Below are 126158 nucleotides of genomic sequence, written 5' to 3'. Positions count from 1 at the left end.
AAAGACATTTTGTAGGTTTAAATTGGTCTAGAATTGGCATGTTATTTGATCATGCATTCATGTAATTTTTGATAGTCTTCTTTATTTCTGTTTCAACAAAAACCTATCTGAATTAATCTTTAGGTGTGTCTAATAGTGTTATATTTTTTTTCACAGAGGCCGGATTGAAAAAGGGAAGGGTTGTAAAGTACTTCTGATCCTTGTATCTCTTGTTTTGTTTTCACTTTCAGTTTACTTATATATTGCCGGAGTCTATGAGGGTAACTGTTTCGCTGTACAAATATACAGTTGTTTTGGACCAGCTGAATCCTGTTTTGTGAGGGTTTTGCCCGTCATTAATTGTAGACCTATTTGTAGCATCAATTCAAAATTATTATCAGAATATAATATTATTTTTAATCTCTGTTTCCGCTTAAAAGATGACGCACTCGTTATCGTTAAACAATCCTAGTTTCGGGGATTTGATACATCGCATCTACCCAAAAGAACTGACAGAATTGTCAACTTTCCTTTCATCTGTGGGAACATCTGTTCAGCACCTGCTCCTGGAGTTTTCATATCACAACTCCTCATACGTTATGCCAGAGCTAACCACGTAGACTTTTATTTTCGCCCTAGATTTCTTACAAGTAGGCTTCCGGGTATCTTCATCTTATCATTTTCACTGACTCTTTTGTTAAAAACTAAATATTAATTAACTCTTGTTAATAAATTATTGATTATATCAATGATTATCTCTATAGTTCTTAATAGAGATTCCTCATACTTTGTAAGAAAGAATTCCAAATCATCTTCCAAATATACAGAGGGAGATGTTTACAAAATGCTGAAATTTTTAATCGACCACATATTTGTCCAGTGTGGTGGACGTGTTTTTCAACGAACGGTCGGCATTTCAAAGGGAACGAATTGTGCTCCTTTACTTGCTGACCTATTCCTTCACTCTTATGAGGCTGACTTTATAGCTGATCTGATCAGAAAGAAAGAATATCGTTTGGCTAGATCCTTTGATATCAATTTCCGCTATATAGATGACGTATTATCGTTAAACAATCCTAATTTCGTTGATTGATGCACCGCATCTACCCCAAAGAACTTGAGATAAATGATACTACAGACACAGTGAAATCAGCCTCATATCTTGACCTACACTTAGAAATTGATGGTAAAGGAAAACTATTGACCAAACTTTACGACAAACGTGATGGCTTTTTATTCAGAATTGTCAACTTTCCTTTCATCTGGAAACATCCCTTCAGCACCTGCGTATGGAGTGTTCATATCACAACTCATATGTTATGCCAGAACTTGCCGAAACTACGCAAAATTTTTGTATCGCGCTAGAACTCTAACAAATAGGCTTCTGGAACAGGGTTATGTTGCTACAAGATTGAAGTCATCACTACAAAAGTTTTATGGTCTTCATCATAAACTCGTGGTTCATTATGGTGTATCCATCTGCACCATGAAAACTGATTTATTCAGTGGGTCATAGTTTTCCTTTCCTCGTTTCTCTACCCCGGAGTTGACTTTTTATAAGCAACTCGGTGGGTGTTTCTAGAAAAACAAAGGACTCTTACCCTACCGGTGCACCTGGTCCATCCTCCCAGTTTTAGTGGAGTTGCTCATTTGCTTTTGTTTCTTTGTATCTATGATTTTAGTTACTATATGATCTTTGTTGTATATGTCTGTTTTCCATGTCTGGTCTTTGTCCCTGGATTACATTCTATTGATTACCGTTACAACCTTGGTTCCCTTGATTACTCCCTCATACAAAGGTACTCTTTTACGAGTATGCTGATAGCATTTAATATATTTTTTTAAAAAGTTCAAGAGTATCGAATCCTGGCTATTTTTACGTCATTGCTTTTAATCTTGATATTTGCACGGGAATTCGTTTTACTTAGACATTTTATGATTCATTTTCAATAAATCCTATGCGACTTGTTTCATTGATATTTTTGTTTTAGTGAATTTGGATATGCCTATCTGTTGTTTTTGGATTTTGAACTAACTTACAGAAAAAGTGAGAACTGTTTTGAGGTTGGCAAAGCTTATTGTCTTTTGTTCTATGTGTTAAGATGTTTGTAATCTGTATCGATCTTAAAAGTTAAATCCGAATTTGACAGATTTTTTATAGTCCGTTTTCTCATTCTACTCTCCCACTACTGTCCCATATTAGAGGGAGAGTTGTTTAACCCCGCCAAATACTATATGTACCTGTCCCGAGCCGGGATCCTGTAATAGAGTGGTTGGCGTCCTTAATGTTCTTTGTTATTTGTTGTGGGTTTAAAATAAGAGAAATGAGAGTTCTCAAATTACGTCATCGTCAAAAATTGATGGTTGACAGCGGAAAATATAATACCGTCTCTTTTACCATAAATTCTGTTATACAGTTTTCCGTTCAGGAGTCGAATATTAATATCCATAAATGAAAGATGATTGTTGATTGTCACTATTAGCTATAATCAAAATATGTTCTATCAGATATTGTTTTGGATGTAAGCAGAAAAGTTGTCTTCTTGGCGTTCAGAAAATCCTTCAGATAGTTAGACGCGATGTTTAATTGTTGCCCAATATTCTTTGAAGATGTATACCTACTGTATTAAGACGCGAAATGCCATTCTTGTAGTAAAACATGTCTGTAATAAGTGTAACGAAATAAGCCCCATATAAATTACGATATCTTGACGGTAAACGGAATCTTCAAAGCGAACACAAAATTTTAGCAAATAATAACTATATTTCGGTTTTCATATCAACGCATGTCAAATTCATGGTTTTTTGTTTTTATTGTTATTAGATAATGGAGTAGATGTTTTCACTTGATTTTAAGAAAAGCCAATTTAATAAAAATGGTCGTGATTTGACTGGGATTTTGTGAGGCAAAGTTGTTAAAGTAGTTAAAAATCAAAAGTTTTAAGGGTCCATATGAGCATGAAATACATTAAAAACATCCTACGACATTTAACACTCCAAATAAAGTTATTCTATCATTTTGGTATAGTTAATAGGAAAAGGCAATTGCATATTTCATTGTACCATGTGGTTTTAGAAGTGAAGAGATTTTGACATTTTGGTAGTTCAACAATGACTAGTACTGGAAAAAATGGTTTTTTTTGGTGAGATAACTTGTGCAGTTTAAGTGGCCAGTACATAGTTGAAATTTCCAAGGACTTTTTGTCTCTGTTTGAAAAGATGAAGGAAGAGGAAAATCTATATAGTAGTTTCGATAGACAATTGCAAAAATGTGTACCGTTTCATCGGAATTAAAATAAAGAGAATTAAGGGATTTTATTTGCTTTTATTGTTCTCTACATTTATAAAGCTAGGCTTGGTGTGTGTCATTTATGATGTTTTAGAAATTAATCGCGGAAACTCCATTTCATAATTGTTTTACTCGAGCGTAAAATATGTTAAATAACGGAATAAATGGCCATCCCGTGGTAAGACAGTAACAAAATGGAATTTCGTGAATTATTTCGATTTTAATAGGACTAGTTTCTTCATATTTTTAAATAGACACAGCCTATATGTTGCACGAACTGTTGGTCATGTGTTTATCCCTTTTTTACCATGGCTGTGGTCTAAAGAGCTTTGAAGCACGTCAAATTAGAATTCAACAGAAACTCCTGATAATCTCGGACTGAAGACAATATTTAGGTCCCATTTAAAAATTTTTTGAAGCCCTGAAGAAGTTAATTTTTATTTTTATATAGCTTAGTGTTTTTATTTCACATTAGCTAATGTACATCTCAATCCTGGTTTTGGATATTTTACACTTCGCATCTATCCCAAAGAAATTGGTATAAAGGATCCTATAGACACTATGAAGTCAGTCTTATGACTAGACCTACACTCAGAAATCGATGGTAAAGGAAAACTATTGACTAAACTATACGACATACGCGATGACTTTTCATTCCGGTTTGTCTTCTTTTCTTTTGTCTGTGGCAACATCCCTTCAACACCTGCGTATGACGTTTTTATATAACAACTCATGTGGTTACCATAACTATGCAGACTTTTAGTATCGCGCTAGATTTCTTACAATTAGGCATGTGGAACAGGGTTATGTTGCTACATAATTGAATTCATCACGGCAGAAGTTTTATGGTCGTCTTCATAGATCGTTACGATGCATTCATCTGCACCATGAAAACAGGTTTGTTCAACGTGGTATAGTTTTCCATTATTTCTTCTACCCGGGACTCGACTTTTTATGAGCAACTCGGCGAGAGGTTCTAGAAAAGCAGAGGACGCTCCCTTAACGGTGCATCTGGGCAGTGCCCCCAGGCTTTGGTTGAGACCGAGTTACTTATTAACTTTTGTTACTTTGTATGTTTTATTTTGGTTATTTCATATTTTCCATGTCTGGTCGTTGTTCCTGGATAACATTCCGTTGATTTTCGCTAGAATCTTGGTTCCCATGATTACTCTTTCAAAATTCTTTTTGGTATTTAATAAATTTGATGAAAAGTTAGTCCAAGTCTTTGTATAGTTTTGGTACAAATATGTCCACTATTAATGAATTTAGAAGGGATCAGTAAAAATCGACATTTTTAGGATATCACAATCAGTGTCAAAAACACAATTTCATAAATAAATAAAATAAATAAATAAATGCTTTCAACTTTATTTACATCAGAACTGGTGATTTCTAGCTGGTTCACAGGTCATGTAATGAAGAATCTGAAATTAAAAATAAAATAAAATAAAAAAAAATAAATCATTCAAATGAAAATGTATTTTATTACCATAAAATTACTTACAAATATATGTGCATAGAAAAAATCATCCCCAAGAGGTTCCATCGTACATACATGGAATGAAGTCTCAGTTTTCAACAATTTTTGAAATTTGTAATAATGCAAATATTGATAAATATGGTAAATAAAATCTGTTATATGTCTGGGTCATACAAAGTATGCGTCTTTGTGTCGTCGAAAAGTCTTTAGTGATCGCTGAAAGTATTTTTTATTTGGTATTCGTTTTAGACCGGTCCATTCGTTACGTTTCAGAATCAATATCCGTTATATTTTGCTATTATACTATTATGTGAATTTACTTTCCGCTAAGTGAAAAACTAAGTATATATCTAATGAATTCATTTATGAAAAAAGTAGCAAAAAGCCATTTTTTTTCAAATAAACATACATTGGTTGATAGTTCGTATATATATATGTATATATATATACAACGTCTCAGAATGTGACGACTCTATTCGCTACACTGCTCCATCGGATCAAATTGATACACGGAAGATAACGTAAAACTACAAAAAACGGAAATATACAATACTCACTTTTGTACTTGCCATACTTGTATCCCCTACGTAAAATTGAAATAATAAAACGACTCGATGCAATATCCAATTTTATTTACAAATGGCGTATTTATGACTATATTTATATATTAATATACAAGAGAAGCAGAAAATGGATTAATACATTATTATTGCTCATTTGGTGAGCAACTCGGTAAGTGTTAATAGAAAAGGAGAGGACGCTTACACTATAAGTTAACCTAGTCAAGCTTCAAGTTTTAATGGAGTCTGGGTTGCTCGCTTTTTTATTCTTTTGGTTAACTCATGTTCTTTGTTGTGTCTGTTTATCTGTCTAGTCTTTATCCTTGGAATATACTCTGTTGATTTCCGTTCAAATTTTGGTTCCCTAGATTACTTCTTTACTGTGACAAACACTTTAGTTTTAAAGATTTATGATGCTATTTTTTTTTTAAAGGTGCTAATTATCTATATCTTTACAACATTTATTTATCTTTTGTTGAGTTGCTTTACAGAGGTGGGATTGTTTATTATCTTTTTGATATAAAGATGGCGCCAAAAGCATTGCACAGTTTTAAAACATGAATTATGTACTTATATCGTTTATGCAAATACTTCAGTCTTATTAGCTTATTAAGACATCTACGTTTACTTCCATATCGTCCATCGTATCGTCTCCACGCCGTTACAAACCTTCTTCGTCCGCATCGAAGTTTATATCCTGATTGAAAAAATACGCTATAGTTTGTGCAGTTTATACAAACCTATGGTGTTTCTGGTTTTACACTGTTGATTATACTCGGCGCCACATAAATAAGATACTGTTAAAAATTTGAATAAAATATTTTCTACGACTTTATTGACACCTACCGTCGTTTAAATTGTCTTAAATGACTTGCTCATTCGTTTAGCCAAACGGCTTCTCCCTAAACATTGAATCGTTAAATTCCGGTGAGATTTTAATTCTCGGTCCCAATATTTACATTATGAAAAGTCGGCCATGTTTACAGTGATCGGGTTGCTAGGAGATGTTGTTTACGTTTAAATGGTTTGTCCAAAAACCGAAGAACTCAGAATGCATTTCGGCGCTAATTCGGATATCTCGGATTTATTCTACGCGAACATCGTACAACACCAAGAAGTTGATCGAGCAGATGATTGTCACCGGAGTTCGACGGGAACTTACGAACTTCGTTTGTAAACAAATAGTCCCGTAGAAACCAACATGGCGGATATCAGTATAGGATTTTCCCGTAAGGATTTGTTACGCACGATTTCAGCCAATGAACGACTCATTGGAACTATCACGTCATGCATATATGCGAATTATTTTCAGATTAAATAAAAGAGAGACAACTCTAGCGGTAAGTCCGGATAGTTTAAAAAAAAAAGAGCTTCAAATCGAAAATGTGCTGTATGTGACTTCGAGTATAATTGTATTGGAAGTTGGATAACTCTAGTGGTATTCATACCAAAAGGTTTTTGTTTGTTTGTTTGTTGGGGTTTAACGTCCGAGCAGCAATAAGGTAAAAAGTAATTTTAAGAAAATTAAGTACCTTACTTTTTTAATTCTTACACCACCGCCAATACGAACTTACGTTGTCCTCCATACGTTAAACGTCGATGCCGAATTTTAAATCCACATCTGTATCTTCTCGCTGAATACCGTGCAACACCATCTACAAAATGAAACATATATTCATAACGATAATACAGAACTGTAGAATCGACATTGTTTATGTTAGTGACACTGTGAATTACCCATTCTAATTACCATCAAAACATTCTTATTTTTGATACACATACACGTAAAGCTCACACGGAACTGCATTTAACCATAACATTTTTTCAACAAGCATTTTGGATACCCAAATTTCGACAGCAGGTGCAAAACAGTACGACATTGCTGTACCCCGTGCAGAAAGATCATCAACCGACTTTATAGTGCCCCAGACCCTACAACTCTACACAAAAATCGTGTCGGAGAAGACATTCAGTGCCACTGGAATTGACTTTTTGGCGCTATATTTTTACGGAATATTTCCTAAAAGGACTCAAATGCAAACTTTTGTCTTTTTACATGCGCGACAAATAGAACTGTTCACGTTGGGATCGTACGCAATATAACTGAACTGCTTTTCGAATATTCCTTAGTTGACGATCTCTACCACCCAAAATGTTTTCTGATAATGTGACTATTTACAGTTATTGAAATTACACATTTGTTAAATTCTTAGATGGTACATGGACAACTTAAAAAGCATGAAACTGTTTGGATATTCATACCTAATAGGGCTCTATGATATGTTGTGGAAGCGACATATCGGACTGACTAAGAAATCTCTGAAGGAAACAAAAGGAAGGCATTTATAGACTGTGTTTTGTTACATAATATTGTAACAAAGTCGGACTATATGGAAAAGGGAATTTCACATGGCTCATCTTACAACCAACAAACAAAAATAAAAAATAAATCAAAATTCAATATTATGAACATTGGTATTGTACAGGACTTTGTGCGTGGCGGAGACGATATGGTGAGATCGGCAATAGTTCGAACTATATTCGAAATGACCAACAGACAGTTTGAAATACCTACCCGAACATCAGATGGTTGTAGTGTACCCAAGAGGAGCCAACGATTGATGGAGAAAAGCAGTAAAAAGTGACTTCGCATAGACTACAAATATTTCTATTTTTTACATGAACTTTAAATTTTGCAAAGTAGGTTTAGTAATCGAATTTTTTTTCTCTTTTTTTTGTATGGAATATTCTCTTATTTTCATTGTGTCTTAATGATCAGTAACTGCTTTCTATTTCCTCGCCAAGGAGTACCTTCAGGAATACTGACTATCTTTATATTGATGGAACTAAGTGGCTCTTGTTAAACATTTTAGCACCTTTAGTAACGCCATTACACTTTTCTTTAGGTGTAAACGTCGTATCTATGTAAAAACGTCCTCCAGTAAATGCTGTCTACAAATGTCTCAGTCTACACAATCCTTACAATATATGATCACGACAGCTGATAAATGTTGAATGATAAGTAGGTTTGTGCTATTTATTGCTCGCTAGATTGTCAATCATATAAATTTGATATCAAAACAAAACTAACAACTACGAATGTCAGTTAATGTGGCAACTTCAGTAGATCTAACATGGACTCTTGATCCTGAAAACCTTTTCAATTTATAACGAATGATATTTTGCCTGTCAACATGATAAACAATTTTATCAAATGAACAAAATGTTTTGAACTTCCTTACTTATCAAATTTACAAACTTTACACAAGAGTAAACGAATATCAAAGTCACTTTGTATTAAAACTGGATAAAATTAGACTTTCTAATTGTCCAGTTTATTCACTGCATGTAGACTCCACCAACAAAAAACTATACCGTTCATTCAATTGTTTTTGCTTCCTTTACTATTTTAGTGATGCTTTCTCAATGAATGGTCTTAAATATGATTGGCATATCAGAAAGTTTCTGTATGTGACTTATTTAAACAATCAGTAAGTCTTGGTTTTTTTTTTATTGTTCATGATATATATAATTTTGGTTATGGTAACTGTCTTTTGAAGAGTAATCAAGAAAACTAAGATACTAGCGGAAATCAAAAGAATGTAATCCAGTTCAAAACAAGACATGGAAAACAGATAAACAAAACAAAGAACATAAATTAACTTTAATATTTCTTTTCACTACTAATGTACAAATAACTGACATAATTAATTTATATTCAAAAACATTTTCAAAGGTTATTTTTCGTACTTTCTCGTACAAATGAAATTGACTATTACATCACTTTAATAAACTTACATTGACCACGTCTGTGGTATCGTCCTTAACCGCACACCGCAACTAAAACATATGTGAAATAAAATCAGTATTTTTTATCAACAAAGAAAACCTGTAGTTCATCTGAGTTTTAAATACATAATATAACAAACAAATCAAATGAAATCAAAACAAACAAATAAACTATGACCAATTTTATTGTAAAAAGAAAACGTGATTTTCAAATTTATTTTCATCATGTATATACATATATGAACGTATAATTAATGTCTATTTTGAAAGGTTGTTAAAAGCGTCTTCGTGACATAAAAAAAGATGTTTAAATGAAGTAAGTTTCCTGTATAACAGCACACACAACGATCAACAGTAGAACAAAAATGCCTCTCGGCATTCTGATGACTGAGGCTAAGATTAATAAGTATTCGGCTTTTATAGTATTTGATAATAGCAGATGTTGCAGATGCTGTTGTTCAGCAATATGTTGTCAGGTACTATGAATCATATCAGTTTCACGGTTACATGCATTTACGTAAACGCTCAGCCAGTACAATACTTTGTCAATACTTGTATTCAGCGGTGTTCATGTTTTCTTTCTACATAACACTTCCGTCTTTTTTCACAAGAATACATTGTGTTGTAAGAATCATGATTGCGTTATATTTTTATCTGTATCACACGAATGAAGAAAAAGATAACGTGGCGATAATTAATAATACAGCACAATAACCCCTCATTCCGTTGACAACAAATTACACGTATAAGGGTAATAATAAAACAAACTGTAGTTTAATATGGAAATCTTTAAGCATTCAGAATGCTTTTTGACATTCAAATTTGCCCAAAAAAAATATGTTTTTTTTAGCATTCACATTTACCAAATGTTAAAATGCCATTTATTATTGCACAATCATTTTAAAAAACCGTTTTGTATCATTATTCGGCATTGACAGCAGTTTGCATGATTCCTATACATAATTTTATTCCAAAGGATAATGACATCATACTCGGATTTTGGTCTTCGAATAAACATACAAACATTTATTCGAAGTAGTTAATTGTATACATTTTGAAATGTTTGTATCATTATTTGATACTAACACACTATCCAATGAAAAAAAAACAATACGTTCTCACTCATTTTTCATATTTTGTTCAACGGGTTTAAAGGTTTAGCCCAAAGAAAAACAAAACCTTAATTCAAAATTTTATTTAAGAGAGAAACCTTAAGTATTTACGAAATGCATCTTCACATAAATTACATTACGTATTAATTCAGGCATGTATTATCTTATCTAGAAACTGTCATTTGGTATTATAATTAATAACGTGGAGTAATTGTTTTAAGAAACTGAAAGTAGTAAGGGTCCTTGATTGCGAAATTAAGATATTCTATTTTTCTTCAAAGAATATTTGATATTGAATGTTGGAAGGAAAGTTGCTTTAAACGGGTAAGCATTCACAACTAATGAATAAGTATCTATTGATCTTTTTGACTGTGTTTAATGACTTTTTGTCACTTCTGAATACAAGAAATAAAGTTTGTTTTTCTTAAAAGTTCCAGTAGGAAAACATCATCAATTAAACAAGACCACTAAGTAGCAGTTAAAAGGCTGTCCATGAGAAAATCATGCAGAACCGTCCTAAAGTGATATAGGCAATTACAAATAAACTTTAGTGCATCTGGAAGGACTCCATGAGAAACTCATAATTGCATTTTAAAAAAAAAATAAAGATCGCGAAGATATGACTGCCATTTTGTTTTAAGGAAATTCCCTTGTAAATGCTAACTTTTCATGGTTGAGACATGGAAAAGAAGATCCAAATTAGGTATTAAGCCTATAATTGACCTAAACTAAAACCATGTTTTTGAACTAAGTGTATTTAACTCTATCAAACATAAGATATATATGTTCTTAAAATGACCTGAAAAATTATTTGACCTCGACTTTTGGCTAAATACCAACATTTAGAAAATTGTCATTTTTACAACAATTCATGCCCTGTGTTGTTATAAAATTACACTTAACAGAAAACTGACTTGTTTATACCCAATAATATGCACCCTTATATGGTACCTAAACAGCAATTTATGTCGTTAAAATTAGAATTAGATGTAACCTTAAGTTATTAATGTGCCATCTATGATGTGAAAAGGGAGTTCTCCTGATAACTACAGAACACCTACATGTACAATGTATGACTTGTGACTTAGACTGAAGTATCATCCTGGTTAGTTTAAAAGTATTTGTTCCGGTGAATTATATAGCCCTGTCCTACATCCACATTCCCCGACCTAATTACCTTGACCCTCTATATGACGACTCGTAATGAACTAAATAAATAGCTGCAAAAATACTTGCAGGCCCTCTGCGAATATCTTTGACTGCATTGTTTCCCCCTACCTCAGTTAGGCCATGACTTTAAGAATATCACCGCCTTATAGTATTTTAGTTGTTGTGTTGTTCATATGAATAGACTGATCTGTATTATCAGCCTATGCCGTTTGAAGTGAAAAGGTGATCTGTTGTAGGAAATCTGTTATCATATACATGTATTCACTACCTCGTGTCAAAATAATTAAAACCCAACTAAATTTAAAGGTTAAGAATTCTGTTACTAGGTCAAAACAAACATATATACAAAGTTTAACAATATCGTTACACAAAAATAATAATCTTACCATTACAAAACATTAATTCTTATACTCAAGTTTGGCTTTGGGGTAGACTCAGTATTGAAAGTCTTACTAACAATGCTTAACTCGGTGTAACAGCTGAACATGCTACAAGATTCGATGAATAGATGTATCGGTGCAGCATAGGTTACAAGAGCCGGAAAAACATTGTTAGTAATGCAGCTTGAAATGATGCTCTAACAAATTGCTTACTTGTCAAGTCGGTGTAGTTAGCTACAAGAGCCGGAAGCGTGGCCAAATGCTACTCAGTGTAACTGGAACTACACGAGCCGGACGACAAGCAGGTGTGTTGTACAAGACCATTGTAGAAAGAGCATAACCTCCAGATAATGCCTAAAATACATGTAGTATGAACACTAAAGCATGTAATGTTACACTAAAATTAAATGAAGCATGAAAAATTTTGGGGATTAATTAATTACGTAATCCCTTACTCTAAAAAGTAATTAAAACGGCCAAAAATCAGATTGTATACATTGTTGTAATTATGCAATCTGAGTGCCCCAAAATTAAATATAAGGGTGATCGAGATAAAACTTATTAACTATAGGTACAACAACTTAAATAATACTAACTTAAAATTAACCCAGTGAATACTTAATTCATACTTAAAAATTGAAGCTGTTGTTACACACTTGTGCATATATGATGCTGTAAATAAACTCAATCATGAGGATTATAAGTAGCTAAAGCTTTTTGTGCATTTTTGATCACCGAGTCTGAAATTTCGATATATCTACAATAGGTATCTGAGGACCATCGACCCAAAAGCTTAATTAGATGGTCCTCAACACAGACCCTGCCTGCAGTTGATGCAGCCCCAATGCGGAAAGAATGACTATTATAACATGTAGAATCATAGCCTAAAATGTCCATGGTATGTTTAAACATATTTAAAAAGTAAGATCTTGAAATAGCATTTCCATATATATTTACAAACAATGGAGTGTCTAGAGATTATTTTGTAGCCTTTTCTTCATATACATACAACATATTTTATGAGGACATATATCCTTGCCTGTCTCGAACAATTTTATTGTCACACCTTGTCTAAAAGGATCTGTTTTGAAAATTTTGAGTTTAAGATATACACAATCAGTCATAATTATCAAATCTGAAACAAATAAATGAAATGCTGGAACAAAATTCTTAGCACTATCTACTGTAAACTCGCCACATCTTAAAAATACCAAAAATGCTATTGTTCACATGGCTTCAAGCAATACATTTTCATAGCTACTTCCTTGACGCAGCCATAGACAAACTTTTTCTAAAATATGATAGGATATCTAGGCTTAGAAGTAATTGATTGAGTCCGTTTGACACCATTGATAATTGTCTTAAGGCGTCAGAGTTCAAGAACATTAGTATAACCAATATTTAATTTTAAACACTTAAACCTAATGCCACATAAATAAGACTTTATAGTGCTATAACCTATCAGTATTTCACTAGTACAATAAGCTACGAAAAGTGGTAGGGTTTCTTCATCAACTTTTACATTAGAACACTCTGGTACTATAAAAGCTACAATCCCCGTTAATAGCAAAACATTCACATAAGCCTTAAAGCCAGCTTGATACACTTGTCTAGTTTTACTTGATATAAATTTATACCACAATTGATCCACTACATTGTAGAGTTCCAAAGCACATGTTGAGGTGGAGGCACTGTGCATGATAGGCTCTGAGCCTCTGGCGCAAGTTGGCGGAATCTGTACATCCATCTGCAAACGAGACAACGCATCTTCTATTGAATTGTATTTACCTAGCACATATTTAGACATGAAAGTAAAGTTATATTGAGCGGCAACTAAAGTGAGTCGTCTCATTAAGGGCATAATATGTTGTGATTTTGATCTGCCTTTCTTTAGGATAGCTACTGTAGCCTCATTATCACACATAAACACTATTCTTTGTTTTTGCCACAAATGCCCCACAAGATGGCAGCCACTACTATGGGGTACAGTTCCTTGAAAGCTACTGAGAAGGTACTGTCCTCCTAATACATCTAGAAACATTGATGGCCATGCTTCAGAAAACCACAACCCTTCGTAATATCCTCCAAAACCTTTAGTGTCTGAAGCATTTGTATATAGACACAATTCATCGGATGAAATACTTTCCACATTGTAAAACATGCTGACACCATTCCAATTACATAAAAAATAACGCCACATTCTAATGTCTTATCGGCACTCTTTATTTATCTTAACATAATGATGTAAAGCTCGAACAGTAGTTGACAATTTAATTGAATGTGAAACAAAAGCTCTGCCAGGAATTACAATACGGAAGGCAAAATTAAGGTGACCAAGCAGTTCCTGTATTGTGCAGGATTTCTTGGACGAAAATTCTGTTAAAAAGGCAGTAATACGTAGTAGTTTCTCATGTGGAAGCCTAGCCTGCATTAAACTAGAATCCAATATAATGCCTATATATTCCGTAACAGTATCTCGGCCAGTTGTCTTATGCTTAACCATAGGAACATTAAGTCTACCAAATATTGTATACAAAAGGTCCATGTTTCTTTGACTACATTTTTTAGGATGCTCGAAAGTGATAAAATCATCAAGAATATGTAAAATAAACTGAATATCATAGTTGTTCTCAGCTATCCAACAAATTGCTTGTGAAAGCATGTCAAACATTTTTGGTGATGAGCGATAGCCAAAGGCAAGTTTAGTATAGTAATAATAACTATCTCTCCATTTAAGACAAAATATATGCCACTGAGAAGGAACAATCGGCATAAGTTTAAACGCGTCAGAAATGTCCGTTTTACACATTGATGTATTCCTACCTAAGTTTTGTATTATTTTAATAGCATCATCTATACGAACATAAGACAAAGAACATTGTTCCTTATCAATCATGTCATTTACACTCTGATGTGTGTCATCCTCATGAGGAGAAGATAAGTCTACTATAAGTCTATGTTTCCCTGAATATTTCCCTTTAGCCACACCAATGGGATTTACTCTGTATTTTGCAAAAGACAAAGTAACAAATGGACCTTGTAAAAAACCTTTGTTTACTTCAATTTCTATGGGTGTATCTACTAGTTCTGGTTGTGTAATTGCTGAACGTAGATTTTTAGACTCTTTACTAGGTACATCTACATCCGATATTAAGGTGTCAAAGCCATAAACAAGGCCATTACATAGGTAGTTAACAAAGTCCCTATCTAGATGTTTAGCAGTTCCTGTTGCAAAACACTAACATGAACAGGGGTATCAACTTTGGTATGTGAAGTACATGTAGCTAGTCACTTGCTGGTGGTGGCAAATTCTGTATGGTTTTGTTTTGTGATTTTCTCTTGGTACAAGAAGAAGAACCGTGATTGTTAGAGAAGCACACAGAACATAAATGTGAATATGAACACTGTTGCATGTTACATTTATTGTCATTGAAATTGTTACAAATTTCTTGATCGTTAAACATTATCCTTTTCCGGCCATAACGGTCACTATCCTTCACACTCACATTTGCCTTTAATTTAGGAGGGAAATTAATTAGATTTTGTGTCCCTAGCTGAGGACAGAAAGATGTAAGATGCATAGTAGATGAACAATAAGATAACATGTGTTAACCTTTGCATTGCCTGTGACCATACTCAATAGTGATGTGTCCTTGATGGACCAATCTACCTTGATGTTAAAATCTTTTAAAGCTGCCGCTGCGCGGGCTGAAAACTGGCAATGGTAATCATAAAATTTTGGGCCATACACATTGAAAATATCAATTATGTTGGCCTCATACCTATCTAATTCTATGCGCCTTTGTAGAAATTTGATGCACATTACCCTTTTATATTTGCCAAAGGCGGTGATAAACTCACTAATTGAAAGCACTTTATGCAATCTTGTATCCTCATGACCTGACATATTGAGTGTGATTGACCCCTGTTCCTGTACATAAGTTTTATCATGTTCAATATGGGGGATTAACACACTTGCAAGATTAATGTCTTTGCTTTCCCAAACACGCTTTTTAAGGATTTCAGGCACCACATCTAAGTGGAGAATACATTCAGATGGGACTCCAAATTCAAAGTTTGGAAAACGATACCCATCATGTGTGAAAGGCTGCTGACTGTTTGTCGTTTCAGTGGAATTTCCATTCCTAAAAGCTGCCAACGCCGTGGACAAATTGTTCTGGTCTCCACTGATTTGAGAGTTCTTATCATTATGAATTAATTTCATCACTGTCTGCATAGACTTTAACATACCAGTCACGATGTTGTTGTTCATGGGCGCCGCCATATTGGATGACGTATTTGCGACAACATTCAGATCTCTACGCGAGTTTCACTGCTATTATCCAACGCTAAAGTTGATAAATTTACCGAACTGTCAGAAGGAATATCAGTAGTATCAACCTCACTCGCTTCCTTTTCAGAATTGGCCGAATTGTCATAATTAATTTCTGTAGACACTTGAACGTTTGTACTATTTATACTTTTTGTTGAAATGTTTCTACGCGCTATATTTTCCTCATAAATCGTTTTCAGATTAGCTTTGCGGATCGAGAGTGGTACAAAAACATCAATTTTTTCTAGTTCTTGTTGTAATTTAGCTGCTGTCCAATTGTTTGGATTCGAGGTATCCCAAGGGGAAGATCTTTGCTTGTTCAGTCAAGATCGAGGTGCGTTTGTCCGCCATTGTGATAACTCTAAAACGGATTTCTTAATCTGTACACCCAATCCATAATCAGTGTTATAATTACAAATGTCAACATCGAACAAAACTGATTTGTTACATACACAAAGGTTGAAATATAATAGTTATGTATCGAATCGAAACGTTTGGAAAAATTTGTTGCGAACTGAGTAACTTGCAGCCATACCCAACTATCAATGACGTAATGCTAAAATAACGACCAATCAAATTCTAAGCATATGTTTACTATAAATAACCTCGTAAAGACGGTTAGCTCTTAATTAACAACATAAATCTGTCTCATCTATATAAGCCTTAATTCATGATATGACAATATAAAGATAATTCGAAAAAGCCAAGATTTGGTGAATGTGTGAAAACGGGAAATCAGTAGTTTTTTTTTACCTCCTACGTTTTGTGCTTGTTTTTTGTTTTGTTTTTTTAAGCTTTAAGGGTAAAGAAAATTATTGGAGAAGATAAAACGTGATAATATAAACCTACAAAAATGATAAGTAGTATCAAAATATGTTGGATGCCCTACAACGCTCAATCTGTCTGTGTGTCCATATGTCAACGCTTGTTCTCTTTACCTTTTTTCTTTCAAGATAGGCTTTTAATATTTGGCATATGGCAAATACAACCACAAGATGATGTGTTGAATACCAGAATTGATGACAATTGACGTTGAACTTTGACCTTTAGGAAAAGTTTTGAGGTCAATGTGGCTGTTTTTAATGTAACAAATTGTGTCCCCACTATAAATGATATTTTTTTTTAATATTTCGACATATACATATGTACAAATGTATGTAGCCTTTTGATATTGAGCATGTGAGTAGATAATCTAAAGAGTATAGTTTTCTAAATTTGATGACCTTCGACTTTCGCTCTGAGGTAATCTATTGCATATTTTTATTTTTTTTTATTGTAAAACATCTTACAAGGCAGCAACAATTTCTTCTAAATACCAGATAGTCATTTTACTTTAACTTCATTATATGTTCATGTACATATTAAAGTTTAAAAAATTCTTGAATGATTGTTCAATGTATTTCCTACATCATTTTCTGTTATACTTGTAGTGCATCACTCATGATCCATGTTAGGGTCCATATCAGTATCTTGCTAATGACACAACAATGAATCATTCTGCAAAATCTATTTTAGTTTCTTTGCCTAAAACAGAATGAAAAAAGGCTTAGATTTACTCTACATTATTATTTATGTTTCTAGAAAATCAGAGGACGCTTGCCCTAACGGTGCACCTGGTCCATGCTCCCAGTTTTAAGTGGAGTCCGAGTTGCTTATTTGCTTTTGTTACTTTGTATGTATGATTTTAGTTACTTTATGTTCTTTTTTTGTGTATGTCTGTTTTTCATGTCGGGTCTTTTATTAGCATAATAAAAGTACCTTACCTAATAATCAATAATAGGCTTGTAATCGTTCATTTTCTTTTTATTTGTTCAACTTTTATACAGAAACAGTGTGTATTCTTGTCCCAGCTTACATTGTAATGATAAATGTACACGTACTTGTACAAGTGTACCTGCTTGTATGACATGTAAAATAATGCCATGATTTGCAGGTCATCTTCTTTCACTGCATTTAAATCTGAGACTGTCTATGAAGTTCCTTCATGTTTTACATAACCTCATTGTAATCCAATGAAGTCAATAACAGTAGAAGTATAATGTCCATTTGTAGATGCATGAAAGAACCATAATGTAGTATAGTGTTACTGAATATGAAAAATAATGTTTAGTTCCTTGGTCAAAAACCTTCAAAGAAGCATTTTAGTGAGCTCCATAGTTTTAGTTTTTGTTTTTATTCATTCCTATATAAATATATATTTTGTCTGTAAGGCATTTATAAAATAATACGTAAATCCGTTGTATTCTTAGGAATGAAGTTACATCCCGACGAATAATTTGCATCAATCATGCATAATAAATTAAGTATTAATTGAATAATGGAGTTTGCTTTTCAATACGGGCATTTATCTTACGTTCAGCAAGGTCAGAAGTCCAGTCTATTACCTATACTATATTCTGAACTATAACAATTACGTGTCGTCGGAGTATAACCCTTAATATCAAAGAAATAAAATCTCAAACAATCATCAATTGACTAGAACAATGAAATTAATAGGCAACTTGGACAGATGGAACTTGTACGTTAATTATCTTCTACTTTTACCAGAATGCCTACCGAGTTATGCATGTTATTTTGGTTGTATAAAATTACACATGCGCACGATTTTAATATTCATGGATTGAAAAAAAAAAACAATTCTCTTCGTATATTGCTTGGCGTTTGAAGTGCGCAAATATGCTAAGATTTTTAACAATATCATTTGTACAAATTTTATTGTTTAATGTGCTTTCAAGTCAAAATATACGACATGGACATACACATATAGGACTAAAATGATAATGCAAATCTTTGCTTTCTCAAAAAATGTGTGTTTGCCTGAATGTAGCTGAAGTATTGCTGCTCGGCAAACCCCAATAATAAATCAACCAACCAAAAAAATGTGTGGAAATGTAGTTATACATATATATATATTGATATTCATTACAAAATATTTTTAGTTCTTCATTGACATATTGCAAATCTTTTTTTTTATTTGATGCGCAATGATTTTTTGTTTTTTGTTTTGTTTGTTTTGTTTTTGTTTTTGTATTTGTTTTTTTTTTTAATTTTATTATTTTTGTTTTGTTTTTTTTTTGTTTTTTTGTACAGAAAGTGCGTGTTCTCGTTTGAAAAACGAAAGTGCTTGGCTGTGCATTTATAAATTTCTCAAATTACGTACAGAAATATATTTCATACATTTAGAGTGAAAAATAGATGAAAGCTTTGTATACATGTTTGCAGAAGGTTTCCGTTCATAATTCATTAAAGTCATGTAGATGTTGTCATTTGTTTATGTGTGCGTCCTATTATTTGACTTTGGAAGAAGATTAGGGATCGAAATATTTTGATTATATATATATATATTTTAAACAGCTACTTGATAATTTTATAAGAATTTAAAACTTTTTTTATCTTAAAATTACAACAGATTTAATTGACTTATAGTGTGAGGTATAGGATGTAAGTGAACCCAAAGAAGGATCATAAACACTCTTTCATTTGCAACTTAAAAGAATAGAATGAATGCTTTCAATTTTATTTTAGTCAGAATTGGTGATTTCTAGCTCGTCCACAGGTCATGTAATGAAGAATCTGCAATTTAAATAAAATAAAATAAAATATATAACTGAAATGAAAATTTATGTTATTACCATAAAATTACTTGCAGATATATGTGCTTAGATAATTTCCTTGATTTGACAATATTTACGGAATTTCCATAAGAAAGGAACATGGATTTTTATCTGTAACGGTATTTTTCTATAGAAAAAAAAGTGTGGACACAGACTGGTATTGCCCAATGGGCAAGTATGGACGCATACTGGGATTGCCCGAAGAGTAATACGTTTTGCCTTGAAAGAGTAATCCAGGGAATCAAGATTTTAGCGGAAATCAAAAGAATGTAATCCAGGGACAAAGACCAGAAATGGAAAACAGACAAACACAGCAAAGAACATAAAGTAACTAAAATAATACATACAAAGTTACAAAAGTAAATAATAAACTCGAACTCCACTTAAAACTGGGAGCATGTAGGGTTAACGTGTTTGCATCGTCTAGAAAACTCCTCCATTTATTGATATTAATATACGACCGCTATTTTTTTTCGGTGACACTATTATACATACATATAGGCAAATTCTGCGTTTGGACATTCTCCATTTTCAATTCCCTAATAAAATGTTTATCAATTACTCTTCCTTACGACCAATGCCTTAGGACCAAATTAGTAGTGTGTGATTTGCTAAGAATTTACATCTATAAGGTCTTGTTTTACATTAGTCCTAGTTAAACAGTTCTCTAGCAATGGAGAAAAAACTGCATAATGGAAAAATTTCCCACTTATAGTCATGTACTCAACAAAAAAAAACCTTCAATATTCGTATGAAACAAAAAAATACAATACTGGAATGTGAAGGATTTAAAGACTAAATCCATCGACACTGACTCACAGTTAACACTTCAAAATCAATATTTCAACTAAATCTTGTATCAAACAATTTTATCAAATCATAAATAGTCACATACATTTGTAGCCTGAAACATGTTTTCTTGGAAAAAATTTGTATACATGTTTTGCAGCTGTATAAAATATACACAGAGGCACTGCCAGTATCATTTGGTTTCAGAACCAACATAACGTGTATTTACATTCAGCACTTCACAACACTGTCAATAACTTTTCTTTAGAATCTTTGTTTGTATATATATATGTAGACGACTCCTACAATGTAAGATGTTGGAATTCCGTTCCTCCATAACCAAAGCCAAACAATCTCTAGCACTACCGGAGTAATAAATAGACCATCCGTTTTTGCCTAAAAACGTTTCCGTCACCCTACCGACCCTCCTTTAGACCCCCTACCCAAAAACTTTTATTTGTAATTTTGAAAAAAAAATAATTAAAAAGTTTGCCGATTGTCTTTCAGAAAAAAAAAAGAAGAAAATAAAGCAAGAGATGTTTTTTTCTATCCTAGATGGAAAAAACAAAGAGTTAGAAATACTTGTTGCTTATATTTAGAATTGAATGAAAACACGCATGCCACGAGTGTGCTCTTGGTCGTGGATAATCCCTTTTGGGATTCGGCAGTTGAGAGTTATTTTTTACCATCTCCGTCAAAACAATATATATCTCAAGCACCGAATCCCAAAAGGAATTAGGCTGTAGACTAAGTCTATTAGATGTTTAGTCTTTGCATATTTGGTTTTCATTGTATTCTGAGTTTGGTGCCTAAATGACTTATTTAAAAAAAATTAAATAAAAATAAATCCCTACCTATCGACCCTACAAATTTTAGAAAAGTGCTCGGAAACATAACATTATTTTTTCGGCCTTTTTTCTCATCAATTAACTGGCATGCACCAATATCTGTTTTACATGCATTGGAAAGTGTTGGTTTTATCTCAAAAAGTATTGTGCCGGGTCAAAGATTCGGCAAATGCTGTAGGCTATACAATGCTGTATATAGCGTGTAGATCACAAAATGAATCACTAGGTTACGAATCGACATTAAATCACGTGATAATGCATTTAATGAATTTAATGAATGAACGTGGTCACATGACAAGTAATTTTCCCGAGTACACTATGACCCATATTCACGGGATAGACTACGCCCGGGGATTGTGTAAACGCTTCGATGCTTTACACCGTCCGTGAGAGACCCAAATGAGAGCCAAAGGTGTTAAGAAACCCCTCAGTCCGTCATGTATTACAAATACCACATACGAGTGTAAACCGGATCTAACAGTATTGAGTTATATGTTAGCACGAAAACGAAAATTAAGTATAGGAACAGTCAGCTGATTGTCAGCGTCACTCATATTGTGGAAATGATTGGCTATCACTGTGTTACGAAACAGTTTTGGGGATTTTAGTGGTTTACATTCACAAATACAGTCGAATTATCTCCTAGAAGCAACGATGTCCCAGCTTTGTAATGCACGAAATGAAGGGTGTAACGGATATACGGAAAGTGCTATATTTTTCAACTTTATTGTTATAGTGTTATTTAAATAACCCTTATTCTTACCTGTTATTTATATTCTTCATCTGCATCGTTGAGAGGAACTTTACCTCTTACTTCAATATCATCTGCTTCATTGGTTGAAACTTTTAAAATACAAACAGTTAATCAATATTAAAATATAAGAAAATACTAGGCAAAACAACTTTATTCCAATTACTTCCATGGTAATTGGTTTAATTAAGATTTTATCTTATTGTGTATTTGTGGAAGTTTTCACTGATATGTTTTTGATTTTTGACGTTATCTCATAATAAGCTTGAACTCCGCTTAATTGGATATCAATCTAAGACTGGTTGATAATGTTTATAACAGTAATTGCGGAGATAAAAAAATGTTAAAAAAAACGTACTCGAATTTACTGCAAATCTTGATAAATATGATAAATAAAATCTGATATATTTCGGGGTCAGACAAATAATGTGTTTTAGTGTCGTTGAAAAGTCTGTATTAATCTCAGATAGTTTTTTTATTTTGTATTTAAGTTGTACGCTTGTACATCTGTTGCGTTGAACCATAACAGTTCTTTTTTCTCGTATACCTTTATGTGATTTTACTTTCTCCTCAATGAAAAAGTATATATCTAATAAATTCATTTATGAAAAAAAACGGCAAAATACAACAATTTTTCAAATAAACATATATTGGCTAATAGTTTGTATTATTTTAGAGGGCGTCTTAAAAAAATGTGTTTTTAGGATAATTACAAATTTGTCCAATCCGACAAGTATACATCTTTGAATTTTATTTAAAATAATTAGTCGTATAACGTTATTATATACTTACCTCCTTTGCATGGAACGACGAAACCATTGCCTTGAAGTTTGTCTAGGCATCTACTGACGCTGTCAAGTTTCTTATAACATGCTACCCACTTAGCAAACCACACTTTTGGTGTACATTTCAGTTTATATGCTGCAAAAATGGACAAACTGTTTTATTCTGTATTATCAAATCTTTTGAACATTTATCACTTAAAAATTTCGAAATAATAAAATGTATGCTTTCTGAACCACTTTAGTGTTCTTTTTATAAAAGGACATGACTAATTTCTAGATTAAATTTAGATTTATTTTCATACAACATAAAATATTTCCCTGTTTTGAAATAAAAACACAAATCTGCATAATGTACCTGGTCCATGTTTTAATTTTTAAATTGAGTCGGATTTGCTCATTTGCTTTAGTTACTTTGTATGTATCGTTTTCTTTGTTTTGTGTTCTTTGGTGTGTTTGTCCGTTTTCGGTGTCTGATCTTTGTAGCTTGATTACATTCTTCTGATATCCGCTAGAGTCTTGGTTCCCTTGAATATTATTTTACCTTTGCCATTGTATTTGAATTTGCTGTTTCTTATAGTAAATCTGTGATATGTGTTGATGTTCTGAACTGTGTTTTGTGTGGATTTACTATTGGGAACGATCTTCAAGTTAGCTGTGCTTGATATGTCATCAGTATCTTCCTGGTCCACATCTGAGTCATCTGTATAAATAAGGTTTAGTATAGCAATATAAAAGTGTGGGAGAAACATCAATTACTCTAAAATACTTATATAAAATAAAATAAAAAAGGACACACTCTACTTCTTAACACGGGGTACTGCTCGAACTAAACACTTTACCGTTTTTAAAAATTGTTTGCTTGACAAAATATTATTCCTCATGATAACAAAGTTATAACTTGTGTGTAGTCATACTATTGTTCACATACTACGAAATATATTGAAATCTTGATTTTAAACAGAAAAAGCACACACACACACACACACACACACACACACACACACACCTAAATGGAGTTTGTGTTAGACATCTTAAGGATTTAGTATATCTATAACTTTTAACACCTTTATTAAACTAAATGTTTGCTTCACTTATAATCGAATCTTGCAGAAAGATATGGGATTATAGATTATGTCTTTTTACTAAATAACCATAGATTTGGTGATCCTATTAATCTCATCTACTAAGAAAGCTTGAAGCAAAGGACAATTAAACTCTATTATCAACTTTGATTTCCTCCGTAGTAGCTTTCTCTCCTACATTGGAACATAAAATGAAAGGTAGTCCTTACCATCAGAATATTGGAAACAGCCTTTGTCATAAAGTTCATCAAATGTTTTCCCAACGTCTCTGTATTTTCGGTAATATCGATACCAAAGTCGATAAAACTTGGTTCTTGAGATTTTCAAATTGTATGCTGAAATCCAATATATCTATAATTTGTACTGCCCAGCAATTTCTTTTAGTCAATACTTCTAGTACAACTTTGATTCGAGTGGTTTATTCAGATAAGAAAATAGTCTTTATGTTAGCACTTTTATATGAGAGTAAATAAAGAGACACTATAAAATATGTGAATTAAAAGTACTCAAATGATATTAAAGACAAGTGTAAGTTAAAACTTAATCATACCATCTCCATTGTAGCTAAACTTTGTGCCTTTGAGGGTAAATCCACGATGAGTTCTATAGTAGGACACATAGTTTATCCTAGAACTTCCTTTATAAAAAAAATAAATACTTATACACACAGAAAACATACAATAAGATATGTCACTTCTAGACTTTGAACAAGAATCCAATACTGTATAGCTATTCAACGAATGTGTACCTAAAAAAATAATCCTTGACAATAAGGTCAAGCTTCAAAAAATGCTTGTTCAAGCTGTCGATTAATTCAAGTCTTTACTATTTAACCGATTTCTCTGATGTTTATTTCAAGGATCTGCTAAAGTAAGGATTAATTAAATTCTTCCAAATCAAAAATTATAATAGTTATTCGACTTCTAAGCAACACCGATGTTAGGGCTATTGTCAACCATTTGTCGGAAAACGTAGGTATTATCAATCAAATATGCAATTAGTACCCACCACGACGACATATGACATATCGCCGCTTGTACAATATTCTGAAGACTTTCTTGATACTTCGGAAGCGTATGTAGTATCTATACCATAATCGATAAAACCTTTTTCTTCTTATGTTTAGGACGTATGCTGTAGAAAACGAGACATTGTTATTATCAATGCAGCAATTATTTAATTGATTTGTAAATAGATCTTTTTTTGTACCAATTTTGTTAGTTTAAGTATACAAATACCAATCTTTATGAGTAAGAATATCTGGCACCATCGGTCATTATCAACCAAAAAATAGTACCATGGGCCATCTTCACCAACAGAGAATAATGAATGATAAAGTTTCGACCACGATTAAATTAATAGAACAATTTCTACAACCGGTCAAAATTAATCATATCGAAAACGCTTATAAACATAAAGAACACAAAGTTAGAAAAAACGTCTTAGAATTGAATTACTACCGAATTTCATTATTTTTAAAAGAACACACAATGAATTTTCAAACTTAATGCATTAAATATTGAACATCAAACTCATACATTTTCCGTTGTAAATGAAACGTTTTCCTCTAAGTGTAAATCCACGATGAGTTCTATAGTAGTCAATGTATTTAATCCTCACAAATATTCCTCTGTGGTATAAAATCCTGAATATCTTGGAAATACTTTGATATCTTCGATAATATCGATACCATAATCGATATAACTTTATCCTTTTGCATTTGAGTACATAGGCTGCAAAACAAATAAACATTACTATGACACGTGAAAATAAGTCTGGAATACAAACTATACCGTACTAATAATCAAAAAGTAAATATTCAATAAAAAGCAATGATAACAAAATACACTCATAGTATAACTATGCTATGACTCATTCAAGTATTTAAAGATAATTTAGGAATATTCACACATACTCTTCCCATTGTAAACAAAATGTTTCCCTTTGAGGATGAATCCATCATGTCGTCTGTAGTAAGAGTTATAGTTGATTCTAACTAACACACGTTTACGGTACAATACTCTGAAAATCTTAGTGATACTTCGATATCGTCGATAGAACAGATACCATAGACGGTAGAATTTTGTTCTTCCACATCTTAAAACATACGCTGAAAGATACATGTCAAATTAATTATCAAATACCAAAACAGATAATGTAAGCTTTATGTTTCTTTAAGAAATAGTTCATAGCTTATTGAATATACTGGAATTAAAAACTTCTCAAAAGATCGCTTCGAGCAAATATAAAAATACGTCCAGCCCATTAACATTTACTATGAAATTCAGTTTTCAAGCATTAACTTAAGGTCTTCAATTATATAGAAGAGAGCCTGAAATGAGTATCAGATATAATATGTAAAATATACAAAATATCATATTCTATTTTACTAAAAAGAAATATGCCAGGTAAGAACAGCTTGACAGAGAATATGAGATCACATTCTTGGGTCTAACACGGTGATATGGAAGCGGGCCTGGAAACTTGGATTTATGAAAAAAAAAGAGTTTAAGTAAGTATCCAATCATAACTATTATGTGGGAAGTCTTTTTGAATAAAAAATGTAATATTGAGAAAAATAACCGCTTTCTAACATTATATTATTTTGATTTGTAACGTCACAAACGACATGCGTATCGGACATTAATGACATGAAACAATTTGTATATGAAAACATTACTAAACATATTAACCGAAACGCCAATAGAATATATGTGAAATTTGGGATCTTCAGAGGGATATGGTCTCATATTCCGTGTCATCGTTTTATATACTCTTCGCCTACGACTCAGGGAATATAGAACGATGACAGGAAATATGAACCGATATCGCTTGTGAAGATACAGATAAACATATATGTCTATGCATGAAAATAAAACTAATCATCACATTTTAATACATTATTTGATTATCAATTTGATAAGTAGACTTAAACATACTTCGACCGTTGTAATCAAAACTTTTTCCTTTCAGAATAAATCCATTGTGTTCTTTATAGTAAGTAATGTAGTTGATTCTAACAATCACTCGCTTTCGGTACAAAACTCTGAATATTCTTGTGATGCTTTGATAACGTTTGTAATATCGGAACCACAAAATGTAGAATCTATTTTTGGTGCATTTTATTGTATATTCTGAAAAGATAGGAATACAGAGCTAGAGATAAAACTTATATATTTTTATATAGGCATTATTGGCACAATTATATACCATCAAAGCACGGAAAAGTTTAACCCAAAATTAAAAATTTCAAAGTTAAGTTTCTTTTATCAGACTTTTTTTTCCGAATCGAATACAATTTGTTGTTTTGTTCTACTTCCATCGGTCAGTGAACTCATCAATTACAATTAACCAATTAAGGAACAATCATTTTTTTTAAATTTGCCAAATAACATTTGCCCATTTTCAGAAAGGACAATTAAAATGAGAAAAGACAGTAAAACAGGAGTGCTTATAAATTGGTAATATAGAAGATATAACAAATTTGCTTACTCTTTCCTTTGTAGAAGAAACTATTGCCTTTTATCGTAAATCCACGATGACTTCTGTAGAAAGTTCTATAGTTGAACCTTACAAATAGTCGTTTACGAAACATTATTCTGAAGACTCTTGTAACACTTCGATATTTCCGGTAATAGCTGTACCACAAACGATACAACATGCTTCTACTACACCTCAGGATATACACTAAAATATCAATAAAAACTGATTTAAGCTGTTATTCAAAATTTTCAAAAACATTTTTAAAGTATTATGATGCATTGTAGTCTAATTTTTTGTCAACCAAAAGACTTTTTTGGTTGTTTTTTCTTTTTCAATTCATGTGTGTGTGGAAATGTATGTGTAACTAGTTATACTTGATTATTGTGTATTTTAAGTTCATCAATTATGTTTATCAACAGTAATGTTAATAATATACATATCCTCAATCTTATTTAACTCGTTTATAATGAATATCATAATTTTGAATTATGAAAATGATAAACCAGCAACTATCAAGTGAATCAATTTGTTTAGTTGAGTTAAGACGCTGTACATTAACAATCATTTCGTTCAGCTAAACCCACTTTCTTCATTTCTTCAGATTAAGATGTACATGGAAAGATCTATGGTTGTAAGATTGTATTGATTGATATCCTTTTAAAGTTATCAGAACATTCATTGAATAAGAAAATAAAGTAATAAAGACAATACAAAGATATTATCATTCGAACGTACTTTTTCTATTGTAGACGAAATGTTTGCCTTTCAGTGTGAATCCATAATGCTGTGTGTAGTAGGTAACAAAGTTGATTCTAACGAACACACGTTTGCGGTATAATACTTTGAATATTTTGGAGATGCTTTGATATCGTTCATAGTATCGGTACCACAAACGATACAACCGACTTCTTCCACATCTTAGAACATAGGCTGAAAAAGGCATTCAAACCTTTAAACCTTCAGGTAATTAGCAAATTATGATTCGTTTATTGAAGTAAAGTAATCGGTATCGTCTATAGTTTGCAATATATTCTTTAGAAGATAGATGTTTACAATCATTATTTGTTGATCGAGTAAATTGTTTTATCAAAAAATACTTTTTAAATCTCTGGTATTAAAATAAGTTACCGAAATTGACTGTCTTGATCCATAAAGAAAATGCAATTATCTGAAGATCATCAGAGTGAAGTTGTAGTGCAGTACAAATTATATTAGAATATAAATTGCTGGGTTGATATGATTTATAATTTGAAATAGTTAATGTCGGATTAAGTGCTAAGCATTATTCCTGTCAGTTTTCCATAAAACAATAAATTCGATAACCTTATTCTCACCCATCTACAAGTTATCCATATAAAACAATAATTAAACCTCTTAATGTCCAAAAATACACACAAATTATCCTACTTCTTTGTGTTCTAAATCTTCAACTTCAAGTCACAATTGTATTGAGTTTTATATATCATTTCATTATCAATTTTAGCATTTAGATTTTTTTATTCTAAGATTCTAAGAAAATGTGCGAATATTTTCTAAAAATATATTTTACTAACTATTTCGATTGATTTTTTACTTACTTCGTCCGTTGTAAACAAAAACATTTCTTTTGAGTGTGAATCCGTTATGGCGCCTGTAGTAAGTCATATAATTGATTCTAACAAATACCCTTTTACGGAAAAGTACTCTGAAGATTTGTGTTACACTTTCATATCGTATGTAGTATCTGTGCCACAATCGGTAAAAACTTCTGATACCACATTTAAGGACGTATGCTGCAAAAATATAACCAAGAAGATATATATCTGAACTATTCTGAATGCAATGTAACACGTTTTATCATATCAAATATTACGTTACTGAATAAAATATAAGATAAGAAAAAATGTGTGAGAGAGAAAAAGATTTGGCTCTTGAAATGAGTAAGATTTCCGTCATTTTTTTAACCGCGCAATGCATTCTAAAGTAGTTTAGGACAGTGGTTAAAGTTAGATATTACAAAAAGGTTGTGCATTTTCTTCTGTTGCCATAAGTAATAATTTTTCATTGAAAGTAGTAACAAAGAGGAATGCATGATTCTAGGTAAAAAGATATTCCTTTTGAGAGGAATTATAGGATAAGGAAGAAAATGAATGCGCATGATCGATTTAGTTTTAGTTTTTCAACATACTATGTCTATTATAAACAAAGGTTCTTCCCCTCAGTCTAAAGCCACCATGAGTTCTGTAATAATTCACGTAGCTGATTTTGACAAATATTCGTTTTCTGTATAATACTCTGAAAATCCTGGTAACACTTCGATATTTTTGGTAATAAATAAACCATAAACGATAGAATCGGCTTCGAGCGCATCTGAGAACAAAAGCTGAAAGTCAGAAGACACAAAGGTTTTTGAATAAAAGACCAACTGTGTGAATCCTTTTTATAGTGTTATCTACGTTTGTTGTTTTTATTCACACGAAAACATATCCAAACAAAAAGAAATAGCTATTATAGTAAGGAAACATCAATGTTCGAAACCTTGAATAATTCGAAAAAGGTCAAAATCACTTATTATCTATTTTTGTTAAACGTTAGCTTATTTATTTTGTAAATGAAATTTGCGGCGATTTTCTTTTTATTTAACTTTGATTTTAATCACTAAAGGATGAGTGTCCATAAGGCCTCGTTCTGCCTACTGAAATAATAATAAAAGAAATTATCATAAATTCGGAAGAAAACTAAATAATAATGTAATTCATATTGTAAATTTTCAATTTTATGCATTAAGTTTGTAATTTAAAAAGCAACGATTGCGAGACGAATGCCCAAAAAGGCCTAGAGGGCTATTCTGTAAATAAAATAGCATTTGCCCACTCTGTTGTTACTTATTTTATTGTGAGATCCAAACAAAATCGAAACTGAAAGTGTTCATTTATTGATTCTTTCTACAGGAAAAAGGATTTTTTGGTTAATGCTGGAACTCTATGTCCATTTAACGAAAAACCTTAAAAATATCACGCTTAAAATTGCTTCAAAAATGACGTGGAGTAAATATATTAATTAAAGAGCTTTTATCTCAACTTTATGCCAAAGAATGAAATAAAGTCTGATCAGATGTCGATTTTGCTATAGCCACTGCTATAAACATGCATGCATGTACGTGAATGCACTTACTTTGAACCGCGTCATTGTATTTTACGTGGGATTTTATTTGATGGATTAAAAATTTGAATGTAATAGCTTTTTTAATATTTTTTTGCTCTAATATCCGTATAAATCTCTTCGATAAAAGATAGTTCTATATTATGATTTAATTTTGCGTTGAATGGAGTACAAAATGAGATGCTTTAAATAAGCTCGTATAAGCATTAGTGTTTATATAGAAACCTGTAGTCCGATATCTAAAGTTATTTCTTGTAATAAATGTTGCATTTCATTCACTTATGCGATCCAACAAAGTTGGACACACTGTTATATCATCAAGCGCGAAAAAAAGGCGTTTACTCGCTCCTACTTTTATTTTGAAAGCAGGAAAATTAAAAGCCATTTACTTTATTTGCCTGTAAACAAATCCAGGCTTAGGATATTTATCTATTGCAATGATAAAACACAGTTCTATATAACAAAGTTCTTTCAAGACTACCTTCTCTCTCCGGGAAAAATCTTCAATACATATACATTTACAATGTGCACATATCAAACAAGTCCCTACATGTACTCGATATTGCAAAGTTAATATATCCAAAATTTTATGCATTTTTGTGTGTATAAAATTCTGCGGCTTAAGTTTCTTGTATATAAAGTACATTTTCCAACATTTCTTTAGTATTTAGTGTACACCTACACAATACATGTAGAAACGTAATGAAAATAACCGTATTTATATCAAAACTGTTTTCTGGTGAAGTACTTTGATGTACCACTCAGGAGGAACGTGGATGTACATGTAAATTTTTCACGTTCATGTGTAAATATCTTTGCTTGAACCACAAAGAACTTGAGATAAAGGATACTACAGACACTGTGAAGTCAGCCTCATATCTTGACCTACACCTAGAAATCGATGGTGAAGGGAAACTGTTGACCAAACTTTACGACAAACGTGATGACTTTTCATTCAGAATTGTCAACTTTCCTTTCATCTGTGGCATCATCCCTTCAGCACCTGCGTATGGAGTGTTTATATCACAACTCATACGTTATGCCAGAGCTTGCCGAAACTCCGCAGACTTTTTGTATTGCGCTAGAACTCTAACAAATAGGCTTCTGGAACAGGGTTATGCTGCTACAAGATTGAAGTCATCACTACAGAAGTTTTATGGTCGTCATCATGAACTCGTGGATCGCTATGGTGTATCCATCTGCACCTTGAAAACTGATTTATTCAACGGGTCATAGTCTTCCATTCCTCGTTTGTCTACCCCGAACCTGACTTTTTTTAGCAACTCGGCGGGTGTTTCTAGAAAAGCAGAGGACACTTACCCCACGGGCGCACCAGTTTTTAGTGGAGTCCGAGTTGCTCATTTGCTTTTGTTGCTTTGTGTGTGCGATTTTAGTTACTTTGTGTTCTTTGTTGTGTATGTGTGTTTTCCATGTCTGGTCTTTGTCCCTTGATTACACTCTTTTGGTTACCGCTGTAATCTTGGTTCCCTTGGTTGCTCTAAATAACCTACATATAGTTTTAATATTTGTTATGACAGGAATAATATACTATTTGTGCCAAGCGGTCCTGTCGTGCTAATTGTTGTCTGCAGTTCAGCTTTTTGGCGTCTTTTTGAATATTTAATGCAAATTTAAGCGTCTATATTTTGTGTGAAAGAAGTTGTCTTTTATTTCAGTCAGCTGCGTCCTGTGTCACGTTTGTATTCAATCCATGTCTCAAAAATTTTGTTATCCGCCTCTTGAAAAAGCAGGCGCGTCCCGGGTGGTGGATTTGATGGGGTGCGACAATGCTTTATAGGTTGTCAAGTTATATAAGCATGGCCTGATTTGCATTTATGTTAGTCTTCGGAAACTCTACAAAAGAAGACCCCTTTCTGTTTTGATCAAAAATTGAAGTTTGTCACTTTTGGTCTTCTTAACTTCCCTTTTCATCCCTATCATCACAACTAATGAATAGCAGGTTTTAAGCTCCCACCGGGAGACGGACAAGACTGTTGGCGATTACAAAATGTATGATGAAATGTCGGGAGGTTCCAGCCAATAGCGGGAGAGTTACATAGATGCATTTGTTTGATTATTTCTTTAATAAATGAATTTAATTTTTTTCTTTTGATTTTTTTAAAAACAAAGATGAAACAAATTGTTTTAACTTTTAAAAAAATGTAACAATTTTGAGTTTATTTAAGGCGGATAATTTCATATCTTATAGTAAGCGCTACAGCGCCTTATGTACCTCATCCTTTTCATATTCAGTGTCATTATTTACAATATTGAAATTGAAGTATATGATCTTTCTATCAATAAATCAACCCTATTCATGATTCTTACATAGATAAATAAAAAAATAATTCGATAATACAAGAATACGAAAATATATGTAAACAATTTCTAAATGTTGAAAAGAGAGAAAACGAAACACGAGGCATACAATTAGGGTAACTTACTTCTTCCATTGTGCACAAAAAGTTTGCCTTTCAATGTGAATCCACGATGGTTTCTGTAGAATGTAACGTAACTCATTCTGACAAATACCTGTTTGCTATACAGTACAGAAAAAACTCTGTGTATACTTCTATATAGTGTGTAGTAACGGTACCATAAAGAAAATAGCCTGCTTCTTCCACATTTCAGGGTATATGCTAAAAAGAGTTGATACTTCATCAAGTATTGTAAAACATTATTAAAATGACGATAAAATATCCTTTCCAAATAGAAATAAACCTTTTCTTCTGTAAAAATGATCATATTTTGTAAAAGATAAACCCAAAACCATTTTGAAACTCTTATTTTAACCGCATCAAATCTGGCATCGTTTTGAGTCAATTCTAAAATTAGAAGTACAAATCAAATTATACAAAAAGAAAAAAAATCACATATGGATGGTGATACTAGAAATTCAGAAACGTACCTATTCCCTTGTATATAAATCTATTGCCTCTTAGTTTAAATCCTTGATGAGTGCTGTAGAAGGTAGCATAGTTGACTTTGATAAATATTCGCATGCTGTACAATACATGAAACACCCTTCTGACATTTCTGTACTGTGTGAAATACTTATGCCATAAACGATAAAGCTTGCTCAATCCAACGCGTAGTGTATATGCTGAAACATAAAAAAATAATATCGTTATAGAGAAATTTCATCTTAGCCCAATACCCACAAACATAACGTCATTTATTTCGCTTTAGGAACTTTTTGTTTTTGAATGTTACCAAATGTCTGTGTTCAGTGAATTTGGTAAAGTACTTTTCACAGAAAGAAATCTCAATTGAAAAAAAATATATCGAGGGCGAGATTAAAAAGATATTATCTTAACTTTTCTGTAGAATAAGTGTTAAGCTTACATGATAAGACCGGAAGTAAATTAACAAAGAAACCCTATTTTTTCCAAACATACCACGTCCATTGTAGAAGAATTGTTTGCCTTTTAAAGTAAATCCACGATGAGTTTTGTAATAGCTACAATAGTTGATTTTTCTGTATTCTGTAAAAAAATAACATTAATAAAAATTCTAAATCTATTTATTTCTCTGAAGTAATAGTTTTCATATATCAGTTTTATGTGATAAAAGAAAATATAAAACATAACCATATACATTATTAAATCATTGTAGCAAAAGAACAAATACGACAAACTTATATACAGCACAATATAATAAAACATAACAAAATCAATCAATTATTGAAAAAAGTACAATTTGAAAAAACAAAAAAAAAAACATACAAAAAAAACCCCAATCAAAATAATACAGAAACACAGATAGTAAAACCAAAATAACAAAATCATACGAACGAAAAAACCTACTAAAGCTTAACTTTTTTTGCCCTCGTCTCAAAAATGTTCATTTATAGTAATTATTAAGACGGTAATATGAATTAATTTTTCCTGGTTATCTGGGTAAAGTTACATAATGCACCTTTCGTTTTTAAAAAAAACTTTAAACAATAATATTTCGAGTAATATATCAACAACAACAGAAAAAATCGTTTGGTACCAGACTAGTAATGTGTGTATAATTTACTAATTATCTGTATAGAAATGACAAAGTAGGTTGCAAAATTTGTTTTTGTTTATATTTGGTCTGAAAGTTTTATTACTGAAAAACTACATTAAAAACGAAAATATACAATACTCACTATTGTATTTGCCATACTTGTATCCCCCTACATAAAATTGAAATGATAAAACAAATCGATGCAATATCCAATTTTATGTACAATAGTATTTTATACACCATGAAAACTGATTTATTCAACAGGTCATAGTTTTCCTTTCCTCGTTTGTCTACCCCGGACTTGACTTTTTATGAGCAACTCGGCGGGTGTTTCTAGAAAAGCAGAGGACGCTTACCCTACCGGTGCACCTGGTCCATGCTCCCAGTTTTTAGTGGAGTCCGAGTTGCTCATTTGCTTTTGTTACTTTGTATGTATGATTTTACTTACTTTATGTTCTTTGTTGTGTATGTGTGTTTTCCGTGTCTGGTCTTTGTCCCTTGATTACATTCTTTTGATTACCGCTATAACCTTGGTTTCCTTGATTACTATTTCCTACTATAGTTATTTATTACATTTGTAATATACAAGAGAAGCAGAAAATGGAATTATTATTGCCCAACTTGGCTGGTGTTTCTAGAAAAGGAGAGGAAGCTTACGCTACAAGTTCACTTGATCAAGATTCAAGTTCTTTACGGAGTCTGTGAAGCTCGTTTTTTTTTTCTCTTTTTTTTTCTTTTCTTTTCTTTCTTTTTTTTGTTGTTGTTGTTTCTGATGGTTAATTCATTTTCTTAGTTGTGTCTGTTTTCCTTGTCTAGTCTTTATCTTTGGAATACACTCTTTTGATTTCCGTTCAAATCTTAGTTCCCTTGATTACTTTTTCACTGTGACAAATAATTTATTATTAAAACTTTATGATGCTATTTTAACAATCAAGATATAAATGAACTATTTTCTTATTTCCTTGATATGTTATCATTTGTTGCGTTCCTTTCCATAATATAGGGGTTGGATTGTTTATTTAGGAATTTTTTTTATATGAAGATGGCGCCAAAAGCCTTTCACAATTTCTAAATTATGAAATCTGTACTTACACCGTTTTTGCAAATACTTCAGTCTTAAAAGCTTATTAAGACATCTACGTTTACTTCCGTATCGTCCATAGTATCGTCTCCATGCCCTGATAAACCTTTTTCTTCCGCATCGAAGTTTATACCCTGAAAAGAAAAAGACTCTATAGTTTATGGAAACCTTGTTGTTTCTTGTACATTGATGATTAATTGTATCGGATGTTAGATAACTTTAGTGGTATTCATACCAAAAGGTAAAAAGTAATTTTAGGAAATTCAAATACCTTATCTTGTTTTAATTCTTAAACCACCGGCAAAACGAACTTACTTCGTCCTCCATACGTAAAACGTCGATGCCGAATTTTAAATCCACATCTGTATCTTCTCGCTGAATACCGTGCAACACCATCTACAAAATGAAACACATATTTATAACCATAATAAAGAGCTGTAGAATCGCCAATTACCGTCAAAACATTTTTGACCAAACTGATTATTTTGGACACACATAAACGCAAATGTAATATGGGACTGAATAGAACCTTAACATTTCTTCAACAGGCTATTTGGATACCCAATATTCGACAGCAGGTGTAAAACAATACTTCATTGTTGTATAAGGATTACATCTAATTGCCCATTTAATTCACTACATGTAGAATCCACCAACACAAAATTCTACCATTTGTTCAATTAACTTTCGATTTTGCTTCCTTTCCTATTTAAAAAATGTTTTCACAATGAATTGACTTAAATCTGATTGGCATATCAGAAAGGTCCTCCAAATGACTGATTTAAACAATCAGTGGGCCTTGTTTTATTTGTTTTATTATTATTATTTTTTTTTTTTTGTTAATGATATATTTATTTAGGTTATGCCAACTGTCTGTGGCATTTCTTTTCACTACTAATATACAAATTACCGACATAATAAATTTATATTTGAAAACGTTATCAAAGCTTTTTTTTAAAGCCTGGTCTTTCTCTTACCAATTAAAATTCTATTACATTGTATATCAAAGTAATTGACTTACATCGACCACGTCTGTGGTATCGTCCGTACCCACACACCGCAACTAAAATATATGTGAAATAAAATCATTATTTTTATATCAACAAAGAAAACCTGTAGTTAATCTGAGTTTGAAATACATAATATTGGGACGTGTAGAACGTTGCAACACGACAACAAGTCAAATAAAATCAATACAAACGAATAAACTATGATCGTTTTATTGCAAAAAGAAAATGTGAGTTTTAAATATATTTTCATCTTTCATATACATAAATGAATGTGAAATTAATGTCAATTTCGCTAAGTTGTTAAAACGCGTCTTCGCGAAACAAAAAAAAAATATGTTTAAATGATGTAAGTATCCTGTAAAACATTATGTAAAGTTGAAAAAAGACCTACCGGCACACACAACGACCAACAGTAGAACAAAAATACCTTTGGGCATTCTGATGGCTGAGGCTAAGTGACCTGTGAGGACTGATAAGTATTCGTCTTATATAGTATTTGATGATAGCAGATGTTGCATATACTGTTGTTTAGCCATATTTTGCCAAATACTATGAATCATATCGGTTTTACGGTTTCATGCATTTACTTAAATGCTCAGCCAGTACAATACTTGTATTCTACTTTGCTCATATGTATTCTTTCTTCAAAACTCTTCCGTCTTTTTTTTCAAAAGAATACATTGTTTTGTAAGAATCATGTGAGGTTTTTATTTATATCTGTATCACACTAATAAAGAAAGAGATAACGTGGTGATAATTAATAATACAGAACAATATTCATCATTCTGATGATAATAAAATACATGTATAAGGTTAACAACAAAAGAAAACACAGAAGTTTACTATGTACTGCTTTTTGACATTCAATTTTGGCAAAAAATAGGTTTTTTATTAGCATTCATTTTCACCCAAAGTTTAAAAGCTGTTTATAATTATAGTATCATTTTTAAAAAAACCTTTTTGTATCATTATTCGGCATCTATAATAACTTGCATGATTCCTATACATACTTATATTCCTAAGGATAACAACATTATAATCGGATTAACAACACCCACCCCTACTGTATATTACTGATAGTCAACATGTATTTTTGTACTTTTCAGCTGTCATAATCATTGTTTACGGTTTTAACATACGACAAGCAGACAGCTTAACTTGGTCTTGGAATAAACATACAAAAATTTATTTGAAGTAATTTATTATATGCATTTTGGAATGATTTTCTCACTCGTTTTTCATTCAACGTTCATTCAACTCGTTTAAAAGTTTTTTTCCATAGAAAAAAACGAAAAAATGATTCAAAATTTTATTTAGGAGTGAAACTTTAAGTATTTACGAAAAGTATCTTCATATAAAGTACGTTTCGTATAAATTCAAGCATGTATTTTCTTATTTAGAAACTCATTTGGTAATATAATTAATAATGTGGAGTAATTGTTTTAAGAGACTGAAAGTATTAAGGGTCCTTGATTGGGAAATAAAGATATTCTATTTTTTTTTATAATTGCCCAAATTAAAAAAAATATTGGATATTGAATGTTGTAAGGGAAATTGCTTTAAAAGAATAAGCATTCACAACTAATGAATAAGTATCTATTGATCTTTTTGACTGTGTTTAAAGTTTTTTTCTGGATACATGAAATAAAGTTTGTTTTCTGAAATGTTCCAGTAGGAAAAAATCATCAATTTAACTAGACCACCAAGTATCAATTAAATGTCATACTTTTTGGCTTTCCAATAGTGTTTTAATTCATACTTCATAACTTGAAAATAGGCTTACACCCAGTTCTACCGGTTTCATTGCCACATAAAATTGAACATTATAAACGAATAGTAAAAATAGATTTTGGGTTTGTTAATTTTATAAATTTGTGTACTATTTCGCCTACTGTTTTTTTCCCCAATTTTTGGCTGATGTCAGTTTAATGCTGCAAATGGAGGCGGGCGGTTTATTGCGCTTTAAAAATGGTTTAAGCCATCTTTTATTTTTAGATGCCTATACCAAGTAAGAACTATTGCGACGATTTCCCAGTGTCCAAATTGTTACCCTGATATTTTGCTATACGGACTTTTCTTTTCAACACTGCTTATACCTCATAAGTTCGGTGTTTTTGTTATTAACCTTCATTTTTTCTTCTTTAAAATGTTTTATTTTTCAAAGAATAAATTTTTAATGAAGACCGAAATTTTGTGTTATAATGATCTGAAATTAAAGTATATTCTATCAATATTATTATTAATAGCTACAAAGGGCGACTATTAACTTCAAAATATTTGTAAAGTCAATTGATTCATAAAATCACTTCTTTGAGGAACACGACGATATTCAATATTCGACGACAGCGGTCATTTCAGAACAAAAAATCTACATGTATAATAAACCAGACTTTGCCTTTCATATGCAGTAACACTACTTGAAAAGATAGTGACTAATATTACAGTAGTTTTATGACTGATACAGACACTGACACTAAATGTCTCAACCAAAGTTTTATCAGCATATGAGAATGTTACAATTTCATATTAAAAATAACTCACTGACATTTCATGGCTAGTTTTTTTTTCTAGCTAGGTGAACCGAAATTCAAAAGAGTTGGTTGACATTTTGAAGAAGCACTTCAAATGATTCTTAACTATTTGTTGCAAGTAAAGATTTTGAACTTTCTGTAACGCTGAAATATGTTTTAACGTTTCCGTTTTGTTTTGTTCTAAAAAATAGTATAGGGCTTGGTGGTAACCATTGCAAATTGGTTCGTTCTCTGAAGACAGAACAGTACATTCAAATGTACTCTAGATATGCTTTGAAGACATTGGTTGTTTTATGTTTTTAAAATAATGAACTCATATGTTAGTTATACGCTTTTCTAGATTTACCAATTTAACAAAAGGTATCTGAAAATCATCAACTTTGCTCATAGTGCTTTATGTAGTGCTACCATTGACAAGAAGAAAATGTACATGTAACACAAATAGTTTTGCAGGTATACTACTTAAATAGCTATAAAACACTAATATTGACTCATTCGATTTATCGCGAATTCGAATATCGATCTATTAGTCAAACAATCTAAAATAATTGTACTGGAGGGTTTTGCTTCATATGAATATCAAAGAGCCTAAAAACTACTCGGATGCTTAAATTCAAACCTAATGGGAAAAGTCTAATGGTTAATTTCGAAGAGTGTTGCAGTCACAAAGCTGATTAAATATTTCATTTTTTTTGTGCAATCATTAGCTAGACACGACATGTTTTAATGATTAGAAAAACAGGAGGATCGTAGAAATATTACAGGAATATTCTTTGTTTACATATAAGTATGCAGTACTTGTATCATTACCAAATCGACTTAGTGACGTCACGAACAAATCGGAAGCTATCGATAATCAATGAAGTCTGCTTATGATCAACACTATCGATTCCTTCAGATGAAAGAGTTTTGCAAGATAGCTATTCACATATATCTCAAAGATTTTGAAATTTGCATAACATTGTGCATTTGTTAAAAAAGCTCCTTCAGGTTTTTTTTTAATTGTTTGTTACATATGTATGATTTGTCATAAGAGCATTACTTAATGCAAAGGCTATCTTTCCCTTTAAAGCTTATATTCATTAAACAATTATATCTGGACAGAACCATTCAAATAGAACTGACACAATCTTTTTATTCACTGAAAGGTACATCTGTATTATCAATTTGCAAGTATTAAAAATATCATCCGATAATTGATAAAGAATCTGTATATTACATTCATTAATATTATAATTAATGAATTGCGAATCCTTCTTGTGTCAGCAAAATTTCCCCCACATTTACTTTGATTTTGCTTGTCCCAATTCAAAATCAATGAAAAAGGAAAGGAATAAGACAAATCAAACAGTCTAAACCCACACACCCCCCAAAATAAAGACCAAACAAACAAACAGACAAACAAACAAACAAACAAAAAACAAAAACTAAAACTAAAAACAAATTCGGCATTAAAAGACAAAATCATACTAAATATGGAATTATGCCATTAGTTGAATCGATCTAAGGCAAAAACATTTGTAGAATTAAAGATCGAATGTCAGGAGAACAACTTTACTTAAATACGTTTAATAACTATATCCTCTATTTCAGTAACTTTAAATATAAAAAAAAAAACATGCATTATTGACACAATTTGACACTAGTAGAAATATGCATACATTTTTAAAGGTTGTAGCTCCTACATACGGTATTAAAGGACTGCTCTGGCTTACGTTGCCTCTGATTAATGAGTCAAGAGCAGCTCATTAAGCCAGCAAAACAAAATTACTTTTGACTCTAACCGTCTCGGAACGAGAACAAATCATTTTTCAATCAAATAAGATTTTCCAATAAAATAATAACTCTCTCGATACATTTAAAGGGGTATTTAGCAAGGAAATTTAATCATGATATTTGCCTAGGACTTATTTTGCAACTTGATAACATTTGTCACAAACGGTGAGCTTGTCTTCTTTTCTTGTTTTCTTTTCTTTATTTCTATTTCTATTTTTTTTTTTTTTGTTTTGTTTTGTTTTTTATTTTTGTTTGTCTTTATTTATGCTTTTGTTTGTTTTTTTAATACAAGACATTTATTTATGTTAGATTATGATTGGAATATAATAGCATTAACACCTAGTGACAAATTCTTAGTTCTTGGTAGAGAGTTTCCATACATTGAAAGAAAACCGATTCAAAATCATCTCTTGAATTTACCGAAAATGTATAAATGCTTTTAATTGTCGACAACATATTTGCCTAGCGTGGTGGATATGTCTTTCAACTTACGGTCGACATTCCAATTATGCACCGCGCTTCCTTTTCTTTCACGCCTGTAAAGCTGGCATTATTGCTGGTCTGTGAAAAAAAAACGGTACATTGTCTAAGCATATGCTTTTATCTCAGTTTTGCTCTATAGATAACGTATTGTCTTGAAACAATCCTTCTTTCGGGTTTTTTTTGCATCTCGCATCTGTCTCTAAGAACTTGAGATGAAGGACACTATAGAAACTACGAAGTCAGCCTTATTTTTTGACTTTCACTTAGAAATGGAAAAGGAAAACGCATTTCCAAACTATACGACAAACGTTTGACTTCCCATTCCATATTGTCAACACTTTCGTTTCATATGTGGCAACATCCCTTTAGCATCTGCGTATGGAGTTTTCATATCTCATTTTATACGTTTTGCTAGACCTTTCCAACACTACGCAGTTTATACTATGCTAGACATTTTACAATTAGTCATCATTACAGAACTTTTATGGTCGTTATTATAAGTTCGTGGATCGTCATATTTTTTCCAGGTACAACATGAGAGCCGATTTGTTGATCGTGTTATAGATTTCCTTTTTTTCTGTCCCGGACATGACATTTTTTAAGCAATTCAATTATGTTTTTTTTATAAGTAGAGGTCTTACTTTACCGGTGCACCTGGTCCATGCTCCCAGTTTTTTTGTACTGTTTTTTCAAGTTGCATCAATCATGAATAAAAATGGAATTCTGGTAATAACGACATCGAGAATCAAATATAAAAAAATAAAATGAAGCATGATTAAGAATTGACTGTCAAATGTTGCTCCTTATTTTGTTGTTCAGTAAAAAGATTTAGAAACAGTTTGCAGGATTATTTTGAATGGGAATATGTTTTAATTTTTATCCGATTTAAAGATTTATAGTACAGCCTTTTCTTTTTTCTTAGTATTCCCTCCACAGTCTGATTATTAGCTATCAAAAACGCTAAGTTGACACGATTTTTTTTCTACCAATCTACAAGTTTTAACTAATCACTGGTAAAGTAATACCAAGATGTTTATGCTGGTTTACAGGTTTCAAGACCTGTTCTCCGAATTGGAAAGACATGTTGCCATGTGAAATATAAAACTTGAAACAACAATTTCAGTTTTTTTATGGGTTAAATTTAACCAACCATTTGAATGACAATTCCTTCTCTTTTTTTTAAAAAAATATTCTAAATCTTTATCTACCATGTACTTCAGATTAAATTCATCATTTGTTACGTGACCGATTGACGTATTGTCAGCATTGCGTTAAATCAACGTGTAAATATATGCATGATATGTTTTTTTTTGTTGTTGACTGCTCTTGACTCATAAATGAGTTACTACTATTTTCAGGATTTTTCATTGATTCCTGTGACAAACATTAGAACAAAATCATTTTTTTTTTGTATCGCGATTTCTTATGTTATAGAACTTAATAACAAGATATGGGAAAGTTATAATAATATAATGAAAAACAAAGACATAAACAAAAACAAAACAAAACAAAATAAAAACAGGAAACATGATAAAAAAAACATTTAAGGAAACCAAAGTAAGCAACTAAAAACTATACAAAAAATATTTTTTTAACAATAGCAATATATGAAGTAATATAAAAAAAAAACGAATATATATTGATAAAAAATTTAAAATGTCCTAGTTTTCTGTTTTGTCAACAACAAAAAGGAATGAAAAGAAAAGAAAGTAAAACAAAACATTTTTATGTTCTTTTTGTTCTTTGTTGTGTATGTCTTCGTCCATGGATTACATTGTTTTGTTTTCGCTAGAATCCTGGTTCCCTTGCTTATTCTTTGTTGTTTCAGTTCATTCTTTACCTCACATAATAAGGGAATTGTAAAGGCTAATAATAATACTTTAACCTCTCTGGAAATATGTCCACAGTCAGGAGATGATGATAAATGTGTGGTTTTTTGTTCTGTTACCGTATATTTTATTGTTTTTGGGGTCTTTCAGAGCTCACTTAACGGTATGTTTACACTTGTTTAAAGAACGTTTGGTGATCTCTGAAAGTATTTACTATGTTGTATTAAGGTCATACACTGGCGCTGTTGTTGTGTTTAACCATATCAGTTCCTTTTTCATTGAAATATTCTGTATGTATGCTACACCTTAATTAATCATATCAGATTAATAAAAACCAACATAACATGAATGCGTTGCGATTTATTTCAATAAAGCAAATTAAAACGAAGTTGTCCTTTGGCCTTGGTCAAACAGTCTGAAATGAGAAAAATATATAATGTATGAATTTGTTGAAATATTTTTGGTTTTAAAATATCGCTTATTTTTTTTTTTTTTTTTTTTGTTTTTTGTTTTTTTGTTTTTTTTTATAATGTTAAATTAATGTTCATTTAAGTGAAATAGAATAAACTATTAGCCAGGGAAAGTTAAGCGTAGCCCTAATAATTGTTATGAAAAGTACCGTATCCGTTATCTATTTTTTATCCTCTTCCATAATGGCCTCTTCGGGTTCACTATCCTCCTCTAATTCATCACCTGGAGCCGCAACAGCAACAGCTGAATGTATATTAAGTCCATTATATGAAATATAATAATAATCTACACTTTCTCTTTGCGGGACTTCGATAGAAATAGATTAAAGGTAACTTATATGGTTATCAGTTTTTCATATGGTTTAATTTGCCAGCTTACGAGAAGATATAATTAAAAGAATATGATAGATATCTGCAAAAAATATGAAGCATCAAAACAGAAAGCCAATTAAGCGACAGAAATTCAAGTTCCTACTAAATTGTGAAAAAAAGCAGACTGAGACAAACTACATCCACAATGTAAAACAATAAATTAACCAAATTATTATACTACATAGCAATCCATATTTACTGATACTAGCACTAACCTCCGCCATATGGGGCTATCAAACCACCGTTAGATAAATTATCTAAACAAGTTGTAACACTATGCTCTTTTTTATAGCAATTACACCATTTTGTGTACCATCTCGTCTGGCTGCATTTCAATACATAAGCTGTTTTAATAAGAAAAATGAAATTATATATGTAACCTTTTTAAGGGGAGATAACTATCATAGAATTGCAATTATCACTTACAATGTAGTGCTTATGTATATATTCAAAAATATACGTTTGTGATTTCGTTAGCTATCCTGTTAACAAAATAGAATATGTTATGTTATAATTGTAATGTTTCAATACGTCCAGTGTTGAAAACACATATGGAACAATTTTATACGGAAAAATCTATGAAAAACAAATTTGTCTTTATTCGGTTGAATTAAATGGCAGGCAAATGTATGGTTTCCTCAAAATGCAGGACAGGACTATCGTTCATAAAAAAGTACTCCGAAAAAGCATCGTTTGTTTGATTTTTTCTCCATTATGAATAACATCTTCCATGTGCAGTGTCCACGTTTTGTCGCCCTTGTATTTAAAGACTGCGTTTAACATTCATACAAAACGGACAAACAATTTAAATAAAAAACTGATTAGAATTGACTGAAAAAGTGTAATCTCTTTTCAGAAAATGTTTTGAATTACACATATCGGTATCAAAAACTTATTACCTCAAAATTTTCAAATTGTGGTATTTTAATAAATTACCTTTTCCACCATAGGTGATTCGATTGTTAATTATTTTTATTCCATGATACGTGTTAAGATAATCTATATCACTGAAGTGTGCTGCAGCTCTGGCGATGAACGTCTCATGTCTTGTATTTACAGCTTGTTTGTTGGCTATGTGGTTTCTGTTTTGAATCTCTCGTTGCTGCATATGTCTCCGGTGCTGTCGTTCTATATCAATTAGGTGTCTTCTTCTTTTATTTTCAAGTCTTCTAATATGAGTATTAACAATTTGTCTTAATTTGTTAATATGTCGGTTTGCCTCTCCTCTAATTCGTATGACGTGTCGGTTTCCTTCTCTGTTAATTGTTCTCACATGTGAATGTGAAATATGAGATATTCTACTCACGTGGCTACTTGCAACGGTGTTTATACGACTAACATGATGGTTTGCTATAACCCTATGCTGGTCCAAGTAATTACCCAAGTCGCCAAAATCAGTGCCAGCTACGACATCTCCTAATTGAAAATATACTTTCTTTTCAACAGCAGTTTTTTATATGAAGTGTACATATATTAAAATGACTAATCAAAAACCGTATGATACGATTGGTACTTAATATGACGATTTCTTTGAACGATTCTAAAAATTGATTTACGAAAATGTTATTTTTGTCGTTGATACTAATTGAACTGAAAAAAAAAAAATATAAACCTTTTAAGGATAACAAAATGTTGATTGGTTTAATGGCTAACAAGATGCTATTTTCTAAATAATTTCTACAACACTATGAACAACGAAAAGAGACGAGAAACAAGTAACTGAATAGAGTATTTAATATAATTTAAAGTTATATATTAATACTAGAGTGCTGGTTATGTTTGGGAAGTAGCTATTAGAAGATGCTTTACATATGTGTTACATACCATTATCGAGTACAAAGTATCGTCGTCCGTACAATGTGTTGAAGACTTGATCAACGTCATGATATTGGTTGTAATATTGATACCATAGTTGATAAAACCTTGGCCTTGCTATTTTCAAAAGGTATGCTGAAAATAACACAAAATCAACTTGTGGTTACCATACTATAACTTTAACCAATTTTTTCAGTCTGGCATATTTTCTATATAGTAAACCCTCATTTGATTAAAAATATATATATTCACCTAAATTTATAAAGGAACATCTCAAAGAAAATTATTTATTAACATAAATATATTGCCACCAACTTACTTATTTTGATCAAATAGTCTATGACTTACTTTTCCCGTCGTAAACAAATCTGTTATCATCAAGTTCAAAGCCATCATGTGTGTTATAATAGTCGACGTAGTTGATTCCAGTTTTTCCTGTTAAGAAAAATAATGAATTCCTTAAGAAATCCGTCTTCTTATATATCAAAAGTAACAATGCTCTGTTACCAAAAAAGGATAACACAACAAGCTGAAATCACTAACTTTCTATTTGATCACAATTAAGTTTTCTATTATTTAATATTTGATGATAATAGGTTTTCATTTATTCAATAAGTTAAAGAAGCTACAAGCTACATACCTCCATATTTAACAATGAAATGCTGTCGGTTAAGTACATTGAAGATTTCATCGACATCATGATACTTTTTATAGTATCGATACCAATATCGATAAAACTTATTGCGGTTCACATTGAGGGTGTAAGCTAAAAATAAATTTCACATGAACTATTGTATCGCTACATTAATGTACTGCAAAATTGTTTTTTTAAGTTAACCAATAAGTTCAATATATACTTGTGTTCAGAAATTATTTTTCAACATTGTTATACAAGTAACAGACTAAACAAAAACGGGGTTGTGCAATAAAGGATCTACAATTGATTTGGTTTATGTATATTGAAAGTCAAAAGGGCATAATTGTATGGATATACATAAATGTTTTTTATCGGTAAATTCGAACGAAACTGTCTTTTACTTAAATCAATGTTTGATGATTTCTGACAGTTTAACCTGAACTACCCCCAATGATTTATAACAAAAAAGAAAAATATTTTTAATGCGCATTTGCATGTTGGGTAAAACAATGTAAATCTCAATAAATTATAACAAGACATTTTAGGTCTCATAGAAAACACTGTAGTTGCAACACCTTAAAATAGTCAAGTACATAATTTCAAACACGTTACATATGGAGCACAAAGATCATTCGACTTTTTATTATCAGGATACATACGTAAAGTAAAGTATAAGATAGCTAGAATTATCTTAACAAGGGCATGCCCTGGAGTAGGAGAAATTCGAACGTACGTATAAAGGCGTATGCTGAACTATATTAAATCATTGGGAAGAGACCTATCAATCAAATTCACGTGAAACTCTTACAAAAAAGCTAACTAATGACGTTTTAATGACTTAAACGAATAGTTGTGTATCGGAGGACATACATAAATCAGTTTTCCTTGTATAAAAAAAAACTATTTAAACATTATAATAACTACCATCTCCGTTGTACTCGAATCTGGTGCCGTCAAGATCAAATCCATTGTGTGAATTGTAGTAATTAAGGTAGTTAATATCTGCAATAAAATGAGATAAATAAAATACTTATTGTGCTGATGGTACACTAAAATATCCGACTGTGTAGATCCATTAGTTTTAGTAATATACTAAAACAGATTATTTAAATTGTTAGGTTACCAGCTGAAATAATTGTTTACTTGTTAATCTTTCAGTATGATGTCGAAAGGCATTCTAATTAGAGTGTTTCGAATTGTGGTGTATCATACAGTGTACTAACCTTTGCGGAAGAATCGTCGTCTATATAACACTTGGAAGACCTTACTTATACTGTGATACCGGTGGTAGTATTGATACCATAAACGATAGAACTTACGTGTTCTCACTCTCAAAGCGTAATCTGTAAGGTGAGAAAATCAGTTATACTTTTTCTGCTCATTATTTTAGTAATGTAATTTATATTAACATAAATAATTAATCACTAACATTTTTTTCTTATTTTGTATTGAGCAGGGCATTTTTCGTAGACATTTTTCAGTAAGCAATTTTTTTGAAATATTTCCCATGTACTTTGATAGTGTAAAATCAATGAGGCAGTTTTGCATAAATACGTTAATGTGTTTTTATTTTGGTAAGAATCAAAGCATAATAACATACCATCTCCATTGTATAAGAACCGTTTGCCTCTGAGTGTAAATCCATGATGAGTAGTGTAGTACTTTAAGTAATTAATTCTTCGACGGATGAAAAATCGTCTTTTATAAAATACTCTGAATATTCGGGATATACTGTGGTATCTAGTGTAGTATTTATACCAATATTTGTAGAACTTTGGTATTCCAACTCTCAAAACGTACGCTGTGAAAATTATTTGTATATGTGTACCATTAAAAAAACAATTAAGACTTTTGGTTAAACGTTAGGGTTATGACATATAGATCATTTCCGATATTTTTGAAAAGATATCTGATGGTTAAAATTCTGACCTTTCTTACCTTTTTTTACCTAAGGTAAGGTTATTACAGTTCTAATTAGCACCCTTCATTCATAAATAATTTAATCTTCTAAGGATAGGTTAAAGTTTATTTTAGTTTGTTGTGTGACGATAAATGGTATGAACGTGTACAGAAGCAATTAGATAAAAATCGATATGTTGTATGCTCTTTTTTCAATATTAGTTAGCAACAAAAGCGATAGAAGTATAAACAGACAGACATACTATTTCCATTGTAAAAGAACAGCTTTCCTTTCAGTGCAAATCCGTGATGGCTGTTGTAATAGTTGAGATAGTTTATCCTATGACGGTAGAAATATTTCTTGTGATACATAGCTCTAAAGACCCGAGACACACTCTTGTAACGTAAGTAGTAGATATACCATCTCCTGTAGAACAGGCTTCTGCTGGTCCTTAAAATGTAGGCTAAACAAAAATTGGTCATAATGGTAACTTGGTTTGCTTTGCAAAACATATTTTATCAAACGGCAAACAATGAATAAATGAATGTTGTAAGAGTAAAATTAAGGAACATTTTTACAAGAATCTGTGTATAAATTTATAACACATTCTGGGCCATTAAACAATAACTAAACAATAGTTCTTATTCATTTTGATGAATTTATTACTGTTTTATTGAATACTTGAATTCATGTTATATTTATTGCAATAATTAAACAAAACCGGTATTGTATCGACAGTACTATTAACCACTGAATTCTATCGTTGCTGAGTAAAACATAAAATTACAGAAAAAAAAATGGTTTTGTCCTCATAAAAGACATCAAGAAATGTATTTAAGAATGCTACATTTTTTTATTTTGACAAGAATACTGATATATTTATTTTTATAACTCTATTTCCGTGTTACAATATGTGTACAATTACGCAAAAATATCTTAATAGGGATTATAACTTTAATTTACAGTGTTATAAACATATTTATGGTAGACTTTGAATACAGTTCAAAATGAAAGATTGGCTATGCTAACATTGCTTGAATCATTCGGTTGCATAACATTATACAGAATACGTGTATAATGATGACATTCAGGGTTGTTATTTACCTTCGCATTAAAAGTCTTAATGTTACTAAACGTACTGTTTCCATGGTAGAAAAATCTTTTGCCAGTAATTGTAAATCCATGGTGGCTATTGTAATAAGTCATGTAGTTGAGTCGGACGAACAAATGTCTGTGATACAATACTCTGAATACTTTAGCGACTCTATGGTAACGTACGTAATATCTGTACCAATAGCTGTAGAACTTTTGTCTACTGACCCTTAAGATATACGCTGTAAACGTAAACACAAAATGTGTGTGTCATTAAGCATAGAATCTTGGTTGGGTTGTATTAAAAATATTTAATTTTTATGAAAGATTGGTACAACCTCAAAGTTTCATTTATAGTAAAGGAATACATCAACTTATGTTATATTTATCTATTTCTGTATGCTAGATTATGCTGTGAAAGTACAAACACTGTATTATGGTTTTAAAGATTTAATGATTAGAAAACTGTTGATCACAAGCAATTCCCCAAAAGATATCGTTTGAATGTTTGTTATTATTGACAAATTTTCCTTCCACTATAAAATAGGTTTTTTTTATGAGTTAAAAGCGTGAATCAGAAACTAAATTATTTCTTTTTGATGTTCTAGAATTACTCACTGTGTCCATTGTACACGAATTGTTTGCCAGTAATTGTAAATCCATGGTGGCTATTGTAATAAGTCATGTAGTTGAGGCGAACAAACAAATGTCTCTGATACAATACTCTGAATACTTTAGCGACGCTGTGGTAACGAACGTAATATCTGTACCAATAGCTGTAGAACTTTTGTCTTCTAACTCTTAAAACGTAAGCTGTGAATAAAAGGCAGTTTTATAAGAAATATAAGAAATAGAATTGTGTCATATATTTCCTAAAACTTTGCAATGACATACAACAGAACAAAACAAATTACTATTTCAAATTATTAATAAAATCATGTTTTATATGATTGTGAGCTACACCTTGCACTTTAGATTGTAAGTGAGCATAAATATCAAAACTATAAACACTCCGCATAGTAGAAAATAATACTTCAATTGAAATCATTATTCAAAACAACAAAATAGTGTTATCGAAAGTACTCACTGTTTCCATTGTATAAGAAATGTTTGCCAGTAATTGTAAATCCATGATGGCTATTGTAATAAGTCATGTAGTTGAGGCGAACAAACAAATGTCTGTGATACAATACTCTGAACACTTTCGCGACGCTGTGATAACGTACGTAATATCTGTACCAATAGCTGTAGAACTTTTGTCTTCTAACTCTTAAAACGTAAGCTTTAAGTAAAAGACAGTTAGGTTAATATAAAAAAGGGCATGTCCATAATATAGAAATATATTTTTTGTACATATATTTGATATAATTCTTGCAGTGACAAACAACTGAACAAAAGAAAAACTCGTATCTAAGTATGCTGTACCGAATTTCCCTTTTCTATCAGATAGTTATCTAGGCCCCAAACTTTATGTTGTTAGTGAATATTAGAATCAAATTTAATGACACTGGAGAAAATAGAACTTTATAATTCAATAACATATCATCTTTTAAAATAACAAAATAGTATTATTGAAAGTACTCACTGTTTCCATTGTATAAGAAGTGTTTGCCAGTAATTGTAAATCCATGGTGGCTATTGTAATAAGTCATGTAGTTGAGGCGAACAAACAAATGTCTATGATACAATACTTTGAACACTTTCGCGACGCTGTGATAACGTACGTAATATCTGTACCAATAGCTGTAAAACTTTTGTCGTCTAACTCTTAAAACGTAAGCTGTGAATAAAACGCAGTTGAATTTATAGAAAAGACTTTTGCATTACAAGAAAATATTAATTATGGTTATTTATTTGCAGACATATTTGCAATGACAAACAACTGAAAAGTAATTCCCAATTTAAGTTTACTTTTTCTATATATCATGTGTTTGTCGTATAATTGATTATAACCTGCAATTAAGGTTATAAGTAAATAAGTAAAGTTATACGTAAATAATACCTTGGCAACGCTGTGGAAGCAAACGTAAAATATATACCAATAGCTGTAGAACTTTTGTCTCCTAACTCTTAAATCGTAAGATGTGAATAATACTCAGTATATCATCACAGTGACAGTAATCCAATAATCAAATTAAAACATTTTAGAACCAATATTTTAAGCTTTTTTTACAGTAGAAACATAAGAGATGGGACAAACCATTAAGTAGTTGTGTTTGATTTTTTATTATTTAAAACATGTAAATAAAAAGAAAATGAAAGAAATATGTTTGCGATAACAAAAAGTACATACTTTGTCCATTGTATAAAAAGTGTTTGCCTGTGATTGTAAAACCATGGTGACTGTTGTAATAAGACATATAGTTGAGACGTGCGAACAAATGTCTGTGATACAATACTCTAAAGATTTTTGAGACACGGTGATATCTTGTGTAGAATCTATACCATAACTTGTATAACATTGGCCTTTTCACTCTGAGAATGTATGCTATGAAAAAAATATGACATAGATCACAATATATATTCTTAAATATCAAATGGAGATTTATTTTTTTTTACCTTTGAAAAGGTAAAATAAGAAAATAAGGTGATTTACACTAGAACAGTTATTCACAATTTAGTCATGAAAAGCTTATTTAGGCTAAATACATTGTAAGAGTACTCGTCTATTACATACCATGTCCATTGTATAGGAAATTGTTTCCAGTAAGTGAGAAACCATGGTGACTCCTGTAATATCTAATGTAGTTTATGTGTTGACGAACGAAGTAATGTCTTTGGTAAAATACTTTGAAAACTCGATCTATGCTGTGGTATTGTGTATAATATTTATACCACAGCCTATAGAACTTATGTCTTCCAACCCTCAGAACGTAAGCTGAAAAGAAAAGAAATCATTTAAGGCTTGACTGAAGTCTTGAGGTACTTTCGTAAGGAGTGATACAACATATGTAAAATCTTTTTAAGATATTTTTTTCTGACAAGAAATTTTCATTGAAGAATAATCTTTTGTTGGTGTTCACATAAGACTGTGTACTTAAAAAATCCCTAGTTTTTGAAAGAGGAGAGGTATCTGCGGAATTGTTTCTTCAAGTCAAGTTAGTCTGACTGTTTGTACACCATTTTCCCTTTTTTAGCCCCATAATTAATACGGCTTAAGCAATCATCTTCATGGTGTACAAGAAATAAAACGTTTTTGTCAGTTTATCGTCTTAGTGTTATCGTTTAAAAATTATCAAATTTTGATTCAGGAATTAATCTCGTACGGTGTCCATGGTACAAGAATCTTTTGCCAGTGAGGGAAAATCCATGATGACTGTTGTAATAAGAGCTGTAGTTGATTCTGTGACGAACAAACAAATGTCTGTGATACAGTATTCTAAAGATTTTGGCAATGTTGTGGTACTGTGTGTAGTATCTATACCATAATCTATAAAACTTGGATCTTCCAACTTTAAGAATATACCCTGTAATTTAAAAACATTGTGGTTATAACACATATTAAACTACTACTAGTTTTTACTATGATGAAGTTTTGTATCAGATAGTTTTATTACTCTATGTGTTTACTAACATGCAACTTTTGCATTTTCATTTAAAAGATTATGCAAATTGTTAGCTCTGTTTGAACTTGAAATATTTCGTTTTTAGAAAATGCATTTATTACTAATAAAATAAGTTTAAACAGAATAAATTGAAGAAAACAAAAACAAAAAAAAATTAAAACAAACTAAAACAAACAAAACAATAAAAAGTAAAAAGAAAGACTCTAGATACGCATTATTTCAAATATGCAGGTGTTGCCACCAAAAGTAGTAAAACATTTTGACACGAAGTTCTAATTGTTACAGTATTATGATAATTCATGTTAGACAATATATGATGCCATACCGTTGCCGTTGTATAAAAATCGTTTGCCTGTTAATGACCAACCATGATGGGCATTATAGTAGGATAAATAGTTTATGTTATGGCGAATAAACAAGTGCCTGTGGTACAACACATTGAATATTTTGGTGATATCGTGGTATCTTGTGTAGTACCGGTACCATAAGCGATAAAACTTGTTAAATCCACATCTCAGAACATAAGCTGAAAAAGCGTTTAAATAACCGTAAGTTGTTATTATGTTTATATATTCTCAACCTATTTCCTTTGCCTGATTCTTTAGACAGTAAAAGTAACATTATAATATATCTTTTATGTACTCCTCCATCTAAGAATCAGGCAAAATGTGTATAGGGTGAGGCGCATGAAGAAAAAACCACAGAGGTTTCATTGCATTATCGAAGTATTTATACCTCATAACTTCAAAAAATTACTGTCAAAGTGTTTGTAAAGTTTTAAGATATTGATAGGTCAATTTTAGTTGAAATGCACCATGGAAAAATGGCGTGAAAATTTCCCGACCTTTTTCCTTATATAAACAGTCAAAAAACATCATGTCACCATGCTTCAGGATAAATTTAAATAGCTTAATAGTTGTTTTCTAGATGTATTTGAATATGTTTGAGGCAAAAAAGACCAAATTGAGAAAAATGATGTGCCACTCATTGACTGATTCTTACACAGAATTGTATTTAATTACCGGAATTCCTGTAGCTTATCAAATCTTTTGCTTTTTAAGATGGCTGAAGAGTGTTTTACTTTTCATATATATATATAGCAGAATATAAATTTCGAATATGATACGCTTTTTAATACAACTAACAACTATTATTCGAATTACTTAAAAAAATAAACTTATTTAAGTATACTGTAACCTACCGTTGCCATTATAGAAGAACCGTTTGCCGCTTAAGGTAAATCCGTGATGAGCATTGTAGTAGGAACGATAGTTGACATGGTGACCTCCTTCAAAATAAATTAACGAACATTTATGCTTTATCAAATGTGGAAACCCGTTAATTTTAGTAATTTTTTAGTTTATACTTTATGAGGTAAAATGAATATTTTTAAATCGTTCATACCAAACTATCAATATTTAAAAAAATCTAATGTAGTGTTTAAGATAATTTTGGAAAAAGGTTGCTAAAGAATTAATGAAATTAAAAAGAAATAACACATACATTTAAGATTTATTTACATTTAACACTCAATGTTTTCGAATGATAGGGTGAAGACAGTATATAAAGTTAAGACTAAAATGAAATGTACATCAATATACATTAAATATACATTTAAAAAATGTAGATTACTTTTTACGAACAATGATGTTAATATCGCGATACCTGTATGATAGATAACAAACAATTTCTTTCTCAACAATCTGGTGAATATCTTTGATACAGAATGATATCGTAGGTAGTAATGTCTCCATAGACTGTAGAATTTACTTTGTCCACATCTCAATCTGTATGCTATTAAAAAAGTTGACAGAATGAGAAAGTTCATGTGTATGTATTAGAAGTTATTTCTACCATTCTAAGTCGGTGACAGATTTCGTTGAAGGAACTCGGTCTCCTTTAGCCTATAATCGTTTTATATGATTTCTTCGCTCGCTGTGGTAAAATTTTAAAATTAATTTCAGATTTCAAATTTAAGTTCTTTAAAGTGTTTAAATCTTAGTTTAAAAATCTCTAGAGTTAAAGAGATAATTTAAACCATTCATTACTGAAAAAAATCTATATTGAAACAGACAATATTCAGAGTTAGAAATACACAAGAGTACTTCTATCAAATTTGAATTTCAAAGGAATGATCATATCTCAGTAAAGGTAGCAATACAATACAATACCTAATCCTCTGTAAACAAATCTATGATGTCGAAGCTTGAAGCCGTGGTATTTTTTCAAATAAACATTATAGTTGATTAGATGTCCATATCTGCCATGCTTAATGTGTCCTAAAAAGTGAAAATATGAAAATGAAAAAAGGTTGTAGATGACAACACATATTTACAGTATGTATGATGAAAGAAAAATCTCGACGTTCTTAAAATATATGTATCAATTTGACATTTTACGAGGATCATTATTCGTTTGTTTGTGCTACCTATCTTCCTATTATTTCTTATATTATATATATTTATATATATTATTGTTCTAGATATTTGTAATTTCTTCTTATTTGAATGTATTTTAATTATGCATTAAAATAAGATATAAACACGGAAACTCAATTTTATCATTGTTTTACCCCGGGCTGGTCATTTATGTCACATTGTTTTACCCCAGGCGAAAGGGGTTAAATAACGACATAAATGGTCAAATATTGATTCAAATAAGACTAGTTCCTTCATTTTTATGAATAGACGCAGCTTATGTGCTGTACAAAATGTTGGTCATGTCTGTATCACTGTTTTTCACCATGGCTGTGGTGTATAGAGCTTTGTAGGACGTCATATTAGAATATGAATATATTACTAACCTCCTCGTCTGATGATATGTAGTTTGTTGAGTTTATAAATGCATTTGCGTCTACTGCCATATCGTCCATAGTATCGTCTCCAAAGTTTGAGAAATCTAAGCTTTCCACATCGAAGTTTATAGCCTGCATAATAAAGAATTTTCAATGTTAAAGCACATTATCATACATTATTAAAATGCCATCCATTTAATAGAATTGTTATAGAAAATTTAGTAATCATTATTTTTATGTAGCTGCTACATTTTTGTTAGTATAGGATGTGTTTATCACCATTGCTTCTGTTTACACACAAAATAGTCGAAACTTATTATATTTAGCTTACCATGTCCTCCGTAAGAGAATCTGTGATGATGAATTTTGAATCCAAAGTGGTACCTATGACTCCAACTATGGTGACTCCAGCTATGACTCGTCCTCCAACTATGATGGCTTGTTCTCCAACCATAGTGAGCAACTCCATCTATAATTGGTAAATTATTTGTTTTGGGTGCTTTTATTTGTTTAAGAATGTATACATAAATTGAAGTATTATTTTATAGTACTTTTGTAGTCGACGAGATAAAAGAGAGCTTTTTCCTGAGAGAAAGAAATTTAGTTGACAGCTTATCACGTTTCCTTGATTATAATGCGTAACAAGTTTCCCTTTTTTAATGTATTAAGTAAGGTAAGCAAACTTAACCATCAGCAATTAAAAAGAGTTTTTTTTTAAAAAAAGATTCGATTTAAATATAGTATATACTTGGTATTTTTGTTTTATGTGTACTATTCAATGTACATTATATTTATTTCGTGTAGATGACATGTTGATGACTTTCACAGAACAAATCGGTCTTGTATCTTTGATTCTAATCACTTTCAGTGAAATAGTGCAAGCCGCATGGGCAAACTATATCTAATATAGACAATGTAAACATTCTGGATGAATATGTAATTTGAAATATTTGATTTTGTTCTAATTATTCAGTCAGAAAATTTCATAAGAATCTCGGACTTACATTTTCAGTGTTATGTTTATACTATAAAAACAATGTTTGAAATCTATACTGCTTTGAAGGATGCAGAGCATACTTTTTATTTGACATTTTCTTTTGTGAAAACTCTGTGTATTTCAACTTACCCCAAAAGGAATTCAGAGACTTAATTTGCATACGGTATTTCAATAGTATCTTTTTCAGTTAAGCGTGTAAAACTTTAATTGCTCATAATGCAGTTTCTTTTTCATTACTCTAGAAATGAATGTCATTAAATAATAGAATGAAAGAAGAATTCAATGTGCATTCTCACGATAGTAACACCCCACTTTGACATGCACTTAATATCTATACTTTTTATTACTTTTGCAAGCAAAACAAATAAATATGAATTTCTCAAGCCGTCAATTCCTTACAAAGCGAAATCAATACATTTAGTTTCCTTCTAAAGAAAATCTTCAAAAAATGTCACTCAATTGTTAAAACAGCCAATAGATAATATATAAATGAAATAAGGACATACCTCGATTACTGGGGAAATAAAGCCCTCTTTGCATACCATTTTATGAAATAATGGACAACACCAAACAAAACACTTCAGACTACACAGAACTTTATGAAAGACATTTTTATTACTGATGGTTCACTAAGTATCTGATATTCATTATGAAGCTACTTTTGTGTTGTTTAATTTCTCCAAAGTTACAAACTGAGTAATAAGATAAGATACTTACAACGTCGGTGATATCTACCATAACTGGAAACTGCCACTGAAAAGTATTTTTAAAAAAATGCTAGAATAGTGAGACACATAAACAATATATAGTTTTAATCTCGAAAAAGTCCGATTTTCCTAATACTTAACCGATATTTCAATTAAAGTACAGCGAAGTTTTCCACCGGAGTTCTCTTTTGTCCTATTATATGTCTCCTTTAACTGAACGGTTTTAAAATTAGTGTTACTTACGTACAATCGATGATGTTCATGACAAAACCTACCTGCTAAAACAACCACCAGTAGCAGAACAAGTATACCTCTAGCCATGATGGTGTATGAGGTATCAGTACCTGGTTTATCATCTTAGTTCAGCCTTATATACTATAGGTGAAATGCTACAGGTGTTATTAAGTCCGGGCGACTGATACAGCTCGAGTTTTGTCAAAAACTTGTGAACAGCAAATTCTTACAGGCCAATGCTCAGCATTCATTGTTCAATATGTGGGCGATTATGTCATATAGATGTACGGGATGTTTTATTATGTCATTCTTGTAGTGTTTTTCACGCTCCTCTTGGTGCGCAACTTTAACGTTCTCCGTTAATAGGATTACTGCTAATTCAACATGACTTCCTATAAGAAGTGTATTGAAAACACTGAAAACGCCATGTTTATATAAATAGTTTTTTATCACGTAAGTGAACAAGGCAACGGCACATTCTACTAAAACTACAAGTAATAACTACATGATATAATTCTTGTGAATGTTGAAAAAAGCATATTGATAATATTTTAATATGCTCGAAATTTTAGACCTTTGATCAATTTTTAATTGTTTTGAAGTCAAACAAGTTCCAAAAACAACACTTCATCAGAAATTGCCAATTTTAAATGCTTATTCGCCAACGTGACACAAGAATATCTTAACTGATCTGGGCTCCTACTAAAGTGGCATATTGATATCATGAACGATAATTACGGATAAAGTTGGCAGAAGCACTAAAAAATGAAAACATGTTAAAAAACGTTATGCCCTGTCGGCATTAATGACGTAAACTCTGATATTTAGGACGTAATATTTTCTAACGTTGAAAGATAATATGAAGCACAAAATGATGTTTGATCTAGAAAATTAATTCGTTCTACAGTCAAAACAACAAAACAAATTTCATGACAATTTTTCGTTCAAGCCATATCTTTAATTGATATCATTCTGAACATATAAGCAAAAACTTACGATGCAAGATGAAAACAATATCAAATCTGGCTTGTTTTAGGATTACTCTTTCCTCCTTTCATATTTTGGTAAACTTTTGGTAAAAATGCCAGAACAATCTTTTATTTCAAAAAGGTTCTGTACTTCCTCTTTTGCCGTTGGGTTGTTAAGTGTTAATGATTAAAAGTATATAGTTGATGGTTTTGTTCAAGATAACAATCGCCTGTTTTTTACAATACTTGACATAATAGCCTCTATAGGATTTATTGTTTAGAACATACTTGACTTTTATGTTTTTAGCTTTAATTAGTTATTTTTTTTATATTTATAAACTGTTGAGAAACCTTAATCGAACAAAATATGTACCGAACCATTTAATTAGAAAGACAAACAAGAGACATCAGAATACAAGTATATTGTTGGAACATAAAGACAGTAAACAGGGGCAAACTAAATACACAAATTAAGTACATATATGAAAACTGTTGTTAGGGAAATCAAACCAGTATACAAATAACTGATGCACTTGAAATATGAACTCCCACTAAAGCCAGGATTGCCATCAGGTTATCGGGAATGGTAAGCATGTCCTGTTTTGTCGGTGGATGGTAAGCATGCCCTGTTTTGTCTATGGATGGTTAGCAAGACCTGTTTGGTCGGTGGCGCAATGATAATGCAGGTGAATAAATCTGGTAAGCGTCAATTGCGGTGGCTGTGAGTCTGATGAGACGTTTCAGATATTTCTTTTTTGTCAAATGTGAGGTAGAAACTTCAAACCGAATTAAATCAGATGTTATTATTCATATTTATCAACATTTGCAGTATTATAAATTTCTAAATATCTGAAACACTAGGTCATCATTCTTTGTATTACACATGATAGAACCTGTCGGTGGATATAGATTTCTATTTCGGTAGGTTTGTTTGTGAGTACTTATTGCACTTGATTAGTTTTTGGATTTAGATCTTCCTGTATAACTGATTCTAATGCCATTGATGAGAGTGTAATCACTGGAAGTGGTGTACAGCATATCGAAAACTTAACGACAAACATGATGACTTTTCATTCAGAATTGTCAACTTTCCTTTCGTCTGTGGCAACATCCCTTCGCATGTTTACAAAATGCTGGAATTTTTAATCGACAACATATTTGTCCAGTGTGGTGGACGTATTTTTCAACAAACGGTCGGCATTCCAATAGGAACAAATTGTGCTCTTTTACTTGCTGACCTATTCCTTCACTCTTATGAGGCTGACTTTATAGCTGATCTGATCCGAAAAAGAATATCGTTTGGCTAGATCCTTTAATCTCAGTTTCCGCTATATAGATGACGTATTATCTTAAACAATCCTAATTTTGGGGATTTGGTACATCGAATCTACCTAAAAGAACTTGAGATACAGGATACTACAGACACTGTGAAGTCAGCCTCATATCTTGACCTACACTGAGAAATCGATGGTAAAGGAAAACTATTGACCAAACTTTACGACAAACGTGATGACCTTACATTCAGAATTGTATACTTTCCTTTCATCTGCGGCAACATTCCTTCGACACCTGCGTATGGAGTGTTGATATCACAACTCATACGTTATGCCAGAGCTTGCCGAAACTACGCAGACTTTTTGTATCGCGCTAGAACTCTAACAAATAGGCTTCTTGAACAGGGTTATGTTGCTACAAGATTGAAGTCATCACTACAGAAGTTTTATGGTCGTCATCATGAATTCGTGGATCGTTTTGGTGTATCCATCTGCGCTATAAAAGCTGATTTATTCAACGGGTCATAGTTTTCCATTCCTCGTTTGTCTACCCCGGACTTGACTTTTTATGAGCAACTCGGCGGTTGTTTCTAGAAAAGCAGAGGACGCATGCCCTACCAGTGCACCTGGTCCATGCTCCCAGTTTTTAATGGAGTCCGAGTTGCTCATTTGCTTTTGTTACTTTGTATGTATGATTTTAGTTACTTTATGTTCTTTGTTGTGTGTGTCTGTTTTCCATGTCTGGTCTTTGTCCCTGGATTACATTCTTTTGATTACCGCTATAACCTTGGTTCCCTTGATTACTCTTATATAAGCATTTAATCCTGCTTTCGTATCGACTATAGTATCGTCTCCATAGTAGGTACCGCATGCTAGTTTGTATCGTTAAAGGTCAATTAACCATGGTAATAACTATATCTATCTCTCGAAGATTTTTGGAATATAATGGATTATATCAATTCACACAGGGCTGCTTCATTAAAAAAATCGCCTAAAAAATCAAAATCCTTCAAGAGTACACTAGCATGCAAGAACAAAAAACCTTAAACCAATAATTATTGCTAGTTATATTGACAATAACAAATAATGGGTCTTCCCGTATTTCCCTTCATTTTTAACATTACTTTAATATCTTATTTTTACTGCAATTAATTCTCTTTCATGCTTCTTTTGAAATAGCTTCACTGAATTCACTTCTATATATGAGAACATAGGATGGTGGACACTGAATCCAAGATGGTTTATTGAACTTTATTATTATCATTATTATTTTTTTAATTTTTTTTTTGTGGGCAACGGGTGCAGATATTTCTATCAATGAAATGTGATATATGAAAAAAAATAGTTACAAGTTTGTCTGCTCCACTCTTATGTATCAAAGTTTTTGAAAATCTTTTCGTCTTAATTTTGGTTCGTTTGTAATTATAAACAAATGCTTTTATTTTAGATACAGACGTATTTCTTACTTATATACAAACGGTAAATATTTCGACAAAATGATTACCAAAGCGTCAGCTGTGGGATAATTCAAATTAGTCAAAACACTGTTACGTGAACTCATAAAACAAATGCGACCTAAAAACAAAATAAAGCGAACCGGATAAAATAGATTACACACAAAAACTAAACGAACTTTTATTCGTTGATATTCAATGGTGATAACTAAAAAATAACAATTCATATATTTATGCATGACTGAATTTCACACATGTAATACTATATATGTTTTTTGTTGGGAATTTATTTAACATGTAAACCACGGATATTTGTACCTTGTAAAAATAGGGTTTTTTCAGTACGAAAAATCTACGATCAGAAAATATAGTTATTCCTTATCTGCTGTTATATTCACACGTTTAAGATAGGTATTTATACTTCCAATACATGTACTTACATTCGTCGTCATAATTGGTGTAGGTACATAACAATATATTTATAAAAAAAAACCTTTTGTTTTAAATCAGACTGTCAATGTTGAATTGAGATAGTGTAACACAAAACTCTGAATGGAGTGAATATATATGAAGTGTGAAGGTTTCCTCTTTGTTCATTTAATAGCCATAGGTGGCCTCGAGTTAATAGTTTCCATCCCAGGAGGCGTCGATGTCTCTTTGATATTTTAATATTTTCACCTTTATTATTATTCATCTTATTTCGTTACAATACAAATAAAGTCTACTTGATTGCTCAACGATAACGATAAATATGTTATTCAATAAGAAAATATAATAATGCAACATTTTCATACATATAGATATTTATATATTTATTATGCATTCATAATATGACTTCCTTTGTGTTTTGCGATTATACTATTTTATGATTCAATTATATTCTACTGTACCAAGGATCATTTGTGATTTCTATTAAATATAAAAATATATATATTCTCACAAAAATATTACTCGCAAGTTATTGTTATCTATTCATCATTTAGGAGCGAAATAACTATGGAAACAAGAATTTACCGTTCCCCGACATAAACTGTTTAATTTTGTCATCAATTACCAGACTTGACTCTGCAAACGCTATTTGAGTTGAAGGCTCAGTGTAACAGAAATAAATATATAATGTTTAGCCTATTGAATGAAAGCTTCAGATGTATAATTCCGAGAGTCACGTCTCCCGTTAGTTTCGATACTGAATATCTGACATTTATGACTTCCGTTCACATATTTATGTAACTAATTGGCTTCAACTTTGACACATACCCGATCAATATTAAAGGAGGCTTACCGAATCTGTCAGAAATATTTAGGATGGCTAGTGTAGTTGCTATGGATATGGAAACCAGTAATTCCTTTTTCTAATATCTTGCGTCCATTTCTAATTTTGTTTTTTTAACCTTTACAATTATTCTAGCCTTCAATAATGTCACATACTATTTACGCAAAACTCAAACTACTGTGACTTGTGGGCGTCACGAATAAGTTTCGAAATTCGAAGAATAAAACCCTACGTAAAAAATAATAAAAAAATAGACAAACTGGTTTGCTTTATAGAATTAACAAAATATCAGTTTTTAATTTAAAGTCAGTTAGAAATAGAGATAATGACTTGTTGAATTGAATTATTTTTCATGTGTTGATCACACTGTTTTACACACATTTTTGATAAACTAAAGCAAAGAAAACCTTGTTCAAATAAACCACGGCACCTGGCTGTGTTTTCTTCTTGTACGTAGTCAGTAAACATTTCTTTCATTAAACACACAACTATTTTTAAGTGTACTAATTTGTATATATATGTTACAACAAATAAGCGTTATAGATTCTAAAGAGTAATTACTAAACACTTTAAAAATAACCTGTAAGTACTAGGAGTTTGATAAATACATGTACTTCCTAAATTTACAGTGGTACGGGTACGGAAGGTGTACCATTCTTGTTGGAAAAACAACGATACGATGTACAATGTTTTTAAGTCGGGATTTTAATTGACTATGGGGAACATATGTATACAGTGTAGGAAAATCATAGGTTTTAATGCTATTATATTCAGATAATAGACTTGAACTGATAGTCTCCAAAAGATCTTTCGAATTTTTTCAGGATCCACATTAAATTAATACTACTACGGGAGTAACAAGTGTTGTGGAAACTTAATATCATCAAAAGAAGAAGAGGTAACACACCCTAATTGACTATTTCTTCTTCATCATTTCGATGCAGAAATGACTTCAAGGTGTACTTTCAAGATGTAGTTAAAATACATTTTTTTTTCTTATTTCAGCAGTTTGATAATTATCACATTTATCTTGAAAAAGCTATTGGGAGACTAATTCTTAATTAAATTGAATTGTTTATTTTATCTGGGCAGGTAGGCTATTTTCCATTTACTAACTTGGTACCATGATATCATAAACGTCAATCAGTCCGCAGATAGCAACTCAAATAATCCCAAACAAAATAAGCCTTTGATGAAGGGACAAATCCTAAGATTGATTTTAATTAGAAATTCAATTATGAAGTTTTTTCTAAATGATGAAAATGCATCAGTTACATACCCCAATGATTAAATCTCTACATTGCATATAGGAAGCCGGAGCATAAATAATAAATCTATTGTAGTCAACATTTTTATACCAGCGTTACAGGCATAACTAGACTAGTGTCGTTAATGAATGTCTATCGTCTTTATCGAACACTTTATGGAAGTCAACGGAACCACAAATAAGCTTTGATTATCAGTCACTTACTTGATTATATAAGAGGCAACAATGCAAATGGTATTTTTACAGGCATGATTATGTTAGATCTTCAAAAAGCCTTTGATACGGTTGACCACAATATCATATACTCTAAATTGAAAATTATTGGTGTTCAATGTATTGATTGGTTTAGATCATATTTTACTGAACGTATACAATTTGTTTCTATTAATAATGTTATGTCAGATCCAATGAGTGTTACATGTGGAGTGTCCCAAGGCAGTATATTGGGACCTTTATCGTTTTTAACATATATTAATGATATGTCTATAACCATAGATGATGACTGTAAATTGATTTTATATGCAGACGATAGCGCCATATTATTTACGCACAAAAACCCTGATGTTATTCCGGATAAATTGGGAAAGGTTTTGGAAAAATGTTCTGACTGGCTTATAGATTACAAACTTTCTTTACATCTAAGTAAAACAGAATGTATGCTTTTTAGTCCTCCTAGAAAGATAAATAAGGTTCTTGGTTCTTCAGATTCTGTCAAGTATCTTGGTGTATGTGTAGATATATACTTAAATTGTGAACAGATTGTAGCTAATATTATAAACAAAGTCAATGATAGATTGAGATTTCTATATAGAAACAGCAAGTGCTTGGACACTAGATCGAGATTGACCCTCACCACGGCATTAATACAATGCTATTTTGATTACTCATGTTCGTTGTGGTATAGTAGTTTAGGGAAGGGGTTGTTAAAAAAAGTTACAGGTTTACAAAATAAGATGGTAAGGATCATTCTCGACCTCGGTCCAAGAATTAAGCAGAGTAAATTGTGAATTATTAGAAAAGGTGAATATGTTGTTCGTGACAGATAGAGTGTCTCAGTTAAGAATAAATCATGTTTCTAATATATTTCATGGAAAGGCTCCTGAATATTTATGTGTAAATTTTAATTTAAATACCAATAGTACAAGAAGTTCCTCAGATTTTAATTATTTTATTCTCAACACTCTAACCAACAGTTTTTGTTATTCGGCGATTTAAGATTGCAACAGATTACCTGCTAATATCAAAACTATAACCAACAAATATCCTTTTAAATCTTCTGTCAAAACGTATTTACAAGAGACTGCTAGAAATCGAGAGAATAATAAATGTATTAGTTACTCTAAATGTAGTTTATGTTTTATTGTCTATTTATTATATAACATATTTTTACTAAATATATCAGTCTTTTTTTTTTATATTTTTTAACTAGGGACCCCATTGGAAATAAGCTGTTATAAGCTTTATGGGTTATCCCAGGCTGCCAAGTTATGTGTTTAAAATAGACTACAGGGATTAATATGATTCTGTATCTATTGTCATGGTTTTATTTGTATTGTAAGTTATTTCAATGTATTGATATTGCCCGGGTAAAAATTCGAATGGTTTATCTTTGAATGAATTTACCTACTCAGACAACAGTAAAAGTCATTAATTACTTGGGAGTAGTTTATGAAGAACAATAACCAGAAAGACTGGTCTATAAGTATTTAGTTTAAACTTTTCGGAAGTGGGACAAACAAGGCACTATGTCAGTTCATTTTAGGGAATATTTTCAATGTAAAATAGAATTTAATAAATCTTTCAAAATTTGAATGAGAAAGTCCGCACATCAGGTGAACATTTCTCCTTTCGTTATTTCCAGCATTTAATACAACGTTTATTTTTTCAGAACTTTGGTAATGTTTTCGCCCGATATTGCAGTGTCATGCAGACCTATCAAATCAGCTCTAGTATTGACATTGTCCGTACGATTGTATTCTTTATTATAAAGCATATGCGGATCGCCACCAAGCACTTTTTCAAAACAGTTTATCAGCTACATAGTTTAAGTTAGATCTTCGTTTTATCGTTCTATTACATTGTGTTGAGTCAGTTTTAGCCAAAGCACAAAGTTTTGTTTAATATTTGCCGTTTGTACCCAAATGAAACTTAACGTTTGGTTCTTTAGTCGTTGTTTCTAGAAGACATATATTCCATTCGATTCTCATAGAACTGTTGGGGTAAAAGACATTTCATTTTACTTAAAAATTGTCTTGCGTTCTTTTACAGTTTTCATCAAACCATTCATTGTCGGTTGTATCTGAATGGCTTTCTTGCCCAGTAAAGGAACACAACGACAATAAATCAAAGGCATTGTCATAGATTTCTTGTTATCTCCCCTACTACATTATTTTAGTTTAACTACTCTGATGTGATGTCATTTGCTAAGGAGTAGAATCTATCTCTATGTAGTAGCCCTATTGGTCGTGCATCAATATGCATATGTTCAAAATATCTATTTAATACCTTAAACTCACAAATCAAATTGTAATTATTAGGATATACTAATAAAAAGTCGTTGACACTTGTAAAATGGTCTCCAGCATCATTACAAAGTATACTTTGTCTTAAAAGTATAATGACTAACATGTACGTTCCAATATAAACATCTAAATGTTTCATACTGTTCCCTGTGTAAGTCTTATTCATTGTACTCTTTCTCGTCAACAAGTATGCAATCCAGAACGAAATACGCTTTGATATCACGAACCTTCAATTCTTTAAAATAGGCTCAGTTTCTCATATCCTTTTTTTTAAATTCAGTTGGTCGTTGCAACGAAAATCTGAATATCTGACAATATCAGATTTTTGTCATTTTCTTCACGATTTCCAAATTGAAAAACAATTAAACCTAGCTTTGGATTGTGTTCTTTTTGATTATCTTCCTTACCCTGGTATTATTGATTTCTATTATAGGAAGCAGTTCAGTTCATATTTAACTGCAACAGATTTACATCCAACGGGAAATGGTTTGTTCTTAATTATAACAATAACATGAAAGCGCAGTAATTTTAAGCAAAATTACATAAGCCTATTTGAAAATAAAAGATCATTATTTTACTTTTTATGTTAAAAAGCTCTGTACTGCTGTGCATAATCTCTTTGAATCTGGCCGTATTAAAGTTAATCATAATGATGACTTTTTTACGTCTTTTCGGTTTATATATATTCATCTGTGTTTAATGTTTAAAGTGTATATTCTGAAGTGCGGAAAAGACAGATTCCACAAATTGTGGTATCGTTACCTTCCAACAGTATCATGATGTTGATGAAATAATCCTTACCATAGTAAACAAAAACAAATGTTTACTGTTGTTTTGAATTAGCATTCTGGGAAAAAAATTCAATCCGATTACATTGTGAAATATTAATTATTTTCTGTTTTAAACATATTGAGAAAAAAAATTCTCATGCAAATTTAAATATTAGAATTCCACTGAATTACTTAAGCAAACAATATAACAGTTTTGCTTTATTTAAATTTTTGATGCTACTTTCAACAATACGTCAAATAAATTTGATACATTTAATATACAATGTCATGTGTCTCATTTCAGAAGCGGTTGCAGCTGCACCAGCAGTTAAACTACTGTATAAAATGACGCGGAGCCCTTAGAAAATGCTTCAGAAGAATAGGAAATTATTGTTGAACAGACAAAAACAACGTCGTATTTTAATTAATGAATGATAATATTTCGTTCTACATTCCTTCTTAATTTTAAAAATTTGATAACAACATATATATATATGTAAAGGGAAAATGGAAATTCTCAATTTTCAGATTTGAGCAAGTCCAGAAATATTCCTACAGACCTGCTTATTCAAATGGTGTTAATTTTAATATGATAAATTTATTTGGCAAATAAATTCAATATATAATAGCATTATAACTTATGATTTTTCAATTATATATGCATGTACTTCTATTCCCCAAACTCAGTCAAAATCCCGAATCAAAAACATTGTACATCGTTGTTACTCAAAAAACACGATACGTCTATATACATATATATATGTATTAACGAATCTCTACGTAATGTCCTTTCTAAAGGTCCCGAGTACCGTGAACCTCGCTCCATAAATTGGAATTATAACTTTAAAGTTCTTATGGATCCCGTGGAGGACTACGCAAGAAAATTGATGAAACGAAAATAAGAAGATATTGATTCTTTGTCAGAGTCGGTAAAGGCCGTGAGGTCTTTAATTTTGAGACGAATGAAAGTTTTAAGTAGATCAATGAGTATCAATCCTTCATCAGTTTTCAAATACCCTGATGTAGCAAAACCAATGTCTACTAAACATGACAAATATGTTGTCCTACCAGCAGACAAGGCCCAAAACAACATTGTTTTTGTCTTCAAAACGTATTACATCCAATGTTTATCGAAAAAAATTTGAGCGGTAATAAGACCTATACTGGCACTACACTCTCCTAAGAAAAGATAGTGGATAACCATAAATCTGTACTATCCTCTTTTGGTCTCTCTACGAAAGAATATTATTGTGATTTACCGTCTATGCACTGAATTCCTGAACTCAACAAGAATCCATACAAGCAGCGTTACATAACTGGATCTGCAAAATGAACCACCAAACCCTTTTCACCTCTTTCAAAAGTTTTAACTTTTATACTCACAGCTGTCATAGAGGGTCTGCCGTCTTACCAAACACTTGTTACTCCCGTATTGCTATTAATTTAATGTGGATCCCGAAAACCTTGAAAGATCTCTTGGAGACCATCAATTCAAGATTATTATCGAAATATAATATCATTAAACCTATGATTTTTCAATACTGTATACTGCTATTCCCGATACACAGTTAAAATCACTATGCATCGTTGTTTCTCAAAAAAGATGGTACACCTAGATACAAATATATAGTGCTTGGTACAGATTCTTCATACTTTGTAAAAATAATTCTTAATCATCTTCCAAATATACAGAAGAAGATGTTTTCAAAATGCTGGAATTTTTTTCATCGACAACATATTTGTCCAGTGTGGTGGACGGGTTTTTCAACAAACAAACGGCATTCTGATGAGAACAAGTTGTGTTCCTCTACTTGCTGACCTATTCCTTCATCCTTATGAGGCTGACTTCATAGCTGATCTGATCCGAAAGAAAGAACATCGTTTAGGTAGATCCTTTAATCTCCGTTCCCGCTATATAGATGACGTGTTATCGTAAAACTATCCTAATTTCGGTAATTTGATACATCGCATCTACCTAAAAGAACTTGAGATCTTGACCTACACTTAGAGATTGATGTTAAAGGAAAACTATTGACCAAACTTTACGACAAACGTGATGACGTTTCATACAAAATTGTCAATTTTCCTTTTATCTGTGGTAACATCCCATACGCCCCAACGTATTGAGTGTTCATATCACAACTCATACGTTATGACAGAGCTTGTCGTAACAACGCAGACTGTGTATCGCACAGGACTTCTTACGATTAGGCTTCTGGAACAGGGTTATGTTGCGACAAGATTGAAGTCATAACTACAGAAGTCTTATGGTCGTCATCATGAACTCGTGGATCGTTACGGTGTATACATCTGCACCATGAAAACTGATTTGTTCAACGTGTCATAGTTTTCCTTTCCTCGTTCGTCTTCCGCGGACTTGGTGGGTGTTTCTTGAAAATCAGAGGACGCTTACCCTACCCTGCACCGGGTTCACGATCCCAGCTTTTTGTTGAGTCCGACTTGCTTTCTCTGTATTATTTTATTTAATTTATGTTTTTTGTTGCGTTTGTCCCTTTCCATGTCTGGTCTTTGTCCCTGGATTACATTCTTATGATTTCCGCTAGAATCTTAGTTCTCTTGATTACTCTTGCAATACCATGAAGTTTAAGTATATTTCCTCATGCCCATCCTTCCAATACACCCAACGAGCAACTTATGAATAGTTGCGCTAAAGAGGTTGTTACATGTAATACACAAATTAGCGTTAAATTTATAACTTTCTGTATATTATTGACTTTTTCAGATGCCCAGACCAAAGGAAGATTCCTTTTTTAATAGTTCAATAATATAGAAAATTGCATCATTTGCATTTGGCAAGATTGTTAACTGACGAAATTTACCCGAACGCATATAGATTACACGTAAACGTAGAGTATTTAAATTATTGTCTTCCCAGTTTTTTGTGGAGTTCAGATTTCCGAATAATTTTGTTGCTTTGTACGAATAATTCTGGTTATTCTTTTTACACCCTTTGTTGTGAATGTTTATTATCCCTGTCAAGTTTATATTATTGGTTCTTTTGATTACCGTTAAAATCCTAGTTCCCTTGATTTCCCTTTCAAAAAAATAGCATAGTTATTTAAGAGACCAAAATACATTTCATTTGAACTCTGGAAAGAAAAAAATAGTAAACAAAACGGAAACCATTTTACGAAAAGACATTACTTGAGGAGTATTTGTAATAAAAGAAACAACACATTTCTTGATTTATACCTTTATACCTTGTATCGCACTAGAACTCTAACAAATAGGCTTCTAGAACAGGGTTATGTTGCCACAAGATTGAAGTCATCACTACAGACGTTTTATGGTCGTCATCATGGACTCGTGGATCGTTATGGTGTATCCATCTGCGCCATGAAAACTGATTTATTCAACGGGTCATAGTTTTCCTTTCCTCGTTTGTCTACCCCGGCTTTACTTTTTATGAGCAACTCGGCGGGTGTTTACAGAAAAGCAGAGGACGCTTACCCTACCGGTGCACCTGGTCCATGCTCCCAGTTTTTAGTGGAGTCCGAGTTGCTCATTTACTTTTGTTACTTTGTATGTATGATTTTTGTTACGTTATGTTCTTTGTTGTGTGTGTCTGTTTTCCATGTCGGGACTTTGTCCCTGGATTACATTCTTTTGATTACCGCTATAACCTTGGTTCCCTTGCTTACTCTTAGTTAAAAGCAGAAGCATCAGCAAAGGTCGTGTTTACGATTTCTTAGTGTATCCGTCGATGTCTTCATTTCAGGTTTGGTTAGAGGAAATGTACATACAAGTACATATGAGTACAACTATATCATTGATTTAAATCACATGCATTTCCGAATCCATTGAAAGCATCGACATCATGGGTTATAAATTCAAGTTTAAGAACTGTATTTCCCATAGTTTTTTATCATGTGTAGAAGAAACAATGAAATGACGCGTGTAATTTATGTGTATTCAACTGTGAATGAAAAAATGATCCTGTTAATATAGACGTTTGTGTTGTCTGTTTAAATACTTTCGATGCAATCTATTTTATCATGTTGCACATAAAATGGGCACGAAGTTATGTGTTTAAGTTTTTAGTGTGCATTCCTTGTAATTACATTAGCAAGAGGTCTTCAGCAAATGCACTTTTATTACAATTGTTTTATTCTAATAAAACAACGATACATTTTAGACACAGACCTTGTGTAATACAGGACTCTAATACTTTAGATCTGAGGGAGTTGCCAAGTAGTGAACCATGCTTTTGGATCTGTTATTTATTTATTTTTTAATTTTTTTAGCAAGATGTTATGTACACGTAAAGTCAAACACTTGCATGGATGAATTTATTTCATCTTAGCCAGTTCATTTACACTTTTTCTTCAATGATTTCTATATCAACTTTAACTTTGCCATTATTGACTGCTGAAAATATTCTTAGACCCATAACTCCTATAAAAATTGTAAATTGAAAATGGCCGTATAGTATACACATTTCAGTTTCTAAAACAATAAATCCTGCACAATATATAAGAAATCTTCATCAAGCAGTTTCAGAGGAATTACACTCACAAGGGTTTTTTGCAACAACGAAAAGCAGAAATAGCCTAAGTCCCACAATTCTTAAAAAAATGTTCAATCATTATGGTGGTAAAGTATGCACATCTTTTAATCATAACAGCACATCATACAAAATATCTATCAATAAGCTTCAAAGGAGTCACATAAATATGACGACTGTCGAAATGATGAACGGATGGACCAGTCAAATATATTATATCCCCAACAACTTGCATGGAATATAATTAGGTATACTCTTGAGTCGTGTGCATATAGTCTACATGAAATTGTCTGTCAACGGAAAGATAAAGAGTGTGTGGCATGAACAATTTACAACATGGCAGTTAATATAACTTTAATCTCATGTAGTTTTGCCTGTTTAACATGCTCAACCTACAAATGTACAATAATACATATTATTATGATGTTTCGGGTAAAAAAATAGTGGGTGAAGACATTAAATATTATTTACATAAAAGTCGCGTTTCTTCAAAATCTTTGTGGATAGCTGACAGCATAATGGCTGTTATTTAAAGAGTAAATTGACCTTATTCTATATTATCATAAGAATTATACTAAAAGAAAGCTAATCAAAGTAAACTGCTAAAGATTTCAGTGAAAATTATCAAATATCTATAGAAAAATGTATAAAATTAATAAATTTACACACTTAGTAATACAAGAAATGTTCATACTTACCAAAATAGGGACCGGTAGTTTTGTAAAGAAGTTTGTGTGCAATCAAATAATTCAGACATTTAGTACAGCTATGAAGTCTTGCATAACACTGGTCGTACAGATTGTAGAACTTGTTCCTATCACAACCTAATCGGTAGCCTGAAACACATGCCACAAAATGTAAGGATTATCTGTGTCTTAAAAGACACATTCTACTAAATGTTCTTCAATTATACAATGTATGATAAAAATCGAATATCACTTTTTAGCCATTTCAATACATTGTAAGTAAACTGAAAAGTAGTTACTTTCGTAAAACATGACTAATATAACGTCCACGAAACGATATAATATACAAATTATTGAAACGTTTAGCTCTGTTATACTACGCTCATTATATGTGTGAAGTCGCCCATAAAAACAATTTCCAAAAATACAAAAAAGAAAATTAACCTTAAGTTGAAAATGACAACAGATTCAGCAATTAAAACAAGGAGGCATTAGTTATTTACAAAACTATCCTATAATTTGAGTATCACCGTTGGATTTTATTTAAACATATAAAAACATTGATGACCAGACATTGTTGTATGTTTAAAGATTTAAAGGTTTAATGTTTATTCAGATTCATATTTCCATCAAATGGACCCCCCTGCATAATTCACAAGCCATTTGCACATAAATTCAGTGTTCATCTGAAAGGAAATTGATGAATCAATTCCCAATTTGTGGTTTAATTATAGAGCTTAAAAACTGCCTTTTCTGGATTTTGTTAAAGTTTAAAATCGAAAAATGCACCCTATAAACTGAATATTTGCTTGAATGGTTTCAATTGTATACATAGATTAGATTTGAACAAACACAGTATTCTATTCGATCTAAAAAAGTAATACTATGTAATATGATTGCTGGTTAAATGATAAGAATAGTATGAAAAGGCTCATCTGGTCGCATGCGACCTAAATATAAACAATACTACAACATAGACCCGGGCTTTTTAATTGTTATTGCATTTACTTTTCAAAATTATGATAAAGATGCGTTGTTCAATATATCATTGAACAAAATATTCTTCTTACCTAATCCATTGTAAGTGAATCGTTTGTGTACAATAGTAAAGTATGCTTGTGCATGTGCCTTGGCACTGGCAAAGGCATGTCCGTTACCAGAAGCATGTGCGACTGCATGTGCAGATGCTGATGCTAAAAATAAAAAGTTGATGGTGGATAATTCATCAAATTCATATAATTTCACATAATCAATGTTAACGAAACAGTGTTCAGAATTAGAAAACAATAACACTATAAAAATGGTTTACATGTGGTTTATTCTTTTCATATATCCCTCTAGCTGTAGGAAAAGAAATATATACTGATAAAAAAAACTTCAATATTTGTTTCTTTAAATATTTCTTCATTATTTCGCTGAAAGTTAAAAGAGAATAATAGAAACACATATTAACTTGTGTGCTACTGATTAGTGACAGGTTCAAACAGTTGGGTAGTTTACCAAGTTCACTTCATTGACTTTATCTCTACCTTGTAACAAAACTACTTGTTATCAACTTCCTACATGGTATACCATGCAGGCTCTGAACTCAATTATAAACAAAAATGTAGAATAAACCGTGAGGTTTCCTCTAATCATTACATGGATAATAATTTCTGCTTTAAGGACTTTTTTCTAACCTCAATTGTATCGAACATTTTTCAGGTTAAGCCGTTTGTCACCTTTTGTCGTAAAGTGTAAGATTCAAAGTAGTTTTTATTCAAACTATATTTCTATCAACTTTAAACCAGTGTGAGTTCTCAATATGACTGACTGAACAGAAATTTGTCAAACCTTGTATTTATAAATAGTAACTTAATTAACACAATAGGCATAACGTGGTATATGTTCTTTTCGGAAGTTATTCCCATGTGCCCTGATCTTATTCGGTTCAATGTTATGTAATTTTATAAACATTTTCATCATAATGCGGACTTTAAAATGATTTTCAGATGTTACATTTGTTTTTTTTTTCAAATACTACACGTCAAATACATGCTCATGTTCATATAAAGTCATCTGCATCGTTTCACAAAGAACTCGTAAAACTTATGTATCCTTAACAAACCAATGGAGATTCTTACGAAAGCTTTGTGAAATGATGCCCAGTACGTAAGACAGACCTACCAGCAGTGTAAACGTGGAAGAACTTATGGTTTAGTAACAAGCCAAAACATTGGTGTTGGTTGTGATGAAGTCTGTAACAATTATTCCAGTGATTGTATAGTTCCTTCTGTTTACAGTCAAGTTGATAAACTAATAAATAATATCATTTACATAGCATAAGATAACATTTTTTTTTCTTTTTTAACAAATGAATTATGTAGTATTTCAAACATCTTTCCTTTTTAATGGTATACACCGAACACACATTGAATAATTGAACGAACTGAAACATTTGGATTGTAGCAAGAGAATCGATACACACATTTTGAACATTAACAACATACAATGCTGTATTTTGTGCAAACCCACATCTATATGAAAAAGTAGAGTATTACAAATGAGACTTTCGTGGACATGTAATAAAGATGGTAACTTCCAAAACGTAATATGTGTTATGAAGTGTCTTAGGTATTCGTGCATATGAATAAAAAAATAAGTAACAAGTAGTCAATTTTAAAGACAAACATCGAAATAATATCAAATGAAATACAATTAAAAAGTTTTAATATAGAATGGGATGCCCAAAATGTGGCCTTACGGCCACCGCCAAGGGAGAGTGACACAATATGAAAAGAGAGGAGATTCCAAAATATCTATTCTAAACGAAGTGAGTCAAAATTGAAAAAAGAATACACAACTGAAAAATAGTAAATTACACACAACAATGCAAAGAAAAATGAGTGCGAAACCTATTTAAAAAATGTGATACAAAGTGTTTCAAACCCATTAAGAGCTTCTTTATTTTGCCCCTCGTGTAAGTTGTTGATATTGAAGAACGAAACACATGAAGAATGCAGATATCATGATTTATTTTACAGAATCGTGAAGAGTAGAAAATTATTGGTAAATAACTTTATTGGCAATTTTAGATTACTGGCGATGTGCTTGCCAGTAAACGGATATGGTTTTCAATTTGTTATACTGACTTTCCTTTTGACTATTTGTTTTTGCTACTGTTTAGATTGTATCAGTTTTTTGCTACTACACGGACAAAACTCAAGTGGTTTATATTAATATGCGAAAAGTAAAAATACCTTTGTTGTTGTAATTAAACCTGTTGTTGTATATTGGCCATGGGAATACAATGACACGTGCTGAGGCTTGGGCTTTTGCATGTGCTGAAGACACGGCATGACCTCCGCGTGAGAATGATCTTGCAGATGCATGTGCATGAGCAGAGGCTGAATAAAACCATATTAGACGGATTTTATAATATCATATATGAATACCATTGTCACAATGAAACGTATTTACAATACAAATATAGTACAGCAGAATACAATATTCAATGTATTATGATAGTAGATTAAAGTACATAAGATACATGTCAATGAGAAAAGTTAATGGTTTATATATTTGCTAGAAAAAAAGATATTTTATTTATTTGTATTTTGTCAAGATTTTCTGTTTATTTTCTAATGTGTGAACTAGAAACACATTCAAGTGACATTCGTTCCTTTGTATTACTCCCGAATGTCACAGGCCTGTCTTATTATTTGCGTTCGATTAACTTTATTTTGTTGTAAAAAGATAGGTTTTGCTTTTTAAATTTTATATTTTTATATTTTTTTCTACAAATTCTCGACTTTCATGTAAACAGCACCCTCTAGCATAACGATTACATATCTACTTATTATCTAAGTGTCTTATTCGAAAGTCGAAGTTGATGTGAAGGAATTTTATAAAAATACTTCAACCGAACTCAATATTCATCAATAAGAAAATATATATTCTACATAATTTTAAAGACCATTTTTAAAATAAAACCGATTATTTATTTCACAGACAAATATCGTTTTCTTTTTTTTAATATCATGGTAGACTACAATATGATTTTAAAGTATCATGCTTATTGCTCTACGTCATATTTTCATTGAAAACGTGACCAGTGTTGAGAACTAAATAATACTTACCTGAGACGTACACATGGAACAGTTTTTGTCCGTATAACATTCCAAAGCACCTGTCTTTGTTATAGTAGTGTCTATAACACAGGTTCCATTTATAGTAAAGGTTCTTTTGGGTGCAGTCTAACTGGTATACTAATAAAACAAACAAATGTATCGATAGTCTTCTTTTTAATTATTTTCAGAATTGCTAAAATGACAAGATCAGTTATAAATAAACTTTGTTATGTGCGTGTTTTCTAACTGAAATGTATCGTAGAATTTCATCTAATATTTATTTTATCATACAATTTTTCGATGTTCAAATACCCAAATTTGAAAAAAAAAAACAATTTCTGGGGGGTATGTTGTTTTTTTTTTGTTTTTTGTTTTGTTTTTTTTTTTGGGGGGGGGGGGTTGATATTGTAAGTAGTTAAGTTTTTTTTCGAAATGTAAATATTGTTGGTCTCCTATTTATTTGTGCACATTTTGTTTGAAACATTACGTTTATTATTTAGATGTTTTACTTCTAACAATTTTTTTTTACCTTTCCTATTGTATGTAAATCTGTTATGGTAAATTGGCCATGGGAATGCAATAACAGCATGTGCATGTGCACTTGCTGAAGAAACAGCACGTCCACCTTGAGCTGAGGATTTGGCGTGAGCGTGTGCTGAAGCTGAAATTATGTTTACAATTTTAAATGATATTAAATGATATAAAATCTTCGTACTTTTGCCGTATAAATGGACCAAATTGCATGCAAAATTTACCTTTCAAAGTCAAACTAGAAGATATAGCAAACTAAAATACCGGAAAGAAAAACTGACCCCTTATAAAACTGATACGCTCATCGTAACACCATTTTTCTTGCACTATTACCATATGACCTCGCGTTAAAATATATTCAACAAAACTTTCACTTTATATTACCCCGACATCGTCTTTTCACCAAACCATGATTATGGAACTATTACACACTGGACTGTGATACTGTTGAGTTTAAAATATTAAGACCCATAACCATCAAACTTGATTTCCTGCTTACAAAATCCTTACCAGAGACGTATACGTGGAACAGTTTTTGTCCATATAGCATTCCGAAGCACTTGTTTCTGTTGTAGTAATGTCTGTAGCACAGATTCCATTGGTTGTATAAGTTCTTCTGAGTACAGTCCAATTGGTATACTAAAATACGATATAAATAATTTAAGTTCTGATGTTACAAATTACTGTTAAATATGTTTACAAAAACGTTTATTGTTTACATTTCTTTTTCTTAACAATATTTAGAGAAAATAATAATGGAATCCTGTTACAAACATTCTGATTCTTTAGAGATTTATCGGTGCGCCTTAAAGTAATATTTGTCTATATTATTCTAATAATTGGGTCTTTATATGCAAGCAAAAACACTATTTTAACCTATCATTTCTTGTTTATTGTGTTTGCATGAATAAGAAGGACTGGTTGAAAATGATAATGTTAAATCAAATCAGAAGGATGATTTTTCTGACAAAACATATTTGAATGAGATAAAGGCTCGTCTATTTTTTTTTCTTTTTCAAATCTTGTATTGCATATTATGCTTCTATATATAAATGTAAATGAAAAATCAAATTAACATTACCTTTCCTGTTGTATGTAAATCTGTTATTGTAAATCTTCCATGGAAAGACAATGACAGCATGTGCGCGTGCGTGAGCCCTTGCGGATGAAACTGCATTACCGCCTTTTGCTGATGACTGTGCGTGTGCATGAGCAGAAGCTGAAAAAATAATAAAGTTTATTTCTGTTGAGACGCACTTTACTTTGTGATGGTTTACAATATAAAGCGAAAAGAATAGTAATTAAACACAGCAATAGAAAAAAAAAATAAATTGCCAATGACCATTTAATTTACTAGCCAATTGATTTTAGACGTGTAAGACTGTGTGAAAATGCTTTTCTTATAGCACAAATAACTTTTTCATTTTATTATTGTTCATAATAAAATAAATCATTCGATCTATATTATAGGCATTTTCCTTAAAACGGTTTCATTAAGTACTTATTTTGTAATTTTTATTTTTGATTCTTAATCAAGTTACCAGAAACGTAGACATGGAACAATTTTTGTCCATACAACATTCCAAAACACTTGTTAATGTCGTAGTAATGTCTGTAACACAGGTTCCATTTATAGTAAAGGTTCTTCTGTGTACAGTCTAGCTGGTATACTGAACGAAGAGATAAAATATATACATTAAATTACACCATATTCCTGTTTTATTTCAGGTACACACGGAACTTTGGGAATGTGAAATAAAAGAATAAATGCTTGTGCTTTTACAAATTTTGTCTTCTCACGTTTGAAAAAAAAACAGTCGAAAATTCCAGACGGGTAAGCGGTATGATGTCGTTAACAAAAAAAATCGAGATTTAACTTGACCTTAAATAATAAGTACTAGTTCTTAGTATATTTGTTCGTTAATATATTATGTCATTCGACTTCTTGATCAATATTTTATTGTTTGATGTTAAGTCCCTGGGTAAATTATTTGGCTATACCAACATATAGAACAAACTCCCTTAAATACATGTATTACCTTTTCTGTTGTATGTAAACCTATTGTTGTATATTGTCCATGGCCATACAACAACAGTATGTGCACGTGCATGTGCACTTGCGGATGAGACTGCATTACCACCTTGTGCTGATGACCGTGCGTGTGCGTGTGCAGAAGCTGTAAGTATTACAATGTATGTATAGCTAAAACATTTCTATATCTGTCAGTAGAAACAATATATCGTTTTCGCAATTATAAACTCAGCAACATTAGTGATTTGATCCAACAATAAAGAAAAATCCACATGTTCTATTTTTATATTGTTTGTAATGACAAATCACATTAGACGATAAAAATAAGCGAATATAACCGTGATCCAATTATTCCTTATTGCAATGACGTTACTCCTTTAAACAAGTAAACGGCATATCTAAATTTGCAATATATATGATTGGTATTTTTGTATTTAAAAACTTTGTCTCTATGCAACTGCTGGTGGATAAAAGTTCCCGAGGGAATTCACAAACCCAGTACTCAGATTTTTCTGACCACGATTTATATCAGAATTTATTTATCATATTCATCAAAACTTGCAGTATTTCAAACTTCAAAATACTTAAAACATCACCGAGACTTCATTCCTTGTATTCCACATACAGAACATATCAGTGATGGATTTGGCTTCATAATTTGATATTTGTGGTTTTGAGTACTTCTCGCTTGTATACAATTAATGTGTTGATGAATATCTTCCTATATATTTGATTATAATGCTGCTGATAATAGCTTACGATTTGAAACACGTCTACAGGATATCGAAATTTGCAATATATATGATTTTTTATCTATTGATTTTTAACATTCTTTATTCACTCACCAGAAACGTAGATATGGAACAATTTTTGTCCGTATAATAGACCAAAGCACTTGTCTCTGTTGTAATAGTGTCTGTAGCATAAGTTCCACTTGTTGTATAGGTTCTTTTGTGTACAGTCTAACTGGTATACTGAGAAAAAATAAGGAAAGTGTTGTTTGACTCTTTTATCTCGGATGCGTGTCTCAATAGAGCAACATATTTACATATGTATTGATAGTTTCCTTATTGCACTTCTTAATGAATATTGAATATCAATTATGATTATCAATAAAAGGGTAATAAGAAAATTATCGAACTGTTAAACTGTTGAAAACGACGCAGTGGTCCTGATTTGGTATTCGCATTCCCCCATGGAAATGATAGGTGGAACCACGTTTTTGTTGTTTCTGGCTAAAACCTGTGATATACGCTAATAATTCCAATCTAATTAGCATATGCTTTTTTCGGGCGTTATGATTATTTGTTAATCTCTAACGACCTCAGCGATGACAGTTTTTACAACAGAGTAAATCAAAAAACAAATAGAGCCATTTAGAGGTTTAAAACGGTAGTATCCGCTTTATTCTATTCATTTCCGGAATTGTATATTCAAAACTACAATTTTTGAAAGAATATAGTTATCAGTACCCCATAAATACTTTGAATATTGAAATTGACAACCACGTCACGATGTCGACTGAACGCTGCCATTTGCAATTCAATTTTAATTTTGGATGTCATTTTCACTAAATGAGCGCCTACAATAAAACACTATTTATATATTTCAGATAGTTGAGGATTGGGATTATTCGGACTTTTATTTGGTTTGTGAGTGGATTGTCCGATTTAACATATCGTCCAATTCTGGAAAAACATTGTTTAATCCTATATTACTTAAAAGTAATCAAAGGAACCTATATTCAAGCGAAAATCAAAAGAATGCAATCCAGGTATAAAGACCAGACATGAAAAACAGACAAACACAACAAAGAACATAAAGTAAATAAAATAATATATACAAAGTTACAAAAATAAATGAGCAACTCGGACTCCATTAAAAGCTGGGAGCATGGACCAGGTGCACTGGTAGGGTAAGCGTCCTCTGCTTTTCTAGAAACACCCACCGATTTGCTCATAAAAAGTCAAGTCCGGGTATATAAAAGAGGAATGGAAAACTATGACACGTTAAACAAATCAGTTTTCATGGTGCAGATGGATACATTGTAACGATTCACGAGATCATGATATTAAGCCATTTATAACCATTTTGTTTGTTTCATGTTAGGTATACAACACTAAACGTTGATCAGAAATTTGAATACAAACGGATGTCAGATGTTATATGCGTTTAAGGCTCTTATTACGTGTAGTCCTGAAAATTCTTAGATTTAGATAATTCTATATATCTGATTCTAATGCTGCTGATGAGAAGTTTCTCCTTGACACGTGTAAATGATGTACAATATATGTGATTGGTAGTTTTGTATTCCAAAACTAGTAATTGAAATATCTATTTTAAAAAGTAAAATACCTTTTCTGTTGTATGTAAACCTGTTGTTGTATACCTTCCATGGAAATACAATAACAGCACGTGCATGTGCATGTGCATGTGCGGATGAGACTGCATTACCACCTCGTGCTGATGACTGTGCGTGTGCTTGTGCAGAAGCTAAAATATTATAAAATATGATATAAAAAAGGTTTTCCAGATTTCTTGGTCAATCTGTTTTGTTCCGATATAACATGTGTCGTTCGGCAGGATTCTAAATGAATTTTCTGAACTATTAAATAGTCAAATTCTTTGATTATTAGAGTCAATGTAATCAATGAGAGAGAGAGAGAGAGAGAGAGAGAGAGAGAGAGAGAGAGAGAATTTTAAATCGCATTTCCGCTGCATCAAATTCCGTTTTCCACCCAGTGAATAAGTAATTTTTCATAATAGTATCGAGAAAGGCCGAGTTGTTTCGATGTATTTCAATCAGTAGCGTTATCTTATACTTTGATTAACTCATTATTCTCTTTTTTGAAATAAACAATAAAATCTAGGTTTTCTCTCCCATGAGGTCAAAATAGGCATTACTGCAGAGAAAAATATATCACAAGACTGCGTAAAATTACTTAGTGTTTTTAAGTTTGCTAAATAAATATGCTTTTTGTACTGAATCATTGTAATCTTTTTGAAACACAGACAAAAGAATGAAGATAATTAGGAAAAATAATCCGTGGAACTGAAATGTAGGCTTATAACTAAATAACGTGTTTATTCTGTCTTACAGACATCGGTTACTATACATAATATCGACTTTACATATAGAGCCACAGAATGAAATAAGAAATTCATTAATTGTTTAATAAATAAACAAACAAAACACTAACACTTAATATGTGACATTAGCCCTTTTATTTCATTTAAACATTGAACTTTCTTGAACACTTACCTGAAACGTAAACGTGGAATAATTTTTGTCCATATAACATTCCAAAGCACCTGTCTTTGTTGTAATAATGTCCGTAACATAGATTCCATTGGTTATATAAGTTCTTCTGTGTGCAGTCTAACTGGTATACTTAAATGAAAGTATTTAAAAAATGAAAGTATAAAAAAGATCAGCAAAGATTTGAAACTAAAATAAATGTTTTTGATTTTTATCGGAAATGAAATATTTCAAATATTACAGTTTTTTATTACTCAATTATTTGCAGATATTTTTAGTATATACCTCTTTGTAAGAACCATAAAAGGCTATAGACCAAACTCGTGATACGTAAAGCTTTGGTCAAGTCGTAAGCCATTAAGATTATGCCCTGAAAACATTTATTATTTTGTATAAAACTGACATTTTAGATAGTATAATTAATATTAATGTTTTTTTTTCCTTTTGTCTTTTTAATTCTTTTGAATAATTAAAAACTGAATTTTGCTTATCCTCGTCAGTAGTTTTACAAACATAAAGTTGATCATTATTCAGATATTATACTTTTAACTTACCTTTTCTATTGTACGTAAATCTGTTGTGGTAAATTGGCCACGGGAATGCAATAACAGCATGTGCATGAGCACGTGCACTTGCTGAAGAAACAGCACTTCCACCTTGAACTGAGGACTTAGCATGTGCTTGTGCCGAAGCTGAAAATATATATATGGGATACACAGATACGTTAAGAGACACATAAATGATGTCCCAATATGTCATTGTTCAGTATTGTTCAGTAATTGATAGTGCTTAATTGATTTCAGTCAAACAAAATTTAATAGTATTAACGACTTAAGAACAACGTAAATAAGATAATCAGCCATTTTTAATTGGAGCTTCCTGATATATAAATATATTTTAATTTCGGTGAAATTCTGAATAGTTCAGCATTATCAAGCATTATTGTCCATTTCGTATAACCTAACTGGATATTTTAGCCACGCCCACTAATTACGGAACCCCATAACCATAAAAATATGTATGTAAATTGCAAATGATGCTTTCGATTGATGATAATGACACAAGCGATCCGTATTAAAAAATGTCGATTTCATAATAGAAAAAATGTTTCTTCTATTTAATTTTTGTTTTCTAGTGTGTTTAAATTAAAGTATATTAATTGTATTCAATTTTGGTCAGATTATTGAATATAAACCAAACCAAATTCGTTAATACCCAATAATCTAGCCAACAATTGAAAACAATCCTTAAATGTACATTTAAGCTGCGTTATCCACTTCGAATATATCTAATTAATCATATTACTTACCAGCTACGTAGACATGAAACAATTTTTGACCGTACAGAATTCCAAAGCATTTGTCTCTATTGTAGTAATGTCTATAGCAGAGATTCCATCGATTGTAGAGATTTTCCTGTGTACAATCTAACTGATAAACTAGAGGAAAAAAATAAATACATGTACGCAACAATTTTAATGAAACGTGATATTGTTAAATATCTCATCGTGTAAATTGTTCTACTGTTATATAGACTATTCTAAACAATTCGATTTTTTACTATTAAACATGACATTTTCTTGTGCAATCTAGCTAGGACTCTGTAGAAAGAATCATATTTGTAAAATCAAATTGTTTTTTAAAAAACAAACAAACACTAAATGATAAAAAAATGTGCAAAAACTCAATATAATTGTGTTTGCTGATTATTATCCTTATTATTTTGAAATCTATTATTAAATCGGCTTTGTAAGACCTCTTACACATCAAATACTATTTCATCTTTTTTCTGTTTTATTGTTAGTCACTTTGTGTTTTGAAAATCCAATTCTATAAAAAAATTTCTTTCACGGAAAGATATTTTACTTAAACTATGCTTATCATTATCTTTTTTGATATAGAATCTGTTTGAATATATCATTGAATATGTCGAATGCTTCAATACAATAAAACACCTCTATTATTGCAAGTGAATCTTCTGTTGACAATTTTCCATGGGAATACAATAACTCTTGCCGATGCGTGTGCATGTGCACGTGCGGATGAAACAGCTCCATTTGATGAGGCATGAGAGGCTGCTGATGCAGAAGCTTAAAGAAAAGTAACATTTTACTGATGTTAGTCTACAATAAAGGAAAACCAAAAAAATATTAACCTTGATATTTATGTGGAAAACTAGGTCAATAGAAAAAGTGTTAATACTAAAGTTGTTAAGTTCTAAAGTGAGGATAGCATTAATTTGATATATTTTTGCAACCTTATTATTTTCTTTGGAAAATGAAATAATCTAAGAATCATGAATAACAGGAACAATTTACAAATCAAATCACAAACAAATGTACTTTTATTTTGATTATAAATACCAATAACAATAATAATAGTAGCAAATAATGGTGAATTTCCCAAGGTATGTAAGTGTACTGTATTTGCCTACCTTGTGCGTACGCCACGAAGAGGTGTTGCTTCTGGAGGTTATAGAAACATTTGTTTCTGTCGTGGTAGCTGCCATAACACAGGTTGTATTTATTGTAGAAGTTGTTCTTAGTACAACTTAATTTATATCCTGAAGAAGAAACAACGACGTACATCAAGACAATGGAACCCTGCTGCATCTTTTTTGTTTGTTTGTTTGTTTGTTTTGTTTTGTTTCTTTTGTTTGTTTTGTTGTTGTTGTTTTTTTATTATGATGATGATGATGCACATGTTATTGATGCTTGAACCGTAGAACAAAAAATATGGACCCAAATAGTCATTTAAAATTAATAAAATGGATCTATATAAAGATTCGTGTAAAGGTCTTAGTAGTATTCAGTCAGGAAAGCTGTAGTTAAATCAAATAGAAGTAGAAGAATTAGCCTGTTCGGATTGCATTGAACTGAAGCCATTTAAATCATCCAGAGTCTGAATTTAGTTTGACAAGAAGGGACTAAAGAAATTGCCTTTGCGTAGACCATAAGCCTGAATCTGAAAACCCGAGTAGCAAGACTGTTCCGGAACTACAAGCAAGGGTATTGTACCAGGATATCATATGATTAAACCGCATTGGGAATTATGATTTAAGTTTGCGGTTAGTTTTACATTTTGATTACGATGAAAAATATTGAACGAAATGAAGGGTGTAACGGATAAACAGAAAGTGTTATCTTCTTCAACTTTATATTGTTATGTTGTAATTTAACAAGTTAAACTAATTTGGCCATTTGAAATTTCGACTACTTTATAACATTCGGTACTATTATATCTTTTTGTTGTTCGTTTTACTTAGTTACAAATGCCTCTCATGACTCAAATATTTGAAATAAAATTTAAAGAAAGAAGAAACTTACTATGTCCATTGTATATGAATCCACCATTTACAATTGTCCAGCCGTGGTATGCTTTGTAAAGCCTTTCTATTCTTGTTCCGTATTTGCTTACAGTAACTCTTTCATGGTACTCTTGTCTACTGGATATAATATGCATTCTAACTAAGTAGGGAACGCAGTAGCTAGCATGATGGTATGTGTTATAACATTTGGTCATATACTGCACAAAAACTGATCTCCTGACAAGTATTTTATAATCTGAAATCCAAAATCGTTATTTTTATTGCATGACATAAGGCATAGATTAGTCCCACACCATTAAGTAATTTTCTATACAACCTACCCCTCCAAACCTCCATTAGAGACTCACTAAACTTAATAGTAACACAAACTGTAATTACTCGTTCTAGTAAAAAAAGTCATGGTGAATGCATTGTATCGCTTGATATTTAAACAAAACTTACAATAATGCTGGTAAACGATGCCATGGTTTCGACAATATACTCCCCAGTGATAACCAGTAGTGTATGTGAACCGTCTATATAGATAACCAGTGTTAGACAGCTGATACAGGCAGTAATTAAGTCCTCTGTACTTGGTATAGCAGTCATTCAGCTTGATGTAGAATGTTTTAACGTTGCATTTTATATCATAATCTAAAAAAAGGCATTAAGAGATATTGAAAAGTGAAACAAGCATTCTTGTTTCAATTCATGTAGCAACCCTTATAAATATCAGACAGAAGATGAATCATCCATGACAAAAGCCCTAAGAAATAACTTTTATTTCTGGTTCACAAACTGTTACTTTTTACATAATAAGTATAAGTTTTACATTTGGTTGTTGCACTTCTGAGATCAAAATTATATAATTTTTACACGTAATTGGCACTTGGCAAGAGTTGTCATTCTTGTTTTTGAAAATATACACTTCCTCAATTTGCAGTTTAATCGTTATATAGGTTGGTACTTAATACATTTGGCAAAATATAAAAAGTAGTCCTGAAAAAACGAAAACTATACAAATCCTAAAATTAATAGATAAATCATTCGTACAAAGTGACTACCATTACGAAAATTACATCCACACTTACATGATCCTCTGTACACTATGACATTGCCAACTTGTTTAAAACCCTGACTCTTGTAAATGTCCAGATAGCTTTTTGGTTGGTAACTGTAGGCGTATTCTACAAAAACATTCATATACCATGATACAAAAGTACGTATATGATCAATTCATGTTATCAGTCAACATATTGAATGGGATAGTTCGGACATAATTAAGCAGTTGAAAAGAAATAACAAAAAAGTTTCCTACTTAAGTTTTTTAGAGGTAGTCCGAGTTGCTCTTTTACTCATGATTCTTTGTATCTACTATTTTGGTTATTTTAAGTTCTTTGTTGTGTGTCCTTTTTCGCTATCTGGTTTTGTCCTTCAATTACGTTCTTTTGATTTCCACTAGAACCACGGCTTCCTTGACTATTCTTACACCACTTAAATAGGTATGAGGAATAATTAGTAGTAGCCTTGATACATATCATTTACTTGAAATCCATTCGGTTTTATCAGCAGTCCAAAAATGATAATAATAACTTCGGTTTAAGACTATGTAACAACCTATTGTTTATGTTTTTCTCAAAATGTCTTTTTGTCCAAATTTTGATTAAAAAAATAACTCGTGCCCAAAAGGAGAGTAGCAGTCGAATTACAAAATTGCAGCTTTAAAGCAAACTCCAAAATATATCTTTTTTGTTTTCTTGCGATGATGAATCAGTGTTGTATATGTTTGAACACACTAAATATGTATTCAAGACTACATAAGCATTGCATGTGAATAATATTCCATGTATTTCGTTGGAAATATTACCTATTATACCATTGATATGCCAATGGTTGTGTTATTACTAAAATAAAAATGCATTTTAAAGTGTTCAAAACACAGATACAATTTTAGTTTGTCTGTTTTTAATGAACTTACTATTGTATCCATAACCAGTGAAATACTTTTTGTTTAGCCCAGCATTACAATCTGAAATAGTGTCAAATTGATATTTTAAAACAATTAGTTAAGTAATATTTATGATTTCCGCTTTTCAGTACATATAAATGTTTTTTTTTCAAACTCGCAAAAAACATATATCTACTGAGACTGCTGACATCAATTGGAGTGCCCTTAACATACCAATTTTATATATTTTCTGTATAACGTTCATGTATGAAAGTGCTTCAATACTGATTTCTTAAGTATTCATTTTTTTTTTTGTTTTTAAACCAATTCCAACGTTATATTTCATATATTCATCGTACTACCTTCATATAAGGTCAACAGAATGAATATATAATAGACCAAACTAAGTGCTACCATTCGGCGGAAATGTACTGTTCAAAGTTTTGAATGTTACCATAAAACGTATGTCGTACATCATTTGCTAAAGGTCCTTTACAACAAGAAAAGTTATGTTTTTAAATTTGTTGCTATACGAAACTAATAATCAACTCACAAGCAAATAATCCTAAAAGGACCAGAATGCAGAGACTTCTGTCCATCGTGGTCCTCTGGTGACTGATGACAAAGACTTCTGAAACAATTACATTTATATAGCAATATGTTACAGATTCTGCATTTTTAAATGATTGCACAATAAATGTTGCCTTTGATATTTAACATAGTATGTAACAAGCATTACATTGTAATTTGCTCACAGCTTAAAGTTAATTAAAAACTAATCTGTATTATTACTTGTTTCTTCTTTTTATTGATGCAAACAAAGACATGTACATGAAACATCAAGTCAGCCTTGAATGAGTGTTGGGATTACTCGGTATAAAATATGTTGTACAATGCAATTGACCAATTGTTAGTATTCTGGTGTTTGACGTGATGAACGTGACAACCAATATACTTTGTTTGAATCACTTGGCAACATTTTCTAAGAAATTATAATGTTAATGATGTGACAACAAAGCAGATCCTTTTTTATTATTGAGTCGGAACAGATGCTGTAGTCTACGCGTTATTTTTGCGCGCTCGCTATATCTAATCTGATCAAAGGTGTTAAATAGACTTAATTCCCCCTTTTTATATCAGTACTTCAGATTTCTGTAAATCTGCAAATTGGCTCGAAATTCACGGAATAAAAAAAGCGATATCAATAGTGTGATAATCACACTAAATTTAACAACGAATCTTTAACTATTTCTGCAAAGTCATATTGTTTATTACATAATAGAATTAATCGCATTCCTGAAATTAATCTTCCGAAAATTACAAGCGCTTAGCAACATACTTGACTATTTTAAATTACTGCTTGATAAATTAAACACTCTGAATTTGATATTGCTAAATATAAACTAAATGCAGTTATTCCTACTTGTACATTTTTAAAAAGTTAGAGCATATGATTTTATTTCAGTTGGCATTTAGAATGCACGAAATCCTTCTTTAACATTTTTGTACTGTCAGTTGAAACAACAAATGTTGGAATTACTTTTTTTCAAGATAGATTCTTGATAGATACGTTTATATGGTTCTTAACTGGTCATATTTATTGTAACGGTAATTCTCAGTTGTGTTTAAAAGTAATCAAAGGAACAAATATTCTAGCGAAAGTCAAGAATATAATCCAGGTACAAAGATCAGACATGGAAAACAGACATAACAAAGAACATATAATAAATAAAATAATATATACAAAGTAACAAAAGTAAATGAGCAACTCGCATTTCACTACAAACTGGGAGCATGGACCAGGTGCACCGGTAGGGTAAGCGTCCACTGCCTGCTAGACATATTCGACGAGTTGCTCATAGAAAGTCAAGTCAGAGGTAAACGAAAGATGTAAGGAAACTTATGACATGTGTGTTGAACAAATCAGTTCTCATGGTGCAGATGGATATACCATAACGATCCGAGAGTTCCCGATTGCTATAAAACGTCTGTAGTGATGAATTCAATCTTGTAGCAACATACCCCTGTTCAAGAAGCCTCATTTTAAGAAATCTAGCGCGATATAAAAAGTCTGTGTAGTTGCGGAAAGTTCTGGTATACCGCATGAGTTGTGGTATGAAAATACATACACATGTGCTGAAGGGATGTTGCAACTGATGGAAGGAAAGTTGACAATACAAATTGACAAATTGAAAAGTCATCACACTGCTGTATAATTTGGTCAATAGTTTTCCTTTACCGTCGATCTCAAGTGTGGGTCAATATATGAGGCTGATTTACAGTGTCTGTAGTACCCTTTATCTCAAGTTCTTTAAAATGTCGTCTATCGATTTTGCAAGAAAATACATGTACTATCAATCTTCAATTTTCATTGTAGTAAAAGTTTATTTATTTGGTATAACGTTGATGCATTGTCGATCAAGTTGCAATTGTATAAAATTTACTTTCATGATAATAGATGTAGTGTGTAGCGTCTTCGAATGAATCATTAACACGTTAAACAGGTCGACAGTCCTTCTATATAGGGGCATTCGATACCAGTACACGTACAGGGGGTGTTTGAATAAAATTTTGAAGTACATTTTAAATTGAAATCTCGGCCTAATAACTTTCATTATTGTCTTCCTTTTTACTTGGAATATTAACTATATTTCATAAAGTAGTATTTCTATGAACCAATTGATCTTTAGTACATGACTCAATTAATAACAAGTCTTGGAAGTAAGCGTGCACCTCCATAAAAATGCATTATTAGGTACATACTTACAGAGAGATCAAATTTCCATGGACGTGTTTTTCAACAAACGGTCGGCATTCCTGGACGTGTTTTTCAACAAACAGTCGGCATTCCAATGGGAACAAATTGTGCTCCTTTACTTGCTGACCTATTCCTTCAATCTTATGAGGCTGACTTTATAGCTGATCTGATCAGAAAGAAAGAATATCGTTTGGCTAGATCCTTCAATCTCAGTTTCCGCTATATAGATGACGTATTATCTTTAAACAATCTTAATTTCGGGGATTTGATACATCGCATCTACCCAAAAGAAGATAAGGGATACTACAGACACTGAGAAGTCAGCCTCATATCTTGACCTACACTTAGAAATCGATGGTAAAGGAAAACTATTGACCAAACTTTACGACAAACGTGATGACTTTTCATTCAGAATTGTTAACTTTCCTTACATCTGTGGCAACATCCCTTCGGCTCCTGCGTATGGAGTGTTCATATCACAACTCATACGTTATGCCAGAGCTTGTCGAAACTACCCAGGCTTCTGGAACAGGGTTATGTTGCTACAAGATTGAAGTCATCACTACAGAAGTTTTATGGTCGTCATCATGAACTCGTGGATCGTTGTGGTGTATCCATCAGCACCATGAAAACTGATGTATTCAACGGGTCATAGTTTTCCTTTCCTCGTTTGTCTACCCCGCACTTGACTTTATGAGCAAGTCGGCGGGTGTTTCCAGAAAAGCAGAGGACGCTTACCCTACCGGTGCACCTGGTCCATGCTCCCAGTTTTTAGTGGAGTCCGAGTTGCTCATTTACTTTTGTTACTTTGTATGTATGATTTTAATTACTTTATGTTCTTTGTTGTGAATGTCTGTTTTCCATGTCTGGTCTTTGTCCCTGGATTACATTCTTTTGATTACCGCTATAACCTTGGTTCCTTTGATTACTTTGATACAACTAAACATTAATCAAAAAGAATTGTAAATGTTAATTATGAATTTAGGGACTTCAATATATAACAAATGAGGAAACTTTTGATAATTCTTGCATTTAAAATTGCTAAGATTCATATATTCTGTCAATTTTGTCACATTAAGACGTCATTACAATGGACTTGAGTCGCAAAACATTCTTTTTCCTAATATTTATATTTTTGTCAATTTTTTAATGTTATTTTAAAACAGTTGTTACTATAAGAAAGATGATATACCTAAAAAAAAATACGTAGTACTTAGAAGTAATTCCTCATACCTTATAAAATTCCAATTATATCGAAAAAGATGCTATAATTTTTTATCGACAAAATATTTTGCCAGTGTGGTAGACGTTTTTCGACGTACAGTCGGCTTTTCATATTGTGCTGCACTACTTGTTTACCACACTGATCTTTTACTTTACTTTCATAAATGTCTTTAAACAATCCTAGTTTATGGGATTTTATACATCCAATCCAAAAAGCTATAGATAAAGGACGATACAGACATTGTGATGTTAGCCTCATATTTTGACCTGCACTTAGAAATTGCTGCAAAGGGGAAACTCATGACCAAATTATACGACTAACGCAATAACTGTCCTTTTATCTGTGGCAACATCTATTCAGCTCCTGCATATTGAGATTTTAAATCATAACTCATACAATATGCCAAATCTTGTCGTAACTATGCGGATCTTTTGCACAGAGCTAGATTTCTTACAAATTTAGGCCTTTATGTTGCTACAAGATTGAAGTCATCACTACAAAAAAAATATTGTCGTCATTACAAACTCGTGGACCCTTACGACCTGTTAAGAGCAACTCGGTGTGTGTTTCTAGAAAAGCAGAGGACGCTTATCCTACTGGTGCACCTGGTCTTTGGTCCTTGTTGTCAGTGGAGTCATAGTTTGCCCATTAACTTTTTTGACGTGTTTTTTTTTTTTTTTTTTTTTTGTTATTTCATGTCCTTTGTTGTGTGTGTCTTCTTTTTTGTCTAGTCTTTTTCCTTGTTATATATTCCTTCGATATCCGTTCAAAACGGTTAAGATCCAAAACAAACTGTAGCATGATTTAACTGCAGCTGTAAGTTCAAAGTTCTTATAACTATGGGGGTTATCCAAGTGATAGTAATCATTTTATTGCAGGTCTTTGCAGTTTGCATTATGAAAATTCATTATTATATTTACACCTTACCTTCTTCCTCGAGCTTGTCTTTACATTAAAGACTTTACGGGTAAGTTTTCCCTGGATTGTCACGAAAATTAGGTTGAAATTCATCTTATAAGAACGAATATCTACACATTTTATCTGTGAAATATGGGGATTGTTAGATACTATTCATGAACGAAAAATTATTCCCATTAATGATCGTATGTCATGAACTAAAGTATATGTTAATAAACTTTTTGGCATATGTATAATCTTATATCAATAGTTTTCACAGCTTACTAAGTGACATTATCGGCTCTTTACAATATTTGACAAGTGAACTACAACGTTTAACTAGGGTGGATTTATGAATGAACAGAAAATTTTACTTTAACATTTGTGGAAATGTAGGTTACAATATACATTTAGGCTGTAGACTGATGGGCTACATTTGTACCAATCTCTCAAGTTTTCATCAAAATACTGTAGGTGAGTAATTTGACATAAAACATATATTGTTTCCATGTATATAAAGATTAAATAATTTCTTTTACTCTATTCTTCTTTGATTATTTGTTGCTGCCAACTTTAGTTTGTGACTTACATTGTGGATTATTCATCAGTGGACATTTTATATGTAAACGTTGGACAATGGCACATGTGAGAATCAATCGCCTCTGCGATTTCAAGATTTGGAATTCTCAGTGACCCTAAGTATAAAATTATATCGTTTTATAAGCGACCCCTCCGAGTAACCCCTCGTTAGCAAACTATTACATCTTACACTTGGGTTAATGATAATTACCAATCTTGCACTCGCATATGTTGTTCATTCTTACTGTATAATTGTCCAACTCATGTTTATATGTCAAATACATTCAACGTTTTTACAAGTACGTCAGAAATGTAAGGTACAAATCGAAATTCATGTACCAGAGAAAGATGAAGTAGATTGCCCGTTGTTATATTTTGAACCATGAATAGCAACAAAGATTTACGAAAATAAATTGACAATCCCATCACCATATGGTAGTTACTTGTTTAAAGGATATAAAATGTTTCATTGATATGAATGGTCTTTCCTAGTAGCCATGCCTCGCATAATTCTGACTGTCATTTTATGTTCTGCAATCGTGTGTAAGTATTTTGGGCAAACACTGGTTTACTTCATTTTCTGATATTTGAAAATTTTGTGTCCTTAAATTATGCAAATTAAGAATGATTGACGTTCCATTACAGATCCAGAACAATATTACTTATTAACTTATTTACAATTTCGAAATAATAACAGAACACACACACATAAAGTAATCTCACTGCTGACACTTCAGTATAATTTGCCGATATTTTGTAGATACTCACGGATTTAGCCAAACATACAGTACGTACTCAGAATCTGGTGATAGCTACAACAGTAAGTTTGCTCACTTTTATAACGGAAATTCTATTGTCATATTTGCTACAACTTTATTTTCCATTTAAACAAAGGAAGCCAAAACAAATATTATATGGCCAAAAAAATTAGAATATAATGATAATAATAACAAATCAATAATACAATAGCATGTTAAGATACATTTGGAAGCAGTCAAATTGAATTTTTTTTTTGCTCTTATTGTTATTTTTATTTTAATTTGTTTCAAAACCAATAGAATGGTCAGTTTCAAGATTTCATGAAAATTTAATTGATTCTTAAATCTTTTTTTTCTCATCGATTATACTATACAGATTATCAAAAAAAGGTCCACAAAAAGAAATTAACCATCCTTGTGTTTTTTTTCAGAGTGTTTGTACTAAATTAATCATAAATATAATGGCACGAACAATAACATTTACTATACTACATGGAAGAAATAGAAATACCAAAGGTGAATACATTAATTGATACACGAAGAATACATATAGAATACAAAGGAACCAAATGGTAGATACCGAAACTTTCCCAACGATGTACAATTACAATACAATTGTCTTTTCATTATAGAGTATTTAAATGCAAAAGGAGAAGGTGAAAGTTTTAAAAGATTTAAAGAATTAGGAGCTGTGTTGGTCGGTAAAGGACTGCGATACGGAGAATACTGTAAGTTTTTCACTTTTAAAAATTCAAATATATATATATAAATGTATTGAATACATATTGTTAGATCTTTATATAATGTGTAACATACGTTATTGCAAAACAATGGCTTTTGTCCTGGTAAAATTTATTTATTATTTATTTATTTATATATCTGCTTAGTTGCTATTGAATATGTTCATTAATATAGTATAAATGATTATATGTTGATCTGTAATAACAACCTAAGGAAGACCATAAATGTCCGAGGTGACACACAGACTATTCCGGAACGGGGACATAAACCATTGGTCTATATTAAAAAGAAGAAAACAATAAACACAAGTTTCTGAATATATCTTTAACCGAGTATACCTAATGCTCTTTCGATAATAGTAAAATGACATAATCTTAAACATGTCATTACATGAAAAAAAGTCTCCACAGATTGTTTCTGTATCATTCAGATATAAAAACTATATGATTTTGTTATAGAAAATCAGGCAAATGTGTTCATCTTGTAATGAATTTATTATCAATATAGAACTAAATTACAGCTTTAACTGAAGGTGTAAGAATTTCTGAAAGAATTCCATTTACCTAAAGGTACATTTATACATATCTATGATAAATGACGATTAGAAAAGAAGTATGAGAAGTGCAAATCGTTCATTCAAGCAAAAGAAAAAAAGCTATTTTAAATTTCTATTTACAATTCTATATGTACTTCATATATATTCATTGCAGATTATGGTATTCGCTGTGTTAAAGCAAAATTATTTCGCCATCTCAACGCATGCTATGATCGATTTTATGGCCTCAAATACTGCTTGTACCGTCTTTCATCCGAAGGATTGCTTGGACGGCGCCGTATACACCAGTGGTATGGACGTGGATATGGTTTAGGTGTAAAGTTCGTAAAACGTGGTATTATATACCATCATACTTGTAAGATTATATTTGTATATATAGTTTTTATTTATACCCTTCGCAAAATATTGGGCAAAGCAAAGATTTTATAAGTCATATTCTAAAGTTTTTAAGGCTATTTAAACGCTATTTAATCCAGTCAGAAAAATTGTGGTACCAGCTGATATTTGAAAACCTATTTTCTTAGAACCCAATCTAAAACTGGTTGTACATCGAAGGAAAAGTTCTTTAAAAGAACAGACTGTAGTTACATAATTTCATTTTCTATTTAAACCAATACTGGTAAAGGTTGTGAGATATGTTGACTCTTTAGACGGCCGGTGACATTTTGTGTTTAGATCAAAACTGAAATTCCACTTTATGTATACTTTAATTAGTGTATTTTGCATTCCTACTTGAATTAGAAAGCCAACCTCTAATGATTCCTTTTTTTAATGTGAACACTAAATAGAAAGCTAAATTTCTTTCGGTAAATTCATTTGATTGTTTTCTGTACAAACTGCGTTGAATAAAGAATGGTGCGTTGCGTGTAGTGAACTGTATAAGTAATAGTAAATCTATGTTTTAGTTGACTCATTCTACTTATACATTATATCCTTTCAAAGCAAAAATCAATCCCCTAGTCTTACTTTTTTTAACCGTGCTTCATAGAGCAGTATTACATTGTCCAATATTGACAAATTATAGTAGATCATACCGCATTACTCTATTAGATAAGTTCCCTAGTTTTACTGGAAAATACTCTTTCGTGAACATACTTTCGAATTTTAAAATAAAAACACAGATCACCGAAATTGACCTCGAGATAATTGAATCATTTTTATATAGATTTTGTGAGGAATTTCACTATTTCGTAAACTACAAAAAAATGGTAGGTATAATTTCTGTTTATATAATGAACACTTAACTGACTTTCTTTTATTTGTCAAAAAGAAAATTGGGATCACCACATTTGTTTTCTTGTAATTTAAAAAAATTGAATGGGAATATCCAAGTTTTAATATTTATTTTAAGAGGACCACATTGAATATTGATTTTCTGCAAGTGTTGATTAATCAGCAATTTCACTTGGATTTTACTTGGAACAAATGTTAGCTTGTTTTTATTTATTTATTTATTTATTTATTGTTTGTTTTTAACAGACTATCGACGCCTTGTAAAACGTAGAGTATTTCTCGAGTACTTGACCAAGTGTGAAGAAACATACCACAGTGCCAAGATATGTGTTAAGAAATTGGTAAAAAGACATGTTTTAACAACAACTCATATTCAGCGCAAATACGTGACGGTTACTAAAGTTGGAGACAGAATCCATCACCATACAACGGGTTCGTTTTAACCTTTTTTTCTCCGTTGCCTTCAAAAAGGTAATCAATTTTCGTAATGTTTTAGTTTAAAAAAATTCTCACGAGCAATTCATTGTCATTCAATTTATAAAACGAGTATATATTTGGCCAATAAGATACTTCCGGAATTATTGATGTTAAAACCTAAAGTAAATGAAAAAGACTCGTGTTTGTTTAATGACTAGTTTATCGAACATCTATTGTGGTGTCTTAAACATTCGATGCTAGGTATATATTTTTTATAATTTTTATTTAAAGTTATCATATTTTTGTTATTGTTTTAATGCTTTATTTACAAAACTGGCAAAATGACAATTGTGATCATGTATATTATAACATTGAATGAGCAGAGTACTCATCAAGTAGTTTAAGTCGGAAAGAAACTTTTATTTGTGGGTAGCTTTACTTGACCCGAACTTTGCGTTCTTATCATCATGATATAATATCTCTCTCCGTTTTCTGAGTATCTTGAGTTTAAAACATTGTCGTTGTATTTATCTGTCATATTTTGTTTTGTTGCCTTCTTCTTTTTCACATTGCAAAAAAAAACGAACAAGCTTGGATCCGTCAAACTTAATTATCATTCCAACATTTAACCAATGTTTATAATTTTTTTCCCATTACGCTACAAAATATAATGCAATGTATAACAACAGTTTTGTTACAAGCTTTCTGTGTATTTACTTTCAAAATTTTGTCTAAATTGCTAAAAGAGCGTACAACATGATCGTCTCTGGTTTCTTTAGACCACTGTTGTAACTTTTATCATTTTGTGGATGGTTTATCTAAAAAAGAAATTTGCGAATGTTTTTTTTTTTATTATGAATTCACTACAATATACGTGAAAATTTGAAAAGGTAGTATTTTAAGGATTTATCTTTAACATGAACAAACATGAAAGCTCTAAACTTCAATTCGTCGCATTAATGGTGTTCTGATTTAAATGCCACGAATTCACAAAATCATGTACTGACTAGTCATACTTCATCATCAAAGATATTTTGATTGAAGATCGCATCCGTCATAATGAAAAACGACGTGCTTTCTAGAGGAACCCAAGTTTAATTGTGTATTTTAAAGAAAAAAAATCAAATTCAAATGTTTTTGTTTTATACGTTTTGTACGATGCGTTCTAGATTTCGTTGAATGATTATCAACGATTCTGAATGTTGAAAACTGACAAAACGTAAGGAAGTATTATTTTTGTTTATTTAGCAATCCATGCGAACCATTTTCATGTCAAACGTATACATTTGTTTAAGATTTTCAATTCATATAAGTATATGCCTTAGCCGAGTACGATGCGTTTATGAGTCGCGTTATATTGATTCCGTCCATGTTATATGGATTAAAGCAGGCATTAATAATCGTGTTTTAGGCTAATTAAATTTGATAATCTTCTCACATCTGATCTAAAAGAAGAAACATCGTTTAGTAAATCTCATTTTAAGCTTGATAGATGATGTATTATCGTTAAACAATTCTAGCTGTGCGGATTTTATACATCGCATTTACCCCAAAAAGTTGAGATAAAGGATAATAGAGACACTCTGAAGTCATCCTCATATCTTGACCTACAATTAGATGAGATGGAAAACTATTGATCAAACTACACGACAAACCTATAATTTTTCATTCCTTAGGAATAATTACATTATGTACTAAATAAGCAAAATAAGATGTAAAGCAATACTAACAAAATCAGGATTTCAGTTGTTTTTTAGACAGAATTTATGCAAACACATTTTTTTTTGCAATTTGAGGTGTCGTACTCCTGGCACGTCCGTCCTCAGATCCGCACCTGAAAATGAATTAGTTTGTATGTAAAGGGATGCACTTAGCGGTTGGATACCTCTTTTGGTGAATACAATGTTCAATGAATGGATAATTATATGAACATCGTTTTCTTTTACGAATCAATCTATTAAGGGCGGTCGATGAACCCATCGAATTTTATTTGAAAAAAATAATCTAGGGAACCACGGTTATAGCAGTAATCAAACGAATGTAATCCAGGGACAAAACCGACATGGAAAACAGACATACACAACAAAGAACATGAAGTAACTAAAATCATACATACAAAGTAACAAAAGCAAATGAGCAACTTGGACTCTACTGAAAACTGGGAGCATGGGCCAGTTGCACCGGTAAAGAAGGTACTTTATAGACTATATTTCCATGTAAAAACAAATTCAAGAACCTGTAGATGCTACTATTTGTATACTAGAAATCTTACGTCGACTGCCACTATTCAGACATCAGAGTGCACTGCACTTGATCTGTTGAAATCTGTTTGTTTGAAGTAGTTGAAGTAGTATATATCTTTGAATTATGAACTTAATATGAAAGATCCTAGGATATATGCCTTTTCGGAGCAAAAAACCGTTCTTAAGGTCGTTTGCTTCATACCTCGAAGTTGTTGCCGTTTTGATGATTCAACGATAGAAGAATCAATGATAACGCCGATACGCGTGCATTTATACATCTGCCGAGAAATGTTTACGAATGAGAATATCATTGCTTTTACTTCTTACAATTAGGCTTTTGGAACAGGGTTATGTTGCTAAAAGATTGAAGTAATCACTGCAGAAGTTTTATGGTCGTCATAATGAACTCATTGATCGTTACGGAGTATCCATCTCACCATGATTTGTTCAACGTGTCATAGTTTTTTTCTCTTTCGTCTACCCCGAACTTGATTTTTTATTTGCAGGTAGAAAAGCAGAGGACGCTTACCCTACTGGTATACCTAATCCATGCTCCCAGTTTTCAGTGGAGCCCGAGTTGATCGTTTACTTTTGTTACTTTGTATGTGTTGGTCTGGTTACTCTATGTTTTTTGTTGTGATCGTCTATTTTCCATGTCTAGTCTTTGTCCCTGGGTGACATTATTTTTATTTCCGCTAGTACCGTAGTTCCCTTGATTACTCTTTCTTTCGTTTGTATACCAAAGTACACTGTAATCATAATCGAATTGTAAACAAATTAGAAGATAGCATGATAGTTATGATTTTTAATACAATACATCATCGGCGAAAAAAAGGAATCATCGGACGAAAACAGAAGAAATCATCTTGCAAAAACAGCCTTCTAAGAACAACTATACCCGCTGTGTAAACAGTCAACATTTTCTAGCTGCAATGGTACTATTTTCGGACAGTTTTGTATCATTTGGCATTTTTGCTTCACTGTAGAGAACCCCATTCATTTTAGGAATGATATTACATTTTTGAATAGGTTTAAAATAATATTTTAGAACTTTATTTTACATGTTCCAAAAAATGCTCCTTTAATCCTAACTTTATCGCATGAAGCACTTAAAACTTGAAATGATATGTTGTTTTCTAGCTTCGTCACACGCCACTCATCACGTGACAATTAATGGAAAAACTGTACACACATCTCATGCACATGCCACAGCCCATGCTGCAGCTGGGGGAAACTATGCACATGCACATGCTCATGCATTTGCAATTGTAAATGGAATGTTCAAGATCAATGGTATAAGTAAGTATATTGCTGTGTTTTCAAGTCGTTTTAAATTCTGTTATTTGAACAAATAATTTTGCAACTTCAAACAATTTGAATACAATTTTCTTAAAATTTAAAAATGAGGGTATTTGCTGTGTTGGGAAGACAGATTTACTAGATTAAAAATAACTGATGTCTCAAGTCTTCAACTTTTTTATTTCACACTGAATTTTCCAAAAGATTTAAAAACTCTTAATATATATGATTTGATATTTAAAGTTAGGCTACATCTGTATGTCCAACATTCATATATTTTCTCTACCTTTTGGAAATATTCAAAATTTTTCGACTTCTCTGTCCCATTAAAGACCTAGTAAATCTGTTAATCAGGTTTACAGGTTTCTTCCAAATTGAAATAATGATAACTTAGGTCTATAATTACTGTTTCCTTTTATAGATTATAAGCTCAACTGTTCCCCAAAACAGTTTTACTATTACTGGAACCTTTGTCAGAGATACTTCAGGGACAACCGTAGATGTTTTTCTCTGTTATATCAACGACATCTATTTGTAAGATATACATCAGGTCAGTAATAAGTTTTATATCATAACATTTGTTGAATGTCCTAAATTTGACATGATTTGATTTTGTTTGTTTGTTTGGTTTTTTACATGCCAACCACATTTTAATGATCATACGCTGAAATGGGTCATAAGTAGACTTACAATGTATCTAGATAGATTTGTTATATTTTCTTTTCAGCTGATGCAACACCGCATGTTGTAGTCCATCCATTCAAAATAGTGGCAAGAAAGTTCAATTACCATGGAAAAGGTTAGTCATTTTAGTCATTTCAAACTTTACAATGTTTTATGACAAAAATAAAAACATCAAATAAAACACCTACAAAATTTGTATATATATATATATATATATATATATATATATATATATATATATATATATATATATATATATATATATATATATAAATTGAATTTAACATGTGCTTAATCATGTAGTTGACGTAGTATTTTTGCAAATTTCAAATTTTCAAATAATACATAAAATTTAGGAATAATTTGAACATAAAATTACCGTCATTTATTGTATTATTTTCATTTGTCAGATTATATCACAGGTCAGTTCTGTTGCATCGTTTTAAATCTTCTATATCATCTTTAATATTTCAGACTACAGACTACGGTGTAGCAAGAGTCGATTTTACAACTACTGGGACACTTGTAATGTGCATTACAGCCAAGAAAAATGTTTCGCTATGTTAAAACAAAATCACCTGATGCAGTCGTACTCAACATCAACAGGTTCTATATATTCTTCCTTTATTTTATATATGTAGTGTTTATTATCGAAGTTCATTTGCTGATTTTAATCGTTTCCTTTTGACTGTTTTGATCATGCGCCCAAAATTTCTCTGTTTCTAAATTTGGCTTTGTCTTATCATATAAATCTTTATCGAATCCGTTCTCTATTCAATTTAACCAAATCTGTGTATAAATTGCTAAAATATATGACCACAGCCAAGAACAACATTTAAAAGCCGTCAAATATAAACATTTCGTCTCCAAATCTTTACATGCATTAACAACAGGTAAAAGTATAAAAGGTAAAAAGTATTCCTTGATAAAACGTGATTCTCCAATGGCTTTGATTACAGTTCTAAAACAACAGATACGGTATTTTTGTATATCTATTTTCAATAAATAAATTTTCCTAAGGACTCTATGTATGTTGAACAGTTTGTTACACAAATTGGCAGCCCATGGTTATTATTGTTTTTGTCCACTTCCGGCTAATGAGTACATTAAACAACCAGCAAAATTCTAAGAGATGGAATTTATTTCAAATTACAGCCTCCTCTGATTCAACATCAGAAGTACATGTGTCAGTGAATGGTAAACAAGTACACTCTTCTCATGCTCATGCACATGCAGCTACATCGTCAGGACTACACGGGAAAAGCCATGCCCATGCACACGCATCTGCTTTTTCTATTACTGATGGGAAATTAAAATACCATGGAAAAGGTAAACTTTATGTGAAAAAGCACATTAAAATTCAGATATTAAACATACAATTATAGTTTACATTATAAACAAAAAACTTTTAGCTGGTCATTTTGAACTTCAACATTTGTTTTTTGTATTACTACATCATAGTAAATCCCGTACAAAAAATGTCCTTGTACGAATGTGTTAGGATATTTTGCATGAATTGTCTAAAATAAATTTAAAGGTTATTTAATGCAGTTTTCATAGAACATGTCTTACTTTTTTCCTACAACTAACTTGAAAACATGTTGTGGCTTTCACAGAATATGAATTAAGCTGTAGTCAGCGGAAGTTTTATCAGGCTTGGAATAAATGTATCAACCATTTCCATGACAATAACAAATGTTTTACAAGTTTGTATATATGTGATCCTTTAACTAAGGCGATTACTTATTTCAAAACATGTTATAGATTCATTCATGCGTTTATCATATTATGTAGTTTAACGATGCATATTATATTTTATCTTATATTAGTCATCTATAATATATTTTAAAATGTCAGAGAAACACCAAAGCAATCTTACGTACTTTTTTACTTATGTTCCGGCAATGTATTTTATACCGACCTATATCTTACAAATGTAAATCCGCATAAGAGGCTTAATTCACCTTAACATGTGTTAACTATTTCATGTATATCTGATATTGCTTTTTATGTTTCAGTTATATATCTGATATTATTACCTTTTATTAGCATGTGGTATACTTATTTTGCAGAAAAATACAGGTGAAAAAGATATAAAGACATACCAATAAAATAAAATTTCAAAGCAGTTTTCTTTTTTTTTCTCGACTAATGTAACCACTCTTTGATAAATCTATATACCATTTATTGTCATAAAAAGCACGTTTACAGCTACATGTAATTTTCAAAGTCATTTTGAAATATCAAATTTGTGCATCCAACCATGCTATTACTACTTTCATTGATGTCATGTATTCAGTGCTTTTTCATTGGCATTGTATGTAGCATCTTTTCGTCTACGATTGTCCCTCACTTTTTACACGTAAAGCTTTTTTTTTTATAATTAATTGTCTTGTAATACAGGAGCGCACATATTTTTTTAACAAAAGCTAAAAGACATGTTTTGCGTGTGTATTTCTAAGAAAAAAGGAGTACAAAGAAAGTACAAAAGAAATTGAATACAAGGAACACGTCTTTATATCTAGTAAGATACGTCCGGTGTTTTCCCATACCATTGCAACATAACCACTACTAAAATGAAATCACTGAAAAAAATACGAAGCTATTAGGCATTTGTAAACAACTTATTGATATCTAATTATGTACTGCCTATAAGGTCGGGAAACTTTTTTATTGCTGTCTAACAAAAGACTGAGTGTATGCATGTATTTTTTAAGATCACAGTAAATTGTCGAATCATACTGATAAAACACATGTGAATTAAAATATATATTTCACTGTCGGACTTTTTACCACCAAAACGAAACAACACTTATCAGACGTTTACTTCATCTGCCTTCAGTGATGATTTGGGATGATTCGTCTAAGCCCCCATTTTGATATTGTTCAAATAATTTAGTTTATTTGCGTTTGTCCTTTAAATCTCCTCGGTTTTTTATTCTAAATCCGTTGCCTCTACTTGCTGCATTGTTTTGAATGGCATTTCACTTAAGGATGTTAAGCCTTGATATTACATTGGACAAAGACATAAATTACCCTTAACATTCACCAAAATGTACCTATTTGTTATTTAGTTTGATATATCAGATTATTCGAAATTCACATTCACTGTTCTGGAAAATATAAAAAAAACTTACATCACTACTTTTGTTGAGTAATTTGTTTGGCGTAACGATGACTCTCTGACTTAGACTCTTTTTCTACAGTCAATACGTGTTGTTTGATCAGCTGATTTACACACACCTGGACCTTATGATAGGTGTGGTAACAAACTGTCATGTATTGGATGACTTCTGTTCTCCGCTTCTGGTATTTGTAATCTGCAAATTGGATTTCCCATTACATTAGCTTGAATTCTGGAGAATGAATAGTACTTTTCGACTGAAACATGTCATATTTGTATTTCAATTTTGAAATACACTTTCTTTTTTTTTTATTTTGACTATTATAGACTTCAATCGATAATTCATTCTTTTCAAAAAGAAATGATTTAAAAGAGTAATCAAGGGAACCAAGGTTATAGCGGTAATCAAAAGAAAGTAATCCAGGGACAAAGACCAGACATGGAAAACAGACACACACAACAAAGGACACAAAGTAACTAAAATCATACATACAAAGTAACAAAAGTAAATGAGCAACTCGGACTCCACTCCGGGGTAGACAAACGAGAAAAGGCAAACTATGACCCGTTGAATAAATCAGTTTTCATGGTGCTGATGGATACATCATAACGATCCACGAGTTCATGATGACGACCATAAAACTTCTGTAGTGATGACTTCAATCTTGTAGCAACATAACCCTGTTCAAGAAGCCTATTTGTTAGACTTCTAGCGCGATACAAAACGTCTGCGTAGTTTCGGCAAGCTCTGGCATAACGTATGAGTTGTGATATGAACACTCCATACGCAGGAGCCGAAGGGATGTTGCCACAGATGAAAGGAAAGTTGACAATTCTGAATGAAAAATCATCACGTTTGTCGTAAAGTTTGGTCAATAGTTTTCCTTTACCATTAATTTCTAAGTGTAGGTCAAGATATGAGGCTGCCTTCAAAGTATCTGTAGTATCCTTTATCTCAAGTTCTTTTGGGTAGATGCGATGTATCAAATCCCCGAAATTAGGATTGTTTAAAGATAATACGTCATCTATATAGCGGAAACTGAGATTGAAGGATCTAGCCAAACGAAATTCTTTCTTTCTGATCAGATCAGCTATAAAGTCAGCCTCATAAGAGTGAAGGAACAGGTCAGCTAGTAAAGGGGCACAATTTGTTCCCATTGGAATGCCGACCGTCTGTTGAAAAACACGTCCACCACACTGGACAAATATGTTGTCGATTAAACATTCCAGCATTTTGTAAACATCTTCCTCTGTATATTTGGAAGATGATTTGGAATTATTTCTTACAAAGTATGAGGAATCTCTACCAAGAACTATATATTTCTAGGTGTACCATCTTTTTTGGAAAAAACAACGATGTATAATGTTTTTAAGTCGGGATTTTAATTGAGTATGGGGAATAGAAGTATACAGTTTTGAAAAATCATAGGTTTTAATGCTATTATATTCAGATAATAGTCTTGAACTGATTGTCTCCAAAAGTTCGTTCGAATTTTTCAGGATTGCATTTTTTCAACCAACATTACATGTCTCAAAAAATATTACTTTATAGATTTCCTCGAAATGATTCACAATTTTATACTTACAATGATGATGATATTCTACCTCCTTTTGCTGAAATTTACATCCTAATCCAAAACCACGACCATATTTCTCGTACTTGTGAGGTGCGCCAATAAGACCATTGTTTGAGAGTATACTAAGACAATACCATAATCCCCAGTATTGATAGTAACAATCGTGCAGAGCTTGGTACATTTTTGTATAATCGCATTTCAAACCATAATCTGTAAAACATAAAATGTGAAACAACGCAACTATTTGATTTGTAACATTAATGGACTTAAATTTTCATTCTCTCGTTGTCTTGAAGCAAAAACTTGGAAGTTTAAGTCAATGCACAAAAGTCCATAGGTTGTCAACACTTAAATTGCGTATTTATAGATAAAAAATATAAGTTTTAGAAATATAGCTTACAGATTCCATAGTAACGGACACCATTTCCAATCAGCTCTACACCAAGTTTATGGTATTTCTCAAATATATGTCCGATCTTGATTTCGTGGACTGGACCTTTAATTGAAACACGTAATATGGATTAAGTTATTAGGTAAATGCAATGTGTCAAAACAATTAAAAAGTGTCATTATTTTTGTCTATTTAAGTTGATGATATGAGTTTAGTTATCTCCAACTTTGTATTAACATAAAATAACTGTGGAAAACACGTTTGAAGCAATGCAAAATAAACCCTCACGAACAATACAAAACATTCTGTGATAAAAAAAAAAAGATTAAATTTCACAAAAGTTTTGCGATCATTCTTTATCTTTAACGTTAATATGTTTGTAATAGAAAGTCTATTTATACTGGAAATTATTTTTAAACAAAAAACTTTCCTTTCCATACAAATAAAAAACATTTCATGATTAGTGGTGTAAATAGAAGTCAACATTGACTGTAGATGACAAATTGTCTAACCTTCGTATGGCTCTGGTTTTGGTGGAGAGTATGGTTTTGTCAAGTCACCGGCATCGGCGTTGTAATCTGAAAACGAAAAAGTTTGCAGCACTAGAACAACACCAGGTATTAGGACATATTACTTATGATATCTAATTTCACGGAAAAACAAACGTTTATTTGTGCATATCAACAAAAAATGCTTAAATCAACATTCTCTTTATTGTCGGCGGAAATGTTGCTCAAACCAAATGATAAAATTCATGTGTAATCTTGCAATGAAGAATTCTGCAACATAATTTTCTGAATATCAATCATGAATTAAATGTAAATAACTGCACATAAAGTATTTTCAATAACCAAAAATAAATTTAGATCATTCTATACAAATAATGATACAAACATTTTTATACAGTTTTCATGCTCGATTTACCAAAAATAAATGTAAAACAATTTTCATTTGAATACTGTTTTACAACTAAATGAAGATAGATACTGGTGTATGGAACATGTTATGAAGATAGATACTGGTGTATAGAACACTAAATGAAGATAGATACTGGTATGGAACATGTTATATATTAAATTTTATGTTTAATATAATTTGGTAGGTATTCTAGAAATCAATTGAAAACTTTTATTTTGGGAAAACGCAACGCAATACCTTTAAAAAGAAGTGCAGCATACTTTAATGTTTGCAAATTTCTTTACTACTTTATCATCATAATACTTTCATAATTTACTATATCACTATTACATGTATTTATACTAGAGGCATTAAGTCCATGACAAACTTACTGATACTTCCAATTAGGAAAAGAAAAACGACAAAAATTCCTCTTTCCATTGTGAGTAATGATCAACAAGAAATGGTAGGTTTCATTATATAATGATATTAGGAAGCACCATATGTTGCAATAAGAACTTTTATTATCAATTTAATATAAATGTAGCATGTAAAGGTTTGAGTTTCTCTGCTTGATTCAATCTGATCTTAAGTTAATGTTTATTAAAACCGTATATAAAGCCCAATAAAAGTAAATTATTTTCTCCTTCTATAAAGATTTTCTGGTCATTCTCCGTAGGTTTGTCACGTATATTGGAATGTGATTAATATTTTAAAAAGGAAATGCTTAACAATTTGTCCGTGGCCTTGTGGTAACAACTGGGATTAAGCTTTAACAGTTGACATTGTTTATGTTAAACGAAACGTTGTGGAGGTTTACATTTCTATTATTCCGTTCATATCTTTTAAACAACGAACGTTCTGACATATATGTCAATGTCCGAACGAAGAACATAATGATCAAAACTCCAATTTTCCTAAAAAAAAAATCAAATGCGAATATTTACAAAAATAGGAAGAAAACAGAACTACAATTAATTGCATGTTTAAAATAATTAAATGAATGATGTATGAACACATGTGTATATTTTAATTTATTTGTTGATTCGATGTTGCATGCTCGCTCAATTATATTTCCTTCATATATGACTTCATCTACATCAGTTCAAGTAACTTTAGCCCTGTATTGAGAGGTTTTAATTATTTATAAAATGAATGGGAAAAATCACAAAGTTGATTTTCCTGTTCTGTAATTACTTTAACATGCATGAATTGATGACAATGAAATAAATTGTCTGACCTCTGACAAAACAAAGTCAGATGATATTCCGAGAGTAACATTAATCAATGCGTAATATATTGGGTTTTTTTAGTTTTTAAAAATTTTTTTTTGTTCGCGTGTGGAAAATTTTGCGTTTTTCTTCAAAACTGGGTGCTTTTTGTGTGATGTAAATTTAGCGATAGACAAAAAAAATAATGAATAAGACATGAATTACTTTATTTTATCTTCATAGATGTTTCGTATGATTTGATTTTCGAGTTTTATTTTTGACCAAAACAAAAAACAATTAAAAACAAAACAGCAAAAATAAGCACTTATATGGTACTTATAGATAAATGTCTCAAAAACATAAATGTGCCTATGCTTGTTTCCTAAAATGTTTATCGAGGAACTAATCGTATGTTGTGTTTGTGTTGCTAACTCAATTGTAATAATTTAGTTCGATTTTGTATTAGCGTTAATGAAAAAATAATTAAGTACCTTAGATCCATATATAATAAATATGGTTTGAAATTAGTACACATTCATATGTTTCTAATTTAAAGAAACCTGTCTTGACAAATACGATTCTAAAACTCTGATAGATAAACATTCCATCATTGAAAAGCGTAGTATTTATCTAGGAGTCAAATGATTATTATGATACAAAGGAAAACAAATAAAGCAATCTCTACGTTAAATGCCTTTTTACAATTGGATAATTGAGGAAAAAACAGATATGGTGAATTGAAACAAATACACCTATGAAAAGCTGAAATCCAAAACAGTAAAACAGTAAAACTGCAACAGATCACCATAAGGTCTTCAAAAAGTATTAAACACTTTTAAACATTTTTTATGAGGAAATGACAAGAGTAATAAATCAACATTCCTCGTCATCAAACGAAAAATATGACAATAGAAAGACGCATACATGACCATCAACTCTGTAGAAAAGGGTGGGCAGTGAAAATTATAGTAAGCAGTCGATAAACCTAGTTTATTGCGTGCAAACTATGGTTTACAGTCGGTCAAAAGAGTTTATCAATGTTTTCTGGTCGCTAATAACAGTAATACGACGAAAAGTAATAAAATCCATGGTAACAAAACAATGGCATTTCTTCAAAATCAAAGTAAAAATTAATTTAACGACACAAAACACATATAGGACCAACAAAAGTGGACAGGCGAATGGACTTGTTAGTAATAAACTAGTTTTGTAGGACCTTAGAGACATTACCATCTTATAGCATTTCTTTGTTATACGTTTTGTCTATTTCATCGATATCATTTTATAGTTTTCATTTCCTCTTTCGTCTATACTGGACTTGAAATTTTATTAGTAACTCGGCAGGTGTTTCTAGAAACACAGTACTGCTTTACCGACATTTTCGTTGACAGAAAATATTCTTAAGACTCATAAGTAAATATATTAAAATTTGAGACTGAACAATGATTTTGATACATTACAATCTCATATTTGAAAAAAAAATTAAATACTTAAAAAACAAAAATACTGATAAAGAAATATTCTAAAAAAAAATCAATATTTACTAATAGGTAATTCAGTTTTAATTTTTGTTTTTGTTTTTGTTTTTGTTTTTTTGTGTATTTCTAGTTTTTTTATTTTTTAGCTTTTTTTTGTTTTGTTTCATTTTTGTTTTGTTTTGTTTTGTTTTGTTTTGTTTGTTTTGCTTTATTTTTGCAATTTCAACATTACGCATTGATTATACATTATTATTATTATATTATTACTGTCTCCTTTTCTTCTGTTTTGCACTTTTGTTATGATATCAAACAAATAATATCCATGATTTTTCTATTGTACGTGATTGAATACATACGTTGGAATTTTAGATAATTCACATCTGATTAATGCTACTTGACGAATAGGCTTCATAACAGTAACTCATGGGTTCATCCTACACTGCTGTGAAGAATAAAGTAAAAAGTATTGATATGGATTTAGTTGTGCACATGGCAATATACCTCTATGTCCGATAAATATATTTATAAGATGCACATCGGCCGTTCATTATTATTCATTTCATAAATAAGGGAAGAAATCAAAGCACTTTGGTCAACATGAGCAAATTATTTTTTAATGATACAGGTCTTATTTGTATGCTCATTCTAAATCACAAATATAAACTTTTACTTTTGTTACTTGTTAGGTATTATTTTAGTTACTTTGTGTTCTTTGTTGTGTTTTCCATGTCTGGATTACATTCATTTCCGCTTTGTTTTCCCTTGATTACTCTTTCACTACTGGATATGTATGTAAACATATATTACATCTTATCATTTAGGTTAGTAAAGTGTGGATTTTTTGTAAGTCCAATGTTAAAACAAAATACAGCAATTAAATAGCCAATAGTCAGAAAACATGAATCATCCTTAATAGAAAACATTGATTTTTGCTATGACGAAAGGACTGTTCAAAGTTTACTTATCAAGAAAAGATTTATAAATTTTAGCTTAATTCGGTTACACTTATATACTTTGGTTTAAACTGTTGGTTTTGGTGTGTGAAATTACTAGTCTAAATCCCTCTCTTCGGTACATATTATCTACGTATCAAAAGATAAAGTATTGTCTATGAAAGTATCAACAGAAACGTGCACCAATATTACCTACTTTTTAATTATAAATAACCAAATGGCGATAATAGGTTTAACAAACTTCAAAAAACTTTCTACAAGGCTGCATTAATTTTATGTTCGATTTATGTAGCATTTTATAAATACATTAGGCAATTGTTGTTACATACGGAATATCACATGCTTTATACAGTATAATATGATGGTTTTAAAAGTCTGTGAGCTGAAGTGTGGATAAATGTAGGAATTTTATTACATGTATTTATCATCGGAAATTCCATTTGCTTGGGTGATACTCCAATGACCAAACATAAATTGTAGCTGTGTATACTAGATTAATTCGATAAGAGGAACAGGTTGCATGGTTTAAAATTCCTTTTGCCTAAAAATTTAACTGTAGAATATTATTACATATGCACCGTTTTATCTTCAACAGTAAACATAATGAAAACCTATAAGAATAGTGTATGTACACTGATATTAAAAAAAAATGGAAATGTCTATTAAAACAAGTAATTAAAACGAAATCAATGAATAAACATGCTAATTTACCTTCAACTTAACACCTTCTGACAAGCTCTCATCATTTCTGTTCTGACTTTACCTCGTCGCAACCCATGTTAGCACTTCCTTACCCATCTTCTATGCTATATCACACTTTTATGTTAATTTCGGTGTTTGAGTTATAAATATCAATTATTTACTAATACGAATTAATAATAATATCTTACATTTACAAGAAACTTTTACCCTTGTGTTTAGTATTTCTGACAAAAGTCAAGATTTCGATATTTTGCAAACTTATGCAAATTATACACAAATCAGTTGCACGATGTTACTGATGCTGATTGTTATATATACGTTAAAGATGGGTGATCACGGGAGGGAGTGGGTGGGGTGAGGAGGTGGTGGGATGATGGGTAGGCCAACGCGGTAAAATGGGACACTCGAAAGTGGTAATTTTTGTCCATTTTTAACCATTTTATGCTATAAGTGGGGTTCGACAGGAGCAGAACACGAACCAAAGCACATTCATCACACAGCCTGTACACCGTGAAGGCCAATGAAGCCAAATAAGGTTGTTACGAACCTTTGCGCTCCGCCACAGGAGGCTAAATTGCCCGACCTTACCCATCCCCTCCTTTTTCTAGTGGCAATCAAAATTTATCGACCCTATTGTCCTTGTGTCTCATTCCTTTGTTTCATTTCATCATCATTTAATGTTCATTTGATCATCCCTTTTATGTTCATTGTCTGAATATAGCTGAAATATTGCTGCTCGGACGTTAAAACCCAACAATCAATCAATCAATCAATCAATCTTCTTTTAGCTCCAAGTTCATTATTAACAAACTCTACATGAAATAGCTTCATTTTAAAACACCCTGACGCTGCTTGCAGATGGACACATATTGTGGTTTCCTAAACAAAGATTAATACTGCCAAAACCAATCCCGGATAAGTGCAGCACGACAAGGAAAAATGTTTTAAAATTGGATGTAGGACATATAAGGCAATTATCGCTGTTGCTACTGTGATATGTTTTTCTTAAATATACAACATAATTCAAAATTTTTTTATTTTGTCAAAACAAGTATATGATTTTTAAAGAAAAAAAAACATTTGGCCTGTGTTTTATCGTTTTATTATTTTCTTTTATATATTCACTTTAATATATGTTGTCAAAGAATATTAACATTTGTTCTTGAATTCCGGGGGTAGCATTATGGAAATGCGACCATATCATGTAGAAAGAAACAATACTAATACATGTTATATGTATCGAACCTCACTAAGACAAGGGTTTTATCAACAGAAAACAAAAGTATTGCCGTGTTTATTGCATCTTGGCATGACAAGTTTGAAGAATATTGGTGGGTAGCTTTGTAATCATTTGTATATATTTCTTTGGTAATAAAATCCTTGCTGTTAGATTCAGATATCTACATCAGAAACAGAGGATGTCGTTGGTCATCCTTTGTTTGGTTTTAATCGGGACATCAAATGGTAATACTTATTATTATATGTATTAAATTATTATTATGAAGTATATCTTCAATAAATGTTTTATCACTGCTGTCAATGACTGTGTGTTATCGATAATTCGGTACATCAAACTGTATTTTAAATTTTAGGGAAACAATTGTTCGAGGTTTCTAATGACTGTGATGGTAAGATATATTACTACTATCTCACAAGTATGTATAGAACAATATTTATTTCGGAATTCACTTAGAATCTTTGAATATCTTTGTCATGATATAATACTATATTGAACAAAACAATTCCTTTATTTCCATAAATCAAATTGTATTTGAATATAGTATTATTTTTAATTTAGTTTATTTACATGTTTTAACTAAGCAATAAATACACCAGTTAACTAAGGGATTGTTAGACTACTTTTTTAAGTTAGCTTGAATATTTCTGCGTTAAGTATTACAGTTTTATGTTATAAATGTTTTTGATTCTACGCCCTTGAGGTAGTTTTCTTTTCATCACTTATTACTTGAAAATTAGCTGCTTTTTTTTTGTTCCATGTAATGAAATACAGAAGACAGCACTGGTAAATCAAATACAGATTCGTCCTTGTCAGCTGATGGATTACCAGTAAAACATTTGAACATACACTTGGATTTAACTCTTCATCTAAGTAAGAACTGTATAGATGTATATTTTATTAAAGGTATTTTCAAATTTTATATAATTGTATGAAATAGCCGAATAGAGAAAGGGAAGCCTTAATGTAATGGTGTAAATCTTTATAGTATAGATCTAATCCTTATCTCTTTATTTCGCTATCATTTGTAGACATGTACATAGTACTTTTACAAGAATGTGATCAATAAAAGCATGAAATGTATATTTGATATGCAATTACAAACCACTGATAAAAACTGCCAAAAATTATATTGCTTCAATTTTTGAAGCGTCCAAAAAACACACTGATTACACGAATGGTTTTATACATCGTAATTGAATTATGCTCATTGATAAGTGAATAATTTACGTGTTCCTTTGTGTGTGAATTAGAAAAAAACTACTTATGCAGTATGTTCATTATTTTACCAGGACGTGGTCTGACACATGGCTGCAAAATTTTCAATGTACGACTAAAGTGTGGATATTTTCGTCATCGTTGTTGTCATCACAGAATTGCAGGTACATCTTCTTTAATAACTGATCATTTTTATGTAATGGTTTTAACAAATAATGTTTTGACACATCTATCTACAGAGAAAATGGTATGCAATATTCTGATTGTTTTTGTTGTTGAAAGCGTAATCAAGGGAACCAATGTTATAGCGGCAATCAAAAGAATGTAATCCAGGGACAAAGACCAGACATGGAAAACAGACATACACAACAAAGAACATGAAGTAACTAAAATCATACATACAAAGTAACAAAAGCAAATGAGCAACTCGGACTAAAAACTGGGAGCATGGACCAGTTGCACCGGTAGGGTAAGCGTCCTCTGCTTTTCTAGGAAAATTATTGCTCCGTTGAATTATAATAAATATTTTCAAAGAAAACCTATAAGTAAAGTTCAAAACACAAATATTGTAAAATCATATTTCTAAATTAAAATATGTTTTTAGGTTATATCTTTACAAAAGCCATAAATCACCAGTTACATTAGTTTATAATCAAGACTTTCAAAATGTATGATCAGCTATTTGAATATATTTTTTTTCTATATTCTACAGAATGGAAGAAACAACGTGCGATTAAAAAGTTTAAGAGGCGACTTGAACAAATTCAATCGACTATACGACAAGAGTCACACATTGATTCAAACATCCGTCAAAATATGAAAATCGTTAAATTACTAGAAAACGCTGTTCATGTAGTAAATAGGGAGATAAGCCAAGACAAAAAGAAAAGCAAACTTACACAGTCTAATGGAAATCAGAATTTTTTTGATGACTCAAAACAGAAACACACAGACGAAACAACATACGAAAAGCAAGAACCCCAAAAAACAAGTATTCGACAGCACTTTCAATATACACAGAATCAGCTACATCGAAATCCATTAAAAAAACTAATACAAACTGGTATGAAAGTATACCTTCGTCGAAATCATCACAATGTCAAGGCTGAATCAAAGACTTTGCACCAACACATTCACTTCAATAGGAATAAACAACAGAGTAAACATTTTGTACGTCAGCATTTAAAAAGCGATGAAAGACTCTTAAAACACTATAAAGAAAAACACTTCCGATCAGTAGAATCGCACCTGCAAACTTCTCACATTAACCACCTGCACAAAATGATACACCACATTACAAATTTAAATCGTTTGCATCTTCAAAACACTCATCGCCACCTTTCACATTTATTTGAAAACAAAGATATAAAAGTAAGGCACTTACAAAATCGTATGAAGCGATTGCACAAGGAGCATTTCAACAAAGTGCAAAACTATGCCAAACATTTACACACTAAGCACTTTTTCCGTGAAGAAAAAGAATTAACAAACATGCATCAACGACACTTTAACAAATTAAAACGTCACCTTGAAATAGTTCAGAAACACGACTTCCACAAAGTACAGGATGATCTTGTTCATCTTCATCGACAACAGTTTAAACGAATGGAGGGAAACCTGAATTATAATCATCGGAAACACTTTTACAAAATTCGGCACAATCTAAATGATTTACATCGACAATACCTTCACAAAAAGCTTCGTCAACACAAACTACAAAAAAACATTCTTCGGGCCACTCAACCTCATTTGCTAAAGCAACATCTCAAAAACAATCAAGGTCAAGTTGCGCATTTGCACAAACAGCATTTAGAACACTTAAAACATGATCTTTTACATTTACATCGGCATCATTTAAATAAAGTACATGATAAATTATCTCGTCTTCGACACTTCCACAATGTTAAAACCAAATCGGAAAATATTCGTAGTCATATATTAACAAAAGTCAAGAGTAAATTGGTGCATAATCACAGGAAACATTTCGAAAATCTAATACAAACACATATTTCACATTTTAACAGACAAAAGAAAGTCAAAGGTCATAGTCATACATTGAACACCCACGGACGTTACTTCGATAATGCACAAAATCCCATGAGACAAATTAAAGGAAAACATATTTTCAAAACGTTACATCATTCCTTACGCTTAAATCGAAGGAATAACATAGAATCAGTGCACTTAACAAAGGAACACCTAAACAAAATGCAAGGTCATACATCAAAGATTTCAGTTAGACAAGAATATAAAACAAAGTTTCAACAGGGAATTAAATCATTAAATTATTATTATCACTGTCTCCAGTCCTTAGGAATCAGACTGATTGGCCACGGTATTCTGTTTAATAATTTTTGTAAGTACTTAGAACGTTCTTTATGTCTCCGAAAAAAAATATTTTTTTGAAATGATATTTTAAACACTTACCATTTAGTCTTAGAAGAAAAACTTATGTTTACAGTCTTTTCCTCTGTATATGTGATTGAAACCTGACTTTTGAAATCTTTTTTAAGTATGAATATTCTTTTTTATATACTGTCTATTGTGTTTTCTTTTTTATAGATTATAAACTGAAGCAAAGTATGGAAATATTCTATATAAAGTTGAAAAAATGTCTCCTGCATCATAGGGGTATTGACTCGTGTTTACCGAGATTGTACGGCAGACAAATGATTGGAAAAAAACATTCATACAGAAAGTATGGGAAAACCTTTGGTCTTGGAGTCAAATTTGTGAGAGAAGGGATAGTATATGAAAACTATTGTAAGTAATTCAAACAAAGACACTCGACGATGAATTTTACTCAATGATTTGACCTTCATATGTAGTAGAACTTACTAAGTACTTACATATGTATTCTAAAGCAGATCTAATCAAATCGATCGATAGACTTGGGCTTTTGCAATGCTGCAAATTTATTACCATTCTCAAAGTTTGATTCGCTGTAGTTGAGTTGCAATTATCTTATTCTTATAGTTTATACTTTCATTAACGGCGGAAAATGACTTATTACGCTGACAAATGGTGTCTCACGAAGGCCTGTCATTTTGGGGTTTTATTACATTTAATTTGTATCTAAGTATTTTTAATCTATTAAATGTGGCTATATTCAATCATTATTATTCTTATCTTCTATACTATTTTGAATGCTGATATTTTCTAACTCTGCTTGGTGGCAACATTATTCGGTCTGTTTGTATTATAACAATCCGGAAAAATTAACCTTAATAGTGTGTAGCGCATTGCAAATGTCCGTTTAAAGTCAACGCAATTTCAAACTTTCAACCTTGGTATTCGATTTGTTATATGAACTTTCCTTTCTGACTATTGCCTAATGTTTATCAGTTCAGGCCCCGGCGCCACAAAGGTAAGTTTTATATTCAGTTTGTTTCATTCCTGGTGTTAAATATGTTATTAATTACTTCTGTTTTACATTTTTTTTACTGTTGTCTTTTTAGAATATATGTTGTGATTTTAAATTCTTGTTTGAATACACTAATACAATAAGTCATTATTCCATGAACCTGTTTTAAAAAAGAAGTATCAACCATCACTTTGATATCTTCTTTGTCGACCAAACATGTTATAATACAACATACCAATGTAATGACCTATTTTATGTATGAATACTATTTTATTCAAGATGTGAAGTACCATGTTGTACGAAGGGAGTTTATTAAATATATGACAGTTTGCGTAGACGAAAATGGGCAAACGAGTGATTGCGTGCGTAAATTACAGAAAACAGGAGTACTTGGCAAATCTCACTTTGTCAGCAAAGAAACTGTCAAAAGATTAAGTGGTTAGTTTAAAATTTCATAAAAATGTTAAAATATAGCTCGTTACACTTAAAATAGGTCACACGTGTTATTAAGTATCTGAATTTAATTTTATTTTGTTATTAGTTGATCATGCTTTGACAAACAGTTCGTATTGTTTTTGTTTTTATTTTTGGTGGTATTTATAAACGCTGTATCTGTTTCAAAGCTGTTTGTTTGTACAAAATTTATGTAAATACTGCAATTTTCGGATGTTATACTCGTGTTTCAATGTGTGAAGTAAAAAATAGTGGAAAACTGATACCATATTTATTAAATCTTGTGAGATACATAAATGCTTATCCCGCCTAAAATATTACTTGTTGTGTTATCCCATGATTTGACACATTTTGTTTCAGAATTGCAACACTCTGTACATGAGGAAGACAATAGTAAACATTTCAATTCGGGAAGTGTCAAAAGTACTATGGGTTTACATGATGAAGAACAAGTATTTAAAAAATACCGCAATCTTGGAGTCGAACTTGTAGGACAAGGGGTAAAATTTAAAAAGAACTGTAAGTTAATTTATTTGATACTACAAAGATAACTACATCTATGTTAAATTATGCAGAAAATTTGAGTAATTCGTCTGATACGTTTTAATTACATAATATCAATATGAATGGAAGTTCTTATGCAGCTATTTACCCCTTGCTTTTGCATTCACTCGTTAGCGGAGTCGTGCTGGGGTCTACTTCGAAGAACCCTTTAGATTTGGTCGACTTTAATCGAATAATATAAGAACTGGCATGTGATTTGTTGTAAAAATTTGAAATACATTTAATGTTCAAATTGTATCAGTTATTGGCATGTCTTTGTTCGTTTTAAGACTACAAGTTAAAGAACGACTACAATTCTGCCTATGAGAGCCTGCAAAGATGCATTGTACAGAGTGGGAATATTGGATCGTGTCTCAAGATATTACAGTCGAAAGATGTACTTGGGGAAAAGCATGTTTACAGAAATTCGTATTGCAGCTTCGGACTTGGAGTTACATTTATTCATCACGGCTTGATATTTGAAAGAAAATGTAAGGAATGAATAATTAAATTCAATATTTTATTTCCGATACAAAAACAATAAAAGGTGGGAGGATTTTCCTGAATGATTGGCCAGAGTGTTATAAGATATATATTTTAATTTCTGTGAAATTCTGAAAAGTTCAGCGTTACCAGCCAATCTTGTTTATTTTGTACAACTTAACTTGATATTTTAGCCATGGGCTCTTACTAGAAAACTACTTGAGTGGTATCCTTATACACTTAAAGCATGCGTTTCAATTGCAAATAGCGCTATTGATGAAAACGACAGAATTGATTCGCGTTAAAAATATATTTTTTATGTTAGAAAATAATTTTTGTTTTTTCATATTTTGTTTTCTGGTACTTTCGATTCAAAGTATTAGGATTGTTTTCAATTGTTGGTTAGATCATTGGATATTAACGACTATGGGTCGGTTTACTCTGTCAAATACCTTAATTACTGACGCCTTACTTAATTTTCATTATATAATATAATATAATATAATATAATATAATATAATATAAGAAGTTTTTTTGTGTATTTTGTGAGAATAATTCAAAATATCAAATTATTTAATATCTAATTAGTTTACAGATTTCTCACATCAAGATTGGTAATCATTAGGAAGCTGACAGTCTGCGAAAACGATTCTCATGATGTTTCTCGCTGTATCGAGAATCTTCGAAAGCTCAGATTACTTGCTGCGGCTAGGAAAAATGCACGCATTACAGGAAAAGATATGTTAAGAGTTGTTGGTAAACGGTTCATGTTTCACCACAAATGTATGTATCATCAATGTAACAAGATTTTATCTGTTTACATGTTGAGAAAATGCATCTTTTGTTAATTAAAATTTCTTGGCGAGCATACAACGGGTAAACAGCGCGTTGGTATCTCAAGGTATCGTGCCTTGAGGTTAAGAATTCATGGGCTTGATCTGGAGAAATGCTTTACGATTGGCAAATGGCTTTCTTGAAGTCAGAAAAATATGCCCAAAAGTGGTTCGTTATTTTTCTTTTTTATTATCAAGAAAATAAAAAACCGACTCCACATGCCGATCTAGTAGAATGTATGGTAATCAATTAACCAATGCCAAAAAATACAGTATGAAAAAGAAAATAACAAAATATTGATATCAAAGACTAAAAATCAGTTGAATATAGAACACTTTTATTAGTTTATAAATATTGAACATTTATAATTATTCAGTTTTTTGTTTTACAAACCTTTCAATTAAGCTCATTTATTTTAATCAAGCATACTCCCTGAAGTGTACAAAGAAAACCTTCTACCAAAAATGGAAAAGATGTATGGATCAATTTTACAACAAAAGCTTATGCTTTACAAAGTTGCAAGCGTTGTACGGAAAGTATAGCCAAGGTTCATTATTATTACTAACATAGCTTATAATTAACATATTAGTGGTCTTATTTAGTAAAAATAAGCATCGTTTTAGTACAAATGTAAAGTGTTTTAAATATTGGTACATTCAGTGTTAAAAGATATTACCCGTCATGGGTCAGTTGTTCATATACTTTGCCAAAAGGTAAAAACTATAGCTCAAAACTTGCTATGTTAACACATTTGAGCTAAAGTGGAAATCTCCTTATACAGGCTTACTTAATGCGCTGCTATAGATCCAACATACTGTTTTAATATGAAAATTACAGAAAAAAAAATGTTTATTTATGAACGAAAGTAATACTAAGGGAAATAAATGTTAACACAGCAGCAACAAAAGGAATTGAGTTATACCATAAGAATTTCTATCGACAAATTTAACACAAAGTTAAGACTCATACAGTAATTAGAATTAAATCGAATAATTTTACTCATATCATTAAAAGGAGTTGTTGACCATAAGAAACATACAACAAGGCGAATTCTTTTGAGGCATGGTTTTCATCACCAGAAGCATCATCAAACAGGAAGACTCATTTTGAGTCATGGTTTTCAAAGGTCTGACGTGAATTCAAAGCATCATTCATTTCAAATCCCTCACATCAGCAATACGCAGAAAAACCTTGATTTCCTGACCTCCCACAATGAGGAAAACAACTCTCAAATTCATAAAAGAGTCAGTGACATCGAAGGATTTGAATATTACCTCAGACAAACAGCACATCAGAGAAATATTCATAATATGATTAATTGGCAGATCTTTAAGAAATATCAGAAATATGGGGTTGCACTACTCGGCAAAGGAATTGTCTATAAACATTTTTGTAAGTATTAATTTGATAGCGTTCATCCTTTGGAATAAAATCATTTGAGTCCATAATAGATTTGTCTCACTTACAAACCATATAATCAAACATTAAGAAATATCTATGCTATGGCTAATTATAATTAACTAGAGAATTTCATTTCAATAACATAACCTACTAAATGAACTTGACTGGAAGAAAAAGAGGGACAATTCCTCTGAATCCAATGGTCAATTTGTGATATAGAAATTAGTGTTAGGTACGCCGGTTAAATAAATAAACTCTCTACTAAAGAATTACTGTTTATTTTTGTAACTCACGTATCAAATACTGTTCGTATAAACATATAGTAAGTGTGCACGAAAAACACGGTGATTGTGTCACTTTTACCACTACTTTCTTACTATTTATTTCAAGTTCTTTTGTTATCTAATAGTACACAACCGACCATATAAGGAAAATAACTTTTTAAAACTGAAATTAATTAAAAAATTCAATAAAATGATTGTTGTTTATCTAACTCATTTTCTTTTTATATATATTAAGATTACACAATAAAGATGGACTATATTGTTTTCCTGAATGCTTTAAAGATTTGTATGAAGAGAATTGGCACAGTGTTTAACTGTCTGCAGTCATTTCAACACAACCAATTGTTAGGTGTTAAACATGTTTTCCATAAATTGAATCACGGTTATGGATTAGGAGTATTATTTGTCAGAGATGGCATATTATACAAGAAGGAATGTAAGTAGAGTTAATAGTAAATGAAATATTTGGCTTTTTTCTATTATAATAACTTTAAAAATGTTTCTAAAAGTTTTTATATGGATTATTGAAATCAAATTCGACATTATTCATTATGATAACTTTTGTGTTTTCGTTTCAGTATACAGTTATACCATTGGAATGACAAAGATAATTCGGTATTTAACAATATGTGAAAACAATTACTCTGATATACCGATATGTATCAAGCAGCTGCAAAGTCAAGGACTATTGGAACTATCAAACAAGAAACACACTTTTCAGCACATTTCTGCTGTCAAAGAAGTAAAACCAAATGGTGAATATCTGTATACATTGCTTTTCAATATACATGAATGTACTTCTAAATAAGGCTAAATGATGTTGTTTTCCAAGAATTATTACATTATACTTTTTTCCAAGTGGAGAATTTAGACAAGTTTTCTTTGCAGAGAAATGACAAACCAAATTGCAAATTCGAGGTTCATATTTTACTAGATGATATTAAGAAAAAAAATTAGTTCTTATAACCCTTCACTTGTTCGAGTACATAAATTCTGAACCTTTTTATTTCGGGTTGGGAAAAGTAAATGTTACCGCCTTTTTAGGAAAATCAATATGCACTAAATTTTTTGAATAATCTTAATGGTGTTATAATTATTCTTGAAATGAAATGTGATTGTAGAGGTTTGTCAACTAAGAGACAAATTTGAACCAAAAATACGTCAATATAGAAGACAAGAATATAAAAGTAATAAAATGTGACAATAAGGCACGTTGTTAATTTGGGCATGTGTATTATATAAGGGGATTGAACCATTTTTTAAAGCTTTACACTTCCTTTGCAACTATATGATGTTATATCCCAGTTGTAATCTTATCATTAAAATTCAAAACCAGATTGATCTTCAAGAATATAATTAAACCCTTAATGTGAGCAACTATTAATTATTCTAACAGATAACACTGACGTAGTGATTGGTAAATTATTCCGGAAATTTCGTAAACTCCACGTTAGATTAGTAGGACGTGGTATACTCTACAATGGTTATTGTAAGTAGCAATTTATAACCATTGGCAAGACAAAAAGATTGTCTAAGAATTAATTCATATCATGAAGAATAGTTCGTACGCGGTAATGTTTTAAATAAATGTTTATGTGGTTAATACATGACAATACCATAATTAGACAGGGCACCTAAAATACATGAAAAGAAGCCTCATTTTTAAATATGACATGTACTCAACACAACTCGAAAAACCTTTACTCCTACGAGAATGCCGAAATGTCGACTAAAGAGAAAAGAGAAATTGAATTTAGCTTGTCATATATGACATGAAACAGGAATGAAATAGTTTTAATTTAGTTCAGCAAAGTATGAACTGATTTAATCTTTGTTCACTCTTCTTGATCTGAACTATATATATTTATGTTGTGTCCAACTTGTAATTCTAAATTTGTACGCATTATAATTTATATCAAAATTTTGTACACATTATAGTTTTGTAGAAAAAATTGTACAAATGATTGTTTTGCTGAAAAATGTAAATATAGCATTATAATGCGTACAACATAATAAAAACTATAATATATTTATGAGTTGATCTGGATGCATTTAGGCCGACAAAAATTGTTTTGAATTATTTATTCTACTAGAACAATGCCCCATTCATTCACTATTAGGAAATTGCACAAACTACTCATAACACTTGTAGCACTTGATATATTCTATAATGGTTATTGTAAGTAATTTTATGTCATATGATCATCAAAGGGATCGTTTGAAAATAAATCCAGTTCTAAGAAGGACAAAATAGTTTTCTTTTGTAAAATACATGTGAACACTCATGTCCATTTGACACAGGAGACATATTTAAAATTATTAAAGAAATCACTTTTTGTAAAATCAGCAGTCCTACATGAATACTAAAACAGTCAAAATAGGAATAGTTATATTAAATTTATTATTTATATAACTACTTAGGTGGAAGACTTTGTAGTGCATTTGAAATAAGTACACATTAACACAATTTTTTTAACAAATATCTCCTTTTGGTATATAATATATATTTATCGTTCCGTTCATTTTTATACAATTCATGACTAAACCTGTTGTCATTGAATGTCAGAAGCAAAAATGCAGCAACATAATAATTGAATACTTTCTATTCTTAATATTTTCAATTTCTAATATCGATTTACCGTATACTTGAACATTTGTGAGATTTGTTTTTCATAATCTGAACATTTGTTTTACTTATCTTAGTCTTTATGCTTCGATGTAAATACACAAAGTTCTTCCGAATTCTGCGCCGTTGTGAGAGAAGAGGTGTAGGAGTATATACATGTCTGTCACAGGCAATGACGAGAAAATTAATTGGAAGAAAACATCGCTTCAGACGTTATGGTCGTGGATATGGACTTGGTGTCACTTTTGTGAAACGTGGGGTGGTGTTTGAACATCATTGTAAGCTTACTCAAAACAACTTACGATTGTAACAAACAATTAGAGAACATTTAGTCAGCTTTAGTCTGAATTCACCAGAGATGTGTAATCATTTTCAAATCTTGATCGGTAACAATACCAAGCGTATACATTTAGCCAATTTCGGTATGCTTTACACGTATTTCGATTAGTTGTCTCTGATCAGCCGCATAATATTAAGAACTCAGGACGTTCAACATCCAAAATAAATCGTATACAAGAATTATCAATACCAAAAATATCAAATGGGAAAGACAAATCAATCACTGAAACGTTTTACAATATGGAATACAAGGAATGAAGCCTCAGTGTTTTAGAGATTTTGACTTTTGTGACAGGAAATTTGTGAAAATAATCTACATGATATGATTCAAATTAGAAAGAAATCAAGAAATATTTCAAATATTACTGCTCGTTTTATATCACTGAATGGACAAAGAACGAAAAGCAAACAGAATGTGTAGGGAACCACTTTTGTATCTGAACATATAAAACAACTCGGCGCATAGACAAGTCGTTCAAAGTCTACTAGAACTTTGGTTGTCATGAATATCGTCATTCTAATTGAAAACTTTGTCCTCTTACAAGTCAAACCTCCCTTACGTTAGCAATATTTATTTATTATCTCATTCAAATTATTTTGTAATTATTCATATTGCCTTTCTGTATTTTATTTTCAGTTTACAAATTTATTGTTCGACGACGAAGATTTATTCGATATATAACGACATGTTACAACGAGTTCGGCGACATTAGACACTGTCTTGTTCAGCTTCATAAACAAGGAGTGATTGGATCCGCATCGATTTATAAACATACGCGTATACAGTCTAGAATATCGGTCAGACATTCTCGTAAGCATACTCCATGTACATGATTTATTAAAAATACGTTGTGAAGACTCTGACCGGAAAGCAATTAACTACAACAACATAGCCTGCTCATATTTCTTTTCTTGAAGAATATCTTATAGATACTAGACATTGTTATAATGTGAATAACAATATTTTCCACTGATACAGTAAGTAATTTTGATAAACTCATTGCAAAAAGAACTTTTTTCTTTGACTTGAAATGCTTATTTCAGACCGTATATGTTCATTTTAATTCGTCTTTTTTTATCAGAAAGAACATCAATAGTGGTTGGTAGAATATTCCGGAAATTCCGTAAACTTCATGTTAGACTAGTAGGACGTGGTATTCTTTACAATGGTTATTGTAAGTAACTTTTATACAATGTAACAAGCAATTGGATCATTTTTTTCAAAAACAGCAATGCGTTATGCTGATGTGAAACACATATCCATTAAAATAATAAGAAATATTTTGAATATATATTTCTGAATTTCTTTCAGAAATATTTTGAATGTAAGAAATCGTAAAATGCAGTAACATTTCAGTTGTATATCTAATATAATATTGTTAATATTTTAAATTTCTAATATCGATTTACCGTATACTTGAACATTTGTGAGATTTTTTTTCATAATCTGAACATTTGTTTTACTTATCTTAGTCTTTATGCTTCGATGTAAATACACAAAGTTCTTCCGAATTCTGCGCCGTTGTGAGAGAAGAAGTGTAGGAGTATATACATGTCTGTCACAGGCAATGACGAGAAAATTAATTGGAAGAAAACATCGCTTCAGACGTTATGGTCGTGGATATGGACTTGGTGTCACTTTTGTGAAACGTGGGGTGGTGTTTGAACATCATTGTAAGCTTACTCAAAACAACTTACGATTGTAACAAACAATTAGAGAACATTTAGTCAGCTTTAGTCTGAATTCACCAGAGATGTGTAATCATTTTCAAATCTTGATCGGTAACAATACCAAGCGTATACATTTAGCCAATTTCGGTATGCTTTACACGTATTTCGATTAGTTGTCTCTGA

General features: G+C 31.3%; 5 protein-coding genes, 1 long non-coding RNA gene and 1 pseudogene across 8 annotated transcripts; 2 read left to right on the top strand and 5 right to left on the bottom strand.

Annotated features, from left to right (window-relative positions):
• Positions 1–4620: 4620 nt before the first annotated feature.
• On the bottom strand, positions 4621–9296 carry LOC148623941 (uncharacterized). Of its 2 annotated transcripts, XR_015919581.1 has the most exons (5): positions 9107–9296; positions 6883–6963; positions 5879–6005; positions 5158–5275; positions 4621–4692 (listed from the first exon to the last, which is right to left on the bottom strand). It is a non-coding gene; the product is annotated as an uncharacterized LOC148623941 (long non-coding RNA). The 2 variants fall into 2 exon arrangements; XR_015919580.1 differs by lacking the exons at positions 4621–4692; positions 5158–5275 and having other exon boundaries at positions 5338–6005; positions 9107–9283.
• Positions 9297–12443: 3147 nt separating this feature from the next.
• LOC148623940 (uncharacterized) lies at positions 12444–13458 on the bottom strand (annotated as a pseudogene).
• Positions 13459–19593: 6135 nt separating this feature from the next.
• Positions 19594–37132, bottom strand: LOC148623939 (uncharacterized). Its single transcript, XM_088566253.1, has 22 exons — positions 37064–37132; positions 36684–36725; positions 35978–36058; positions 35674–35796; positions 34724–34750; positions 33984–34070; positions 33494–33688; positions 33030–33224; positions 29612–29806; positions 29022–29216; positions 28180–28374; positions 27454–27648; positions 26901–27095; positions 25877–26071; positions 25500–25694; positions 24970–25095; positions 24512–24598; positions 24171–24296; positions 23421–23579; positions 22887–23015; positions 22107–22186; positions 19594–19665 (listed from the first exon to the last, which is right to left on the bottom strand). Exons 1-21 carry the CDS (start codon positions 37107–37109, stop codon positions 22110–22112), a joined length of 2865 nt encoding a protein of 954 aa, XP_088422379.1. The 5' UTR covers positions 37110–37132; the 3' UTR covers positions 19594–19665; positions 22107–22109.
• Positions 37133–43631: 6499 nt separating this feature from the next.
• On the bottom strand, positions 43632–88451 carry LOC148623938 (uncharacterized). Its single transcript, XM_088566648.1, has 47 exons — positions 88353–88451; positions 87830–87880; positions 86943–87038; positions 86314–86505; positions 85871–86107; positions 84979–85107; positions 84500–84634; positions 83855–83983; positions 83100–83237; positions 82549–82677; positions 81642–81779; positions 80132–80260; positions 79294–79431; positions 78796–78924; positions 78336–78473; positions 77765–77893; positions 77253–77384; positions 76733–76861; positions 75854–76000; positions 74781–74909; positions 73685–73807; positions 72627–72764; positions 57652–57687; positions 56269–56406; positions 55947–56069; positions 55315–55422; positions 54809–54937; positions 54345–54431; positions 53469–53669; positions 52844–53044; positions 52255–52455; positions 51871–52065; positions 51163–51357; positions 50665–50859; positions 50196–50390; positions 49625–49819; positions 48748–48948; positions 48186–48386; positions 47809–47928; positions 47510–47587; positions 46589–46714; positions 46297–46383; positions 45958–46083; positions 45070–45549; positions 44349–44477; positions 43911–44005; positions 43632–43706 (listed from the first exon to the last, which is right to left on the bottom strand). Exons 1-46 carry the CDS (start codon positions 88396–88398, stop codon positions 43923–43925), a joined length of 6711 nt encoding a protein of 2236 aa, XP_088422774.1. The 5' UTR covers positions 88399–88451; the 3' UTR covers positions 43632–43706; positions 43911–43922.
• Positions 88452–93700: 5249 nt separating this feature from the next.
• Positions 93701–103319, top strand: LOC148623937 (uncharacterized). 2 transcript variants are annotated; one of them, XM_088566259.1, is made up of 11 exons: positions 93702–93801; positions 94019–94078; positions 94649–94744; positions 95468–95668; positions 96793–96978; positions 100347–100505; positions 100927–101055; positions 101233–101304; positions 101664–101795; positions 102345–102518; positions 103262–103319. In XM_088566259.1, the coding sequence occupies exons 1-11, from the start codon at positions 93756–93758 to the stop codon at positions 103273–103275; spliced, it is 1269 nt and encodes a 422-aa protein (XP_088422385.1). In that variant the 5' UTR covers positions 93702–93755; the 3' UTR covers positions 103276–103319. The 2 variants fall into 2 exon arrangements, with proteins under 2 accessions (XP_088422384.1, XP_088422385.1); XM_088566258.1 differs by lacking the exon at positions 103262–103319 and having other exon boundaries at positions 93701–93801; positions 102345–102694.
• A 307-nt stretch (positions 103320–103626) lies between these two features.
• LOC148623936 (uncharacterized) lies at positions 103627–107691 on the bottom strand. Its single transcript, XM_088566260.1, has 6 exons — positions 107571–107691; positions 106794–106859; positions 106291–106386; positions 105900–106100; positions 104327–104509; positions 103627–103774 (listed from the first exon to the last, which is right to left on the bottom strand). The coding sequence occupies exons 1-5, from the start codon at positions 107617–107619 to the stop codon at positions 104331–104333; spliced, it is 591 nt and encodes a 196-aa protein (XP_088422386.1). The 5' UTR covers positions 107620–107691; the 3' UTR covers positions 103627–103774; positions 104327–104330.
• A 5232-nt stretch (positions 107692–112923) lies between these two features.
• LOC148623935 (uncharacterized) lies at positions 112924–124290 on the top strand. The gene is made up of 16 exons (XM_088566252.1): positions 112924–112986; positions 113115–113150; positions 113534–113632; positions 114052–114141; positions 114690–116333; positions 116540–116740; positions 117621–117779; positions 118155–118313; positions 118628–118828; positions 119409–119603; positions 120079–120201; positions 120669–121046; positions 121575–121775; positions 121918–122094; positions 122736–122828; positions 124043–124290. The coding sequence occupies exons 1-16, from the start codon at positions 112941–112943 to the stop codon at positions 124273–124275; spliced, it is 4035 nt and encodes a 1344-aa protein (XP_088422378.1). The 5' UTR covers positions 112924–112940; the 3' UTR covers positions 124276–124290.
• The last annotated feature ends 1868 nt before the right edge of the window (positions 124291–126158 follow it).

Source organism: Perna viridis, chromosome 2 (assembly GCF_037379345.1).
Source record: "Perna viridis isolate PV_CMFRI_1.1 ecotype Kerala chromosome 2, ASM3737934v1, whole genome shotgun sequence".
NCBI lineage: Eukaryota > Metazoa > Mollusca > Bivalvia > Mytilida > Mytilidae > Perna > Perna viridis.
Note: the sequence above shows the minus strand (reverse complement) of the source record. Positions and strands in the feature narration are given on the sequence as shown.

Bases quoted from the DNA above. Each gene is read 5' to 3' on its own strand.
- LOC148623939 (XM_088566253.1), bottom strand. From the start codon at position 37,109: ATGCCCAAAGGTATTTTTGTTCTACTGTTGGTCGTTGTGTGTGCCG. The intron at 27,649-28,179 runs GTACGTTCGAAT...TTGATATTTTAG, and splicing joins TTTCGTCTACAATAGAAAAA to TGTATATCCTGAGGTGTAGT. The intron at 23,016-23,420 runs GTAAAATAATAT...CCATTTTTGCAG, and splicing joins ATTCAAATACAATGGCAAAG to CATATAAACTGAAATGTACA.
- LOC148623938 (XM_088566648.1), bottom strand. From the start codon at position 88,398: ATGGACAGAAGTCTCTGCATTCTGGTCCTTTTAGGATTATTTGCTT. The intron at 86,506-86,942 runs GTAAGTGTGGAT...GCCTTTTTTTAG, and splicing joins CATAGTGTACAGAGGATCAT to ATTATGATATAAAATGCAAC. The intron at 50,391-50,664 runs GTGAGTACTTTC...TTTTATTCACAG, and splicing joins TTTCTTATACAATGGAAACA to CTTACGTTTTAAGAGTTAGA.
- LOC148623935 (XM_088566252.1), top strand. From the start codon at position 112,941: ATGTCGTTGGTCATCCTTTGTTTGGTTTTAATCGGGACATCAAATG. The intron at 121,047-121,574 runs GTAAGTATTAAT...ATATATATTAAG, and splicing joins AATTGTCTATAAACATTTTT to ATTACACAATAAAGATGGAC. The intron at 122,829-124,042 runs GTAAGTAGCAAT...TACTTATCTTAG, and splicing joins TATACTCTACAATGGTTATT to TCTTTATGCTTCGATGTAAA.
- LOC148623936 (XM_088566260.1), bottom strand. From the start codon at position 107,619: ATGGAAAGAGGAATTTTTGTCGTTTTTCTTTTCCTAATTGGAAGTATC. The intron at 106,101-106,290 runs GTAAGCTATATT...TATGTTTTACAG, and splicing joins TGTCCGTTACTATGGAATCT to ATTATGGTTTGAAATGCGAT. The intron at 104,510-105,899 runs GTAAGTATAAAA...TCCAATTTGCAG, and splicing joins GGTAGAATATCATCATCATT to ATTACAAATACCAGAAGCGG.
- LOC148623937 (XM_088566258.1), top strand. From the start codon at position 93,756: ATGCCTCGCATAATTCTGACTGTCATTTTATGTTCTGCAATCGTGT. The intron at 94,079-94,648 runs GTAAGTTTGCTC...TTTTCATTATAG, and splicing joins ATCTGGTGATAGCTACAACA to AGTATTTAAATGCAAAAGGA. The intron at 101,796-102,344 runs GTTCTATATATT...TTCAAATTACAG, and splicing joins GTCGTACTCAACATCAACAG to CCTCCTCTGATTCAACATCA.